The sequence below is a fragment of the Lepidochelys kempii genome, chromosome 4 (genome assembly GCF_965140265.1).
Source record: "Lepidochelys kempii isolate rLepKem1 chromosome 4, rLepKem1.hap2, whole genome shotgun sequence".
Lineage (NCBI taxonomy): Eukaryota > Metazoa > Chordata > Testudines > Cheloniidae > Lepidochelys > Lepidochelys kempii.
Genome location: NC_133259.1, coordinates 90,733,919 through 90,878,097, shown reverse-complemented (window position 1 = coordinate 90,878,097; position 144,179 = coordinate 90,733,919). Strand labels below are relative to the sequence as shown.

The 144,179-nt window shown below is 41.1% G+C and overlaps 4 protein-coding genes across 14 annotated transcripts in view; 2 read left to right on the top strand and 2 right to left on the bottom strand.

Moving 5' to 3' along the window:
- FRYL (FRY like transcription coactivator) overlaps nucleotides 1-34,150 on the bottom strand; it is a 204,267-nt gene extending 170,117 nt beyond the window's left edge. For 4 of the 9 annotated variants that reach the window (XR_012158677.1, XR_012158678.1, XM_073342097.1 and 1 more), the window contains exons 1-2: nucleotides 33,903-34,147; nucleotides 9,538-9,751 (exon numbers count right to left, since the gene is read on the bottom strand). Coding sequence is in view for 2 of the 9 variants with exons in the window: in XM_073342097.1 (XP_073198198.1) it covers nucleotides 9,538-9,551 (14 nt within the window). In the remaining 7 variants the exon portion in view is untranslated. The other 5 variants (XM_073342092.1, XM_073342088.1, XM_073342089.1 and 2 more) reach the window with 4 other exon arrangements.
- Nucleotides 34,151-48,347: 14,197 nt separating this feature from the next.
- OCIAD1 (OCIA domain containing 1) lies at nucleotides 48,348-74,440 on the top strand. Of its 2 annotated transcripts, none has more exons than XM_073342083.1 (8): nucleotides 48,348-48,510; nucleotides 50,507-50,591; nucleotides 54,037-54,090; nucleotides 56,975-57,022; nucleotides 64,233-64,362; nucleotides 66,633-66,838; nucleotides 70,079-70,231; nucleotides 74,262-74,440. In XM_073342083.1, exons 1-8 carry the CDS (start codon nucleotides 48,448-48,450, stop codon nucleotides 74,297-74,299), a joined length of 777 nt encoding a protein of 258 aa, XP_073198184.1. In that variant the 5' UTR covers nucleotides 48,348-48,447; the 3' UTR covers nucleotides 74,300-74,440. The 2 variants fall into 2 exon arrangements, with proteins under 2 accessions (XP_073198184.1, XP_073198185.1); XM_073342084.1 differs by lacking the exons at nucleotides 48,348-48,510; nucleotides 54,037-54,090 and adding exons at nucleotides 61,326-61,411; nucleotides 61,574-61,693 and having other exon boundaries at nucleotides 50,505-50,591.
- A 4,979-nt stretch (nucleotides 74,441-79,419) lies between these two features.
- OCIAD2 (OCIA domain containing 2) lies at nucleotides 79,420-100,879 on the bottom strand. Of its 2 annotated transcripts, none has more exons than XM_073342086.1 (8): nucleotides 100,501-100,879; nucleotides 96,153-96,301; nucleotides 89,146-89,242; nucleotides 88,234-88,287; nucleotides 85,442-85,489; nucleotides 83,058-83,163; nucleotides 81,389-81,476; nucleotides 79,420-79,635 (listed from the first exon to the last, which is right to left on the bottom strand). In XM_073342086.1, exons 2-7 carry the CDS (start codon nucleotides 96,210-96,212, stop codon nucleotides 81,395-81,397), a joined length of 447 nt encoding a protein of 148 aa, XP_073198187.1. In that variant the 5' UTR covers nucleotides 96,213-96,301; nucleotides 100,501-100,879; the 3' UTR covers nucleotides 79,420-79,635; nucleotides 81,389-81,394. The 2 variants fall into 2 exon arrangements, with proteins under 2 accessions (XP_073198187.1, XP_073198186.1); XM_073342085.1 differs by having other exon boundaries at nucleotides 100,616-100,879.
- Nucleotides 100,880-115,698: 14,819 nt separating this feature from the next.
- Nucleotides 115,699-143,429, top strand: CWH43 (cell wall biogenesis 43 C-terminal homolog). The gene is given in 11 exon segments (XM_073343198.1): nucleotides 115,699-115,786; nucleotides 124,273-124,393; nucleotides 126,136-126,245; nucleotides 126,459-126,538; nucleotides 129,238-129,343; nucleotides 132,868-132,956; nucleotides 132,958-133,004; nucleotides 138,251-138,395; nucleotides 139,047-139,108; nucleotides 140,259-140,414; nucleotides 143,210-143,429. Coding segments are annotated over 11 exon segments (1,101 nt in total). The 3' UTR covers nucleotides 143,307-143,429.
- The last annotated feature ends 750 nt before the right edge of the window (nucleotides 143,430-144,179 follow it).

Genomic DNA, 144,179 nt, shown 5'->3' with positions numbered 1-144,179 from the left:
AGGATGTCAGCATCTGGTGAAGATGAAGAAATATGGAGAACATCCAAGGGTTCTTCTATTAATTCTCCTCTCCTCCATGGGGTCCAGGGTCCTGAGCAGAGGTTTCCTGCGCTGGATGAGACTTCCTCCTATTGAGACTTCCTCCTAGAGAGTGACCATGGTGGAGATTCAGGGTCTCTCAGAGTACCCCAAGATCAGTAAAATCAGAGGAAGCAACATAGTCTGAGCAATCTATGGCAGGAGACACCATGATGGAGCTTCCCGATAGGAAAACCATTTCTGGCCTTTAGGTTTCCTAGTTGTAGAAGCCATACAAGGTGGTCTAAAAGATCTCAAAGGTGAAACAAGTTCATCCCTTTCAGAGTCTGAAGAAGAAATACAAGTCTCTTCAAAATAGGAAGGAGCAGTCCCCAGTGGGGATGTAGGTGCTCTAGGTACAGAAGACACATTGGGCTTCAAGGAAAGAGAAGATTGGGGTGATTGGAACCCATGCAAGTGACTGGTGCCAGAATAATAGGTCAAAGAGAATTCTGAGATGGAACTGACAGCGCCGATGCCAGAGTGCATCGACAGTGCCCAGATGTATCAGTGGAGCAGAGAACACTGGTGTTGGTTGCAGCAAAGGAGAGTCCATTAGAGAAAGGCAAAGAAGATCCTTTATTGACAAGAAGCCCTGTGGGAGAAGGGGCACCACAGGTATGTGTAACAATGCCAACAGTCCAGAGGTAGACTGAATCAGATGAAAGGAGGAGGAAGGACAGGTGAAGACACCAATCTGAACGGCCCTGAATGAACCAGAGTCAATGGTGCGATCTCAGATGAGACTGATAGTACTAGAGGGCTTACCATAAGACTTCCAGGGAGAATACCTATACTTCATGCTCATGTCAGCACAGAATATCTGCATCGACAAGGCTGACAGTGAAGCATGACATTTGTCAACAAACTTGTGCTTCGAATCAAAGCAGTTAGAGGGGTGCTCCTTGTTGTTTCTAAGTCCCTTGCCTCACAGTTGGGGCTCAGCTCCAATGCCGGACACATCACCTCTTTCCTGAGGTGAACTTAAAGACAAAAATCCCTCTGTCTTCTAGTCCTGGTGGGGCAAGAGGTACAGGTCGGGCATTTGTCCCTTACCATGAGAAATCAAGCAGCTCTTGTTCCTATCTGTGATGGCGAGAGCAGCCCTGCACATAGCACACTGCTTAGCTCTTGGAGGATTTTAATATGGAAAAATTCCCAAGTAACTACTAAACCATAACTAACTAAGCAAACTACTAACAGCAACAACTATAAATGCTCAAAGCTAAAAGATGCTGGCTAACCGAAGAAAATGCTACAGGGAGCTTCAACTCTAGCCACAACCAGTGAGAAGGAACTGAGAGTGAGGGGGAGGACACGCCCCTTTCATGCCCCCATCTGAGAGCACAAGGAGAGTATGGGCACCTGCGCTGCCTAGTAGTACTACTGGCAAAAGTGTCTGACCAGAGTGGACTGGGAGCTCATACATCTGTAGTGGAATATGTATATGTGCACAATCACCCAAAGGAGAACTAACCTAAATGTTTTGCTGTTGCCATTTTAAGTGATTTTTTTTTTTCAGTGAGACAATGTGTGTTACCAGTTCTCTCTCCTCAGGAATATACAGAATCAGATAAATAGACGTGCTGCCTATGAAAAGATAAATATCTAAAGTCAGATCTATTTCTTACCTAAATATTTCATACAACAGCTAGCCTATTCTGCTTTTTATTAACATGCATATTTTTTTAATCAGTACACCCCAGTGTTCCCGTATACATGTGTCTAAAGTTATTTTTAAACATGGTTTTAGTGCTCAAAACAGAAAACTTGATGCTCCACCAGTTCACTGCCTGCAGAATTTGCTTGTGTTGCCAACAGTGTTGCAGCACTGTCACACTATAGAAAATCTGATATCCTTAACTCTGAGCAAATCCTTTGATGGGGAACTACATTATCTAATCCACTCTACCACTCATTTGTATGATTTTCTTTCATTGGTGCAATTAGTAGCAAAACAAGTTAGAGATCTCAGATTTGGCAGTTTAATAAAGACTAAACTTTAGCCACTAAAGCAACATGCTTCTTAGCTCTGTACAGTGATCTTTGCGCATATGTTTGGAGAAGGTTTCTACCCAGCTATGATATGTCAGACATTTATCATCTTGGTATCTATGTGGCTTCAAAAAGAAAGGGATCTGAAACTTTCATTCCCATGCTAGAAGTGCTAAAGGAGAAGTACAACAGAGGTACCCATGCTTGAGAGAATTTTTGGATACAATCCTGTTAAAAATGTGTTTATTTAGTCTAGAGAATATATGACTGGAAGGGGATTTGATAACAGTCTGCAAGTACATAAAAGGTTGCTAGAAAGAGGAGGGTGATAAATTGTTCTCCTTATCCACTGAGAACAAGACAAGAGGTTAGACATTGCGGGCGGGGGGGGAAGGAGCCTTCCAAACTGGAAGGGTAATTAAATACTGGAATAAGTTACCTAGGGAGGTTGTAGAATCTCAGTCATTGGAAGTTTTTAAGAACAGGTAAGACGAACACCTGTCAGGGATGGTCTAGAATCTAGACAATATATAGTTCTCCCCCAATACATAGGACTGAACTAGATGACCTATCAAGGTCCTTTCTAGTCCTACATTTCTATGATTCTAGACAAGAGGTAGCAAGTTCTACCATCATATTTTGTACCTCTGAAATCACTACTCTGAAAATGAGTCAGTTATCCAGCAGGTAGCAGGTCTGAGAGGGAAGATACAAGGGTCAAAACTTCATCACCAGACGAGGAATGTAGACCAGTGTCCAAAGCAAGTTTTGGGAGTAAAGTACACTGAGGCATTATTTACTATCAGTACCAATAATACAGATTAGAATGAATTCCATATGGTTGTATACTTCTCCTGTTTAAAAAACAAAAATTGCACTGCAATATAATGTACTGAAGTAACAGAGTAGGCAATGGGATCCAGCTCTAAGCACGATTTTCTGACATCATAGGATGTTTAAGTCACTGAAGACAGAAAGTGTAGGTTATTCACCTATAACTGGATGGTCTTTGGAGGCGTGTGGTTCCTATCCGTATTCCACAAATGAGATACGCATGTGCAGCATGCGTATGAGTCAAGTTTGTTTGTTTTTTTAAGAAAGCAGTGTCCATTGGTCTGCATATGTGCCGTAACTCTATTCATGCTCCAAACCGAGGAGATAAAGGGCAGTGTGGATTGACACCTCTCGAGTTCCTATTCTTACCACAAATCCAGTTGATACGCAGCACAAGGGACAGAGGGTGGGTAGCTGAATATGGATATGGACCACACATCTCAAAGAGCCTCCAGTGACAGGTAAGTAACCTCCACTTCTTTTTAGAGCGATGGTTCCAAAGTGTGTTCCACATATGGGAGTTTACCAAACAGTGGTCAAAACAGGAGGTATGTGTGAGGACGCAGAAGTGATAGCTGACTGTAATACTGCTGTCTCCACAGCTGTATCTGCAGTAGAAGATTGAACCAAGGCGTAATGTCTTGTGAAGGTGTGCATGGAGCTCCAAGTAGCTGCCCTACAAATTTCTAGTAGAGGTACATGTCTCAGAGATGTACCAAAGGTTGCTTGTGCTCTCGTAGAATGAGCTCTCACTCGCTCCAGCAAGTAGGGCAGGGGGGGAGAGAGGGGCACACAGATGGGACCTAGGCGACAGCAAAGGATAATACAACCAGATACTCATTTTCGAAGTCTGCACAGATATGGCTTGACCCCTTAATCTCACTGCTATAGAAACAAATATATGGAGGTGTCTTTCTAACAAATTCTGTTCTTTGTAGAAAAGAGGCCAGTTCCCTTTAAACATCCAGAGAATGAATTCTCCTCTCTTCAGCTGAGGCATGAGGTTTAGGGAAAAATTTCACCAAGTGGATGGTTTGACTCATATGAAACACAAACTACTTTAGGGATGAATCTTGGGTGGGGGCATAGCAAGACCTTTTCTTTATGGAAGATAGTATATGGAGAGTCAGCCATAAGTGCCCCCAACTCACTGCCTCTTCAGGCTGATGTTACAGTGATTAGAAAAGCCACTTTCATAGATAGATGGGGCCATAGATCATGTGGCTAGAGGTTCAAAGGGAGATCTGGTCAGAGACAAAAGAACAAAATTGAGCTTCCACTGGGGCACAATCTTCACCAATGGTGATGAAGAGGATTAAGGCGGCCTTTTAAAAGTTTAGTTGTAAAAGGATGAGCGAAGATTGTGCAGTTATTCACTGGAGGCTGAAAAGCACTGATGGCTATTAAATGAACCAGAGAACAGAGACACCATAAGACATAAGGGTAAGCCAATATTTCCAGGATAGAAGGGATCCTAGCAAATTCTGGAGATAACTGGAGCTCAAGAGGAGAAATGCCTCCATCTTGCTGAATAAGAACTCCTAGGAGGGTGTCTTTCTTGCTTTGGTTGAGGATGGATTGAACAATTCTGGAACTTGGGCATTCTTCATCCAATACCCATCCAAATTCCAGGCTTTCAGCTGCAGTGGTTCCAGATTGGGATGCATTAAAGTGCCCTTATGTTTTGTTAAAAGGTCCAGAAATGGGATTATGTTTATGGGCAGTTGAGCTGAGAGTTTCAGCATATCTGTAAACCAGAACTGTCTCAGCCAGCTGGGAGCAATAAGGATGACTTGAGCTCTGTCCAGATAGATTTTCCTTAGGACCTGTGTTATTAATGAAATAGGCGGGAAAGCATACCTCAGCCATGATAGGAGGAGGGCATCTCCCATCAAGCCCCTGCCCAGAGCTGCTCTGAAGCAGTATAGTGGAAATTTCTTGTTCATCTCTGAGGCATGCCCTATTGGTTCTCTTCACCCAAATTGTGAATTTCCCATTTGTGGTTTGCAAAAAAAAAATGTCTGCAGAGACTGTCCACTAGGGAGCTCTGCATCCAAGTAAGTATGCTGCTGAAAGAGTTATGTGATGGCTGATGCACCAGCTCCAGAGGATGACTGATTTCATACAGACAGGAAGGGTTCTTGTTCCCCTCTACTTGCTTATATAGAAGACAGCTTTCATCTTGTCAGATATTATTTCAGACATGTTGGGATTAGAGGAGTGGGAGGGAAGACACTGCAGGCTTGATGGACCACCCTGAGTTCTAGTAAACACATGAATTTGAGACTCCTGAGGGATCCATATGCTTTGTGCTGTATGATCTCCTATATGAGTGCCCCAACCTAAGAGAGAGGCATCTATAATGATAGTTGCATTGGAAGTTGGTGTGAGGAAAGCGATCCCTCCCAAACTTTCTCCAGCTTTGTCAGCCAGACAAAAGTGTCCAAGACCTTGGACAGACTTGCCATCTTGTCATTGATTCTGGGCCCACAGAAAGAAACCAGGCTTGCAGACAACAAAGATAGAGCCTGGCAAATGGCGTCATATATGCATAAGACTACATGGCCAAGGAGGGAAAGACAAGTTCAAACTGAAGTCACATGTCTGAGAATGACCTGGTTTATAAAAGCGGCACAGTGTCCTGTGGCACCTTATAGTTTTATAAGAGCACCCTGGAACCTCCAAAGGTAGATACGCTCTTGCTGTGGGTTGAGTCTAATGTTAGTCCTATGAAGTTTGTAGACCTCATGAACAGGTCACTGTGCATTTCTCGTAGTTGATGCAAACACCTAGGGAAGGCAGCAGATGGAGTAGGAATCAGGTTGCCCGCTAGACTCCATCAGAGGAGCTGCTTGCCAGAAGCCAATCATCAAGATTGGGATTCGCTGCCTTCCCATTTCTCCTCCTCCAAGCTGCCACTACTGAAAAAAACCTCTGTAAAGACCCTGGGTACTGTGGCTAGTCCCAACGGAAGGACTGTGAATTGGTAATGGCCTTGACTGAAGAGGAACCTCATGTGGGATAGGTGAATGTCTATGAGAAAGAATGTATCTTTCATGTCAAGAGCAGTGAACTGTACGCCCTCCTCTAGGGAGGGAATTATTGGTGCCAAAGATCATGAGGAATTTGTTTTCAGATCCATATATTCAGTCATCATGGGTCAAAAATCAGAATCCATCCCCCATTCTTTTTGGCTATCAAGTAGTAAGAAGAGTAGAATCCCTTCCCCCAATAGGGAGGTGGAACCTTTAGGAAGGCTCTGCAAAAGTGAAGGGAATCCACTTCCTGGAGTGGAAATCTCCTCATGAGGGTGGTCACTGAAAAGGAACCCGGAAAGTGGTTTGGGAGTTGGAGTTGCCAGAAACTCAAGATCGGATAGCCCCCACAAGTAACTTCCAGTACCCATCTGTTGGTAGTTAGGGCCCTCCAGTTGCAGGCAAATTGTGTAAGAGGACTACCAAAAACCTGGAGAAGGGGAATAATATGGCATCAATAAAAGGATATGGATCTTTACAGTCTCAAAAGGAACTCCCTATCTGGGGGTTAGAGTGAGATTTGGGGGGATGTTGCAGAAGTTGCATTTCTGAGCCTACAAACTCTGACTTTGATGTGGTGTTTACTGAGGACACTTATAATAAAAAGGCAGGCAGCTAAGGAGGCAGTCTCATCCTATACCTGTCTGTGATGTCTTCTCGTGGGGAAAGGGGTATAGATGACTGGAGAGTAAAGAATTACTTTTGAGGATTTGGAGAGATTTATCTGGCTTCTCATGGAAGAGATTGATCATATCAAAGGGCAGATCCTGGATGGCATGACACTTTTCTAGAAAACTTGAGGACTGTAATCATGAGTCTCTCCTCACAACAGTGGCTATAACCATTTATCTGGATGCAGCATCTGCAGCAGCCTTGAGGGAAATTCTGGCATCTATTTGCCCTCGTCAATTGAGGCCTAGAAAAGGGCTCTATCCTCTTCCAGGTGCTTGTCCTTAAAAAAAAACTTTGCATAATTGGTAAAATATTTAGCCAGAAGGGCCTGATAGTTTACGATCCTGAACTGGAGGGAGGGGGAAGAGAAGACTTCTCTTTCCAAAAGATCCAGTCACTTGGCAGCAACATCCAAAGAAGTAACTTTAGGTGTTGCTACTGAGATTTTTCTGTGGCTGCTTGTTCTACCAAGAATAAAAACTCTTCTCAAACAACACTTCTCAACCATCTTTGGGGTGAGAATACAAGAAACGGAAGTATGTCACACAGTCTTTGCTGGGTCTATGATGGCCTCATTGATAGGGAGAGCCACCAGACTGGGACTGGAAGGCTGCAAAACTGTCCAGCAATCTGTGTTGAGGCTCCTGAACTTCCTCAAACTGAATATGCAGCTTGGATGCCACCATGTGCATGTGATCCTTATAGTGCCAAAGTCATCAGGTGGAGACAGATAAGATGGAGTAACCACCTCATCCAGTGAAGTTCATGTAATCACCACTGGAACCAATCAGATACAGTTTGTCTTCTTCCTCTGAATACTCCAACTGGGCCAGCTGACGTTGGCCAAACGATGGTAAGTAGGGTTCATGTATGGAACCCGGGTATCTAGGGTAGGGATCCATGGCCCACAGTAGAACCAGCAGAAGGGATCAATCAGAGGGAGAAGACCCTATGGCACAGGGTACCACCTGTCTCTTGGCCAATCACATGTGGCTAGAGGCCAAAACCCTGATCTTCTAGGGTTTTTGGTCCAGGATGGGCTCTGTCTGGTATTGCAAAGACTCTTGGGGAGTTTCTGATTCAGCAGAAGAAAAAGGCGAGATCCTAGATTACTACCAAAACTGACGGTACCAATGGCCACATACCAAGCCTGGCAGGTGGGAGGGAAGAACAACTCTGCATCCTCAAAATAGCTGCCTCTTCCTCCTCCAGAACAGCAGCATCCTGGAATAGAGACTGACCTCACAGAAGGGCTGAAAGAGGATGAGGAATGCAAAAACGGGTCCTCTGGGGAGACACAGGTTTGACTGCCTTTGGGTGCGGAGAAAGTCCATTGGTGGAGCTATTGGATCCAGAGCTTCCCTGGTCACAGTGGAAGTTGGATCCACCTGGGGCTGTGTCATTACAAGCATCATGTCCACTCTAGCAGTGGAAGTGATATTTGTCCTTTGCCTTAAACACTGAAACTGGTAGCAGAACCAGCAAATCCATACCCTTTCGTGCCACTTTCTCTTGCCAAGAAGATTTACTTGGGCCTAAATCTTTTGTGCCCATCTGTGCAGGCTCTTCTGACTTTGACGGGATCAGGGAGGATCCCCTCTTCAGGGCAGTCTGACAAAAACAGTTTGTCTCTATGACTATGAGAGTGCCCCTTACTCTCACAGGAAGCTGCCTCTTTTTAGAAATCTTAGCCTCTATTCCCAAGCTCATGCTTGAATGGGTGCCGCCTGCTTGATGAGACTGATGGGGGTAGGGGAAAGGGGCAGCCCACATCTGATTGGGGTCTCATGGTCTTCATCAGATATTTTCTAAATCTCAGTTCCTGACAGCCAGGTACAGAACTTGTGGGGGAGATGTGAGCCTCACCCAGGCAGTAGAGGGAGTATTGATGTTCATCGCTCACAGAAAAACAGCGAGGGCAGGAAACAGTTTTTGAATCCAGAAACCCTGGGCAGAATACCAGCTTTCTTGGAGGTGGGGTAGATAGACCTATTTACATTATACTAAACACTAAAAACCAAAATTATTTACAATATGTTTACAGAAGTGACATAGTAGAAGAGGAGCCAAAGACACCAAAGATTCCAACTGAGACCATACAGTAATAAGAAGGAACTGGAAGGGCATCAATCTGCATCCTCCTTTATAACCTCAGTTTAGAGCACAAAGAGATATATGGCACATGCACAACCAACGGAGACTGCTTGCTAAGAAAATTCCAGACTCATGAGTGTGGTGCACATGCATATCCAATGCGTGGAATACACATAGGGACCAGCACTGAAAAAATAATCCTGTTTCCGTTGATAAACACTATAGCAGAGGCAACAGAACTGCTAGATTTCCTAATTGTGGTCCAACAACATTTCTCAACCCTGTTCTCAAAGGCCACCAGTAAAAGCAACATAGCCTATCAGTATTGCAGAGTCATTAAATGAATGACTCACAACATCCAAAAAGGATGATTTAGAACTAGTTTAGACACTGATTTAGTTATATTAATGCAACCCCCTTCTGTAGACAAATATTTTGGATTAAGAGTGCCTTATTAGTAACAATAAGGATGCCTTGTGACACATCAGTAGCAGTAAGGAATCAACTTGAGCTAAAATTTGTATAAGGCACTCTTCCAAAAACAGGTGTCTACACAAGAGGATTGCACTGATTTACTTAAACTGGTACCCTTGCATACATGAAAAAAGTAACGAGAGATGGGACAGTCCCTTTCAGTGTTTTATCTACACTAATTTCTTAATGCCAGGTAAGTAGCAGCCGATATCTGAAGTATTAGTTGAAGCTCTTGCATGAAGTTACACGTACAATAGCACAGGTAGCAGGGACATGAGTAGGGAAAAGTATTCAGACAATCCATCTAAAAGTATTTTTTGTTCTGTAATATGATAATTTTTGAATATGGTCTTACCACTTGGAAGGCATTGTTGATCAACAATATAAATTGTTAGTGCACCACACTTAAGACGGATCCATCATGACATTTCTTTCCAGGAGTCCAACTTGTGCTTTGAGGATGTGAAAGTAGATACAAAAAGACGTATACAGCTATGAGTCACTTGGTATGCAGCTGAACAAGGACAAAAGGTCTCCAGGTACAGTACCAAGAAATTAAGTTTAAATGTCTGAAAGAAAAAAAGGGGGAGAGGGGAAATAGCTTAGTCAATTCTCATAGCAGTTTGCAATTAAGAGACAGTTAATCACTGAAAGTGGCCAACAATATCCAGAATTTTTCACAAAGCACCTTAAAAACACAACTTTTTAAAAATGAAAAGCCACAATAAAACAAACAGATCTTAGATTTCAAAATTAGAAATCTTTATTCAGAAATTAGTTAGTAAATTCTCTTTTGTAGAACAGAAAATTAGACACTGATCTTTCCAGATCCCAACTGCTTAAAAGGATCAGATCTCAGAGTCAGATTCTGTTTCATATTTTATGGAAATGTGTACATACATGAAGCAAACATACTTTTTTATATTAAGAGAGTTTACCTATTGAGTTTTATATATATTTAAACTTGATAACTTTTTCTGTTTCAAACACATGTATATGAACTCTCACTATTGAGAGAAATTCCATTCAGAAATATTTATACTGTCTCTGTGGAACCAATCACTTTATAAGAATGACAAATTCACCATTTTAACTGCAGCTGTGCCTCCTTAATGAGGCACCACAAAAATCATGAGCTTAAACAAGAGATTCCCCTACTGTGGAAGTTTGCTTGTAAGTTACACTCATGTTGTAACTTGCCTACCCTGCAGGGTTTGCTTTTTTTGTTCTCCTTACATACTACCGAAATATAGCAAACACTTTAATATTTAGGAGAATTATTAATTTTCCCCTGGAGGCAGATCAAGCAATTTTAACTACTTTCAACAATTCAAGTCTCAACATGCAACAGCAGTCTACATCTCCTGTTCATTTAGTTCTCATAAGCAGAATTTCTTTTGCTCATTCTATGAAAAAAAGACTCCAGACATATAAACAGAGCTATACTGAAAGAACCATTTTATCAGAATTCTGATGCAACAAGCATTTACTGGTTTCCTCTTAGAGGTAAACAATGGGAAACCAGTTTGCCAGGGGGGAAACACTCCCAATGACACATGATCTACTTTAAATATATATATATATATATATACACACACACACACACACACAAAATTGGTTCTGCTTCCTAATTAGAATTTTCCAGGAGCACAAGATAAAAATCTAGTTAAGATGTACAGAATTAAAAATGAAAGAGCCAACTACACCCAGAAGAGTTAGGTTTCAAAAAGATTGGAAGCAGGCTGCCCAGAGGAAAGCTAAGGTTTTGCAACATTAGAAGCAAGTTATATAAACTAAGATACAATGTAATGCTTTAACAAAACAAGTCAAGTTGTTACTAGTACATATTTCTTTTTAAAAAAAAGTTTTGAACATCTTCATAAAACATTAAAGTGACACTGTCTTAAATCTGACTTCTGTCCACTTTTTACCTACTAACATTGTGCCTAAAGTTATTGTAACTGCTCTTTCAGATAAAATATAAGTTTCCCCATTTTTCAGTTTATTTTGTACATTTGATAGCACTTAATGTAGAATTAGCTTCACTGTTTTCCTTCCAGTCAGAACCAGATCCTAAAGCCACTGAAAACAACTGGAAAATTCTACTCCAGTGGCAGCCGGAACAGATCCTTACATCTTGTCTACATAGCAAAACTGCACTGGTTTAACTTAAATTGTTGGTTTGTTTTTTAAAAGACAAAGTTGAAGTGGTGCAAAGCTCTGAGTGGACGCTTATCTCCACCGTGGGAGTGGATTTTTTTCAGTTTTGTTTAAGTTGATATGGAAACCCCACTCCCTCCCCCCGCACACACATAAAATAGAAATAAGAGGTCCGCAAAGGGGTTTACAATAGTTTAAATTCACAAGTTCAGTGGCTCTAAGGTGCTCAGCTAACAAGTGTGAAAAATCTAGATGGGGGGGGTGGAGAGGGATAGGCACCTATATAAGATAAAGCCCCAAATATAGGAACTGTCCCTATAAAATTTGGATATCTGGTCACCCTAGGTGGCTTCTCATGCAGGTCATCTTTTTACGTGGACAAGCCCTAAGTTCCCACTATTTGTGAGTTTCTTCTGTACAGCATAATCAAAATATCCTATCAAGACAGATGTACTTCTCCTGGACTACATCCAGAACAAAGTTAGTAAGAGTCAGAGAGGAGGTACTCTTGGTTGGGAGCCCCTAATGTTGAACAACCTAGTGGAGGAAATAAGATTAAACCTAATATTGACTTTTTTCAGAGCATTTTACAAGACTTGTCCTATTGTGAAAGCCTTCCTGCAATAATAGATACTAATTTCACTCAAGTGTTAAGAATTGTGCTTGTGATGCTGACAGTTCCATGGACAAACTACAGTCCGTTACACAGTTTCTGGGAGGGTGCAAAATGAGAGCACAGGGAAGGGAAAGAAGTAAAATACAGGTTTTTAAAGACTGCATCAAGAAAATGCAGGCAACAATCCAGAGCCAGTTTAGTTGTGAACACTGATTCAATGGTTAAATAAAAGTGACTCACTAGGAATCAACACATCTTGCCAGAACGTGTGACTGACTTATGCAAGTCCATGCAAGAGCAGCCTCTCTTTACAGTGTTCACTAAAGTTTCTTCCCATTTTAGAGCTTAATCCTGCTCTCTTTGAAGTCAACAGTAAAACTCCAGTTAACTTCAGTAGAGCAGGAACAAACCCACAAAATAATTTTGCAGAAATTTCTCACACGACAAGTTGGAATGAAAGGCAGAGGGTCAAAAGGGAGGTCTGGAGGCCAGACTTTATACCAAAGTAATTCAAAGATACAACAGTGTACATATATTGCAATTCTTCTCAACCCAGTCAGGAAAAAGGAGATCCAACATGACGAAACTCCACCACCACCCATTATCTTTTCAACTGCCAAGCCCAGAAGCTTCAGTCTGTTCATTAAGTTTGGGGGACCACGCAAGATTCATAAAATGTGAACATGAAGTTAGCAAAATTCAGTCACACAAGACCCCCCCCACTACACTAGTTTCACCTCCACTTAGGTCATTATGGAGAGAGTGTTTATCTTTTGAAATTTTAACTGTTAAAAGGATACTCAGTGAATTTTGCACATCTTTCTTAAGTGTACAACAGACAAATTTTGACTCTCACTTGCCCTGGAAACTTTGCCAAAGCCACCTGAAATCTCTAATGTCTTTATTTTATTCCAAAGGAAAACATCTGGAGTGACTTTTGAGAGGGGGGAGGGGGCTTAAGGTCTTCACCTTTCAAGGATTTTTTTTTTTTTAAGATGAGAAGTGATGAGTGATATAGTTCAATCTAGGAACTTGTTTTAGTCATCTTTTTCGTGTAGAAGTAAAATTTAGAGGTCCCCTCTCTAGACACTACAAGCCCATAATAAGACAATCCTTGCCCTAAAGAGCTTACAATCTAAAACTGACAAGTACTGTTACAATTTTTCAGACAAGGAATTGGGGCAAAGAACTTAAAATAACCTGTGCAAGGAAGAGTGGGAATTGAAACAGGAGCGGAAGTACTATTTGTTATTTTTCCATGCAACACCTAGCATGACAGGGCCTTTATCCTTGACCAGGGTTCTTAGATGCTACAAATTGTACTTGTCTGTCTATTCATAAAATAAGTGCCTTTCAGGTCCCAGACCAGTGCCTTAGCCACAAGACTTTCCTACCTCAATAAGAAACAGTGCTATTAAATGTTTTCAGAAGGCTAGATGCTTAAGCCTGAAGTCACTGTAACATAGAGGCCTGGAGGGTTCTAAAAACCATAGGGGAACGTCTAGGAACTAATAAGCAGAATGAGCCAGAGCCAAACAAAAGTAGCATAGGGCAATACTGAACCTAGAGCTCTTTAGGAATAATGGGTAAGGTTTACTTTTGCTAGGATTCCATTTATTAAAAAACCAGATAGCAAGGCCCCAAACCTGTAAGTGGATCTGCACAAGTCTAAAGTCTAAGTGTAAGTCTGCTTTGGAGCTGGAAAGCTGGAAGGTGACATTTTCAGCTCAATCAGACATACCCACTCTAGCTCTGATTGAGCTTGCCTGCTGAAAGTACAAGGGCAGCTAAGGTGTCACAGGCTTGCAGCCCCAAGTATAATCCTGTCCAAGATCTTAGGTATGTACTCAGGGACCTATTCCATACACCAATCATGCCATCATGGCTACACTGTTTTTAGAATGCTAGCTCAATCACAGCTAAGTCTCAGGGCATTAAGGCTTGAGTCTTCAACTGCCACTATACAATTAGAGTTCCCTTCTGTTGGGAAGAATGAAAGTAGGTAAATCACAGACTAATAAGAATTACTCAACATCCCCACCCCTGCAACCAAAAGGATGGTGATGCAAGGTCAGAATTAAGACTGTTCAGGTGATCCTTCTTCCCAAAGTGTGAGGGTTGGTTTGTTTTTTAAACTTAAGATACAAATATGACTCAAGAGAAATAATTAAAACATTAAGTCCAGTTGAACATTCATCATCTGGAGACAATGATTTTCTTAATATTTCCTGTCAAACAAAGAAGTGTTACTATACATTAGGGAGACCAAAATAGAGCATCGCTGATCCTCTCTCCCCTGCAAGCAGCATTACCTACTACTCCTGGCGGAATTCTGCACCAAAAAAATTAAAAATTCTGCACACCAAGTTTTAAAATTCTGCAAAATTCTGCACATTTTTGTCAAAACAACACAATATTATCACTCCAGTTTCCATTATATTGGTAATTTATTTCAAAATACCTGTCAACAAGTAGGTCTGTAACAATACAGACAACAAAAAAGATTCAGGAAGTGTCGCTCTGCTGGGGCTCCAGCCGATAGGCCCAGTCACGCACAGAGCTGAAATTTGTCATTTCCACCAAAAGAAAGCATTTTTGTGGAAATCACAAATGCTGCAGGAAAAAGTAAAATTCTTCAGGGAACATTAATTCTGCACAAATTCTGCATTGTGCAGTGGCATAGAATTCCCACAGGAGTAACCTACTTGGTAGACTAATGCACTACATCTAGGTATTAGGCAGCACTCTCTCATACTAGTGTTCTAAAACACCATATCACTGTCTAAACATACAGCAGTTGTGCATAACCTGGCGATCAAAATGCCAGCAACCACCAGGTCTACAACAGCATTCCTACCATTGGAGCTCTACTGCTAAGAATTTTAAGAAGTAAATAAGATGTCTAGTCTAATTAAGGCCTAGTACCACCGCTGCTGCTAGAACCCATGAAGCTGCACCATCATTAGAGCAATGGCAGAACTACTTCAGAAAATTCCAGCTGCAGATACAGTTCTAGAGTCTAAACTCAGTTTCTAGTCCTTTAGGAATATAGATGTGCTTATAGAAAATTAAGGAGTTAATCAGCACGCACGTTGTGTATTAAAACATGTTATGAAACAACTTAAGGGGATTGAAAATATATATTCAGGATTTTAAACCAATACTGCATCATCCAGGAACTTGTGAAATGGAAAATTAAATTTTAAAAAGTTACATTTGACAACTTCCTACTTTTAAGAGACCGATTCAAGTACACGTTTGCATAAAGGATATATTTTTTGTCCAGCAATGCAGATTTCAATTTTACAACTTCACATTCTTTCATCTCTGAAACAATCCTGGAGTTACTGAAAGTATTCTCATTGAAGTTAGTAGGATTAGACATTTCAACATCTTTAACAGTTTTCTGAATAAGAATGCCAGTGTCCAAAACATAAAGCTACTGGTATAAAACAAAAACAAACAAAAAGACACATGCACTTCTTTTATCCTCATCCTCCTTTAGAAGATTCTAGATTCTGTGACTGATAAGTCAAAAGACAACAAAATACATTTCCATTTAATGTCCAAAAATGACCAGGTCATCTGTCATCCAGAATGTTAGCCCTGAATAAAGAGGAAAAGATATTTAATGGAAATGTTATCAATTTTTTTCAGCTCATAACACCACCAGTAGGAACCAACAGAAAACTACACATAGTAATTTCCCTAGATGTAAAATGTACTCATTTAATATCAAAACGCTGCAAGATACAACCAAAACCACAAGCCGAGTCCTGCTCCCACTGAAGTCAATAGGAGTTTGTTTTTTTTTCCCCAAACCCAATAAATAAAACAAACAATTGTTGTTGACAAGATACACTTTGCCATTCTGGCCTGGAGTACATCAATAGACAAACTTCCTCCATGCGCAGTAGTTCTAGAGAGCAAATACTATAATTAAGGTACTTTGAGAACTTTACGTGAGAGATACTATTTAGAGGCAAAATATAATTTTCAGTGAGGAAAAAAAATCTAAGCATAGTGAACATTGGAGAAAAAACAAATCTTAGCATTGGACTGGAAAATATCAGTATACACTGCAGTGGTATCTGCAGGCCTCAGTCATAATCAGGGCTCCACTGTGTTAGATGCTGTACAAATAAGCAGGGAGACATGGTCCTTAAAATGAGGAGTTTTTACAGTCTATTGTGCCATTTTCTGCTTGGACTCCATGTTCACAATCTTAGGTCAAACTGTAATATGATGATTTACTGGTTCATCTTAACAGAATTCCAGAAAATAAGTTATTCTGTGTTTTTAGAATGCAAAAGTAACAGTTTTCTGAGAAGCTGTTTGAAATTCTCCAAATTTTCATACATCACTGTTGAAGGCAAGGTAAGAAGTCCTATTCCGAATCATTCACTCCTCCCCCGACACACACCCAATACCTCTAATCACAAATCCACATTAGCCTCCACTTTATTCCAAGAAAGGCACTGCAAAAATTATAAATATGCTTGAGAATGTTTAGCCAGATCAGAAAAATGTGCCAGTAGAGTTCTGATTCGTAAAAATTTAAAGACCCTCATGTTCATTTAGACTTGAAACAGGTGAAGATTTTAAAAATCTCAAATGACACAAACTTTGGTAACATTTTATAATGATAATATAACAAAAAAAGAAAGTCTATAAAACTAACAACCACAAAATCCTTGTAAGATTGCTACAATTATTTAATTATGACGGCAAAGCAGATGCTAAGGGGAAAAAAAATCAAGTGCAGAACTGCACAAAAGTTATCAGCCTGCAACACATGATATGCAATGATGTAAAGTCTCCTTTGAAGACAGACTGCATAGTGGATTTTGCCTTTAAGTGCTTCATTGTGCTTTTGAGTACAATAATTTACACTTCTCAATTAGAAAAGGAGTACTTGTGGCACCTTAGAGACTAAAAATTTATTTGAGCATAAGCTTTCGTGAGCTACAGCTCACTTCATCGGATGCATGACATGACAAATTTGTTAGTCTCTAAGGTGCCATGAGTACTCTTTTTCTTTTTGTGGCTACAAACTAACACGGCTGCTACTCTGAAATACTTCTCAATTGATACTCAATGCCAGTTTGATGGCCTGTTTAGAGATCTGAAATAATTAGCTGTTTATTGCAAGTACAGAAGTGAGGATAAGCTACAGTTTGCTTGGCTATAATCCTGAACTGATGGAAGGGGAGAGGGAACTGATACTACTGTGGCTTAACATACAAAGGTAGAAACCCAATTATGCTTTTTAGAAAACATTCTTTAGTTTAAAAAAAAAAAAAAGGAGGAGTACTTGTGGCACCTTAGAGACTAACAAATTTATTTGGGCATAAGCTTTCATGGGCTAAAACCCACTTCATTGGATGCATGCAGTGGAAAATACAGTAGGAAGATATATACACACACACACACACACACACACACACTGAAAAAATGGGTGTTGCCATACCAACTGTAACAAGACTAATCAATTAAGGTGGGCTATCATCAGCAGGAGGAAAAAAAACTTTTGTAGTGATAATCAGCATGGCCCACTTCAAATAGTTGACAAGAAGGTGAGAGTAGCAGTAGAGGAAAAAATCAGCAGGGGAAATAGTTTTTACTTTCATATGCGTATGCTATGCGTCAATGCATTTAGCAATATCCCAAAATGTTCAACTACAGACAAAGAATCAATAGTTTTTCCTGAATTTTAGGACAGTATGTGTAGTCCTGTTTTCCTCTTCCAATTCACATGTCAAATTATTTATTTGTCCTACTTAATTATTCTTTGGTACTTTTAAATTAGCGTTTTCAATTTTTTCTAACAATATTTTTATTTTACTGGATAATTTTGTATCAGACTATTCAGAGCTAGGCTGTGTGAGCAGACCATGCATAAGCTTTTCCTCCTTCTACAGACCTGCTCTTAATTACAGTCCTAACCTGAAAGTCCCCACGATGCCCACTTCTGGTCTTTTCTAAGCAGAGACTGTCAATGCTATCAAATGCTATAACATAATAGTCATGCAGCAATTCTCCAAAAAGGCTCTTTTTTTTTTTTGAGTTTAAAGTACCCACTCTACACACATCCACATATGTTATTTGAAAGTTTATTTTATGTACCTTTAGACAAGGTATGATGCGCAGCTGTAAGCCCATAGGTACCAAAAATGAGGAAGTGTCATTTTTTGCAATTCCAGAAATAGTGCAATATAACTAGGACAACAATTTAAGTTAATTGCAACACCTTACTTTGGTGTTTATTGGCCAAAGCTACCAAAGGACAATGTATTAAGAAGATTTGTATTGGTTTTGCATGGGCAAGGGTTTTTTTTCCCAGAAATAATCAATCTGTTTAGCATGTGGAAAAAATGGCATATATCAACATTTTGCAATATACTAATATGAAAAGTTTTTGCATTGCATACTCTTAATTGTCAAACTCTCTCACAAGTGATTATAATAGTTTTCATATTTTCAATTGAAATTTTTTGGCCATATCAGTCTGACCCTGAAGGCGGTGCACCAATAATAGTAGATTGCATGCTTATAGTTTGTACTGCATAATGGGTAAATAGAAATGTATGGGAATTCCTAATGTAATGTTTCTCCATATAATGTAGTATTTAGTGTGCCTGGTAGATGGTTTTAATTTGCAATTGCCCATGCATGCAGCACTAGCCTCTGAAATATTCTAGAAAATAGCTTTTTAGTTCAGTGACACCTATACACAGGCCAGTATTAGTGTTACAGAGAACAACCACCAATCAATCTCATATTGGACTTCAAAGTGCTCACTAAATAAAAACGGCAATTTTGATGCTACAGTAGAGCTAGTTTAGCACAAGTCTGTACAAGGGCACAAAATGAAAGATGGTGATGGTAGACAACAACATGCTAACAATACATGCTGCAAGTTTTACCTCTGCAGGGAAGTTACAGTGTATGAAGACATGGAGGATACTAGCCCCTTGAAGCTCACATTAACAAGAAAGAGACTCTTCAAACTTTGAAAAAAAAATATGCTGTCAAAAGAAGAAATCAAAAAAATGCAAAAAATGTCAAAAGCCACCAGTGCTGGACAGAATTCTGTGATGCTGCTAAACCAGGACAGATTAATTGTATTGGCAGTTCCTGGATGAGTTTTCTAGTTTAGATGATGTGTCACCAGTACTCTGTCACAGGGATTGCTTTCAGAAATACACAAGCATGTCAGAGTAGTACTTGTGACACTGGCAGACCAGGTGCCAGCTCATGTCAAATCCCCAGGCCAATTCACTTGTGTATTAATATAGATCAAAATGATTGGTGTTTCAACTTCATGAAAACTAGTGGAATGTTACTTGCAGTGTTTTCCACTTATCTTTATGCCATTATAATGTAGTAGCATACATTTACATTGTGTATACCTCTGTAACTAGATAATCTATCAAATAAGAAAGAAGCCTTGTTGAATGCAAATGAAGAACTTTAACAGAAAAGTGCTCATTTCAAAGCAAGTAGTAGTGTGTGATGATCTGAAGTCAAAATGCATTCTTCACTCTCCATTAACAAAGGAAAAGCCTATGTGGATAGTGACTGTCAGCTTGTTTTCTGTGAGAAGCAGCTGTAAGTATGGATTCAAGGAAAGATCCTGCATCTCTGGACTGTTTGGACTCTTACAGGGAAGTGTATCAGATGCAAAGTGGAGATCCTCAGAGACAATCTGGGTACCCTGAAAAGATTTTTGGGAAACTGGCAGTTTATTACATCACTACAACCATTTGGAATTACAAACTGTGACTTACCTGTGCAAATAATTTTACCTGCTTTAACCTCTCAATAACTCTCATTTCTTTTTCTTAGCTAATAAACCTTTAGTTAATTATAGAGTTGGCTACCTGTGTTGTCTTTTGTGTAAGAGCTAGAGAACCAGTTGATCTGAGGTAAGTGACTAGTCTCTTGAGACTGGAAGCAACCTAAATGTTATGTGATTTTTGGTGTAAGTAACCATTTTATCACAAAGTCCAGTTTGTCTGGGTGGCAAAATAGACTGGAGAGTCTAAGGGGACTGTTTGTGGTCCAGGAGTTCACTTTTGTCACTGGCTTGGTGAAATCTAAGTTTGGGGTGTCTGCCCTCTTTACTGACAGTCTGTCCTGAAGAAGGCACTCACAAACCTGAGCCACTCCAGGCAGCGTGACAACAACCCAGGAAAGTCGACAGACTCAATCTAAGCAGAAAGCATCACATTTACCTGCTTCCTTATAAACCAACTAGAGCGACCATGTCCTCCAGCAACTGGTCCTTTTGCACTTTTTGCTTGAGAACACACACAAGAAACTTTATAAAATAGAAACATTTGAGACCAACCAATGTAAGGGAGGCAGCACTTCAAAGAGGAGATGAGATGTTGAGCAGAATATCTATGGAAGACTTGACTGCTAAGGATGTAGATCATCACTGCCTTTGTTCTTACCTGAAATAAATCTTAAAGCAAAACTATCTAATTATACTGCAACAACACAGTCACCTTGTAACACTGTGTTTTATCAGCGGATTGTCTTTGTAGCAGCTTGGACAGGAGAAGAGCATTCTTATTGTACAAAGCCCTATTCCCTTCAGTTATAAAAACTGCAAGATATTCCAGTAGCAAGTTACAGGCAAAATTAGAAAAACAACTCTGCAATTTTATTCCATGCACAGCAAGTCAACCACTGTTTTATGCAGCACAACATTAGCTGATGCTATCCAAGCTGCTATAAATCTGAAGCAGGAACTTAAAATTATCCAAATGTTTTGTGACTGTTCTTCTGACAAGTGAGCCTGAAGAACAGCTTTCAAATGAATAAGTGGGTTCATATAATGCCACTTTAATCCTTCAGTGTGAAACAGCCAAAACTAAAGCCTGAGAATATTATCCAAAGCCTGAGTGATTGTAGTTTAGAGGTCAGCTACTTTTGTGCCCCAACCAGTGCAGGAATCTGTCCATTGGTTGATAAAGAGGAATATACTTCAGCAAGCAATGAGTATCATCCTTCAGAAGACATTCAAAGAAGGTGCCTTTCAACTGCAGAGTGCATAGTATTTAACAGTTCCAAAATCATCAAGCCACTGCACATAACCCTTGCTGCACAGCTACACGAGTTTGGTTCCAGCAATTTAATTAACATACTACATCTTCATGGATTCTGCATTAATTATGATGAATTGAGGCGGTTCATCACTAGCGCTGCAAAAACTGAAGTAAAAAAAAAAAAAAAAAAGACTCCAGGGAAGTGTGTTAATTCCAAATGGAATTGTACCACTTCATACTGATGGAAATGTCACCCATGAAGAAGATTATAGCATAGACATCAACACAGGCCATTGATGAAAAGAATACCTTCCAGTCAATGGCTAGAGCATGGTATTTCAAGAACATTCTGCAGATATTTCTTGTAATGCTGGACTATCACTGAAGCATGGGAGAGAAAAGTCACTTACTCTCTCCCCCTGGCAATCAGAGTCTCCTATGTAGCATGCAGCATTTGAAAAACCTTGAACACGTCCAGAACCAACTCATCATGAAAGAGTGCTTGAGTACATGTGTCCGATGAAGTGAGCTGCAGCTCACAAAAGCTTATGCTCAAACAAATTTGTTAGTCTCTAGGGTGCCACAAGTCCTCCTTTTCTTTTTACTTGAGAAAAAACTCTTGTCACCTACAAGTATACACTGTCAGAGATCTCTCGTGATGTCTTTTAAGACTACTACCCTGTGATGTTCTACCAATACCAAATGATATCAATAATGTTTCCACTCAAGTGATTCCATTTTGGACTGGTTTCAATCACAAGCTTGCAACAAAGAAGAGAACCTACACAGCATTTGCATATGTACCTATTATGAATGCCAAACCACCTAACATGGCCACAGTCTCTGCTACAATGCTGAAATGTAAGGAAATGTCAGCAGCTTTAGGACAGCAGCATATCTTCAGCCATGAATCAGCAGCAGTATGCTGTTGCTCAGCAAATGAAATGAACTCTCTCCCAATGTGATCAGCCTGGGTAATTTTCACACCCTATCCTGGTTTACTCAATGTATTCAGAAATTCTGGGGAGATGCAGGACTGCTAGACCCTGTTGTTGTTTCTAATGTTATTGCAGCTTGTAGCGTAGATCAAATGCTTGAGGATAAGCAATTCAACTGTGCTCTGTGGCTTGAGTCTAGCATCTGAGGTCCTGAGTGCTCTGAAACTTTATTCATTTGTTAAATAGTGTGAGCAGGAAGGAGGTATCATGTAGTTCCATCATTTGTCTGGCAAAGTTCGGCTGACACTCTAAAGATGTTGGAATCTGAAGACAATGAGTCCTTACAACTTGTCATTAAAGTGCTTGATGGTGCTGTAACCCAGTATATTCTATTACTACTGGAGAAATTTCAGTCTTGGAAGTATGCCCAGTCTCCAATATTCATGTTCTGGGATCACCTTCTCTAGGTTATGCAGATACTTCTTCCAGATGTCAATGCAGAACAAGAGGGTCATTCGAAACTTTACTGACACACAGTGCACCATGCTTCCATATTGCTCTACTGTAAAGAAGCTCAATTATTCCACTCTTTGTTCTTGACATGTTAAAATCACCCTGAAGTAGTACACAGTGCCTTTGAATCTAGGGAATTTGCTGTGCATCAGATTCCTCTGATTCTTTCAATGAAATTGGAATGACAGGGAAACAGAGAAAACTGCCAAAGAGACTCAAAGAGCAGAAGTGGGAGTATGGGACTGACAAGAAAGAAGCCAGCACTGATCAGATGGACTCTCACAAGTCAGATCCTGAGTGAATATGCAAAAGCTATGAGAGAAAGAAGTGGCCTATCTAGAAATATCAAAGGGAAAATGTACGCAATACCTTACCTCTGTACTGAAGAGGGATGAAGAGTATATTACAGCTCTTACCAACCACGTCCTCAACATGACAAACCCGTCTGACCTTGAATCACATCCAGAGGTACTTAACATCAGATGTACAAGAGTCTCTACTGAAAATAGCAGATGCTGGTGAAGAACAAATGGAGAGATTTGTAAGAGGTGAACTTGATTCTGCTGGGACATCTAGCTTCTTCTGCCCAGTTAAGAAATCTAGCATCATAACATTTGCTGACATAGCCAAGACGACCAAATTTAACTCTGACAAGAGAGGGACAAATCACAGTAGCTATCACTCCAGAGATCATTTTCTGCACAGAGCTGTCCAGAGCAAGAAGATGTTTCAATAGCAACCGTTCTTAGTCACCCAATAGAACCTCTGCCTATGTCCCTCTTCAAGGCTGATGGAACAATGAGAAGAATGGACAAAAGATGAATTAGGGCATTAGCTGGAAGGTCAAGCTGAAAAAACCCATGAGCTAAGAGTATGCAACAAAGAAACTACAGTGTACATCAGAGATGCCATGCAAATAATGGCTGGGGACAAATTCCACACATCCAATAAATTGGCTGCTGAGTATTTGAGGAAGGTCCTAAAAGGATTTGACAAAGCTAATTCTGTAATCAGAGTCTTCAACAGATATGACAACAACTGAAATTGTGGAAAGACAGTGCCAGACCAGATTTAATGTTGGATGCACTGGTGATTGGTAAATGCCCTGCTACTCCATGGTGAAAAAAAAAAAAATTCAAAACGTTGCATCCAACAAGAAGTTACTAGTAAAATTCCTGTGTGAATGTATGGTTCAAAATGTACCCAACAATGTAGGAGCACACAAAACACAAACATTCCTTCCTGCTGGAGGCCTTTCTAATAGAGAAGTAGCAAAGTCCATCACCAGTAGAAGTGTTGAAGAAGCCCAAAACTTGCACTGTACTCAAGAGGAACATAAGAACAGCCATGCTGGGTCAAAACAAAGGTCCATCTAGCCAATTTCTTTTCTTCCGACAGTGGTCAATGCTGGGTGCCCCAGAGGGAATGAACAGGTAATCATCAAATGATCCACCTCTGTCACCCATTCCCAGTTTCTGGCAAACAGGCTAGGGACACCATCCCTGCCCATCCTGGCTAATAGACACTGATTGACCTATACTCCATGAACTTATCTAGGAAGCAGACAAAAGGATGCTTCTGCATTCTGTATGTCCCAATATGACTTTTGGATATCTTGGTGCCAAAGGAACCATAGTAATTAGATCACCTGATACAGATGTTTTGGACCTCGCTGTTCATTACTTTGCAAAAAATGGAACACATTGATAACATGCGGATTGAAACAGGTAGTTTCACCATCACAACTGATGAGCATTGTTTCATACCTGTCCATGCAATCTGTGATACACTCACTCCTGCAACATATTTCCTGCTGTACATACTGTAACAAGATGTATACCAGGTGTGTGTGTGTGGGGGGGGATTAATGTTGAGACAAAGGGAGCTTACAACTCCAAATATCTTCTCGAATTGGAAGAGAGTGATATACAAGCCACAATTTCTGCAGCAAGGAAGTTAGCAGCAGTGCAGTATGACCAGAGCAAGAAAGAAAAGGAGGCCCACAAAGACTTGAATTGCATGCACCTCCATTTAGCCACCAAAAAGGACAAGTCACTGGCCAAGCTCCCACCACACGAGGACAGTTTTGAAGAGCATGTCAAAAAAGCATCTTCGCATACAAAGCCTTGGATGTCTTTGCATACAGGTAAACCCCAGATATGGGATCACCATTGCAACATGGATGAAAAAATGTGGATGACAAACTACTTCCTGTATTCTTCAAAAACCCAATGGCATCTGAGTTTTTATAAAACCTTATTTGTGCGTGTACTAGTAGGGTTGCTGCACAATTAACTGTGTCTGTACTCAGAACCATCTTCTCTACACAGAATTGTATATATGCAAGACAATGAAGATTGTGGTAACCCATGCACTCAGAGATCATAATGAAAAATAAGATGATCATGATGTTGACTCGAAATGTCACCAGCACTGTTACCTCTACAAAATTTATCACAGGATTGTTGTATTTACCCTTTAGACTGTTGTTGTGATACTCTGAGGTCAAGGAAACCCAACTGTATGTTTTGAAATACACAGTCATTAAACTAATGCAAATATTTCAAAGTGGTCATTTTAACAAGTTGATGGAGTCATTGTTTATCCCTATTTCCTGGCCACCTGACAGTTCCAATCATAAAGCAGACATAAACGTTGTGTGTGTGTGTATTAAGTTGACCAAATCAGTTGTGTCTGCCGCTTGCATGTGTGTGTGTGTGTATTAAGTTGACCAAATCAGTTGTGTCTGCCGCTTGCCTATAAAGAAACAGCCCTGCAGAACTAAACATTAAATTTACCTTGTCAACTTCAAAACATGAAATCCGGTCCCTAGAGGATAGTGCATTAAATCACTATCCTGCTGTCTAGCTCTCCACATCTCCTCCCACTCTTCTCTCCCCATCCAACCCCACACCTTTTTAGTCCATTAATCAGAAAAATATAGGGATGGAAGGGACCCTCAGGTGTCATTTAGGCCAGCCCCCTGCACTGAGGAAGGGCCAAGTAAACCTACAGTGTCCCTGACAAGTGTTCGTCCAACCTGTTTTTAAAAACTTCCAATGATGAGGATTCCACAACCTCCCTTGGAAGTCTATTCCAGAGCTTAACTATCCTTATAGTTAGAAAGATTTTCCTAATATCTAACCTAAATTTTCCTTGCTGCAGATTAAGTAATCATTATCTTAATTACGAATTAGATGCGTTTTCCCTGGCTACAGACCTGCCTGTGGGCAGAGCAGTAGAAAAAGGGGGGGGGGGGCAGTGAAGGCGGCTACAGCCTGGACCTTGGGGCTTTCTATGGGAGTGTGGACACTGGGAGCCCACAGAGCTGCACAGGACTTCTCGCATTCTCCAGTGCTCGGCACATCCCAGCACAAGGAACCCTGGGTGTAGCCCCCCGTCAGGGAGCAGCCTGGATAGCACAGGGAGAAGTACTATACAGCTCCAGCACCCAGGCTGCAGCCTCCCCTCCCAGACCACAGGCCCTTACCTCTGATGCAGTGTCTGCATTCAGGCAGGTTTGCAGGGCTGCAGCCAGAGAATGCACATCTCAGCACCTTGCCTGCTGCTGGGACCTTTCTTCCAAAAAACATTCTCAATAAGTGCCATGCTGTTGCCATTTTCCAAATTCCATTAATATTAAAGTCCATGGGATGGGATTGGTTTGGTTCCTGGCAAAATGTTGCTATTAACCAGAAGTTATTATCCAGTTTGCTATTAAGCAGATTCTACTGCACTTAGAAGCACTGTAGTCCCAATCAAAAAAATGTACAGAGAAAAAACCACCACCAATGAAGGTCAAAAACAAACTAGTTCATCTGCAAGATGAAGCCAAGCCAAGAAGTGATTCACACAAGCTCACTATATTGTTTCAGAATTGCTGAAAGTTGATGGAGAAGCGGCATTATTTTCCAAGATTTATTAAATTGTAGGGATTTCTACCTCCATTCCCCAACGTTTGCTAATATCTGCTAGAGTTTTATAAATTGAACATATACTTTGACTGAAGCAGACTGGTATAAAATACTACCATAATATCCAGTATAGAGAGACATAAGAAAAGTAATTCCATTGCTTTTTAGAACTGTTAAATAATACTTTTCTAAGGCCATTGGTATTATCTAGACAGCTGAAGGGGTGGCAGGTGGGGGAATACTACTAGGTTACTTTTGGAACCCAGAGAGATACAGGACTGCCTTTTTGAAAAGTCATGTCAGGTCTGTGCTTGCAAGATACATGCACAGACAATAATTCTGCCTTATTAGCCATTTTGACATGATTGGCTAGTCCAGGGGTGACCAACCTGTGGCTCCAGAGCCACATGCGGCTCCTCAGAAGTTAATATACGGCTCCTTGTATAGGCACCGACTCCGGGGCTGGAGCTACAGGCGCCAACTTTCCAATGTGCCGGGGGGTGCTCATTGCTCAACTTCTGGCTCTGCCATAGGCCCTGCCCCCACTCCACCCCTTCCCACCCCCTCCTCTGAACCTGTCATGCCCTCGCTCCCCCGCCACCCAGAGCCTCCTGCATACCATGAAACAGCTGATCGGGAGTTGTGGAGATGGAGGGGGAGGCGCTGACTGGTGGGGCTGCCAGTGGATGGGAGGTGCTGGGAGGGAGCTGATGGGGGGCTGCTGACTTATTACTGTGGCTCTTTGGCAATGTACACTGGTAAATACTGGCTCCTTCTCAGGCTCAGGTTGGCCACCCCGGGCTAGTCTATGCATAAACCTCTTGTTGATGCAAAAGTCAAGAATAAGAGGTAGTTTCTGTGACTAACTGTGTCTCACAACTTGAGCCCCTTATATTCAGGGCAGTATGGAACAGCCTGCAATTTGGCTGTTGGTGTTCTTCCCATCTTATTAACAGATTATGAATTTCAGAATTCAGCTCTTGACATGGTTTGGGAGTGGTTGGTTAGTTTGTTTTAAAAAGAAAAAACTTCATGAGCAGATTTGGTTTACTGACATTCCTATGGAACTCATGCTAAAAATGAGTACCTCATTCAGCTTTTTTGTTGCTGTTACAAAGTTATAAATACGTTCTATAAGGCACTGTGCTTTCTTATACATCACTGCCAAGATTTTCAAAAACAGGCACTTAAAGTTGCTTTTCAAAATCAATGAGCAACCAACAGCTCCCACTGAAGTCAGTAAAAGCTACTGGGCATTTGACACTAAATCAGGCCACTTATTCAGGCACCAGAGTATGGACTTAAAACTGCATGACTAAGTTGGGTTTCTAATAGTCTCGAACCTTATGCATTTAATCTTTGATTATAAAAAGACAAATCTGTCACAAAAAATGCTGAGATATGTATGAGTCTTTTTTTTTTTTTTTTTTTTTAAATTAAAGGTATTGTTGGCGTGACGGCAGACCACAGTAGAGTAAACAGAATTGCTTGAGTGGTTCTGCTCCTTTTTTTGAGGGATTCCAGTGAGAAGTACTGAGCAACTGCTATTTGTTCTCTCACGCAAGGCTCTACCGCAGTGGTGGGCAACCTGCGGCCCATCTGGGTAATCCACTGGTGGGCCGCCAGACAGTTTGTTTACATCTGCACAGCTGTCCACAGCTCCCAGTGACCATGGTTCACCGTTCCTAGCCAATGGGAGCTGTGGGAAGTGGTGTGGGCCGCAGGAGCATGCTGTCCGCCGCTTCCCACAGCTCCCATTGGCCGAGAACGGCGAACTGCAGGCAGCCGTGCAAATGTAAACAAACTGTCTGGTGGACCACCAGCAGATTACCCTGATGGGCTGTGTGCGGGCCGCAGGTCGCCCACCACTTCTCTACTGGGTTCTATTCTGTCACCCCTCCTATCCAATCTCTTTTTAAGTCATTAGGGGAATTACGGATTGCAGTATAGGAAAGATACCCATATTCATGTGTCCATCTATTCCAACCCAGCTGGTGCAGCAAAAAGACCAGATACGGTTGAGATAACGCTTACAGAATGGGGAAACAATCTAAAGAAATGGCAGAAACATAAGCACCCCAGCTGAGGAAATCTGACTACCATTTATTGCTTCCCCTTACAACTTTGGAAATGCAGTGGAGTAGGGAGTGTCATGTTCAATATCAGCTGCCTCTGAACACTCAACAGCGCTCTGTGTAATTCAGCTGCACTCCATGCAACTAAATTATTGATTTATTTTTCAAGATAATCATATGTGCTTGGAAAGATTATGATCTTCTGGATGCAGATCTCAGCATAAATATCCATGCTTCTGTCATCTCAATACTGGATTACTGCAATGTGCTTTAAATGGAGCTACACCTTAAAACTAATATTGGATACTAATACCTCTGCCTAGTTTCTTCCCACAGGGAGCATGTTATACCCATGAGCCATGATCTGCACTGTCTACCAGTTGACTGCTGAATGAAATGTAAAGGTGCTGGTTTTGATCTATAAACCCATAAATGGTTTAATGGTTAACTGACAGACTATTGTTTCTCCCCATGTAATACTACAGGAGCTGTAGTCAGTTCTATTTAACACAGGGGGTTATTAAAAAGAATACAAACAGTTTCCCTAAGTGAGGGGTACACTGCTTTATAACTTGCTTTCCTTGAAGATCTGCCAAAGCAAAGATCTAATAAGTAAAAAGTAGGGCTGTCAAGCGATTAAAAAAAAGCAATCATGATTAATGGCGCAATTAATCGCACTGTTAAACAATAGAATACCATTTATTTGAATCTTTTTGGATGTTTTCTACATTTTCAAATATATTAATTTCAATTACAACACAGAATACAAAGTGTACAGTGCTCAATTTATATTTTTAATTACAAGTATTTGAACTGTAAAAAAAACAAAAGAAATAGTATTTTTCAGTTCACCTAGTACAAGTACTGTAGTGCAATCTCTATCACGAAAGTTGAAATTACAAATGTAGAATTACGTACAAAAAAAACTGCATTCAAAAATAAAACAATGTAAAATTTTAGAGCCTGCAAGTCCACTCAGTCCTACTTCTTGTTCAGCCAATCACTAAGACAAACAAGTCTGTTTACATTTGCAGGAGATAATGCTTACCTGCTTCTTGTTTACAAGGTCACCTGAAAGTGAGAACAGGTGTTCGCATGGTACTGTTGTAGCCAGTGTCGCAAGGTATTTACGTGCCAGATGTGCTAAAGATTCATACGTCCCTTCGTACTTCAACCACCATTCCAGTGGACATGCGTCCATGCTGATGACAGGTTCTGCTCAACAACAATCCAAAGCAGTGCGGACCGACGGATGTTCATTTTCATCATCCGATCATTTTCATCATGTTCATCATTTCATCATCATTTTCAGATCCCACCAGCAGAAGGTTGATTTTCTGTTTTGGTGGTTCAGGTTCTGTAGTTTTGCATCAGAGTGTTGCTCTTTTAAGACTTCTGAAAGTATGCTCCACACCCTGTACCCCTCATACTTTGGAAGGCACTTCAGATTCTTCAATCTTGAGTCGGTTAGAAATATCACATTCATTCCTTGTTTGAGTTTTGTGAAATCTACAGAGAAAGTGTTCTTAAAATGAACATGTGCTGGGTCATCATTCGAGACTGCTATAACATGAAATATATGGCAGAATGCAGGTAAAACAATGCAGGAGACATACAATTCTCCCTCAAGGAGTTCAGTCACAAATGTAATTAATGCATTATTTTTTTAACGAGCATCAGCAGCATGGAAGCACGTCATCTGGAATGATGGCTAAAGCATGAAGGGCCATAAGATTTTTTTAGTGTATCTGGCCCGTAAATATCTTGCAATGCTAGCTACTGAAGTGCCATGCAAATGCCCGCTCTCACTTTCTGGTGACATTGTAAATAAGAAGACAGCAGCATTATCTCCTGTAAATGTAAACAAACTTGTTTGTTCAGCCAGTCGCTGAGATAAGAAGTAGGACTAAGAGGACTTGTAGGCTCAGAAGGGCTACATAACTGTTTTGGTTTTTTAGTGTAATGTAACAAACAATCTACATTTGTAAGTTGTACTTTCACAACAAAGAGATTGCACTACTGTACTTGTATGAGGTGAATTGAAAAATATTATTTCTTTTATCATTTTACAGTGCAAATATTTGTAATTAAAAATATACACTTTGATTTCAATTACAATACAGAATATATATGAAAATGTAGAAAAACATCCAAAATATTTAATAAATTTTAATTGGTATTCTACTGTTTAACAGTGCAATTAAAATTGCGATTGATAGTGATTAATTTTTTTTAATCGCAATTAATTTTTTGAGTTAATCGCAATTTATCGACAGCCTTAGTAAAAAGACTACACCTACACAGAACATCTTATCCAGCGTATTAGGAAAGTCTAAATACTGATAGCTGCACATGGGCCATAATAGCAACTGCCTTGAGAATATTAATGAACATACGCAGAAAAGTAAATTTAACACGAGCACACACAACTGTACCTATGTGTATGCTCATACTAAATTCAAGTTAAGAAAAGCTATCAAGATGCTCAGGCCCAACATTGGGTATTGCAATAAGTGTTATACCTCAATCAAAACAAGAGCTTTTGAGTGGAGGCAATTTTAACATCATCCTGCACTGCTAGAAATGAATACACAACTGTGTTTTGCTACTGCAGGGAGACTCAGATTGATCTAATTTAGCTGTCCAAGATGACCAGAAACACAATGTTAGTCACCATAAGCAGTGCATAAAACTAGTTTCTCACAATAATTTCAAATCGCTAGGCAAGAACCGGGGGGGACGGGACACCAAGGGGGGAGAAAACAACTCTTAAAAGGTTTTTTTTTAAAAAATAAACACCTGCAGCATGGGGAGTGCCAATACACCTATCCACTATATCACCAAAGCAGTGTGCCTCCACCCTGCTCTCTGAGAGACCACTTCCAGAAGTAAGGAAATTAGTATTTACCCCTAAGAGACCTTGTCCTCACTTGCTTAGGCTACTAAACTGAAAGCCACTTAGTGGCAACTATGATAGTGGTTTGTGTGATGAGGACCACGCATCCACTGGCAAGCTGACTCACACTAGACGTCAAATGCCAATAACTTTTTATCACTATAAAGTGGTGTTCAATTAAACTCAAGCCTTCTCAGAGGGGAGGGGAAATTTGTTTCTGCCCTAAAATACCTTGCTTACTAACCAGCCGTGTAAGTTTTATCAAAATATTCTGTTTCCTTCCTGTAACAGCATGACAAGATAAGAATCAGTATGTGGTTTTCCAGCACTTGCTTTGTAGTTTTCCACAGAGATTTTAAAGTATTAAAGTTACACTATCAGTGGGAGTGTAAACTGTAACACTGTAGCAAAAGTACTGAAAGAAGAATATATCGGGGAAATAATTCTTAAGAAGAATTGCAGCATAATTCCATTGCTTTAATCAATTTACAATAACTGCTAGTTTATTGTTTAATTCAGTACTCTGTATTCCTCTATTCCTCACTCTCTCCCAGAACTGAATGGCTCTTCATTCTACCACCTCAAGAGCATTATGTACAGGACACCTACAGTAAACATTTCTATCTATCAATTAACTACTTTTTCAGTGTTTAGATAACTGCGTCCATAAACATCTTATGAAAAATCATTTCCATTACACAACAGTAGAGTTTTGAAGAAGCACAGTACATCTAAGATGATAATTTGGTCCTGTTTTAGTTACCACTGATTAGACTCAACTTTCAGAATTCTAACATGCTTGCTGCTATGGTTTACATTTTTTCTAGATGTCAGATACTGAATAGGCTCACAGTCAGTTGATGCTCTTGCTGTCTGGTCTTGAGATTGATTTTTCAGTCCTTAGAACTGAATAAATAGATAGATTGTTGAGGAGAACAGTTTCCAGAAGCAACAGCTATCAGAAGCCAGTTTCGGTGGTCATCACAGTATTGTGGAAGGCCTACTAAGTTTGTTTTATTAGGTCTTGACCATGCTGCTGAGTCTATGGGCATTTTAGCTGAATATGTATTGCTGCTCTAGCAGTATCATTTTGGGTAGCAGTGTGTTTTAGATTTAATTTTTTTTAATAATTAAGAGAAGGAAATATGCATGTCCTGGATGATTGATTATTATTTTGTTTGTTCTGAATTCTGTGTTTTTAAAAATGTTACATTTGTCTAGGAGAGGCACTATAACAGAGAAATCTCCAAAAAATAAATAGATGAGCTGTCACAGGTTCACCTGCACCACTGCAATTTCGACAACCTCTTTGAAAGAGTAACAGATACAAATAAAAAAAATGCATGCATACTAATACAAGTTTAGAATCTTGACTATCAAATTGAAAAGCTTTCATTAAATGGGACCTCCTACTACAGTTAAATGTGCAGAGGGAGTCTGAACTGGGCTTTGAAAGTGTCTCTCCCGCCCCAGAAGTCTGCCAAAACAAGCCATTTCTCGCAGTCCCGGTTTCACACTGGAAGTTGCACGCAGCCCCAGGCTAGAGCCAGCGGCCTCTCACACACCGCACCGAACGGAGGTAATTAACTTTGTTACCAAACCCTAGAGAGCGACCAGGAAACAATGTTTCACTCCCAGCGCACGGGCCTCCTCCTAGGTGGCCCTGAGGGGCTGGCACTGGCCGAGCGGGAGCCAGCCTGGCGTGGGAATGAGGGCGTTCCGGGGGGGTCCCAATAGCAGTTTCTCTCCGCTTTGCCCCACCTCTGCTGGGAACAGGCCCCGCCAGTGTGAGGAGCCTGCAAGGCGCTGAACCGCCGTCCGCTCATGCGGGGCCAGGCGGAGGCCAGCAGCCCCGAACACACGCCGCTCTGTGGGGGGCTCCTACCGTGCCAGCGATACCAGCCAGCGAGCTCCCGCGCCGCCGCCGCCGCCAGGGACCACTGTCGCCTCTGGCTGCTCGCAGCCCAGACACAGAACCTGCTGATGTGCGAGGCAGCGATGCTCTGGGGAGCGCCCTGCTTGGGGGAGGCCGCGAGGGCAGCCGCTTCTAGAGGCCGACGCTCACGGCTCTGCTAGGACTACTAAGGGACGAGCGAGCGCAGAGCCCCACCCCGGCAGAGAACACCGGGGCCCCTCGCACCAGAGACGAGCTTCGGGCCGGGGGAGAGGATCAGCCCCAAGGGGCGCCCCGCAACCCAGGCTCCAAGCAGCGCTCGCCCGTTACAGACACAGACGGACCCACCGGGCGCAAGACGGGTTCAGGCTGCCCTGTTCCGGGGAGCGGGAGCGGGCGCGGCGCCCAGCCCGAAGGCACCGTTGGGTAACTCTTCCAACGCCGCCGCCCCCAAGCTGTAAACAAAGCAGCGCGAGCCAGGGGCCGGGCCAGCTACAGAGACGCCGCGCGCGCGCCACCGTCGCTTGCGCTGCCTGGTTTACAGCGCGACGGCGGTTCCCCGACCCCTACCGTTCCATTTCCGTTGGGAGCAGGCGGCCTCCACGCTCCAATAATGAATGAGTCCCATATACCCACACCCCGGCGCCGAGTTACCTACCCCACCAATTAAAATGTTTCTCTCACCGCTACCTCCGCCACCGCTGAGAACTCCCGCACTCCACAGCACCACCGCCCCAACCAGCTACTACGGCCCCTTTAAGGGCTAGTCCGATGGGAACCGCTTAGTGAATTAAATCTCCATCGGCGTCTCCCCGGCTTTATCCCGATCGCTCATTCCCCCCTCGATAACTCGACGGTCCGGCTCCTTCTTCCCGCCTCCTCTCCCTCCCCATTGGCAAGCGGCTCTCAAACAGGAACAAACACTAATTGGTGAAGATGGACGACATTCATCTGTCTCCGCCCTTATTGTTCATTTTGATTGGTTCATAGGTGTCAATCCCTCCCTGAGGCGGCCAATCGTCTCAACCAATCACTTCGCCATGTGGCAACTGTGCTCTTCCTATTGGCTACGTAGACCAGCTTCCTGTACAGCTGAATGGCCAAGACGGAAGTCTGTCCTAGATTCTGGACGGCTCATCATGGGAAGCTTTCCGACAGCTCAGAGACCGCCCAGTCTTTGTGCATGGTGGGAGGAGGCTGGGAAATTAGCTTCAAAACTAAAATGAGTGCCTAGCCCTTTAAATGTCTTCCACAGTGTTAGGGACGCCGTAAAAAGTCTTTACACTTCCATTGCGCGAAGGGACTGTGGTACAATTCCCATATGCGAAAAACGCGCAAGAACTATTCTGACCGCGAAACGGGTGGACAGAGTCCTCCCTTGAAAAAAGCCGGGCCTGTTCTGTATCCCCCAGGTATCAGCTGTAATCCCTTATCCCTCTCCAGGTATCTGGAGCCTATTTACCCCCAAATTTTAGAGGAGTGGGGGTTCTGGATTGCTTACTCCGTCTCTCTCCTCGTTTCTCGTCCCGGATCCCGTTGATCCGCAGCTCTCTCTCAGGCGTGCAGACTGAATCTAAGCTGAGGGATGCAGCAGTCCCAGGGAACCACTAGACCAAAAGTTCCAAAACCCGCTTGGCCATCTGGGATCAGTTTGAAATTGGATTCCATCTGGGGTTCAGACCTTTCAACCACCAGACACACTCTGGGAACCATATACATGAATAAGAATAATATGAGAAAAAGAATAACAATAATGAAAATGTCTAGATCTCTGAGATTCAAACTAAAACACTGCATTCTGGATGTTCACTGTCATGCGGAGTTTTGAGGAGGGGCATCAGAGTTGCTGCACTGAGTTTAAAAAGACCAAGATCATTTAGAAGTTTCAGTGCAACTAATGAGTTATATTGGTAGTCAAATATGTCATTTTACCTGAAGAAACTTGTTTCATAATTAGATTTTCTTTCCCTCTCCATAAATTTGGATTAAAAAAAATTGGGATTAGCAGAACCATTGCTTGAAATCTCAATTTTGCCCATAGAAAAATTAATAACATATTTCCTCTCCCTAAAATAAAATGAGCAAATATTTGCCTCTTGTCTAGTTTCATGTCAAATGTGCAGATACTTTTTGCCAGAAATTATTCACCTTTTCTTACCACAGCAAACCACTGAATTTCACTCAACTTAACTACTGAAGCTCTGAATTTTGGGAGACGTCATAGTGAGGGACACAAGACCCATTTTAAACTGTTTATCTTTACTTTTTCCATGAAGGCTTTCACAACACAGGGAAAGGGAAAGAATTTTGCTGTTGTTACCGCTTTATTACAACTTTGATACTTTTCATGACCCTTACAAAAACAAATTCTAAGATCTCTTTGTAATGAAGATGTGACACACACAGAGAGAAAGACTAGACAGACACTGAATTTTATATCCTGGCAGCAGTAGATGCAGGCATTGATAGGTCTAAGGGGGTCAGGATTTCAAAAATTTAATACGTCTGTTACTTTAATATATCAATATAGAGTTACAGGCCTTTGGGAAGATGAGGATAGTAAAAAACAGAACAAAAATTAAGAATATAAATCTTAGTTGCAGGGAAATTTACTGCCAAAATAATAAAAATCTTCTCATTGTGTGGAAGTGCAGGAATTTTACTGGAAATAAAAAGAGCCGAAAGGAAAAAATATGCTAGATACCAGACAAAATAAAGAGGATTGTAAAAAAGCCTCAGGAGGAAGAGTCCCAGATTCATTGACTTTCTCATTGTCATTCAATTATATAGACACTGATTGTGCAAACACTTATGCAGGAATAGATTTATTTTACCACAGTGAGCCATGCCATTGGAATCAATACATTGTATAGGCACCATCCATATTGTAGACAGCAATTGTCCACCTTTATCAAGATGATGATAGGAAGCCCCAGTTATCTTATATTTACATTTTACAACAAAGTTTGCTACACCATTTGATGCTCATTGTTTGGTCTGTAAGTGTTCTAGAATCCATACACTCTTTCGGTAAAAAATACTTACATAGTCTTCCAGAAGCTGTGACAGAAAGGAAAACAGGAAGGGATCAGATACCTGATGTGCCAGTGGCTGTGAAGCATTCAAGTGAACTGTTTCCAATAAGATGTTGGGACTTTTTAGGTGGAAGAAAAGATGTTAATCTGTTGTATTACTCCTTCTATTTTCAAATGTTGTATTGCACCCTAAGTGTTTTGGTAGTAGGACACCTAACAAATATTTATTATCCTGAGGCAACATAATCTACTGAATTAAACATTGGACTGGGAGTCAGTAAACTAGGGTTCACTGCTACTGATATGCTGTATGGTCTTGAGGAAGTTGCTTAGGCTAATTTTTTCTAATGTGACTTCTGATCTTGAGAGCCCAATTTGAGACACCTTGAAGTTGGTTTTCACAACTGAATGACGTCAAAGAAACTGATGGGGCTCATCACCAATGAAAATCAAGCCCTAGGTATTTCAAGTTGAATACTCACACTAATTTTTTTTTAAGTACATCAGAATCAGGAAGCCTGCCAAATCGTTAGTGGGGGCCCCTGGATTATTGAGGTGCTAAGGAGCACCCAAGGAAGACAAAGCCATTGCAGAGGAGCTAAATGAATTCTTTGCATCAGTCTTCACCGCAGAGGACATGAGGGAGATTCCCACACCTAAACATTTCTTTTTAGGTGACAAATCTGAGGAACTGTCCCAGATTGATTTTGGGTTTCAGAGTAGCAGCCATGTTAGTCTGTATCCTCAAAAAGAAAAGGCGTACTCGTGGCACCTTACAACTACTCCTTTTCTTTGTCCCAGATTGAGGTATCAATAGAGAAGGTTTTGGCACAAATTGATAAATTAAACAGTAGTAAGTCATCAAGACTCAATGGTATTCACCCAGGAGATCTGAAGGAACTCAAATATGGAATTGCAGAACTACTAACTGTGGTATGTAACATATCACTTAAATCACCCCCTGTGCCAAATGACTGGCAGATAGCTAATGTCATACCAATTTTTTTAAAAGGTTCCAGAGGCAATCCTGCTCAATTACAGGACAGTAAGCCTCACTTCAGTACCAGGCAAATTGGTTAACACTATAGTAAAGAACAAAATTATCAGACACATAGATGAACATGATTTGTTGGGGAAGAGTCAATATGGCTTTTTTAAAGGGAAATCATGCCTCACCAATCTATTAAAATTCGGGTCAACAAACACGTGGACAAGGATGATCCAGTGAATGTAGTGTATTTGGACTTTCGAAACCCTTTGACAAGATCCCACACCAAAGGCTCTTAAGCAAATTAAGGAGTCATGGGATGAGATGAGGGAAGGTCCTCTCATGCATCAGTAACTACTTAAAAGATAGGAAACAAAGGGTAGAAATAAACAGTCAGTTTTCACAGTGAAAGAGGTAAAGAGTGCGGTCCTCCAAGGATCTGTAGTGGGAGATGTGCTGTTCATCATATTCATAAAAGATCTGGAAAAAGGAGTAAACAGTGAGGTGGCAAAGTTTGCAGACAATACTACATTATTCAAGATAGTTCAAAGCAGACTGCAGAGAGTTACAAAGGGATCTCACAAAACTGGGTGACTTGGTAACAAAATGGCAGATGACATTCAGTGTTGATAAATGCAAAGTAATGCCTATGGGAAAATATAATCCCAACTATACATACAAAATGAAGGGGTCTAAACTAGCTGTTACCACTCAAGAAAGATCTTGGAGTCATCATAATTCTCTGAAAACATCTGCTTCGTGTACAATGGCAGTCAAAAAAAGCTAACAGGATATTAAGAACTATTAGGAAAGGAATAGATAATAAGATAGAAAATATCTTAACACCACTATATAAAGCCATTGTACACTCACACCTTGAGCACTTGTGCAGTTCTGGTTGCCCCATCTCAAAAAAAGATATATTAGAATTGGAAAAGGTACAGAGAAGGGCAACAAAAATGATTAGGGGTATGGAACAGGTTCCATACAAGGAGAGATTAAAAAGACTGGGACTGTTCAGCTTGGAAAAGAGACCACTGAGGGGAGATAAGATAGAGGTCTATACAATCACAAATGCTGTGGAGAAAATGAATAAGGAAGTGTTATTTATCCCTTCACATAACACAAGAACCAGGGATCACCAAATTAAATTAATAGGCAGCAGGCCCAAAATAAAATAATAAGGAAATACTTTTTCACAAAATGCAGTCAACCTGTGGAATTTGTTGCCGGGGGATGTTGTGAACTCCAAAAGTATAACTGAGTTCACAAAAGAATTAGATACATTCATGGAGGATAGGGTTAGGGATAGGATGATGGTTAATTAGTTAAATTGTAGAGTACTTTGAACATGTAAAGTATATAAAAGTAATAACTATTAAGAAGTTATTAATGTGAGTGACCAAGTCCTTACTAATTGAGGCTTTGAGCAACAACTAAGGCTGCCTCTCTGGCTTCTTACTGATGTGCCATACTTCCTTAGGGCAATGATTGATTCTTTGCTTGCCTGCCTACTGTAGTAGTTATAATATAGATTCATAGATTTGAAGGCCAGACGGGACACTTTGATCATTTAGCCTACCCTCCTGTATAACACAGACCACAGAACTTCCCCCAAAATAATTCCTAGAGCATATCTTTTAGAAAAAAAACATTCTTGATTTTAAAATATCCAGTGATAGAGAATCCACCATGACCCTTGGTAAATTGTTCCAATGGTTAATTACCCTTGCTGTTAAAAATTTACACCTTATTTCCAGTCTGAATTTTGTCTAGCTTTGACTTCCCGCCATTGGATGATGCTATACCTTACTTTCTTTCGTAGGCTGAAGAGCTTTTTTTATGTACAAAGCAATGTGTTTTTTCCACTTTAGGGATGGACTCATCATTCAACTGCATTCCTGTTAACCCATTAAGTATTATTAATAATAATTGTTAGCATTATTAGGACACCATTTTGCTAGGCATTGTATAAACAGAACAAAAAGTTGGTCCCTACCTGTGACAGGGTAGTCTGCCCCCTTAAGACTATATGGCACTTAGAGGTCCCTGTATAGTAATGTAATGTAGAGTGATCCTTTAAGATTTTGGGAAGTCTGACATATACAAGGACCTAGGAGATGTTGGTAGGGAGGAAGCAGTCCCAGAAATAAGTAATGTTTGAAAGAAACCTTGTTACTGTTTCTTAAAGGGACCAGGAGACTTGCAAGGCTGTCCTCTCTCCCACCCAGTTGGGATGAGCTTTACAAAATGGTCCAGGCATCATACATGCTGCTTCATCATTCATAGCAGAAGGCTTGCCTGGTAGATTCTCTGAGTTTGTGGATTAATTGAGAAAAAGGGATCAGCTGGAAGGAGAACCTGGTTAAGGCCCTACAACTGGCCTAAATTAAAACCTACGTGCCAGGAGGAGACCTTCACATCTGTGAAGAATTATTCGATTGCACTAATTTTTTTTAAACAAAGAACATCATATCAGAGAGATGATGAGTCTGAAAGTCTATCTTGCATCTTATGGAATTTCCACATTTTCCTGTCCATTTGTCAGTACTGTACTAGCTGATCTTGCTACTATTTTTATTAATAGGTTGCAAATTCTGACACAGATAAACTATTTCAGCACAGTGAGCCAAGAGTGAGTTATTTATAAAATTAATAACCTGTCTGTTCATTCCCTTTGGGCACCTGCCATTGGCCACTGTCAGAGGACAGGATACTGTGCTTGGTGGACCTTTGGTCTGACCCAGTATGGCCATTCTTATTGTCTGATAAAAGAACGCTTTAAATGGTGATTGCAAAGACTAAAGGATAATCAGCATACCACAAAGTTAAGGCTGGGTAGGTAGCACAAGTCCTGGAGGGCAAGGTGGTGGGGCAGACTAGTGAAAGAAGGATTATATGGTAGGAGTGAACTGGTTCTCCTTAAGCGTTCACTTCAAGACATTCTAACACTTGGGTTTTAAGTGCAGAATTCAGGTACAGTAAGTGTAATAATTTGGTGGTTAGGTGGATTCCAATGAAACACTTCTATTGTAAACTATTTGTTAATTATGAGTTTAGTTCATGAAATTTCCAGTTTTTTTTTTCAAATGCATACCAAAGGTTTAAACAGGGTTGGCATATAAAACCCACGGGAGGGGCGTCATGCTCCAAAATATCTTATGAGGCTTATAATATGTTTCCTCTTGCAGACTTTAGGAAGTCTGTAGGAGGCTGGGATGGGGGAAACATCTCAGTGAGATTGTCACATTCCCCTTGTGTTATCTGGACTAGTGATCTGCTAGGTCACGCCAATCCTTGACTCTGGAAGCCAGCCTTACCCTGCTCTGCTGTGAGAACCCCCACTCCTGGGCTGTTCACACACAGCCTCTGGCATATAAGCTGCTTGGATTGTGCAACTGAATGACACTAGCCAATATCTCCAGTCCCAAACACAACCCTAGGAGCCTCCATCTTGCAGCATCCAGATATGCCTGCTGGATGCTGCAAACTTATATGAGTTTGTCAATTTAACAAAGAAATGGATATGCACCAGGCTTGTTATCCCAAAGGAAGTCTCTGACATGCTTCAAATCAAACACACTGCTTCAGGTAGAATAAAAAAACAAATTTATTAACTACAAAGATAGATTTTAAGTGATTATAAGTCAAAGCACAACAAGTCAGATTTGGTCAAATGAAATAAAAGCAAAACACATTCTAAGCTGATCTTACAAACTTAGATGCTTTTCACCACAGGCTGGCTGGTTGCCCTTCAGCCAGGCTCTCCCCTTTGATCAGCGCTTCAATCCCTTGGTGGTGATGTCTGTAGATGGAGGTGGAAGAGAGAGGAAGAGCATGGCAAACGTCTCTCCCTTTTAACATGTTCTTTCTTCCCTCTTGGCTTTGCCCCCCCCCACTTCAGAGTCAGGTGAGCATTACCTCATCGTAGTCCCAAAGTGACCAAAGGAAGGGGGGTGACTCACTCGAGAGTCCAACAGATCCTTTGTTGCTGCCTAGGCCAGTGTCCTTTGTTTCTGTGAGACTAGGCTGGGTTTGCCCCATACATGCCCTGATAAAGTGTGAACTGCCCCTCTGCTCTTGGAAAGTTTTTGCCTGGGCTTGTTTTAAGTGATGATGACACATTTTCAGCCTCATAACTATATGCATGAAATTACAACCCATAACATTACTATAACAACAATGCTCAGTGCATCATGAGCCTTCTGAAGACACTGGACATGACAAACTTTGCATTGGATACCACACAATCATATTATGAGGATGAACATGGGGGTGCAGGGTATTCCCCTGAGGTACAGAACGTCACACCTCTCCTCTTAGTTTACTGCAAGAGGGTTAGTCACTGACTAGTTCAAAGGCAGTTTGTGTTATAGTTCTTTTGGCATCCAGCCATCAAAGTCATGAGGTGGTGTGCCTCAATTTCCCCATTCACAGCAAATCAGGTTTCTCTGCTGTGGTAAGCTTTAAACCAGTTTACAGGTTTTAATTGAAAAGTAGCATTTTCATAAGGTTTAACATCCATGTCAAAATTCTTAACCCAAAAACTTAACATTGATACCAAAATTTTTATCTCAGACGTGCGTTTACAAATATCTTTAAGATACCACACCTTCTGTTCAGATACTCTAGTTTGAGGTTAGTTTGTTCATTACCCATGGTGTCCTTTGACTCTCTCCCATGTAATCAGTCACTGGCTTTTCTTTCCCTCCAGTGTTCTGCTCTGTGTGGGCTCTTAATTTAATCATGTTTCTGGAATTTTGGTGCCTCAGGGTCTGGCAAAATAGGTGTTCAGGGGGATCCTGCACATTGGCTGGCCCTTTGGGGAGCGATCTCCCAACCCTGGGGCTACACATATGTAGAAAATCCAGCTCCCCTTTTGGGGTTACCCTGTGTTTCCCCCTCCCAGCACTGAGTCCTTCCCTGCCCCCTAGAGGGCTGTGATCCGTGCTCTCCGGGCTAGGTGTGTTTTCCCTTTGATCAGATTCACCTTTTCCCAGCAGCTTTTCCATAACAGCTCCCTGTCTCTTACTAGCCTGGTGGAAAACAGCCCCTTCTCTGTCAGTTGGGTCATTTGTGTTCTCACAAACTACCACATGGCAATTTCCTGGTCTCAACTCCTCTGCTGTCACAGGTGTTGGAGCTGCATCTTGATGTAAAGAGACACAGTTACTTGCCAAAAACTTGTCAGAAATAGCAACCTGAAAAACTGGGACCTGGATTGGGATACCCTCCGCCACCCCTTTCTCTGTGCCTGAAAAGTCAGCTATGTGACTCCTCCCCTCCTGGAGGTCAATTACATGGTTCCTTCTCAAAACCTGAGTCACAGGCTGAGCACTTGGGTGCACAGATGCTGACTCAGCCATCCTCCAAGTGTCCTGGGCATCCTGCCCCAAGTGACTAGTGAGGAGACATTCCTGTACCCCCACTATTCCTTCCCCAGTTTCCTCCTCTAGGCCCCCTCCTAAGACACATTTCTCTGTGCTCCCTAGGAAGGGTTCTGTCCCTTGTTCATCTGCAAAACTCTGCCAGCTAACAACTGGGACAGTTTCCTTAATCACTGACAACACCACTCCTGCCCCTGCGCCTGAGGGCATATTGCCTTCTGCTGGAAAGGAGCTAGTCTCAGGTCCTCCCATACTTGGAAGCACACTGCTTCCCTGTGTTACAGAGTTGCAGGAATCCTCACCCACCTCAGTGGTTTCTGAAATCCCCTGCCCCTTTTCTGGGCTCTCCACTGGGACACATTTCTCTATGCTCCCTAGAGCTGAGTTTATCTCTGGTTCACCAGCAACCTGCTGTCGCTAAAAACCTGGACAGTTCTCTCCCTGGCAGGCATTATACCCCCATTGCTTCCTGATGTGGTGTTGCCTCCAGCTGCAGTGCAGCAGTTGGTCTCAACCGCACTCCCACCTGGAAGCATGTGGCTTCCACCTGCTGCAGAAGAATCAAGGAGACTCTCTCCCATTTTCTCAGCAGTTCCTGAGACCTTACCCTTTCCCTCAGGGGTCCCAGCATAAAACTCCCTCCTGCTGCAGGCAAATACTTTAACCTGAGCTACATGGAAAAAATCATTACCAAGGAGCAGGTCAACTAGGTGGTGTTTTATTACCCACACAGTCAAAACACTTTCCAAACCACATGGATTTTAGCTAGTGGTACCAGGAATCTGCTTTCACCCACCCCAATAATCTCTGTTAATATGGGCTGGGTGATGTGGGACTGACAGGGCCAGGATTAATTGATGGGGCCTGGGAGGAAGAACACTGATGTTAAGATACTACAAAATGCAAAATTAATTGATGTGGGGCTGGAGGGGCACAATTAATTAGCCAGAGGTTTGGAAGAAACTGGAGCCTTTTGTATCACTAGGCAGTACTCTGTGCAAATTTGTGTAACTATGCAAATTAACAATCTATTTCTTTGTCACAAGATGTTGACACTTATGAATTCTTGCCCCTAGATGCTCCCTTCCCTATTCCATCCTCCCTGCTCATTTCAGGAGTCCCAAGTACTCCAGAATCTCTCTCTTCTCCTGATTTCCCTGCATACCTCTCCACTCACCTGATGAAACCAAATGTACCCTTCCACCACCATCCATCTCATTGTAGTGACCCTGCCACACTAACATTTCCAAAACAAATTTCCCACACTGTTTATTTAATGGACCTCCACTCTACAGATTTCAGGGCTCCCTGATCCCTGCCATTTCCCTCCTCCACGCAGAGGCTTAAAAGTCTCCTCACCTAAATTTGAGGTGCCAAAGAAACAATGATTTGCCCCCTCCAGCAACGGTATGAGGGAGTAGTGCATTCCAGGTGAGTGGCAACAGCTCAGCAGTATATGGTGAATTAAACCAGTAGCATTGTCTTCCATGTGGAAGCTATTACAGCAAGCACCATTCTAGCAAATAAAACCATAAAGTGTCCTTTTTAAAGTTATTCCTGTTCATTGATAAACTGCTTTCACCTATAATAGTTAGTTCTTTGAGGTTCCTGTTTTACTGTTAGCAAAATGCAAACCTAGCATGCCCATCATAATCCTCCTTCTCCAACACAGCCCCCTAACTTCCAAATTCTCCTTACTCAAATTATCCCAGTGGTGCTGCTCTGAGTCCCCACCTGGACTCTTGTGTGTAACTAACTAACAAAACTTGAGCCTAATTTAGTGGCATCCTTTCCTTTTAGCCAGCTCTTGCAAACAATCTTTTACCTAACAGATGTGTTTATTGGTAACCTGCCTCATGCCTGGAGTTTCTAAAGCTAAATACAGTACACAGGACATGTTACTGTATATTTAAAATGTTTGGCATATGGCTCATACAGTAACACCTGACAGACAATGAGTCAGTTACAATACCAAAAATATATTACCATTTAAAAAAATAAATGGTGTAAGAATTACCTCTTGAGAATTCTGTAGCTATGAATACTCCTGAATTTATTAGAGAATGCAATTTTCCTGTAAGCAAGCAGGCAGATAAAGCACAGGAAGGAAACACATTGTGCATTGAAAGGAATGACTGGGACCTTGAATGTCAATTTTAGTAATTCCCCTTGTTAACACTCCATCCATAGAAATGACTAATTCCCACCTTGGAGGGCTATAATTTCTATTTGTCTGCAGATAGACCATGACCCATTTAAGTTTGGAAGTTTTTCTTTGCAGCCAGAGTGCCACAACAGGCTTTCTTTTTAGGTCATTTGTTCCCAAACTGGGGGGTGTGCCCCCCTGGGGGGGCATGAGGCTGCCTGGCCCTTGAGCTCCCAGCCAGGGAGGTTAGGCCCCAGCCCCTCCCCTCCTCTGCAGGTACACTGCCATGCGGGCAGCGCGGCTTGCGACTGCCCACCTCCAGTCCTGCCGCTCTGAGCAGTAAGGGGGTGGGGAGCAGGGTGGGCTGTATAAGGAGCAGGAGGTCCCGGGGGCGGGACAGTCAGGGGATAGGGAGCGGTTGGATGGGGCGGAGGTTCTGGGGGGGCAGTCAGGAGACAGGGAGCAGGGGAGGATTGGATAGGCGTGGGAATCCCAGGGGGACCTGTCAGAGGGTGTGGGTGTGGATAGGGATCAGGGCAGTCAGGAGACAGGGAGCAGGGGGAATTGGATAGGGGTTGGGGTCCTGGGAGGGGGCGGTCAGGGGACAAGGAGCAAGGGGGTTGGATGATGGTAAAGGAGAGATGAGGGCGTGAGGGTTTATTGAAAATTAAAAAGGGGGCACGATGCCAAAAAGTTTGGGAACCACTGTTTTAGGTGAAAGGCAATCAGTTTCTGTAGAAACTGACAAGTCGATGAGAAAAGCATTGGTACAGCGTACAAGCCACTACTGTCACAGCCCAGCACCAGCTCGATCTTGGACGCAGATGTTCCACAAGCACAACTGGTTAAGTAAGACGTAGACACAGCGAGTTATACGAGCATACATCACATGTACGGGCGTGCGTTGTTCCTCTCTTCATTGTTTCCAGGGCTGGATTACCCAATAGGCAGTCTAAGCATGTGCTTAGGGCACCAGCAAAGCAGGGGGCTCAAAAAAATATTTTAAAAAAATTGATATTTGATATTTCAAAAAAAGCATCTAAGTAGTCATCATGGGAAAAATCAGAACTTTGTTAGACTTCCTTACACTCCACTACACACTCTTCCCCTGTTTTTCTCTTCTCTTTTTATTACTTATCCCCAACTAAACCAGGGGGGCGTCCTACTAACGTAGATTGAAATAATGCGAGGAAATCAGATCCTGTCATGTATTGTGGCTCAGTTTGACCCATTTTTAGCAGGCCATATCTCAAAATATGGGAATGCTGGCAAAGGTAACCCATCATACTTATCCAAGACAATATGTGATGCACTCATTGGTTTAATGAGTGACAAAGTTCGTTCAGCTATTGTGGATGAAATAAGTACTGCTGGGTACTTCAGTTTATCTGTCGACTCTACACCTGATCTTTCACATATTGATCAATTGAGTATTGTACTAAGATATGTGTCTCCCACAGATGGAAAACCAGTTGAATGATTTATAACATTCCTCAATTTGAAAAGCCACACTGCTGAAGAAATGGCAAATCAAGTACTGCATTATCTGTGCCAAGTTTGCAAAATAGATGTCTCAAAGTGCAGAGGTCAATCTTATGACAACGCTGCCAACATATCAGGGCATTATCGAGGAATGCAGAAGAAGCTTTTAGAACAGAACAAATATGCCATATTCATACCTTGTGCTGCACACTCTCTCAATCTTGTTGGCCGCAGTGCTGTTGATTGTTGTCCAATGGCAGTAAGTTTTTTCTCAACAGTCCAGTTACTTTATACATTTTTCTCGGCCTCAACACACCGATGGGCAGTTCTTAAAACATATTTGTGCAGTGATCGTGTGTTGAAATCTCTTTCTAATACTTGCTGGGAGGCACATGCAGTGGCAACAAGTGCAATTCTGGAGTCCTACTCAAAGATTGTGGATGCATTAGAAAGTAGAGCTGAAGACCAATCACAAAAGGGAGAAACTATACGAGAGGCAGAAAACATTGCAAACAAGATGCAAGAACTAGAGTTTGTATTCACGTGGACCATGTGGAATGAAATTTTACAACACTTTTACTACACAAGTCAAGCTCTCCAAGAAAAAGAATTGGATCTGAAAACATGTGCAGACCTCTGTCAAATCATTAGCAGACCACTTATACACTTTGAGGAATGATTTCGAAAGATTTGAAGACATATAAAAAGATATCTTGCGCAGTCCCGCAAGCGAATCAGGAAAAAACAAGCAAATGATAGCAGTGCAACAGAAACAGCATTGAATCCTAGAAACAAATTTTGCGTAACTACTTACTACACTATAATTGATACACTTGAAGCTCATACGAAGAGGAGAGGTGAAGTGTACAAAGAAGTATCAAGTAGATTTTATTTTCTAAACTATATGGACTTATCTGATGAACAATATTCACAAGGTTCCCAAAAGCTAGTTGAACTATACCCTGTTGACTTTAACATGAACCTCTGTGGAGAAGTACGGCAGTTCCACTGTCATATGCGCACAAAGTTTAATGAAACAGGAAAAATGAAATTCAGTCACATTGAATTTCATGTCACAATATTGAAAGATGGACTACAATGTGTATTTCCAAATGTAGAGATCACACTATGTATTTTTCTAACATTGATTATTATTAACTGCTCTGCAGAACGCTCTTTTTCTCAGCTGAAAAGAATAAAAAACCGTCAGAGAACAATGTGTCAGGACAGACTTGATTCACTTTCCCTATTGTGTATGGAAGCGGACATGCTTTGTCAAGTCAGCTTCGATGAACTTATCCAGAATCTTGCAATCAGAAAATCTAGAAAGAAGCTATTTTAATTTCAGCATACATGTAAGTTTTGTGTCATTTTGAAAAATAAATTTTATTTTAGGATATAGTATTGTTTTTATTTTGAATTACACGCAGGGTGGGGGCACCATAATCTTTTCAGTGCTTAGGGCCTTTAAAGGTCCTAATCTGGCCCGGATTGTTTCATGAGTGAATCCTGCTCAAGTATCAGAGGAGTAGCCATGTTAGTTTGTGACTGTATCCGCAAAAACATTGAGGAGTCCGGTGGCACCTTAAAGACTAACAGATTTATTTGGGCATAAGCTTTTGTGGGTAAAAATCCACTTCTTTAGAGATGCAGGGAAATCCCACCCTCACTCACTCACAGCGGCTGCCCAGGGGGACGCACCGAACCCTTACATCCACTCATCATTCAGCCACTGGCTCGTGAGGAAAGAGCCCGACTCGCCCGGTTCTCGCGCACACCCGCAGTAGCTGGGCAGGGTCGGAGAGGCGGGGTCCGCACGTCCCAGTGACGAGCCACTGCACCCCAGCCACGCCCCCAGCAGCAGAGCGAAGGGGGCGGGGCGGGGCGAGGCGAGGCGAGCGGAACCAGCCTCCAAGACGCATGCGCATTAAGCGAGTTCACGGAGGGGTGCCTTCCTGTTGCTCCTGCCTGTCGGTATCCGTATCCGGGTCATTCTGGTGAAATTGCCCCTGGTCCCGTTCCCGCGGGGTCATTGTGTCGCTGCGGGTTTCCGGTCCCCCTCCCCCTCCCAGGGAGGTTTGTGTGTCGGTGCGGTTGCGGCACCGCCGTTGAGCCGTTTTTTTTTTTTTTGCTTTCTTCTAGTCCCCCTCCCCGTGCTTGCCCTCATGGAGCCGCCCGGGCAGGTAGGGCGGGGCCCCCGAGAAAGGGAGCACGGCGGACCGGGCCAGGTACGGAGGAGCTGCCGCCCCTGGCTTGGGGCTGAGCAGCTGCGGGGAGCCCGTTGCCCAGGCGCCCCCGGGGTGCCTGGGGCCGGGCAGGCGCGAGGGGAGCTGTTGTGAAGCCGGGGAGGCCGCTGCGAGCGATGCGGGGTCCCCTTCCCCCGTGTGTCTGCAGGGCACGAGGGGTCCTAGGGCTCGACTGCGCCTGGTGTCACTCAGCGACTGCCCCTTCGCCGCCCGCCCCCGGGGCAGCTGTTGTGTGTGAGAGACGCCGACCGCCCCCGGCCGGGCTGTGCTTGCGGTTCGCGTAGAGGGGAAGTAGCCTGATCCCTTGGCCTGCCTGTGTCCGCGCTGGCAGTCTCTGGCCTGGTGGCAGCCGCAGTTTGGGGCGACGGAGATTGTTGTAGCAAAACGTCTCTGCTATGTTTTCAGAGCTGGCCTCTCAAGCTGGGATAATTTAAATCAGGACGATTGACTAAAATATCTGAAAATGTTATCTGAGTGCGCCACTGAGGTGTCATTGAAACACACGTAGCAACCCCTTTTTGTTCAGTAAAGGGTGCATTAAACACCTCCTTAAAATTACTTGCAATGGAGATTTGTTGTGTATATATTCCCTCTGTCCCCACGTGCTATTGGTACCCAGGCTTCTCTTTTGGAGGCATAAGCAATAAACTAGCCTAGCCTAAAATACAAAGTGATGTCAAATAAATGGAATATGCTATGGGCTAACTCTTTATATGTAGCATTTCCATATATTGTGTCATGGAGATCACAACATTCATGACTTCCTTTCACCTCTGTGACATTTTCTGCCTGGGGCTGGGGCTCCTAGCCCCCACCATGGTGGGGGACCCTCCAAAGCTACCCAGCCACAGCAGGCAGTGGGGGGATCATGAAGCAGCCCGGCCATGGTGGGCACTGGGGGAGACCCTCCAGCTGCCCAGCTGGGGATCCTGCAGCTCCCAGCCATGGTGGGGGACCCCCCCGCTGAGCTCCCAGCCACCCCGATGGGGGGATGACAAGTGGATCCTACAGCAGCCCAGCCCCTGTGGGCAGGGGGACCCCAGAGCTCCCACTCCCCACAGCAGTGGGGGATCTGGAAGCCCCAGCAAGAATGGGTGCTGAACCCACCTCACTGTTTTGTCACAGATATTTTTAGTGAAAGTCATGGACAGGTCACGGGCTTCAGTGAATTTTTGTTTATTGCCTGTGACCTGTCCATGACTTTTAATAAAAATATCTGTGACAAAAACTCATCCTTAATTATGGATGTTCCTTTGTAATTTGAAGTTTTGCTCTTCCAATGCTGTGAGGTCCAGTTAATGAGAGAAATGTATCATGAATTGATAATGTAGAATGGCTTCTCTCTAAAAATGTCATCTTTTATTCATAGTATTAGGTGCTCACCACAGCCTAACATCACTTGGCTCTCTCACAATAATGGTGATGATCAGGAACTCCGAGTTCATGTGGGGAGTAGTGGAGGAATTGGCCAGCCTTCACCTTATAACATCTTATAGATAACTGAAATGTTTTATGTGGTTAGGACTTTTTTACTGTGTTAAGTTATAGTGACTAACACCAATATGATCCTTGTGCTCTGTGAATAGTTAGACTCTGTTTACCTTCAAGATCTGTCTTTTTACCCAGGCTTCTGTGATGGGAGGAATACAATAAGGGTTGGTATTTAAGTGTGTGGCAGGGTTTTTGGTTATTTTCTCATGTCTGGATAAGCTGCTGTGTATTTGCTTTTCAATGTTATTGTATCTTTAAAATTATATCTAAGGCAGCAAGAGGCCTGTATAGTTATAAATCTAACTAAATTAAATAGCTAATATTGCTAGCCTGATGAGGCATTCACAGGTGAATAAAGACCCCAATTTATTAAATTACAGCTATTTCAAGTGACAGTGTAGAGATTAGGAAAAGTATTTTTAAAAAGCTTCTTTCTGTGAATATTTTCATATACATATCTTTTAATGTTCAATTTTCATAATGAAAGAATCCTGTAGGTATGGCTTACGTACCAACAGAGGATGAAAGAAGAATTTTCAGGGAATGCAACGAAGAGAGCTTCTGGTATAGATGTGAGTCAAGTTTGCTGATAAACTACCTTTGTCTCCATTTTAATCTCCTCTTTCTTCCTTCTTTGTAGTGTTGTTTTTGCCATTATCACAGCTATTTAAGAATGAGAGCCAAAACCTACAAATCCTTACTCATGAGTAAGGACCATTTGTATGAGAAGCTTCACTGAAATCAAATTATACACTAAGATAAGTAATATGATGGAAGGAAAATGCTTGTCACATCTCCCTGAATACTTGATCCATTAGCATTTACGCTAACTGTTTTTAAGATCCAGTCATAGGGCCCGTTTTGCCTCTCATAGTTACACAGGCTTGTAAAGCACCTCCCCACAATCTACTGTTAGTGTGAGGGAGCCTGTGTGCTTGTTGGGGTCAGCTCCCTGACTCCACCACCACGGGGCAACACATACACTCCCTCCTCAGCCTACACAGACTCTGCTGTCCCTCTGCAGGTTAGCGATAGACACTACAACCTCTGAGCATTTCATTGTGGTGCTCAGCTCCTGTTCCACAGTATTGACAGATACTGTTCCCAAAGGAACAGTACACCTCAGCTTACCAGTTATATCTTAGGTCATAGCTCCACTTTACACACAGCATTTAGAAATGTTTATAGTGAAAACAAGTAATGTATGTTTATTTAACAAGAATAGAGATTTGAGAAGTAGCAAGGAAAAGTATTGGCAACAAATGGTTACATGTAAAATAAAATCATAATACACATTTTAGAGCCTAGACTTAACTAGATACTTTCCTGTCTAATGAAGTTTAGCTCACCCAAAGTCTTTGCAGTATTTTCCAGTGAGGTTGACTGTGACCCTCCTTTCATAAGACAGACCATGATGATTGTTCATCTCCTACATGAAGGATCCTGGGTGTATATCAGTACACCGTTGTACCCCCAGAATCCATTATTTTTACTTGTAAACAGGATATTCCCCTGTTGTTTTAGGTGTTGGTTTTTTTAAAGCTTTCCTCTCTTCTGATTTCAAAGTCTCTTGATTAGCATCAGGATCAATAATGCAAATAGGTCTCCATTGTGATGCATACAATGAACGATACATAAGTGATCAGACATAGAGAGATAAGCATCTGCTGTCCTTTCCCTGAAGAGAACCTCTCCATGGCACATCACATCCTTGTGACCTGACTTTAACTTCAAGGCTTTAAGAACATAATTTTTGGTATAGATACTTCTTAAATATTATCCATCATTTGCAGTGTTGTTTTAGCTGTGTTGGTCACAGGATATTAGAGAGATAAGGTGGGTGAAGGAATATCTTTTATTAGACCAACTTCTGTTGGTGAAAGAGAAAAGTTTTGAGCTACAATGAGCTGAAGAAGATCTCTCTGAAGCTTGTAAGTTTGTCTCTAAATACTATCCATACACCTGTTTCTCAGTGATGTTGATGATCTGTAAGCTACTGGCTCTTGGTAGAGACCTTACATGCCACGCTTTGATGAACTAGTGTTCATATGCTTGACCTCATAGATCCCTGTAAATGCCTATGCCCCTGCCCCACCCTTGTCCTCTGTCAGTTCACGTCAAGAGGTCCCTGGATCACAGCCTCATCCTGCAAACCTTTATACAAGTTGGCCCTCAAAATTAGTCTGACTGTTCATGCGAGTAAGGGTTTGTAGGATTTGGATGGCTTTCTAAACCATGTAAATACTAGTGAAACATGCAAAAGACTGAGATAAGGCATTTCTATATTTTTGAATTTCTGCAGCAGCTTCATGCATTTTTTTAAATTGAGGTTTTTATTGAATTGAATATGAAAATGAAAAATTCAGTGCAATGGCTCCTGTTTTGATATTCAATTCAGTTTATTTTACACTGTCCTCATATTTTCAGTTCTGAGTTATGCAGATTATCTTTCATAGGTCATTAAGGTAAATGGGACAGTTCACACCTCTTAGAACCATTGTTTGAGTCTCTCTGCAACTTCAGTAAGAGAACAAACATCAATAAACATATTTTACATTCTATTTGCCTCTCAGGGTATGTCTACATAGCAACTAGACACGTACCAGGCTGGCTCCTGCCAGCCAACTCCAACTTATGGGGCTGTTGCATTGCAGCGTAGACTTCCAAGCTTGGGATGGAGTCCAGGCTCTGGGACCCTCCCACCCTGCAGTATCCTAGAGCTTGGGGTTCTCCCTGCAGCCTGAGCCCCACCAGCCTGAGTTAGCTGACATGGGTCAGACATGGATATCTAGTTGCTATGTAGACATACCATCAGAGGAAATCTCTGCAGCCATGAGCACTAGAAATATTTTATTTAATGAAGGCTGAGACTGGAGCATGACTCTACAGCAAACTGAATTGTGCAAATCATAATACATGGGGCCTGTGATCATGCATTGTCTTAACAGAATGAAGCTTGCCCAATATACAATGTGATTTGTTTCAATTATCAAAACAATGTTTTTCACAAAATACTGAAGAATTATTGACCAAAATGGATTGCATTATTACTTTACATTTTTCCCCCCATCCAAAAGGCCAGCACTGCTTCTTCATTTAGGAATGGCCTGGAGATTATGAAATTATCTTTTCGGATATGAGTCTTCTGTCTGTCATCTGTGCTTTTGTCATCTAAAGAGTAGATTGCTGCACTATGGTTTTTAGGAGGCTGCATCTTAATTCTTTGTGGAAACTGAAGCTAATGTAGCATTTAGCAGTCTGTTTGTTGAACAGTATGTTTTTATGTGAACATAGTGCACTGGGACCCTGTGAGTTGAACTAACTGTCTGTCTGGTTTGGGGTAGATTCCTATCTCTCTGGAAAAACCTCACTTCCCCTCAATTTTGGGATTCTCTCCCAGCATGGTTTGAAATAGCTGGAATCTTGAATTTCCAGTCATACAGCAAGAATCCTCTTTGGTCCCTAGCTTTTGGGAAAGGGAGGTAATGATGAGGGTTGTAAGTGATGGGAAGATTGTGGGTTCAGTTAACGATCATCTGATTTTTATTTTTTTTAACTAGGACATTGCTGGTGATTGGGGTGATGGTTGACATTTTAAAAAGAGCAGAGTAGTTGCTATCTTATTTTTATATATACATTGAAAGAAGTGAAATTGTTGAAACTCTAAATTAGTTTCCAAAATATTTCCACTCAGTTACTCAATTTTAGGAGGATACCTTCCATCAGATTTTTCAAATTTAAGTGTAGTGTTATCTTATTCATAGAGTTTAAGGCCAGAAGGGACCATTAGATCAGCTGGTCTGACCGCCTTTATATTACAGGCCATTAAACTTCAGCCAGTACCCCTGTATTGAGCCAATAACTTATGATTGTGTTTGGCTAACACATCTTCCAGAAGGGAATGCGTCTTGATTTGAAGATATCAGGAGAGAGAGAGAATCCGCCACTTTGAAAAGATTGCAAATTATAATTCTTCTTTTTTTCTCTCTATTGATAAGCTACTTTTTCCCCCCACAGCTGTTCCTATTTCTGCAGTAAGCATGATTGTCACTCAGGGCTTAATTAAGAAAGGTAAACTTTAAAACATCTTTTGGTTTAACTTCAGATAAGTTTTACTTGTGCTCTCAACAAGGTTGTCATGCATAAATTTGATTTTAAATCAGATGTAAGTAGATTAGAAATATGTATAGGAAATATTGCGAAAACTTGAAGAGTGGAGAAATGCAAGCTTTTGTACATGTGGGGAAGAAAAAATATTCAGTAAAAGAAATATTCAGTGGTAGGGAGAAACCTCCAAAGCAGTAACTCTGAAAGAAATCTAGGGATGATAGTAGATTTTGGAATTGGATTGGAATGGAAAATACTTTAATATTAAAATATCATGATATAAATGAGGGTTTCCCCTCATCTAGAATATTGTATTCATTTGTGGTCATGTCTAAGGCTACGATTTAGTCACAGGTCATGGGCAATAAACAAAAATTCATGGCCCGTGTCCTGTCCATGACTTATACTAAAAATGCCTGTGATTAAATCTTGGGAGTGAGGCTCTGCGGGGAGACACTGGGGGCCATGACTGCGGGGGGCGCTGGGGACCGTGGCTGGCAGGCCACTGCTGTGGACCGCGGCTGTTCCGGCCGGCCGGGAACCGCTGCCCGGGGCCACGGACCGCGGCTGTTCCGGCCGGCCGGGAACCGCTGCTGGGGGCTGCCGGAGCAGTTGTTGGTGTGGCTGTCCCCAGGGCCACTCCAGCAGTGGCCGGTGTGGTTGTCCCAGGAGCCACCTGAGCAGCTGGCCCTGGAGTCAGCCACTCTGGCCCCTGCAGAAGTCACGGAGGTTGCGGAAAGTCACGGAATCCATGATTTCTGCGATCTTTGTGACAGACACGGAGCCCTAGTCATGCCATATCAAAAAAGGATATTGTGTAACTAGAAGAGATTCAGATATGGGCTATGAGAATGCAAAAAAGCATAGAAAAAACTTGCTTATGGAAACTGAAAAGACTGGGATTGTTTATCTCAGAGAAGAAGCAAATAAGAGGGGATATAAGTCTACAAAATTAATTGTTATAAATGAGGTAGAATGGGAACGTCTTTTTTTCCATGCCTAAGTAAAAACAAGGGAACCATCAATGAAATGGTGCCACATTCAAAACTCATACTTGGAAGTACATATTCATGCGATGTGTAATTAAACTGGATGCCATAGGATGTTGCTGAGACCAAGACCGTGGCAAGATTCAAAACGTATTTGACATTTCTATGGATTTCAAGAATATTTAGACATAAAATATCAAGTATTTAAAAAAATAAGTGGGAAGGGCTGTAAAACTTTACGCATCAGGGTTTAAACCAGTGGTCACCAACCGGTTGATTGCGGGGGTGGAGAGGCAGGGTTCTCCGTCTGTGCACTGCTCCTGCCTGCAAGCACTGCCCTCGTAGCTCCCATTGGCTGGAACGGGGAGCTGTGGCCAATGGGAGCTGCAGGGGCGGTGCTTGCAGAGAGGGGCAGTGTGTGGAGCCATGTGCTGCCCGCCTCCTCCCAGGGGCTGCAGGAGCATGTTGGCCCCTTCCAGGAGTGGCGTGGGGCCGGGGTAGGCAGGGAGCCTGCCTTAGCCTCGCTGAGCCGCTGGAGGTAAGTGTTGCCTGGCGGGAGGCTGCACCCCAGCCCTGAGCCTCCTCCCGGAGCCAGCACCCAGAACCCTCTCCTCCACCTTAAGTCCTAGCCCTGACCCCCGTCCCAGAGCCAATACCCCACCCCCTCCTGCACCCCAACCCTCTGCCCCAGCCCTGACCGCCCTCCCAGAGCCAGCACCCTGTACCTCCTCCTGTACCCCAACACTCTGCCCCAGCCCGGAGCCCCCTCCTGCTCCCAAACTCCCTCTCAGGGCCCCCACCACGCATCCCCTCTGCACCCCAACACTCTGCCCCAGCCTGGAGCCCCATCCTGCACCCAAACTCCCTCCTAGAGCTTGCACCCCTCACCCCCCCACACTCCAACCCCCTGCCCCGGGCTCAGCCCAGAGCCCCCTCGCACACTGCAATCCCCTTGGTCCCAGCCCAGAGCATGCACCCTTCCTAAATCCCAACCACCTACTCCAGCACAGTGAAAGTGAGTGGGAAGGGGGGAGGGAGGAGATGGAGTGAGCGGTGTGGGGCTTTGGGGAAGGGGCTGGGTAGATCCTGGGTTGCCCTTAAATTCAAAAAGTGATCTTTGGCATAAAAAGGTTGGAGACCGCTGGTTTAAACCATTCTCTAGCTGTTAGGGGTTAGAAGGTGACTTCCCTGGGAAGGTAGATTACCTTGCATCTGTGTGGGGTTTCTTGGACCTTCCCTGAGGCATGTGTTAACCTCAGTAGGAGACAGGAACTGGACTAGGTAGACCAAGATCTGCTCCAGTATGATGATTCTTATGTTCCTATGATAGTTTCTCTATGAGAGCTTGTAAGACCACAACTGGAAATAGTGCAGTCTGTACTGAGTAACCCAATTCCAGAAAGGTGTAACAAAATGAAGGGAGTTAAGAGAAGAATAACAAAATGATTAAGAAAAATTCAAATTCCTAGTCACATAGCTTCAGCAGCACTTGAAACTGCAGAAAGAGGGGAACTTAGAATTGACTGAAATTGCCTCATTCACCTTGTGTTGGGGTATTGCGTTCTCCAGAGAGCGATTATACATCCCATATATACTGCAATACCTAGTTGCACAAGGTGGGATAAAGCCGGAATTTTAACTCTTGAATTTTCTAGTTTTGTGGCTATAAGTCAGAAATGTTGTTGGGATTTTTCTTCTTAAAAAGTTAAAACAGCTCATGTAGTGCAGAGGATTAACTACTATGGCATGGTCACATGAAAAATTAAATGTTAATCTGGTTATTTAAATTCATCTTTGTGATCTTACTAAAATAATTATTTTACATATAGTAAGTAATTACTTACTTTGCTTATTTTCAGGAATTCTCACCACTCATTCAAGGTTTGGCTCTCTTCCCAAAGTTGCATGTAAGTATAAACCACATGTTAGTTCAACTTACCAGAATCTAGTTCATGAAGTGCATCAGTTACCCTGCCAAAAAGCCAAAGCAACTCAACTGTAGCCAGCTGAGTCATTTCAGATGTATCTCAGTGAACTTTCTCTGGATTTATATTGGTGTAATTTGAGATCAGAAGACTTCCCTATATGGCAATCTAATATTCACAAATTCATTATTTCTCTATCATAAATAGCAAGACTTTCAAATTCATTTTTAGTCAGTAACTTCCTTTCATTTTTCCTTCCCAACAGCACAGCTAGAACTATAATAGATAATTACTAAACATCTCTTTCAATATTATTTCTATCAGAAATAATTAAAACTTATTCAGGCTGAGTGGTGAAGTCATCTCCAATTTAAATAAAGTGGCTATTCTGAGAAGTGGGATTGTTTAATGTACTGTATCCTTTCACCCACAAATTGGGTAGACTGTTATCAGGTGAAAAGTATCATTCCTCTGCACTCTGAATTCGCATGACAGGGTCTGCAAAATTTCTGTGTATAGCATTCATGTAAAACCCTGCAAGATTGCAGAAGTTCTTGATAATTATCCTCTGAGACTCTAGTAGTCCAAGATGGTAAAACAATGCATAACTTTTAAGAAATGAGAGGAGATTGGTTTTAACTTGCAGTAATGGCCTTTCAGCAGTAATTCTTTGTATGTGGTGAAAGTCATTGTAAAAGGACACTCTCAATTTAAAATCACACTACGGTATGAATTTTTTACTTGATGTTATTAAAAGTAATACTTAAGAGTGCTGTAACTGAAAGATTAAAGAAATACAAATTTTCTGTATTTTCAGTTTGCCTTCTGCAGTTAACAGTTTGTATATAGGCAGCTTCTCCTATTGTGCGGGGTCTTTCATGCTGCAACAGGGAAGAAAGAAACATTTATAATCACATTTCCTTTATTTTCTTTTTTAAATCACAAACCTTTGCAGGAGACTTGGTCAGGTTTGTACCTGAAATTACTTCTCTCTTTTGACAATGACTATATTTCCAGCTGATAGTGCCAATTTAAATTTCTGATGACTCTTTGGCTTATGTAACTTTTCAGCATTATTGAAGTTTACAGGTCCAACTGTCTAATATATCATTTTAATCACATATTCCTGTTGCAATGAAATCTGCCTTAAGAACTTTGCCAAAGCATACCCATCCCACGCTTCCTGATTTGAAGGTCATAATTCATGTCTCATTTGTTTCTTTCATGCTATCTTTTTTTCCTGGTCTCTGTGTATGCACAATTAAAGGAAACCTGCAATTTTATGTGAAGGATTTTGAAATCTGTGTAATCAGAAATATAAATCACTGTTTTAAAAAAATCAGTAAAATAAAAATGAATAAATAGCAGTAAAACAGGAAGTTGTCATCGCTCCGCTCTGCCCACATAGATTCAGATCCTACTCACATTGACTTTAATAGCAATAGGAACAGGATCAGGCCTACAATTTGTGATAAGGGAAGTGCTGCTTCAAACATATAAATGAATGAGACAAAACTATCAGTCATTTAAGGCAAGTTCTGTTTTATTTTTTGTGCCTTGAACAATACTACTACACACATTTTTCTAATAAATAATAATTGCTACTTTGAAGGGACCGCCACATATTTCTAGTTCTGAGATGTATCCCTCCTGACCTGGTGCAATTGAACTTTGGGAATCTTCAAGAAACATAGGGCTAATTGGGACTACACAAGCATCACGTTAGAGCACAGAATTCTAGAAGTCAAGGTTATAAACAGTGAAGTTCCCAGCTACCTCATTTGTTGCTTTCTATGATTGGTTGTGGGTATACAGACTTTCACTTTGTACTGAGAAAACTTTCCACCAAGAATATTTGGTTGTAGTTTTGGTTGTTTTTTGGATTGGTAATTTCATGTAGTTTTTATAAAGTTAAAATCTATGGCTGTCTGTGGCTTGGTTCTGGGACATCATGTCAAGGTCAGAGCCTAAAAGACCAGAGTTAAGTGATGTATTTAATGTCCCCCTCTCAGGTTAAACGCACAGACTTGCAGCCTGATGTGCTTTGATGATAGCCTGAATCATAGTTTAGCTTGCTGGTCTTTTATGTGTTAGTTCTAAAAGAACAGATACATTCTGCTCCATGCCTTCCTCTTGACAGAGGCCCATGAACCATACTCTGGTCAGGGAGAGGGTGGTTACTTACTTGAAGTTCCCCTAAAGTGTTCAGACAGAAGCCTTTGGTCCTAGGCTTTGCATCTTGATCCTGCTTCAGATTGGCAAAATATTGTGTATCTGGTCTTGTGGCTGTTTCAATGCCAAAAGGCTTACACTGGGCTTGTCTATGCTACAGGGGCACAGCTGTGGCTGTAGACATTTTCTACAGTAATGGAACAGTTTTTTCCCTTGCTGCAGTTAGTCCACCTTCTGAAAGGTAGTAGCTATGTCGAGGAAGAATTCTTACGTTGACCGTGCTGCATCTATACTGGGGGTTAAGTCAATCCAACTATGCCATGTATGTCTCAGGACATTAGAGACATGGTGGGTGAGGTAATATCTTTTATTGGACCAACTTCTGTTGGTGAGAGAGACAAGTTTTCAAGCCACACAGAGGCCAGGTCTACGCCACAGATCTATATTGGTATAACTACGTCACTCAAAGCGTATGTCGTTATAGTCACTTAATCCCCCATTAGACAGTGTTATGTCAGTTGGAGAGTTTCTCCTGTTGACATAGCTACCACCTCTTTGGGAGGTCGATTAACCATGCTGTTCGGAGGAGCTCTCCTGTCGGCATAGGAGTGTCTTCACTAAAACACTACACCGGCGCAGCTGCACCAGTGCAGCACTGTATGCGAAGACAAACCCAGAGATCTTCCTCAGGTCTGGGAAGGAAACTTCCAACATCACAGCAAAATGCAAGGTGGAACAGATTATTTAGCATAAGTAGCGAGCACATATTATAGGGGACCATTCGAGATAGTGGTCCATTAACACCTCTGGAGTCATAGGACAAAAAGATGGGGTTAGTGAGTTACAGATTGTTGTAATAAGCCATAAATTCAGTGTCTCTGTTTACTCCATGATTTTTAAATGTCTAGCAGAGTAATGAGCTTAAGCTCCCAGGCTCATCTTTTGAAAGTGTTGTACAGGTTTCCTTTGAGGATGAGGACTGAGAGGTCAGATATAAAGCAATTACTTTGTGAAAAGTGTTCATTCACAGGTGATAAGGTATTTTGTCTTTTATCATTTTCCTGTGTGAGTTCATCTGAGAGTGTAGTAACTATGTGGGTGAAACCAGACAGTCATTACTGGGGTATTTAGTGCACTGGATGAGGTATAACACCTTGTGATAGGCATGTATAGGATCTGTGAATCTTGAAAGGTGTGTTGTAGCAGTGGAGATATGTCTGTAGGTCTTGCATCTGTTTGTCTGGTGTTCCTTTTGAGTTTGCATATGCTGGTCTGTGGGGAGCTTGCTTCTGGTGAGCTTGGAGACATTGAGGGGTTGTTTGAAGGCTAGAAGAAAGGGTTCAGGAAAGATTTCTTTCAGGGTGGTGTCTTTCAGGATGGGTTGTAATTGTTTGATGATGATCCCATATGAATTCTAGTATGGGGTGGTAGGTGAACCAGCTGGTTTGACCAGCAGAGTTCCCTCAGTGCTGAAGACAGTCTCAGTACAAGGGAAGCCTCAGGCAAAGCTCCTGATGGGGCAATCTCCCCTCAGATCTAGGGTTTGTTGGGCTTGACCTTGTGGAAGCATCTGTTCTGTTTTCCTTTGCCATGAAGCAAAGGGGTAATGTGAAGCAGAGCTCAGTGAGAGCTTCCATGATAGAGAGCTCAGTGCTGTCACATGAAGCATGAGAGCATAGTAGAGATCTGACCTTTAAGGCAATTCTTGGTCTTCCAGTATCACTGATCTCTTGGACTTTGATTCTTTCCTTTGGAGATCGTGCAGGTCCCTTGGTTTCAGCACACTTCTGTGTTCTGCACAGTGCATGTTCTTTGTTGCAGAGATCTGGTGGAGTCCTCTTTTGAATCCAGAGGATGTAACTAAATCTTCTGTTCCAGAGCCTTAATTCTGGGTCTTTCCATCTCTCTCTCGGTACTATTTGGGAGAGGATAGGAGGATCACTGTAATGGTTCCCTGCATAATGGCATTTTGGATTCTGGTGAGTTCAGTCTCTTCTTCAGGTGTTACTAATTTTTTTCCTTAGTGACCTGGTTGGTGGTGTGTGATAGTGTTTATGTAGATTCCTTTCTTTTGTCCCCAGTTAATCCCTGGATAATCTTTCCATATTGGCAGGGACCTCCTTTAACTTCTTAATAGTCAAGCAACTGTAGAAGGCCAGTCTGAGATGTCTCTTCCTCTCAATCTCTCTCCAAAGAAGGGTAAGATGCAGTCACTACTTTACAAAAGCAGTTTCTAAAAACTATTTCCCTTTATCAATTATGGTCTGTAAAGCCTATGGAACTAGGCAAAAGAAACACTTGCATGTAAACCCCTGCCTTGCTTTCCCCATTATTCAAGCATTCTGGTCAGTGTCCTTTCAGTGTTACAGGTCCCCTTTGCTTGGCCTCACTTCTCCAGTTTATGTCGTCTTCTCCAAATCCTGGAAAATCTCACCTCTGCAGTCAGTTTTCTTCAACTTGGACTAGTTCTGCAGTCAACAGGTACCCAGTCCCTTTTGTTCCTTTCCTCTCTGAGTCTATCTTTGTTTTTAAAGGCAGTATCAACACCTTCTTTGTCCCCTGTCCTGGGGAAATTCCATTCCTTCAAACCCTAGCCCTTTGAAGGGAAGTTTGAGAAAACTGCTTTTCAGTAGGATGCAGTTACTCCTTTTTTCTGCCCAGGCAAGATCTTTTCAGATGCTGATGGTTTTTAACAACCAACCCATTCCTAGGCAAATGCCCTAGTGCCAACCCCCTGTCCCATAGCACAGTAAAAGGCAGCTGTAAGACATAAGGATACACACAGTTCATAAATCAAACTGGAATTTCTAAGTTGTACATTGATTCCCCGGATCATCAAAGCATATCTTCCAGAAAGGCATCCAGTCTTGATTGAACACCTCAAGAGATAGAGAATCCATCACTTCCTTTGCTAGCTTGTTCTAGTGATTAATCACTCTAACTGTTAAAATGTGTCTAATTTCTAATTTGAATTTGTTGGGCTTCAACTTCCAGCCATTGGTTCTTGCTATGTTTTTCTCTTAGATTGCAAAGCCCTTTGATACCTGTTAGTGTCTCCCTATGAAAGTATTTATACGCTGGAATTCAGTCCACACTCAGTCGTCTTCTTGATAAACTAAACAGATTGAACTCTTAGACCCTTACTGTAAGGTATTTTTTCTAATCCTTGAATAATATGTGTGTCTTTTCTTCACCCTCTACAATTTTTCAACATCCTTTAAAAAATGTGGGCACCAGAACTTTATCTTTATCAGTCAAACTTGTAATCTCATTTAAAAAATGAAATCCAATTTGTTTGATAAGATCAATTGTCCATAAAACAATGTTGATTGGCATTTAATTTTATTGCTAACCTTTAATTATGTATTGATTGAATCCCGGATCACCTTTTGCCATTATTTTGCTCCCCTTCCCACCCTCTGAACCCCTCGGTCCCAGCCCGGAGCCCCGTCCCATACCCTGAACTCCTCATTTCTGGCCCCACCCTGGGGCCCACACTCCCAACCAGAGCCCTCACCCGTTTCCGCACCCCAACCCCAATGTTGCGAGCATTCATGGCTTGCCATACAATTTCTATTCCCAGATGTGGCCCTTGGGCCAAAAAGTTTACTCACCCCTGGAATGAGGGGGTGTGTTGAGCATGTTTGGTGGTTGTCTTGGGCATGCCCAAAAGAGCCTTCTGAACATCAGTAGAGGAGTGAAAAAACCTGTAATTATTTGAAAAGAATTTTTAATCAATACAGGGCATATTATTTAAAGGATGCTCTATGAAAAACTGATTTTTTTAAGTCCGTTTAAAAATTATGTAAGTTGTCTCTTTAATATATTGAGAGCTGTTTTGGAGGGTCACTTGTAATATATATTGAAATATGAAAATGTGTCTTATTTTGTTACTGTTCTTAAAACTCAAGTCAGGTAATGAAAACTAAAGGCTCTGATGTTAACCAACTCATCCATGTTCCACATAGATTGTATTTTATTGTATACGCTTAAAATTGATATTCAACACTTTAAAAGTGGGCAAGGGATAAAAAGAAATTTAGTTTATTTATGGATTTTGTGTGTTAAATGTTAACTTCGTATATATTCTGATTTACCTAGTTTTCTTTTAAAAGGGGTTATGGAGAAAGAAATATAAATGGATATTCTTGACTATATATGAAGTGTTTGAAGAAACAGTTCCTTAAGAAACACTGATTTTGCTAGGCAAGTTACTGGGTCATTGATGTAAGACTTTCCCTTTAATAAACCATAGACTGTCCCCTTTTTTAAAAAACAAAACAAAACAAAACATTAAATGAAATGACTAGACAGATACCTTCTCTGCCTTAATGACTTATTGCCAGTCAGAATCTTTTATTAAATTCAAAAAGTGACATTCTTGACCTGTGAAGTAGGGCTGTTCACGACTTGAAATTACTTTTCTGTGAGTTTTTGTTCAAATATGGAACAACTTTATTATTTTTTTAATTTTAGAATTTTCTACAATTTCCAGATTTCCTATTGAGTCTAAATTTTGTTTTGAAAAATAAAGTCTGTTTCCACAGACTCTGAATGAAATTGATGAGGCTCTCTGAGCTGCTCAGCTGGAAACCTTAAAGCCCTAGCTCTAGTCAGTTTCCAGGGCTGCCAGGCCTACTGTTGTGCAACAGGGAACCCAAAGTGTTGAGAATCCTAGCTTGAGACCCTTGGGAGTCTTGGTCCAGAGATCTTTATGATTGTCATCCTTCTCTCCTCTCAACTGCCACATCTGATGGCTGCCTGCTTGTCTCAGGTACTTCATTATGACTTTGTTCAGCTGTCACCTTACTCTTTTAGTACCTTCTCTGGACAGGAGTACCAAAGAAATGTTAAAGATGCTGCCTTTTTTGTTCTTTAAATCAAAACTGAAGACTAACTTATTTTCATTTGACACTATGGCACCGTGTACTACATTTTTAAATGATTCTACTTTTATTGTAAAGTGTATTGATGTTATGGTGCAGAGTATGTCAGAGTTGCTCTTTTCTTTACATATAAGTTGCCGGTATATGTGGATATATTGCTGGAAAGATTTCTTACATGTCGGCCTGCCAGGAGAAATTCAAGAGACTGGAGAATTCCCCAATAGGAGAAAGTATACGACAAGGGCGCAGACCTCTTCCACATGAGTAAGACTTCAATTCTTTCACTTTCTTTAAGTTCTTAATTTTTTTTTTTCTTTCTTGTAAGAAGTTCATAGAAAGATCAGGGCTGCGTTTGCAACTTGCAATGATCTTGAGAGCTGAATTTTTCCTTCCCTTCCAGCAACTTGTTACCTCCAGGAAACTCATTCTTTGTGAATTCACAAAGCAGCGGCATCAACTGAAAATTATAGTTTGAGCTCTGTTAGGTACAACAGAGTATTTTGTCGAGTCAAGCAAAGAGTGCTTTTGTAAGCAAAAATGTACTAGAGTGTACACTCAGACTTTGGTTTCCTGTGGGATTTACTCATGATAATATGACCTTGCACAAGTTTTCTCTTGATAGTTTAGAAGACAACTGAAATAAAATAGCTTCACTTGTTGGAAGTGTTCCAGTAGTTTAGTTTGACTGAGGGTGAAATAGAAAGAGGGTGGAAATAATAATAAAAGGAAAGAGATCAGTAAGCAATACTAGCTAAGGAAGCCGTATGGTGGACAAACTTATTACTTTCCTTTGTTCACAACTTTAAAATCTATAATAGTGGAGAAGCATGACGCCATTATGCTCTATTTGTGAAAAACTCATCAAGTTCTTTAAAATATTTCCTGTTTTGTTTCAGAAATATTTTCCTACTTGATATGGTTTTTAATAACATTAGTTTTGTAACCTCTGACCTATATAAATCTTTATATAATTCACTGCTCAGAAAATGTTATTTGGATAGCAGTGAGCAGTAGTCTAGTTTATGTAATGGTTACTGTTACATAGACAGACGTACTTTTTAAAACCTTTTAACAAGGACTTGATTGATCTCTTAACTGCTTTCCAAACTGGCTCTCATCAAGCTCTAGTGCACTAAAAATAGATCATAGCCAGGGCAGCACAAGGGGGCGGGGTGGGGGGAGGCGGTGTGAGCTGCTGCCTCCAGTAAGTTCCTAGCATCTGATGGGCATGCACTCAGCAGCTATCCCCTTTTGCTGCTCACACTGCCGTGCTTCATTCTATTAGTGTGCTAACTCAAGTATATCTCGTCAAACTGGGAATCCCACTCCCAGCTTAAAGTGTAGACTTGCCTATAAACGTGGTAATCTTATACCTATAGGACAGTCAAGAAAAATATATACACAGGATAACTGAATTACATCCCCGCCACTTTTTGCTTTCCTTTTTCTAGCCTCCTGAGACTCTTCCGTGCCCCCTTATAAAACGTTCAGCTTCCCTTCTACCCCACCACCCCCAAAAGTGAATATGAATGCTTAAACATATATATATACACGCCATGTTAAGGTGGTGTTTTAAATAATTGTTGCGGGAAAAGGGAAAGGTTAAAATAACAATATATGGTCAATATAAAAGGTGTTGCTTTTATATTGTTAATTCTGTAATAAGATATATGTATCTATATGTGTAAAGACAATGTAACTGTAATGTCATATTGTAAGTGATCGAAAATATGAACAAATAAAATCTCCTTCTCTCCCTTCTCCTCCAAAAAAAGTAAGAGATGAATCAGGCCTAAATTACTACAATAGACCATTTTTTTTGCATGTAACCAATTGATGTCCTCTTCTTTTAAAAAAATTGTTTCTAATCATCATTCCCCGTGTTAATTTTGTGCCAGAAAACTAATTCAGCAAGTCCATATAAGAGGGAGGAACATAAGACTTTTGTTTCCTCAAGATAATTCTTTTGTCCACAGGATAGCTACTGTGACTTTTTTTTTTGGTATTGATAAGTCATAGCAGCTTCTAATGAAGGGTTTTAAGTTGCATCTTGGCTTCTCAAACCACACTTCTTCCCCCAAACTTTCAAAAATAGCAGCTACTGCTAGATTCTTATGCCACCACTAGCTCATGCAGGCACACCCTGTTCTATCTGTCTGATGTGTTTTGTCTGTGTCTGAACTGTCTTTGGGGGCAGGGATTGTGTCTTACAGTATTTATCTTGTAAAGTTCCAAGTCCATGACTGGTACTCTGTCTATATTCTGTATTTTTTTTTTCAGATAGGACTCAAGTTTCTTATGTATGCTCCTTTTTTAAAGTGTATATGTGTTAAGGAGGGGGACATACAGATCTTTTTGGACAGTTTAAGCAGAATCAATTACCTTTTTCTTTTAAAATCTGTTAATACTTAGTTTTAAAAATTAATTGTATTAAAACCTTTAATCAAGGACATTTTATTCCTCAACCCATCGTGTGTCATGTGCTTTAATTAAATATTTCCAATCTTAATATCCAATTGTGTTGTTTTTTCCAGATATGCTGCTCAAAAATCAGAGTTTGCAAATTTGCCTTCTCAGTCACCTTTTGGATCTTCTCCAGCAGCTGAAGCCCCACTTTCTTCCAGCTATTCACATGAATATAGTTCAACAGATCAGTCCGGCTCTAATTATGCACCAGTTCCATTCAGTTCTTCTCTGAATGAATCCTCTCCTACTGGAGTTACTGAACATAATGCCCCAGGTATGGCTTGTCTTAATAAAGTTTATAACTTCATAGTACATTAATTCTTGTCTCTGTCCTGGATGTCTCTTATCTTCAGAGGTGAGAAGAATGTGAAAGTAAAGCTTCTTTTGTCATGATGATAAATATGGTATATCCCCTTAATTTGCTTGGATGTATACATTCTGTATATTCAAATTGCCTTGTTTCAGCACCTGTACAAATATACAGTATTTTTTAGATTGCAGTGGTTTTTGATACTTTTCTTTTTGGAACTTCAGCACATTCCTGTATGTTGACACAAAGCACATCGATCTACAGTATGTTTCTGTTTTAACATTTGTCTTTTTAAAACCAACTTAACTTATATTTTTTTTAAAAAGATAACTGCAAGTAAAAATTTTAATTTACAATATAGGGTTCTGTTTTCTCTTGCAACAACTGAGGACATCACTGAGCCTAAAATTTCCTGCATCCTTCATGCTGCTTTAGGTGTTAATGATGTCCTGGACTGTTGCAGGGGAAACACAAGATCGTGAACTCAGGTCTTGGATGGTACCTAAATAAATATTATGATTTTTCTCTCTGTGTGTGTAATTTTAATGTACTTTAGATTTTTAAATTTAATTTTTGTGAAAAATCTTTTCATTATTTGACTCTAAAAGCCCCTTCACACAACTAATTTTTGCAAATAGATTTAGGGGCTGACATTTTAGACACATTCATAATCTTTATGGCTCCTTACACTGAAGCACTTGAAAACTGCAATTTTAACAGAATCCAGGAGTTGCTCTCTCCATGTGTGCTGAATTTATACAATAATTGATAATATATGAAGGGGAAAAAAAATCCAAAATAAAGTATAGAAGTGACATTCAGAGGAGGAAATGTGTGCAGAAATGAATGCTTGCAGAAGTGAACTTGGAGCTGGCAATGTACACATTAACATTATGCATAGGTTGATTTTGATTTTTAACTGTTTTTAATTAACTGGGTTTATAAAACTGGACAGTAAGGAATAGCATGAAAGAATAATGAAATAAATATGTAATTAATCCAATATGGAGTTTTTCCAAATACAGTTATCCCAATAAGTCTAAGAAACAACCCACCTATTGATAACAGCAGCATTTTAATGTATAAAACATCATATTCTATCAAAAATCCTGATAACTGTTACCATTTAATGCAGACTGATGGTTTCTCCAGAAATGATTGCCTTTAATATACAGATAGACTGATATCTTGCTCTATTGAAGGACCTGCTGTACATGCTTTTGCTATTTCTGGAAGGACCGCAAGCCTGTATGCAAATCATAAACTTATCTGGATTTCTGAAAAGTCTAATTTATAAACTTAAATTTATTCCAAAATTATTTAGTTTTGTTATGCTTTTGTCAAGTGACCAAAACTTTCTCATCCACCAAGTGTTAAACAGCTTAAATCTTTCTGGTAATTTAGCAATATCAGAATGAGAAAACATAAATTAGTTAGTATTTTCCAGTTCTCACGTGTGCACAGAGACTGACAGTTTGTCTATCTCAAGCATAAATAAGAGAAAATCAATGAAGTAAGCTCAAAAATCAATCTTGATCTTCCCAAAAAAAAAAAAAAAAAAGTAAAACTCTTGTTTGTTTCCATTTCTGTTTGTGATCCGATTTATAAATTTAGCTACTTTCTTGGGATTTACAAAGCTGACCATGTGTCATTCAAAATTAATAATAGTTCAGCCAAAAAAACTGGAAGAACAAAAAGAAAATGTAATCAGGCCCTAGAAGAGTCATCATACCCTGAAATAGCGTTCTCCCCCTTCCCTTATTAATTGTAACTCATAGTCCCAGATATGTTGATCATTCACATAACCCATGATAGTGTTTACTGCTCAGTTTCTTGGATGGGAGAAATCTTGCAGATTGTAACATCATTAATGGTGTATACCAAAATCAACAGTTTGTCATTTTGCCTAGACATCTTGCTCCTCCTCTTAGGTCATGAGTTGAAATCCTAGCCCAATTGAAGTCAATAGGAGTTTGCCATTGAAGTCAGTGGAGCCAGAACTTGACCCAAGGAATAAGTGAGCCCAAGTATTTGCATTAACTCATATGAAATTTGAGTCTTATTTCACAGAGTTCAACCTATTTATCATTTTTTTTTGTTTGATAATCTCCATAATAATTAAACTGAGGTACTTCACTAGCCAACCAAGCAAAGTGACTCTAATAGTTGTAGAACAACTGAAGATGTAAAACAGCTCAAATTTCTGGTTCTTCCACCCCCCACCCCCCCCCCCACGATGCATCTGATTTTCTGTTCACCAAAGGTTTTGTTTATTAATCACCACTATATATTATTTGAAATGCTCTGTCAGTAGTAGTAGCACAAAATCATGGTGCTTAAATAGATGAATATGTTCTTATTTCCTAAACATGACTGGACTAGACATTCTTACTTTTATTCAGGGTCCCTCAAAGATATGACATTTTTAATATTATTGGGGGATGGTTAGGTTTTTTTTCTTATTTTATCCAAGAAAAAGCCTAAAGAGCAATAACATTTTTGACAGATTTAAAATGGGGGGGGGGTGAATGAAATCAAACCCACAAGCCTAATGGTGCTTAGATGCCATGGAGTTTGGGCACTTTATAAATACTTAGGTGGCTGATGCATAACATCCTTTTCTCTTCAGACCAGTCTGATTTTCCCTTCTCCAAAGTCTTCATTTTTAAAAAAAAAGTTTTGCTGTGCTTGGAATGCACAGAATTCTCTTTATTCTTTAGAGTCTGAAAATATGGAAAACTCTTGCTTTGGGTTGCGCTATCTGCTCAGACTATGACTGCTGTACCATACTGATGTACTCCCAACAGAGCAAAACATGTCTCTGCTGTCAGTCATGATCTAGGTGAACTGCTATCTGCTTGAAAAGCTGTTTGTGGCAGTGCTATACATAGAAATTCTGCTTTATGTTCTTATTTGTGTGTCACTACTCAGTTTTCCCAGCCCACAACTACTTCATAACATTGGTGGCATCTGAGAATAAAATGAAAAGTTTCAGAATGTATAGAGTGCTTTTACAATACTTTTAAAAAACTGAATTGCAGTTTAGGATTGTGGCTGTAATGTGTCCCATTTCAGTCTCAATTGAGCTACAATTGATTGGCATGTTAAAAAAAAATGTTGGGTTAATTGCAGCTGTAATCAAGTGTAGTTGGGTGTTGCTAAATCTTCTCACTGCATATATGTATATATATATTTTTTTTAAAGAACCTGTTCCATTCCTAGAAGAAAGTCCTAAGAGAAAAAGTATCTCATACGAGGAGTTAAGGAATAGAAACAGAGAGACATATGAAGGAACATTAACACAAAAGGCAGAGACTCCAGTCAAGTCTTCACAGGAGAGACCATTTAAAAAAGAAGGTAATCTGATGCTGAATTGCTGCAGTACATAGTGAACATGGATGCCAAAGTAGCGTTGAAAAGGGTTAGAGTCTTGTGCTTTCCTTTAAGAAATCCCTAAAGGATAAACAAACAGTATCTTGAGGTGCAAATGACAGAATTGTGTTTCTGACTTAGCTCACATTTGAACTGATTTCCTTTCTATGTATGGCTTATGTACAGCATATTATATAGTTTCGTATTTCAAATTACTTCTTGTGTTGGAAAAAACATTGAAGCTTCAGTAGAAGATTATAATGATGGTACTACAATGATCAGGTTATCCATTTAGAGACAAATTGTGAAAAGCTTGATTAGTGCTTGGCTGCCTAGGCCTTTAGGCATATGGCTACGCAGCAAAGAAAAATCTGCAGGGTGTGCCAGCTGAATTAGGTTTGCAGGGCTTGGGCTGTGGGGCTGTTTCATTGCTGTGTAGATTTCGGGGCCTGGGCTCTAGGATTCTGAGAGGTGGGAGGGTCTCTGAGTCCATCAATCTACACAGCAATGAAACAGCCCTGCAGTCTGAGCCCCACGAGCCTAAGTCAGCAGGCATTGGCCAGCCATGGATGTCTAGTTGCTGCATAGACATATCCAAATAAATAATTTACTGCATCACCGCTCTTTAGCAAAGGGTTTGATAACTAAGGTTTCTGACTGAGTTTTTTAGCTCTTGAAAGGGTGTATGTTAAGTTAGCATTCTCTCAAAACAGACCACATACCTGTTTTTTAAAACATATTTTATGAATTTGGGGATTTGTGTAGTGTAGAATTTTGAGGGACGTGTCATTGTTTGCAGATGTTTACTGTTCTATGTTAAAATTTAAAGGAAGGAACTAGTACTTGGCACCAGTGTTGAGATTTTTGTTTTCACGCTGGAAAACAGAACTTTAGACAGTAAAGAATGAAGTGACCTTCAAAATGAAATGCCATTCAATCAGTATAAAGCTATCTTTGGGAACCACACTTCTTACTTTGAATAAAAAAATTATTTTGCTGTTTAATGCACTGCAGGATCTGTCACTTTGAATCTTCAGGCATTATATTCAGGCCCCCATATACTCTGCATCACAATGGAACCAAATTCTGCAGCAACAACCCTTTAATTTTGTGGCAATGTTAATTTATTCTATCACTGTGAAATACTCTACATTTCTACACCGCCCACCCGCATACGAACATATGCAGTTTTAGCCCATAGCTGAAAATATCAATTGACATAAAATTCTTGGGTGAACATTTGAAACACTGGTTATTTTCAAAGATAGGAGTTTTTTCACTCTATTTTCCATGGGGCCTGTAATACAATTAACTCCCCCTTGTGGGAAAAGCTGTAGAGCAAATGTAGCTGCAGGCTGGTCCTAGCAGGGCAAGGAGATAAAATATTGAGCACCTGCCTGGATCAAAATGATTATTTTTGTGGCAGACCCTCTGAATTACATGGATTCCTGGGGAAAATGCCAACTCCTGTGGCTGTGGAATTCATGATGCCATGATTAAGATGAATGAGGAAGTTCACACCTCTTAGCTATTGTTCCAGGTTGTCTGTAGATTCAGGCAACTGACATTTCATCTGTGTGCATAGTTTCCTATTCAAGGTTTTCTCCACAGCCATAGAGACTAGAATCATATTTTCTTTAAATGAAAGCTCAAGTTCTGGAGCAGCACTTTGTGGCAAGGAGTAAACTCCACCGCAAAGTCTATGGCTATGGGATTGCAGAATACAAAGGTTCACAATTTTATTTATACTTTTTAATTTAGGATTTTTTTCACTATGGAACAATGTTTAAACATAACATAGGATCACAATAGATAGAATGTTATGTTACTTATCAGCTTTTGAAAATGGCACATGAGTAGTTCACTGAGCTTTCTACAAATAACTTGTAAATGTGGTTGCTTGCACTGTTTAGGAAAGTGGAGTAAAAGCAAAACTAAAATAAATGTAAATATTTGCTGGATAATAAATGACAGAAGTGCATGAAAGTCTGAAATTAATTTCAGGGAACTTACTGATGTCACTAACGGAGATGGTTCAATAGTAGAGCTCAGTGATTTTTTCAGCCTGTTTACTACTTTTCTTTTGAAATGTTAGATAGCTTTATAATAATGAGTAAAAACAGGAACTAAAGTTTAGGGTTTGCCTGCTTTGGGTTTAACCTCTGTGCTCTTAGTGTGCCTGCATAATTCCTGCTAAATTGCTGAGGAGTGGATGCTCTTCAGCAGCAGTCAAATGATAAGCACTGGGGCTCCCTTACAGCAGTTTTTTGGGGTTGGGAGCAGAAATCTGCACAAATCGTCAAAATTGAAACTATATTGGGAGGGTAGGGGGAACATCTACAACACCCTTCTCCTGTCCATGCCATTCTCAGACACCTCCAGTAGAGTCCTTTATCACTCTGTGCACGCACACATAACCCTGAGGCAAGCCCCAGTGCCCACGAGAGCCTTTTTCCTTGGAGATGCATCTCCCTTTTTTCTGGCCTTTATGTAAGAAAAGTGCACTGGTTTAACTAAAAGTGTAGTTGTAAACTGATGGGGTTAAACCAGTGCAAAGAGCTCTGTGGACCCTCTTCCTTTGGTTTTAAGCCATGCATATTTCAGTTTAGCTTGTCAATTAGAAATCAACTCAAGCTAAACTGAAATAAACCTGGCTTAAACTAAAATAAGAGTCCACACAACATGCATGGATTTAACCAAATCCATTTAAAATTGCACTTTAAGATGAAGTCAGTGCAACTTCCTCATGTAGATGTTAACAATGACAGATGGCACAATACTACCATCCTTGTAGTCACTTAAGCCCATTACTTGGGTATCATCTTTGAATCCACCCTCTCTCTAACTCCAAACATTCAGGCTGAAGCCAAAGCTTGCTTCTTCCTTCTATGTAAGGTCCAGTTCTCCGTGTGCACCACGTAAACTCTCATCCTGTCTTGTCCTCTCTGACCACCTCCTTTCTGGCCTCCTGATATTCCCCTCTCCTTTAGAATCTTTGGCTGGTCTGACCATATTGTGCTCTTACACACAATTCCTGACAGCCCAGATCCTCCTACTGGCTCACTTCTCTCATGCATTTAATTCAAGCTTCCCCTCCCTTTAAGAACCAGCACAACTCAGCACCTACTGTCTATCTTAGGTACTTGTATACTACAGTAATGGGGGGGCCTCACAATCATTAATGTACTTACCCTCTCAACACCCTTGTGAGGTAGAAAAGTACTATTATCCTCATTTTACAAAGGGGGAACTGAGACACAGACCAAGTGACTGGTCCAAGGTCCCACAAAACATAGGTGGCAGAGCAGGGAACCCAGCTCTCCAGAGTCATAACCATTGGTCCATCTTTCCTCTTTCTCTTTATATTTATTCTTGTATCTTATTGTAACCTAACTCTATATCCTGTTTGTCCATATCTCTCCCAAACAAGCACCTTTTCATTTTCTTCCACACTGCCTTCACTGGACTAATCCATAAAACCATTACCTTCCCCTCCTTCAAGTCTGTCTCCAAGGCCCACTTCTACATTGTAGGCAGTTGCCAACTGTTAAAGGCTAGGTAGTTGGCCAGTGGGGATTACAAATCTCTCCTTTTTGTTTTAAAACAAATATAAATTAAATATATAACTAATTACCTTGTAGCCACATAACTGTGCATATAACAAGACTATGCAATATTTGTATCTGTTATTCTTTCCCTGTTTCTTCCAATTGTTTGGTACACCCACTTGTTGCATCTTGTTTTAAATTAATTATAAACTCTGCAGGGTAGGGATTAATGTAATTGGTCCCTAACCTGACTGGGGCCTTTGAATACTGCTATAATAAAAACTAATAATGCCATCTTTACCCTTTCCCTCATTTTAAAAAGTACTAGACACTCACTAAAGTGTAACTGTCCCTAATCCTCACACTTCAAAAACACAACACATTTACCACAGTTTCAAATCACTATGTAAATTAAACTTATGTATTTAAACTATTTAGTTGTATATGATATTTTTTCTTTTTTCTAGTTAAAGTAAACAAGTATGGAGATGCTTGGGAAGAGTGAGAACTGAATCTTTGCATGTACTGAAGGAAGTTATCTTCAATCAGCTAACTTCAGCTCCATCTGTGTTGGTCATGAATATCTACACACTTTGGTGTATTCTGCCAAACTGAAATATGTTCTAATAAAGGAGACTAGATTTTATTTTTGACTTTCCAGAAGAGTGAAAAATTATGGATTTTAGGCTTAACATTGTGTAGCTTTGCACCATTGGGGAACTAGACTATTTATGAGAACAGTGATTTTAAACAGTTTGATACTGTTTAGAAATAATGAAAAAGGGATAGCTTGCACTAATTTTATAAATTTGTAGTGAGAGATAAGGCACTAGCATATGTAAACAGACTAAGTCAGATGTACTGGTGTTGAGAGGGGAAAAAAACAATCTTTTCAGATTATTCAGGACTCCCATTAAAAGTCACTCAGTAAAGCCTACCCTCATTTTTTTGTTTGTTCTGAAAGTAATGTGACATAAAATCCCAGTGGTATTTACACCCATCTAATTAGTAAGGTATTAAAATAGATTTTCATTTCTCCCATATTTTTGGGACTTCAAAGTCAGATCTTATTAACCCGCAATAAATCTTTACAACTAAACAGTAAAAAAAAGGCAGTGATGAGGAACTTTTAGGTACCAGAATAAATGTATACCTTTCATGCTCTTCAAAAACGTTTCAGAATAACATGCACATTTTTAGTGAGTTATTCTGACTCATCCACTACTGAGTAATTGTTCTGACAAGATCCAAGTTACCAGAAGCACAGAAAATGATTAAATGAAAGAAAAAGGAAACATTAAAAAACATCTGTATTTAGGCATAGTGGGGTAAGTGTATTAGTCACTTTAATTTTGGTGACTTGGGTTCAAATTCTGGCCTGGATTGAAAAATAATTTTGTGGTCTTATTCTTATTCCCATGTCACGAAACCACCGCCGTTTGTCAACACTTTCTGTCTCTTGAGAAGAGATCCCCTTGAATAGAATATAGCATTAGTATTTCTATTCAGGACTGAAATACATTGGCAGAGCTGTTCTGACACATTTTCCTAGTATCTGCTTTACCTCCCACATATCTGGATCAAAACAGTGCCACCATTCATTCTTTCATGAGCACTAGAATCTCATCTTCAAGCTGTGACCTTCAGCTGCTCTACTTGTATTCTTAGCCTGTCAGCACTGTCCCTGTCTGGTTTGGGGTCTTTTGGTTAAAGGTCTGCTGAAACTGATCAATATCAACCCTAACTTCATGAGAGAGGAGAGAGAATTCTATTACCATCCAAGAAAAATGCTCTTGAGGACCTCATTGATTCAATGGACCAACAACAGAGCAACATGGACAGAAAGATTCACCAGGGTGGTGCAGAGTAAGCTGAAATGACGATGAAAAATGAATGTAGAGAGGATGAGTTCTTAAAGAACCAAACCATGTTTAAGAACATCTGAATAACAGGTCTGTTTGCAGAGAAAGGAAACTACTTCGGAACCGTAAGTGGATGACTAGCATCAGGTTATCTTGAAGCTAACTGTATAAAAAAAAAAAAAAAAAAAGACCCCAATTTACGTTGAGAGGCGGCTTTCAGGTCTGAAATGAGAGGTCCATGAAAGTACTAGAAGTCAGCAGGATTTGTACTGTTGTTGAATGATGGGGACATTTTAGAATACTGAAAGTGGTCAGATTTATCATGGGAGAAATGCATACAAAATTGTCTTGATTTCTCCTTGTTATACCCACCATTACAAAAAAGGAGAGAAAAGGGGCTTGTCTACACTACCGCGTGGGGTCGATCTAAGATACGCAACTTCAGTGACGTACTTAGATCTACTTACCATGGTGACTTCACTGCGGTAACTCAACAGCTGATGCTCTGCCATCGACTCTGCACTCCTCGTTCTGGTGGAGTACCAGAGTCAACAGGAGAGCACTCAGCGGTTCGATTTATTGCAGCTTAAAAATTGGAAAGATTAATATAGATGCAAGGCCAAATTATTAAAAAATAAAGGTAGTGGCCTGAAACTGGGGGCTGTTGACATGTATTGTGAGCATTTGGCCCAGCTCCTTCACATTTGTTTACAGTCTCATTAAAAGTCAGTTGCTTCTCTATTGCAGATATGTGGAGAATTGAGTTTACAATGCTGTCTTCCAAAATCAACAGCAAGATTCATAATCCAAAGTAAGGAAACAGTCTAATTCTTCAGCAACTGCTTTCAGCAAATGTTCATTCATATTACATAGATCTGTTTGGAACCCAGTTAAACAACAGATAATCCCAAAAGAAAATAACTCCTGGTGCTCATTCAAAGAAAGCCCAGGCAGAGGCTGAATTGTTGGGGAATGGAGTTGTGGGTACTATTCCAAGTTGCACCCATAAATCACACTGCCTACTTGAGATTCAAAAATAAGATGTCACAGTATATTGTGCAGTGTTCAAAGTATGATCCTGTATGATCAAAGTGTGATCATTGTCTTTGCTTTCCCTCAGTGGGGCTCAGATACCCTTCTGGATGCTGGATTTCTCAGGGTTGGTACTCTCTTCATAGAGTTCACCTACCTGCTGGGCTTTGCAAGCTTGGCTTACCCTCTGTGAGGCTCAGATAGCCCCATGGTTTGTTTGGCTCTAGGAATCCAATGTGGGGACTGCTAGTGTACTCAAGCTTTTCTTAATACCCAGGCTTCACCCACTTTTGGCACCAAGGTAAGATTTCATGCTCAACAGATTAGACAGATTTTCATATTATGAGTGTCCATTTCCTGTATTGTGTGCTTTGGTCAGCCATGAATGAAATAGTTAATGTGGACATTTAAATTATTATTGGATATGAATACTCATAAATCTTCTCAGTTTATCCCATTACTTACAAATATCTATCTTGTTTTCGATGCCCACTACGTGCTTTTCCTATTTCTGTAAATTTGTTCAAACACATTTGCAAAATGGAACAAAATTTCTAAATTTGTGTTTTAAATTTGCACCATTTTTACATGCACCATACCCTGGAAAGTATGTTAAAATCCACAAACAAATCATTACCTCCTGTTGAATGACAGTTTTCTAAAACATAAAAACAACAAAGCCCTTGCTTGGATGATTTCCCTAATCCTGCACTGCAGTAAATGAAAGATATTTTTAAATATATTCCCTGCATTGTACAGTATACATATCCTCCTCACTCATGCTTTTTTCAGTAGATCAGTGTACTTGCAGTGCATTTTCTAAAAAAAACCTGTAGATGGAGCTAAAAAATCAGCTCTGCAAAAATATTATGCAATAATGACCCAAACTTGGAAATACAGTGCGTTGTATTGTTTAATTATTTTCTGCGTTTGAAACAGAATGCACACACTAATTTCAATCTCATTAGATTACAGGTCTTTTTATTTTAAAAAAATGTAATTCACACTAAAACACACACCAGTGGTGAACTTGGTGTCCCTGCTGTTCGTATTAGATTGACATCAATGCACTCCAGGTATTAATACTTCATTGACAGCAAGAGACATTCCTTTATGCATGTTCTAACTAGGCTGGGAGAAGTACAAGACAATCCTTTTGGTACAATACAGTTCGTTTTTTGCTTCTGTTTATATAGCAATGGTTCTGCTCTTGTGTACCACAGAGGGTATTTAGGGCTTGCCCTACACTTTATGGAGCCTTCCTTAGGTTCATTCCTCTTCATAGGTCCCTTGGACTTCTGCATACCAGACATTCCACTGGCTGCCAACTGAGTTTGGAGACTGTTGTCTAGACAAAGCCATTGCCATACTAGGAGTGCAGCAAGTGAAGCAGAAGGAACTCCTCAAAGGATGCCTTAGGCAGCAATTATGCTAAGCAAGCCTAGGCTACAGATAGGGAAGCAATAGATGCTAAGCAAGAAAAAAAATAGACTGCTGAGAGAGCAAGCTGTCAATTGACAGGTGTCTTTCTAGACGTGGCAACTGTTTAGCAGGGGTTGTGTGAAGTCTCTTGCTGGACAGGGCCATGTGCAGCTTCGTGCATAGTATAGGCATAAGGCAGTTACAGAAGATATTACAATTGACTTGATTTTAGAGAATTAATAAATGACATGGGAGTGGTTAAGCCACAAGCATTTGCCTCAGGATAAGGTTTATGATCCACATGCATGTATGATGATTCAGCATTTAACATTAGACAAGTTAGGGATTGTATCAGTTTAGTCATAGACTATGCTGAGACCTAACATCCAGCTTTACTTCATCCAGTAAATGAAGTAGTATTACTGAAATTTGCATATAGAAAAACCATTTGTTACTTACTAGGAGATACGTGAAGTTGCCCATGTGCTAACCTGCATAGCTGCCTACTGATACCTCAGTGGACACATCTGATGAATAGTAACATGAAACACTCTACAGGCCTGGATTGTCCTGTGGGATCTGTACACAGAGGGTCCTCTGAGTGAGAGTGATCATGGAGGAGGGGGTATCAGGGAGAAGCACAACACTTTTGAACTTAAATTCTAAAAGAACAAAGTATTAAAGCATTTTTATTAATATGCAAACAGCAATTAACTTGGCTTTTCTGTAATTCATTATTTTTTATCTTTTCTAATGTCACGGTCAGATTAGAGCAAACCTAAAAAACATAGGTTTCTGAGCTCACTGTCAGTTCTTTCCCCAGTGTTCATGTTTTGAGAAAAAAAACTTTATTAAGTTGTCTATTTAGTAATAATGTTCAGAACTCCTTCCAAAGAGATTTGAATAGACGGGCATAAATAAAATGTCACTCTCCTCTCAAGTCCAGATTCAAAGCCCACTGAAGTCAATGGGATTCTTTCTAATAGTACCCAGAGGATACCTATTGTCAAGAACAGTGATACATGGAGTCCTTGCCCAGTACAAGGAGTTATGCAAAACTGATCACAGTATCGGGGGCTTGGTGGGTTGCTTAGTAGTGCAACATCGTTTAAATACTCTTGAATTCTTTTTCTTTCATGCAGGAGACAAATGCTTCCAATTATGGCCTTTTGCAGGTTGCACTGAGATCAGGTCATTGCCACTTACAAGAGTTGCAATATCTAAGTTTTCAGTGCCAAGAGCTAAAATGCATCTAAGGAAAAAGAAACATACTGGGGTGTGATATCAACAGAAAAAAAACAAACTGCAGTTCTAGGAATTAGCGTTTATTATATAGGCAAACTTTTTAAAAATCAACCCAATCCTCACAGTGTCCTGATTTACACGGGACTGTAGGCTCAATTTCTTCTGTCCAGAATAAGCTATTGAAGGAAGAGACTTTTTCTGCAGGATTTTGTCATTTTTGTCAGTTCTACAATTCAGATACCAAGATATGAAGTAACTTCTTAAAAAGAAGAGGCATGATCTGAAACAAACAAAAATCACATTTTATAAATACTGAGTTCTGAGAGCCAAGTTCTACTCAGATGTACATGTGCATCTGGTGACTTCAGAGGGAGTTCTGCACAAATCTCTGAGGTAAGAATTTGGTCCTGAATGTGTGTGCAGCACAATTTTAATTAGATGTAATCTGAGAAGAAAGTTTGAGCATGATGCACATTTTTAGCATGAGAAATGATGGAAAAGCAATATCCACCATGTGTCACACTTTTAGCTCATTGATTGTACATATTTTAAAAAGGAAAAAAGTGATCAAACAATACTATTTTGTGTATTCTAATTGAAATATTCAGTCAGTCTCTAATCTCAGTTTTTAATGTTGAATTGTATTAAAAAAACCTGCTTAACATTTTTCCTAAATTTCAAAATTCTTCCGTCAGAACTGACTCTGGGTACATGTAAAACGTAGTTTTCAAAGCTAGCCAGTACTTGTATATTAAATAACACTGCTCACAATAATCCCTTTGTCAAAAGCTTGAGAAAGGAGATGGTCTTTGCATTTGGATCCAGGGGTTAACATACTCAGGCTTTGTCAGACCAGTAGAGTAAGCAAACTAAAATATGCACCAACTCCTGCTCTCAACTAGACTCAAACAACTTGTCAGTGAACAAATGGCAATCTTTAATTAAACATACTATGGCATCTTTATTTTAAGTCAATGGAAATAATCATATGTGAGTGAGGCAAGCAAGATTTGGGGAAAAATTCTCAAAACACTTAATGACTTAGGCACCTAAGTCCCATTGGTTTTCAAGTTGGTTTGGTGCTTTTGAGAATCTTACTGCGTCCCTATATTACTGCAGATATTGAGTGCAATAATCATGTAGGCTAGGTTCAAATGAGGCCTCACTGTTTACTTACTTCACTGGCTAACTCCTGTAGCCGCTAAAAAAGGCCACAGGTGTAACAAAATTCCTCCAGACTATTAAAGACCAGTGGGGGACACTAATCTAATAATGCCACACTTCAGCCTAATGGTTTCTTCAATGATAATACAACATTACATCAACATGTTTCATTGTGAATACCATGCACTGACAAAATCCATCAAAATCACACAGTTTTGGGTCAATGAACAGGATCTGCTAAAATATCCCTCTCCTTGTCATTCTCAGAGATTTTAAAGCGAGAGGGAACCCTTTATGATCATCGAGCCTGACTTCCTGTATAACACAGGCCAAAGAGCCTCACCCAGTAATTTCCGCATCAAACCCATACTTTCTGTTTGAGCTAGCATGTAGTATTACATGCAGATAATAAGGACATTATTTACTGGTCACGTTCTTAAAACATCAATATTTCAGCTGTATTTTTGACATACCAAAAATGACCAGTCCATAAATGTTCAAGTTAAAAAAAAATATATTGGGAACAGAAAACGGCATTCAAACTAGTAGAGAAATATTTATTTCTTTTCTTCTAACTTACAACTAGCCAGAGAATCCCGCTGGATTAAAAAAAAAAGTAGTGCTGTTTGCATGAGAATTTTGGAGCTAAATTAGGAGTTCCTCGGAAGTGGGAATTTAAAATTGTGAACTGTATGTAAAGAGAAAATGAAGAATCAAGGTTAACTTCAGAATCAAACAGAATTCCTGATTCTCAGGCTTTCATCTCATGAAGTTTGTTTATACTGTATTGTGGCAAGTGTTTTAAACTAGAATACTGTTCAAAATAAAGAATAAAATCAAAAGCTTCCTTAAGCTTCAAATGTGTGTACCTGGGATTATGAAGCTGAAGGCTTTGAGTTTTCCTTTCCATTAGATCCAAAATTTGCTTCGCATTCCTTGCAGGTATGATGACAGTGCCTAAAATCAGGAGGAAAATAGAGCATTCAAAATTTTTGCTCAAATTTCTCTAACACAGCTGTCATCTTTGTGACGCATATTTGTATGTGTTCTTTTAGAAGGAATTTGTTGAACAGGCTTTATAGAAGGAATCTCTTGTTTTTCCATTCATCCGGTTTATGTTCTTACCATAGAATATCAGGGTTGGAAGGGACCTCATGAGGTCGTCTAGTCCAGCCCCCTGCTCAAAGCAGGACTAATCCCCAATTTTTGCCTAAATAGCCCCCTCAAGGATTGAGCTCACAACCCTGGGTTTAGCAGGCCAATTCTCAAACCACTGAGCTATCCCTCCCCCCAGTTCTTCAGTCCTTCCAGATGTCTTACGGTATGGGATGATGTCTGAATGCCCCAGCAAAACAACCTTATTATTATGTATTGTTTATTTTATTTTCAGTAGTGCCCAAAAATATAGTAGAGCTTTCCAAGCAGGAAAAGGAAGCATGATCCCTGACAAAAGGAACTCACAATCTAGACAAGACCACTGGGTAAAGGCAAGGGTTACCAAGATATAGATGGCCAATTGGCCACATCTTTGTAATATAGTGTTGTGTTAATACAACAGGGTTTGGGAGGGTGGAGGTGGGGGGGTTAAGTGGGGGAGGGAAGATTTTATTTTAAAAAAAATTTTGGTTTAGGATATTTAAATTATTTCAAAATACCCTTCCAATTTCCCATTATCAGTCAGCTAATTTACATAGGCATCACAGCACAAGTGGGCCTTCAGAAGGGATTTTAAAACAGAGAGGTGGCCTTGTGGATGAGCTTTTGGAAATGCATTTCCTATGCGGGGAGCAGTGTAGTAGAGGTGGACAAAGTGAGGGAGATTATCATAGGCTCAGGGAAGGAGGTGGGAGTTAATGCAAAATGAGATGTGGGTGGGAGCAGCATTTGTATAGGGCTTTGAAGGCAGTGACAAAAAACTTGAACTGGATGTGTTGGACAGGGAGCAAGTAGAGAGATTCAAAAGGGGATGACATGGTCTGAGGTAAGGAAAATGATCTTAGCAGCTGCATTTTGTATGGACTGGAGATAGGATTGGCCAGAGAAAAGGAGGCTGCATTAATTATGGCAGAGAATGATTAACTGAGGGATATGAAGATGTGGTGGAGGAAAAAGATGTAGGATTTGGATACATACATCTTGGACATATGGAGCAAAGGAGAATTCAAAGGTGAACCTCAAGTTACAGGCCAGATAGATGGTGTGATATTTAATGGCACCAGACAGAAGGTAAATTGCTAACTGTTGATCTTTTATAATTAGTATATGGAGAGGCTGGGGATTTAATCCTTTAAATTATAGGATTATTTATGTCTTCCAAACAATGCAGATTATATTGTATTTAATTTGTATCTTTCTAATAATTACTACATAATCTGGAACTGCATAACTGCAATATATATCCTTAGGTATAGCATTCAAGAGTGCCCTGTGAACTAAAGCAAAAGGTTTAAATGTACTCTGTAGTTGCCTCTCTCCTTCATTCTATTGTCAATAACTATGTTTTGATCTAAAATTGAGCGATCTATATTCAAGACAAACCTTTTATGTTCTGGACCAAATGGCTGAACTCCTATACTTTGGAACTTTCTTTGGCATGCTCGTATGTATGACATTGTCCCAATGGCAAGACCAAAGGCACCAGCAACTGTACAAACAGATCACAAAATATTGTTAGTATCTTGAGTTAGACTCTTGAACTATCATTTGTCCTTTTTACAGTAAATTGCACTTATGTGGGACTTTTTAATCAAAGTGCTTTATAAACACAAAGATTATACTGTAATAGTGTAAGTTCTCTTGTCACTGAAACACTGCAGCTGGTTAATACACAGCAACACTGCACAACAGTTTAGATGTGAAAAAGAATACTGTGTACACTTGGAATTTCAGGGGGAATTTAGGTGTGTAACAATAGTGCAAAGTGAAATCTGACAAAGACATAAGAGCTGACTCCCCCTGCCTTTGCAAAATGGCCCATGGTATTTTTGATGACTACCACTAGCTAGGGCCTCAGTTTAAGTCTTGTCTTCCTATGTCACAGCCTTCCTTAATACCACTAGGCTCTGGTTCAGTACTCATTCAAAAAGAAAAGCTACTTCTAGCAACACGTTGAATTTTCTGTGGAGGTCTCAAATCCAAGTCTACACCAAATGCAACCTGCTTGGCTTTTGAAAACACACGAGCTTATGTCATTTAAATGGCATCGTTGCATTATGTAAATGCAATACAAAACAATTTCTGTGCAAACAATTTTTTTAACAAAATGTTCCAAAGTTAGACACGTAGGATAAACTGAATTTGTATTATATATCTTTATTTGAGTAGTTATTTTCCTGTAATACTTAAAGAACTTAACCATGTTGAGAACTCATTCTGGTAGTCATATGGTATTGCCAGGGCCTTACTGCTGTACGTTATGTAACAAACGACAGTACCTGCCCCACAAAAGCTTATACTCTAAAAGACTAGACATAAGAGGCAGATAAAATAAGCAAGGTTGTAAGAGCAGGGAGAGAACATGAGAATAAAACTGTAGGATAGTGTATCACAGATTAGCTATGTGCACAATCAGTAGCCCAAATTCTTCATTAGCCTATCTATGATCAGATGACAGAATTCTGTGTGCATTATGTCAGGGTAGGGATAGGATACAGAGGGACCTAGACAAATTGGAAGACTGGGCCAAAAGAAATCTGATGAGGTTCAACAAGGATAAGTGCAGGGTCCTGCACTTAGGACAGAAGAATCCAATGCACCGCTACAGACTAAGGACCAAATGGCTAGGCAGCAGTTCTGCGGAAAAGGACCTAGGGGTGACAGTGGACGAGAAGTTGGATATGAGTCAACAGTGTGCCCTTGTTGCCAAGAAGGCCAATGGTATTGTATTGGTATAAGTAGGGGCATAGCCAGCAGATCGAGGGACGTGATCGTTCCCCTCTATTCGACATTGGTGAGGCCTCATCTGGAGTACTGTGTCCAGTTTTGGGCCCCACACTACAAGAAGGATGTGGATAAATTGGAGAGAGTCCAGCGAAGGGCAACAAAAATGATTAGGGGTCTGGAACACATGACTTATGAGGAGAGGCTGAGGGAACTGGGATTGTTTAGTCTGCAGAAGAGAAGAATGAGAGGGGATTTGATAGCTGCTTTCAACTACCTGAGAGGTGGTTCCAAAGAGGATGGTTCTAGACTATTCTCAGTGGTAGAAGATGACAGGACAAGGAGTAATGGTCTCAAGTTGCAGTGGGGGAGGTTTAGGTTGGATATTAGGAAAAACATTTTCACTAGGAGGGTGGTGGTAGAATCTCCTTCCTTAGAAGTTTTTAAGGTCAGGCTTGACAAAGCCCTGGCTGGGATGATTTAATTGGGGATTGGTCCTGCTTTGAGCAGGGGGTTGGACTAGATGACCTCCTGAGTTCCCTTCCAACCCTGATATTCTATGATTCAAGGTGAGAGTTAATGAGGCAAAGGTGGGGAGGTACAGATTTTGATTGGAAGTTTTCCCCACAAGAAAGAGGTAGTATGGGAGAGGTGCTTGTGGAAGAAGCAGACAAACAGACCATTGAGAATAGTGTTATTGACAGAACCATGGTGAGGGCTGACCTTGCAATAATATAATAGTGCAGATAGGGCAATTAAAAATTGAATATACACTCTTACTGAAAAAGTCTTAATTAAAAAAGCTTTACTTAATAAATTAGTTTGTAAACTTAGTAGAATCCTATTTACCTAAACTGCTATGCTGACACCTTATAGATTCAGATAAACAGAAGTTTGGATAATTGACGTTCTCTAGAACAGGGAGACACACAGTTAGCACACAAAGGAAGTCTGGATAGTGGAGGTTTGGAAAGTGCAGATTCTACTGTTAATAAAGATCCCCCAAGCTTTTATTTCCTTTTAAAATAAAAGTACTGACTTACATGCAATTTTAGGTAATGATCCAAATCTTGGGTTTGATGAGAGAAAGCCTAAAATAAAACACAATAGTTAAGAATGTCTATCTACTTGAGAAACTCATCAACATCTAACAACAAAAGGGGTCTTTTTCTAATAAGCCTTTCTCATTTCTCAGAGCAAGGCCTATACCTGCAAGTATGGTAGCTTTGATTTAGGAAAATACACAATTTCCAAAGCATTCTGGTAATTCCCAATGCATTTATTTGTGCAGCAGCACACAAGCTTTGGGGGAAAATACTTTGTGCTGTCATGTGGGGGATTGAAGTCCAGGTCTCTCATTCAATTTCTTGCTCTTTGGGTCAGCATAAACTGGGAGATAGCTCCTAGGACCTTTTTTGCCAATAATCAGCCCAGTGTTAACTGTCACCAGATAGAGTCATGTTTATCCTCTTTAATAGGAATAGAGGAGTCACTCTGACATTTGGGCTTTTGAGGAGAGAAGATGTAGTTCATGAACAGAGGAGAAAATGGAAAGATTCTCATCCTTCTCCACCAAAATTCCCCCTCCCCTCAAATGGACTAATATGACAATAGTGGCTTGTTTCTAATCTCAATTTTGTAGCATCATGTATTGGTATCTGTGGATGCTCAGCTGATGCCATGAGACAGCAAATCAAAATGCAGCATAAGGATTTTTCCATATAATCCTCCAAATGCCTGTGGATCCCTCCAATTTTCCTGTTTACATCCCCTTCACCCATAAGCTCACAAGTTGCAACCACCATTCTGGACATTGTATAGAACCTGTTCAAAATACCCAGACAGGATGACTGATCACAACTGTGTGATGTGACTGCCATATCTAATCTCAGCCAATCAAAGGAGCAGGAGTCAGAATGAGCCAGTCCATTGAATTTTGTACCAGCACTTGTCTGGTGACTCATCCATTTCTGCAGAATTTAAAGAGAGTGTGACAGTAGCTCTAAGAGCTACATAATGACCCCGTTCAATGAGACGGAAGACCCTAAACAGTGGAACCACTGTATTTCTGGGGTGGGATGTCAGTGGGAGGCAGGGTATGGAAGGGAAGTAGGGGTGACAGTGCTAGGCTACGCAGGTGAATTCCACACAGAAGAGTTTGGTGGCAGAGGGAGCATAGAGTGGCGGCCAGTAGACTACCACTGTAGAGTCACATAATATAGGAGATGCACAGAAGTCCCAGCTTCTTCTAAAGCCAATGAGCTGTAGTATACACAGTGGAGTGGTTATGCAACCACTCTATTCCAAGTGTTAGATTGTGGGGAGGAGGATTTCTTTTCCCCTAGCCCCTATTAGGTCCTCCGTGCAAAGCCCATTTATTTTCACTTTGTCTAGGTGTTCAGCAGTTGTTTCAAAAGAGGTACAAGATGCCCCATTCATCTCAAATAAGTCAAGGCACAATAATGGCCATTTAAAATTGGCATTCTTAATTACTTCACCGCTGATCATTTTAGCATAAATATCCAGCTACTGCAGAAATGTGGGGAGAGTTATCTGCCAAGGGGTGAGAAACCCAGAAAGTAGTCTGCATCTCCTCCACAGGCATGCAGAGTGCAACCAGGCTGATTCACTACAGAAATGTAACGTGATACTCTGTGCAGATTACACAGCAGCTGTCTAAGATCTCCCTGTCCTCCCATTTAGCCAGTACTCTTTGCATTGAGCCACTATGTATGTTGGCATACAGTCATAGAAACACTGCCAATGCTTTCTAGAAGCCAGAATTTAGAGCTACAATGCCAGATTCTGATACCCTGACTTACATGGACTTGTATCCTATTCCACAAGTAGTCCCAATGAAGTCAGTGATGATTCTTGATTACAGAATGTAATCGTGACATATTCAGGCCGCTAGTATTTGCAAAGGTCTGAATTCAAAAGGAAATACAGTAAAAGCTTTGTTATCCAGCATGTTGGGGGAATGGTGGGTGCCGGTTAATCAAATATTCCAGTTAACTGAGAGTTATACTTTACCAATGGAATATCAATTTGCAAAGAAATTGGAATACAATAAAATGAATAAAATATAAAATACAGTAATACAGTATACAGGTATTCACCAATGTACTGCACTGCAGAGTGGCTGGTTTCTTGAAGCACTTAGGTGTATACAGGTAACCTACTGTATAGAAAACTTTATCTTTTGACACTACGTATCACTATGGGCAGCACATGGCATACACCCAGATCACTAAAAATACACTTAAACTGTACTGAACATAAGTTGATCTTTCTTTGATGATTCAGAAGACACTTCAGGCTCTTGCAGTGCCTCACGGTCATCATTATCAACATCAATTATCATTGTAGATGTAGAAGGTGTAGTAGATTGGGCTGAATCTGTAATGACCCTATGACACACCCTGGAAGCTGCTTTTTTGAATAAATTCATATCATCAGCTTGCTTACTTGTCTTCTGCCTCTTTTGCATAAAAGTAGAGGGCAGAATGTGCAATTGCATAACCTCCTAGGCAGTATACCAGTCCTGGTTACTAGACTGAAGATTTGTATTGGGAGATATCAGAAATGCTGGATAATAAAGCTTTCTGGTTGATAAAGTGCCAGATAACACAGCTTTTACTGTATTCAGAATGAGTTGTGGCAATGCATAGTTAATCATCAAATCATAACAGTGATGGCACTGAGTGGGAAGAACATTCAAATATGAAAAGCAGCAAGCTCTGGAGGAATTCTCATTTAGTGCTGATTCCAGATCAGCATGACTTAGGTTCAGTTTTAATATAAATAAAATGATACATGTATATCTTCCATTTACCATTGTAAATTAGTCCCTGAGTGATGAGCATGCTTCCTAGAGACAATGGAAGACCTGAAAAAAACAAGCAAACAAAAAAATTCAGCACTTTGCTCACTACTGCTGACTGGCTGAGAATTATGTGCATCTTTTTTGTATTTGTTATCCTGTCTTCTCCATCCCAGCTTGCTTGTCTCATTCACCTATTATGCCTGCTCTTAGACGGAAAGCTCTTTGGGGCAATGACGGTCATTCATTATGTTTGTACAGCACCTATCACAGTGGAGCCCAACCTGGTTGTGACTTTTTTGTGCTACTGCAGTATAAACAACAACAAAAACTTGCATGACCATAGTAGTATATCCCCTCAAGACAGCAAAACTAAAATGTATCTGACCTTGATAGCAGTTTGATTAAATGATGAAACCCTTAGAAGCTTTTCAAATCTTTTCCTTTCAGAATGACCACATTTAGAGTTGCCATCTGGCCAACTTTACACTCACTCTGCAATGACTTTTGTTTTTGTTGTTGAAACTAAATAGAAATTTTGTTATTTCTTGAAAAAATTCAAAATCAAGATCACATGAAAGAAAATGAAAAGTGTCTCTTGGGTGAGAGTAAATAATAGATTTAAAAAATAGTGACATCAACTAATAATAATAGTTAACTATTAACAATTAAGGGAACAATTCTGCCACTTTTACTTACATTAAGTGTACCTTATTATGTAAGTAGTCCCACTGATTTCATAGTAAGTACTACTCAGCATAAGTAAGGATGACAGAATTAGGCCCTAATAACAATCCTCTCTCAAATAAATTTAAATGTTAAAGTAACTGGCAAGACATGCAGTAGAATTTAAAGCAGTAGTTCAGCTAAAAATACATCAGGTGCTGATTCTCACTGGGATAAGAATTAACATGAGTTACCTACCTCTGTACCAGAAACTTTCATTTCTACATTCTCGACTGATCCTTTCTACTTCTTTTCTATTGATGTGAGCATCTGAGATAGGACAGTAGAGACCAGACTGAAAAGAGCAATCTTCTGTTAGCTTACTGATTTTTATCTTATAAGATCATTTTTAGACCATTTAAGATTAAAAATAGTTACTAATACATGTAAAGTGAAGAGAAAGGTATTTTCCTTTCATAAGTAATGCAACCCTCCCTCAAGTCTCAAAACAAACACACACACGCACAAACCCCATCTCTAGTTAGTGAAGCAATCAAATATTTGATAATTCAAGAGCAGAAATGTGAAGCACTGTTCAGGTTTTAAAGTGAAAAAATGTCATGCTATTTGGAACATCTTGCCTGCAATAGTTTAGGTATTAATTTTAGACAGGCAGTAAATTGGTGTTTCTTCTCTTAATTCTTTTTTTCTGATCAGCCACATTCCTTTAGCTGATGTTCAGGGATTGAACTGATAGGAAAAAAAGGCAATGCTACTCTCAGGTCCTCCCACAAAATAAACCCCAACCACTTGAAATGCCAAATGAGAAATTACTCTTGGTAGGTTGTGCAGATATTCAAATTATAATCTCTCACACCCTCCAAGGCACTGCAGTCTTAACTCCGACTCGTGCAATTCAAATACACCTATGGGCTCCGTTGGGCTCCTCTGGCTGGGTTTCTCCTCAGAAGGATTCAGTTGTCCTACTGGATTCTGTTGATGCCCACCCAGTAATGGCAGTAAAATGTCACTCACAATAGATTGTGTATGTCCCTCTCTTTTCTTTGTTGAGCAGTGAAATAGTTAATAATATTGATATTTTAGTACCATCTCTGGGCATCTGAGTTAACATCTCTCCAAGGCTGGCTCTAGCTGGGGTCCATGGTTGAACTGCACCCACAGAAATCAGGTCTGGATGTGCATGGTTGGGAGTGCAGCTGGCACTCAGGTCTGTCTGCCAAAAACCACAACAACTTCTCTTGGCAATGGGGACCAGTGGGAAGCCTCAAGCCAGCATGGAGGGGCAAGGATTTAGGTAGGGTGGAGGGGCAAGCTAGTCTGTTCTCCTTGTCCAGCCAGGTAGGGAGCAGCAGTGCAGGGGATGGGGTAGGGCAGCAATAGGGGGGCCTATGGTGTTGCTGGGACAGGGGTGGCGCTCCAGGTTATGATGCAACTCCCTTTTGGGGATCCTGGGGAGAGGGAGAAGGGCTGGATATGGGGCACGGAGGGGAAGACCCTAAAATTCCTTCTCCCAAGGAAGCCTTGAGCCAGCCAAGAGGGGTAAGAAGCAGGGTGGGGGCAGGCAGGGCTCCTCGAAGGGACAGTAGGGGGGTTTCCTTTGAGGGCAGAGGCTACTGGGAGGGGGTGGGTATAGGAGTCATGTGGAGAGGGAAGGTAGGGGCTTCTGCTTTCCTGGATTTCTAACCATTGTAATAATCATCATTAAGGCTAGGAGTCTTTCACAGAGGTCACGAAAGTCATGACTCCGGAACCTCTGTGACTTCTGCAGCTGCAGCGGCTGACCCCAGGGCTGCCCGAACAGCTGAGGCAGCCCCAGGGCTAGCCACACTGGTCACTCCCTGGGTGCCCCAGACTGCTCCCCGCCCAGAGGAGCAGCAGCAGTGGCAAGGCCATTGGCCGCTCCCTGGCCAGAGCAGCGGTGGTGGCAGAGCCCCAGGCCACCCCCTCCCACCCCCCGGAATAGCAGCATCTGCTGGAATGCCCCCTCATCCCCAGCACCTAACATTTAGTAAGGGGTATTTTTAGTACAAGTCATGGACAGGGTCACGGTCCATGACTTTTACTAAAAATATCCATGACTAAATCGTAACCTTACTTATCAATAAGTTTTCTTACACTGAACTAACTCACCACTATGCTGCTACAGCTGTACACATGCACTGTACAAGAGTTTGGCATAATCAGTCTCCTGTACAGTGCATGTATACAGTTGTAGCAACATGGCAGGGACTTAGTTCTGTTTAAGAAGACAATTATAAATTGTTATTTTATTATGTTTCTATCTGGCTGCCCAGGAAAGGTTTCATAGCTGCTTTAAGTGCCTAGTAATAATGTGAAATACCTGGTGTAAATATCCTGGGGATACTATCAAGGGCCCTCTCTGACCCCCCAACTCCTCCCTCTTTATTCCTCATTACAAAAACAGACCTACAATATGGTATCTAGATGTCATTATAAATATGTGATCTGTAAAAAGTTCCTGAAGTTACTGTGAAGTGATGTATACTAAGTAACAGGAAATGGAAAAACTCTTTGCTCATGAAAGCAAATCCTCTTCATTACTAAATAAAATTGGTACATATACTGGGGAGGGTATGTTGGCTTCATCTGTGCTGGATTAGCAGTCACCAGGTAATAGCATTCATACCTAGACTTCAAAGGAACTGAGTATAAGTGAAGAGAGGATTGGAATAGACTCTGACTGGCAATTATGACCTCAGGCACTGGGATGGTGAGATAAAGGCAGAGCCCATGATAGCTGGAGGGACAGACACATAGAATGCTAGGAAGGTAGTCTTCAATTTACCAGGACTATAACTCTAAGGTTTAACCTACCAAGATAGGCTGTGGCCTACCCTGTACTCTAGATATGATTTTATTACATTTATCTTTGCTTTTATTCCATTTACCAATAAACTTCAACACTTCCAAACCTGAATGGTGCTGCGACTCCATGTGCCAGGTCACAACGCACGGAGCAGGGAGTCGGAGCCAGCCCCAGCACAACCCCAGTCCCGGGGGACAGGAGCTGCTGCTGTGGGGTGAGTCAAAGCTGGGCTTGGTCTCCAGGCCAACCCCTCTTCCCCTAGGCCTTCCCGCCACACCGAGCTGGGATTAGGATTGTGGTGCTGGAGAGGAGTGTACTGCTGCAGGTGGTCGGTGCCCCCTCAGTGGGGCAAGGAGGAGGCTGAGTGCACCTACTGACTTAGAAGGCTATTTCTGCCACTGCATCTCACTGAGACGAATGGGGCAGTTTAGACTTCATAGTTATTGTTGAAAGCTCTGTGCAGACTCAGGCAGATGTCATTGTTTCAATTACACGCAGTTCACAGTTCCAAGGCTTTATTTACAATCACAAAAACTGAAAATGTACTTTTTAAAAAAATGAAAGCTCAGATTTTGTAGCACAAGTGCCACCTCAGTAGAGATGTTGGTATGCCATAGGGTATGTCTGCACTTGGAGCTAGAGATGTGATTTCCAGGTCAAGGACACATACCCAAGCTAGCTCTGCGCTAAAAATAGTGTTGCCATGGCAGCATGAGGAATGGGTGGGCTAGCTGCCCTGAGTACGTGCCTACAATATCTTGGGAGGGTACATAATTGGAGTGGCTAGCCAATCCTGCCAGCCCTGTTGTCATGGCTATGCTCTACTTTTAATATGCTAACTCAATCACTGCTGACATGGGTATGTTTCCTCAGTGGAAAATTGCACCCCCAGCTCCAGCTGGAGATATACCTATGCTGACATGTACCACCTCAATGTGAGCCCTGTTAGTTTTGTAATCCTGGTGATGAAATAGGTTTATTGGCTGCAGTCATTATTACATTTTCAGATAGTGAATGCCCCAGTCCTCATTCAAACACAACTCCTACTAAAGTTAGTGGGAGTGTTGCTTGAGGAAGGCCTTCAAATTGATCACAAACCAAGTTTCATAGCACTGTGTGATGGGGTGTGCTCCCCACACTGGCCCTGCAAGAGCTGGGTTGGGCCAGGTGGGCCCAATCAGCTAATTAGGCTCCAAACAGGGGAGAGCTATAGGCAATTAATTAGAGAGAAGCTCATGTGTGAAGGACAGGTGGGGCTTCTACAAAAGATAGGAAATTGGAAGCAGAAGGGGCTGCAGAAAGGTAGTCTATGGTCACTCCCTGGGAGAGTGTTTGGCAGTTATAGAGGGAAGTAGCCCACGGTTGTTCCTGGGAGGAGGGAGTAGAGTGGCTGGCAAACCCCAGAGAGTGGGGGAGTGCTGCGGTAAGAAGCAGCCCAGGGAATAAGCAGCAAGGTTGGGGACTGAGCAGACCTTGGCTGCATGTTGTAGGGTCCGTGGGCTGGAAACTGGAATAGAGGGTGGGCCTGGGTTTCCCTACCCACCAGTGGGGCAGTGACACTGGTGGAGCAGTGAAATGAAAGACCGTTGGGGTCACTGTGGGAGTGACAGAGAATTTGAAGGACTGCACCCAGGAAGAGGGGAATGCTGAGTGACCCAGCCAGAGGGATGCTGTGGCTCCTGAGAGCAAGAGAGGCTGCAGGGGAGAAACTAATGGGGTATACCTGCTGAAAGGGGTGTTAACCAGACTAAGCTAATCCCCAGAACCACCAACAGGTGGTGCCATCCAGCAGTGAGTAGAGCAAACCTGTCACATAAGGTCATAGTATAGTATATGAAACTTGTACTGCTCATAAACTATGTCAAATATAATAAAACCTCTACAATAGTACAAACAACAGATAAGAAGTAAATGATTATGAACAGGGTTATTTCATATCAAAATTACTCTTAGTTAAATGTTCACCTATGGCACAAAAGTGGTGGAATTTGGCCTTAACAGGCCTGTTGAGATTTCTTCAGCGTAGGGGAGCTTGCAGCGGGTGTAAAGCAGTGTAACCAAATCCTATGCCAACTGGCCCCCCCACTCCACCTGAGTTGGATGTTGAGGATGAGCCAGAGAGCACCTGTGCTCTATTGGCTCTTAAAAGAGGTCTGGTCCTTTGGAAGCCATAGCCAGCTGGCATAAACTAGAGCAGATTAGCTGGGACTGGGACCAGGACCAAGACAGCTTGACTAGAATTAGCAGATGGTGGTTACCGGCTTTCTGACTGCCCTCTGCTTTCTGTCTTCTCTGTACTGAGCAGAATTTGGCACAGAGTCTGGGTCATAACACAAAAGAAGGCTGGATTTTCCAGAAATTGTGAACATGAACATTCTGAAACCTTGTACAGAGCTTAGAGAAGTATAATACAGTAACTCCTCACTTAACATCGTCCTGATTAACGTTGTTCCATTGTTACATCACTGATCTATTAGAGAAGATAATCGTTTAAAGTTGCACAATGCTCCCTTATAAAGTTGTTTGGCAGCCGCCTGCTTTGTCCACTGCTTGCAGGAAGAGCAGCCCGTTGGAGCTAGGGATGGGGGCCTGGAACCAGGGTGGGCTGGCAGCCCCGCTATCAGCTCCCCGAAGTTCCCTGTGTGGCAGCTGCCGGGCAGTTCAGGTGTCCCTTCCCGCACTGCTGTGTGCTGCTCCTGCCCTCTGCCTTGGAAGTGCTCCCAGGAGCCTCCTGCTTGCTGTGCAGGGGGTGGGGGGAAGAGGGGTGCTGATGTCAGGGTGTCCCCCTGCTCCTGAACCCCCATCTCCACAGAGCGCGGTGGGGAGGGACATGACAGGGTGCAGGGGTGAGGGAGCTTGCTGGCAGCAGCAGCTGCTGTCTCAACTTGCTGATCTACTTAAAAAGGCAGTCTACTTAGAGTGGGGTCAGCGTACTTAAAGGAGCAATGTGCATGTCTCACAAACACACACTTTGGAAAGTGGGATAGCGTGGGTTCATCATCACGGTCAGTTTCCGCAGGGAATGTTTGCAACCACTTTCATGCTGTGTCTCCTCCCTCCATTCGTGTTGCCTTGGAGAGTCTGAGGCTACGTTAACACCAATGTGTTAACCCTTGAGGGCTCAGCCGAGTGCTAGTTCATCATGTACCAGCAAGGCATTCCCTTGGAAATATCCCACCCTCTGATTCCACCATGACTTATACGGGTTGTGTGTGTGAAGGAAAAAAAAACACACCCCCCCCCCATTACATTAATTCTTATGGGGAAATTGGATTTGCTTAACATCATTTTGCTTAAAGTAGCATTTTTCAGGAACATAACTACAATGTTAAGCAAGGAGTTACTGTGTGTATATATAGAAAATTGTGCAAGAACTTATGATTCTAAAACCAAATGTACTCTATTTTTAATATTGTATGGTATACTATAAACTATATTTAAACTACCTACAGTTATATAGCATCAATACACTTTATTATAAACTTAGTTCTTTTAGAAATTTCTAACTCAGGTGTAAAAATTTACTTTGGATTGAAATATGAAAAGCAAAATCTCAGCACAGCAGAAGGGGTAGAAGTCCTGAAACATACTTAATGACATGGACTAGATCTGTTATTAACATTATGAGACATTTTAACAGAATGCAGGCTTTATTTTTTCAAATTTTATATATTTAATTCTGTAGAAAAATATCATGCTAAAAATTAAGAGCTATTCAAGGAAGTACAAAGTGAAAGCTGCAATGCTGTAATTAACTTATCTGTGGTCTACAGGACTGGACATTGTCATTTAATATTTTACACCATAAATGCTGCATATTCCAGGTATACAAGGGAAGCATGGGCCAACCTGTAGCTATTTTAGGGTGGAGTTTAAGCCATAAGATTTATTGTTTTTGTCAGTTTGTATTAAACTAAACTTAAACATAAGACCAAAGGCTGCCCTCAATTATATCTGTGCAACCCCACTTACTTTGTAAAATACTGTATTACTGCCTTTTGCATTTTCATTTGGTTATGAAAAAATGCCTCCCAGAATCTTGGTTATATCATAAAGAAAATATCTCAAATGACGCCATCTTTCTTGGGAAAATGTAAAAGCTTTATATATGACAAGTAACTCCTGAAGAGCTGAAACCTTGCCCCAAACAACCAGATACCCCTGAGAAAGCTGCCATGAGTATAGTGGACGCAGACACCTGACCTGGAGACCAGCAATCTCTTAATAATTTGCAAATGAATCAGCAGGAACTCCACAGAGGAATACTGGCAAGCCACCCCTCCTCCTCGTTTATATGTATAAGTCCCTGTATTCAGACAGCTGTTCACCTGGATTCCATTTGATAGTAAGAATACAAAAATGCCAGTCATGGGCTAAAGATAGCATTCAACAGAAAGGGGAAGCAACTCCAATTTACCTGTTTGTTTTGTTGCTGTGAAGATGCCTGAACTTTACTTTGGGCTGTTTCTGAAGACATGTCTGTCTGTCCTTCCCCCTCTCCTCCTAACAATCTTGGTAAGCAGCAAAGTCAGCAATGCCGTCTTTTACAGCTGGCTCCTCCTCTCACTGTTTGGTACAAAGGTAAAAAGAGTAAAAGTATTATATTGTTATAGCCAACTGTTTACCCAGAGATAACACCATTTTGAAAGAAGCATTGTTTTTATTGCAGATACTATTTGAATAACCTGATATTAAATGTAACTAAAAAAGATAAAATGGCTGAACTCTAAGTGAATTATATTAGGCCACACAATGCATTATCCCCTTTCAGTTATCAAAAATATTGGGTTTGTACTGAGTCAAGCAGGCATGTGTACAGGGAAGGATTATGTGCTGGGGCTTGTGGAGTGCAGCACAAAACTCTCACTGCTGGAGAGGAGTGAGGACAAATGTGGTTTCAAGCCACCTTGCACCTTCCTGATTCCTGACTGCACTGGAAGCCAAAATGGCCCCTGGCATGAATGAGATGGCTCAGAGAGTTGGTCTAATTTATAGCAGCCTGTTCTGAGTGGTGGCCAGAATTCCCACAGTCAGAGGGCTACCCCCTCCTAGCCATGCCCGGCCTTTAACCCCTGATGCACATTTCTTATTTTTCCACCACAGGACCTAACCATCAAGCCTAATATGAACGAAGTCTGTATTTCAGACCAAGGTCCATCATGACCTAGTTATTTTTCTGATTTTATTTTTAAAAAAATCATATTTCAGGAGGTACCCACAAAGGGATTTAGTTACTTAAGCCCCAAATTTAGGTGCCACTGCAATCCACAAACCCCCCACTGGGCTGCTGCATAAACCTGTAGGCTTGTAAACTCTCTGCACCTAAATTTTTTTTGTTATAAAGTGTCCTAAGTTTCTGCCTTTGGTCATGAACACACCACCTCCCTCTCGGCCTCGGGATACCTCTTTCATGCCTAAGCCTCAGTGGGATCTCAGATGTTCCCCTACCCTTTTTGCCTGCAAGGCCTGGTTAAGTGTTGGGGTCCATTCAAAAGTGATGACGGGGTGCTTCCCTTTTAACTTTTAGCCCACTGGTTAGAGCATCACCCGGGATGTGGGAGACCCAGGTTCAATTTCCTCCTCTGCCTGATGGGGAGAGAGGATTTGAACAGTTGTTTCTCACCTCTCAGGAGACTGCCATAACAAATGGGCTCTGGGATATTCCTGTATAGGTGCCCCTCAGTCTCTCCTGTTGAAGCTGTTCCACTTTTTGGATAAATAATTAGTCATTGGAGCAGGGGGACTGGACCTTGGGTCTCCCACCTCTCAGATTAGTGCTCTAACCCCCAGGCTCCAGAGCCATTCTCTCTAGCCCAATTTCTATTTATGTATTTATACAAACTGAACAGCTTCAAAAGTCTGTTCTCCTAAGTGGTTGCTGGTACTCAAAGTGTGAACTGTTCCAACTCTTCTCTGTACTGTGCTTTAGTTCTGAGACAGTTACAAAGTTATAACACTCACGAGAAGCCCTGTATTTTTATTTAGCATTGGAAATTCAAATAACCTTTTTTTGTTTGGTTTTTAATGGCAGGGCTGAAGAACTGACCTTTCTCCTTGCTAAAAAGACTTAGGTAAAGCACTGTGTTGATACAAATCTGTAGTAAGGTAAGTCTTCCTGTGCTCAGTTTTACCACATTCAAACTGTATATTGATACTGTTTCTCTGAAAAATGTAATTTTGAAGCTCTGTGGAAGGTGGGGCAAACTGTAAACTCTTCACTGTTTGTCTCACTCTGTCAGTCTCTTGTCACTTAGAAAAGATCTAGGGAAAGGGGAGGGAACTTTAGAGCAGTTTGCCAATCACAGGCACTAAATCTTGGAATTCATACTCTGTTCAATAAACCTAGCTGTGTAGGAACTTGTATTTAAAAGAAGATCATCACAGGAGATTGCTGTAGAATCTGACCTGGCTCCTTTACCACTGCAGCAGAATTTAAGCTCTGCATCACTTTTTCATCATTGTTTTCCAGATTCAGAAAAGTAAATAAGAAGAGAGGCAGGCTTTTTTAGGACTCTGTAATGTGTTCTAGTAACGTGTAGCTTGTAATTAATCTTTTATTACACCCATAAAATCTTGGAAGTATTTCCTATGTTACTAAGCTAAATTTCAGTTTCAACATAATGAAGAATCCCAGAAATGGATGAAGATGACTGAGTTAGCTGCAGAAGCCAATAAGTTTCTCATGTTGACATGGCTGACAGTCTATTTAATTTTTGGTTTTTTCAAAATATTTCATTTAACTATTTTTTACTTTAACAAAAACAAACCTGATTTTTAAAAACATGAATGTTTAATTCAAAAATTCATATGCTTGTTTTGTTAAATATTGTATGTTTTGCTGTTGAAGGAAAAAAATGCAGAATACATAATGTTATTGTTTTAGTTAAATAAAACAATTTAAATGTCTGGTGGTGGTCTCCTCTTAATACAGCATGGCAAGAAAATCCTCCAAATATTAATGATTAACCTGTTGAATTGGAGATAGATATTTATGAAATCATTGGGAGGTGAACTACTTCAATTACCTTTCGTAAATGAAATAACCAACCAGCCAATCATTCATTTTCTGATATAGCTGAAAAACTAATCTGAAAAGTTTTCAAAATCACTTAGAAATGCGTATAGTGCGTACCTTATAAAAATGAAACCTACATCTATCTCTGAGTTGTGAAGAATATGTATTAAGGTTATAACAACCAACAAGAATGCAGTTTTATGTAGAAATCCATGATTAAATTGAGTCTTCCTGACCAGTGATTTAAATCAAATCCACCCTGAGAAGGCTTGATTCAGTGGTTGATAGTGACCACACCACTCTGTGAGATTACTGTGAGAAACAGATGAGAAAAAACAGATTTTTGAGAGTGGGGAAAAATTTAATTGCCAGAGACTTTGTCTTATTGTGTGGGTGTTTCGGGAATAAAGTACTAATTAATCATAGTGACATTTAGCCCAGCGCTTATAGTAACACTTCAGATGTTTGACATCCAGTGGGGTACAAGGGGAAATACTTGCCAGGAGATATTATAAGATCCCTCTAAATTAGAATCTTTATTTTAATTATGGGACTCTTATTTTGGTGCAGGGTACATAGTTTAGTTTTAGGCAATGTCACTAGAAGCGTAACAGGATTAAAATGAAGCAGTGACTGGACACTATTGTTAAAGGTGTGGGCTCAGATGTTTGACATCCATTTCCAAAGTTTACAGAGGAATAATCTGGGAGGCACTGTTACTTTATTTTCTTGGTTGTTTTTGAAGGGATTATGAGAATATTTGGGAAAAAAAGTAGATCACTCTCTTTTTCTTAGGAAGGATGGCATGGGGTTTAGGCACAGGCAATCTGGATTCTGTTCCTGGCCTTGCAGCAGACTTCACCTGTGAGGCTGGGTGAGTCACCCAATCTTGTTAAATCTCAATTTCCTCCTAAGTAAAATACCCTCCTTGCAGCTGGGTTGTGAGGCTTAATTAATGCCTAGGAAGTCACATACTTTGAGACTGTTAAATAGAAAAATCTATACAGAGCAAGACCTAAAACTTTTATTACTTGTTGTTGTTATTTTCACTATACACTAGCATGACTGAGGGCAAAATTTGGCTCATGGGGGTTCTATTTTTCCCAACAAGCTGAATTTTGCCGTCCACCAGGAAAAGCCCTAGATCTTTTCCTGGTTATGTGGAAGATTTTTAGCACCTCCCAGGAGCAGTGAAGACGGGTGGGGAATGCTAGCCCATCAGCAGAGCAAAAAAGAGACCAACCCCATGAGCAATGCACTGCCCCCTACAAATTGGCACCCAGGGTGACTGCCCTGATTGCCTACCCCTAAAGCTGATCCTGCCCTCAGTTCTAGTGTAACCTCATTAAGACATTTGTGTATTTTTGATTGCAGAACTTTGGTCCAGTGTCTTGTTACTTTCTGGTATGTAATTAACCCTCCATATTTAGTTCCATTTATTTTATGTGCATTTTATAGTATTTCGCTCAATATAAAACCTAGGTGGGGTTTTTAAACATGCCTTCCACAAAGGATATACAAGCTCTCATTAAAACCAGCTGCTACAAAATCTGCAATTTGTGATATACGTGCAAGAACTTGGTCACTAGCAAACAGATCTTGGGGAAAAAATGCTGTCAAATTTGGACCTTACAGGGGGTATTAGAACAAAAAAAATCCTTTTGTGTTTGCAATGATGAGGAAATTGCCTCAGCACAGCACGTACTCCCTGCCCGCTAACGCCCAAACCCACATCAGTGCAGAGGCTTACCGGAGCCCTCTTTGCGCAGCTCTTGCGTTTGAAAACCCAGGAGATCAGACTAAAGAAAATCAGCGGAGCGAAGGGCAACTTTGCAGAGACAAAGAGGAGAAAAAAAAAATCTTACGATCTTTCCGGACTCTAGTTGGGAAGTTACTGATTTTGCATTAGTTCGAAAACTGGGCCCAGTTCGTACTTCCACCGCGCAGACTCCTGCTGGCTGTACCGCGCTCTCTGGCGCGGAGACGCGGCACCCGCAGGCTGTATTCAATTCCTGTTTCGCTGCGGGGGCGGCCGCCCGCCCAGGAAGAGGCAGAGATCAGCTGCAAGAAGCACCGATTCAGCCTCGCTCCTGGAAGCTGCCTGTGTCTGTGGGGCCCTTAGCGAGCTCCGGGCTGCCAGTGTTTTCTCCCCAGTGTAATGTAACTCCCTGGAAAGGGCAAGGGGCCTGTACTGCTGCTGCCCTTTCCTGGGCTGAGACCTCTGGACGCATCACATACCAGAATTTAGTTTTTGTCCACTGCGGGATATTGTCTCTTCTCTCTCAGACAGTTTACACAGCTATAATTTAGGTGAGTAACTCACACCAGGGCAGGTACTAAATACCCATCCCCATGTACAAAGGAACGTGATTCTTTTGGGGCTGTCGTGTACCTAAAACGGCGTTTACCCTTTGTATTTGTTGTGTAATAAACCCCACCCTTCGTAGGTGCTGGAGCTGGGGGTCTGGCCGCGGCCCCTGGCTTGGAGTTGTCTCCATCATATACAGGGGTTTACCGTTTGGTTCAGTGGCTCTCAGCACCCCCACTACACAGATTGTTCCAGCACCCCTTGCCACCCTTGTTTTAGGGTTGCCTATGATAGGCTGCTAAAATCGTAGCTGTCAGCTATGGCAAACCTAGAGTTGGATTGCAACTTCCCCAAAGGTTGGGGTGGGAGAGGAATGAGTGGGTGTGTGGATTTTTATTTACACTAAAGCACCCCCCACTCAAAGCACCAGCTCACTGTATAATAATTTTCTAGTAAATTATAGACAGTTTAAAAAAAGCCACACTGCCTTGTCTACAGACAAACAAAAAGCAGACTAGAAGAGGGCTCTGCATAGGGGAAAGGGAAGAGAGAAGGTTCTAAATATGGCAGTCAAAATAGTTACAATAAACAAATTTATGCCATTGACAGAGGATTTTAGCTGCTTAAAAGTGGAGCTAGTGGTACTGAGATGGGTATCAAGGCAAAGGGGGAGAAAATGGGTGAGATTCTTGTAAGAATCCCCTCTAGCTTTCATAAAATGAATTTATTTGAAATTAGTTAAAACATTGCACCATGGCAGTACAACAAGAGCCTGATCCTGTGTCCACTGAACTCAATGCCAAAGCTCCCATGGACTTCAGTGGTGCAAGATCAGGCCCCATGATAGGCAAATTCCAACTATTTCATTTAGAATCTACCTTGAACAGAAGCTAAATGTAGTGTCAAATAGCTCTAGCAATGTGTGCAATGACCAAGAAATGATTAACAGCTATGTCTGTGGGGCAATTAAACTGAGCATCTGCCTTCTGTCAATATTGAGATAACTCCCACTGTAACTTACATAAAATATATACTTTACAAGTATAAGTTTGGAGCTAGAATTGCAACTTTGGACAAAATTAACTGAGATTTCTTTTTCTTTCTGAGACAAGGTTCAGGTCTGTCACTTCAGAAAAATGGGAGTGGGCAGGCAAAGTTGTCAGCATAAAGAACCTTGCATTTGATTATGATATCCTGCAAAGTCAGGGGGTGGGACAAAACGTGGAAGACCTAATGGAGCATATAGACCTACGAAAAGGGGGCACAAACTAAGGTGGGGGGGGGAGGGAGGGTTGTAACTGCCTCCTTTTCCCTGTAGCAAATGATACCTCTGAAAAGATGTGGGAAGACTATCCAGGACCTGTACATTTTTGCTCCTTAAATGCACTGAGTCATGGCAACACTGTGACAGGCTCCCATTTCAAAGTGGTCAGAGCCATAGTCAGGCCGCATTGAAACCAAGGTAGGGGACCAGCTATGGATCAAAACCAAGGTCAGAGTCCACAGACAAGCCAAATTAGGATAGTAGTTAGAGTCTAGAGTGGGCCAAAGGTCAATGCCAGGTGGGAGTCAGTCCGAGGGTTTGGAGGCAGATGCAAGGCTGGAGTGGTTCAGTAACAGGGCTGGAGTATGGTCTGAGTGGGGCTTGGGCAAGACTGAAGATAGCTGCAACAAGCCTGGGGCTGAGCAGGACCAGGAACTGGATCAAGGGCAGGCTGAAAGCCTAGGGAGTCTGTAACACTGTGAAGCAGCAGGAGGGTTCCTAGCCAAGTAGTGCTGTTGTACAGTGTAAGGACTTGTCTATGCTTAAAACACTGCAGTGACAAAAATGAAGTGCTTCAGCGAAGATGTTGCCTACACCAATGGGAGGGGTTCTCCCATCAACATGGGTATTCACCTCCCCAAGAGGTGGTAGAGAATTCTCCCGTCGACCTAGCTGTGTCTACATAGGGTGACCAGATGTCCCGATTTTATAGGGACAGTCCTGATACTTGGGGCTTTTTCTTACGTAGGCTCCTATTACCACCCCCATCCCAATTTTTCACACTTGCTATCTGGTCAGCCTATATCTACACTAGGGATTAGGTCAATTTTAAAAACATCATTTGGTGTGTGGATATTTCCCACACCTGAGCAATATAGTTATAATAATTTAATTTCCTAGCATAGACCAGGTCTAACTTACAGGTCTGGCAGACTCAGTAAAATACCTGTGCCTAGGGTCATCTGACCCAGGTTCTGTCCAGGGATAAGCTGCTGCAGCATATCTGAGCATTCAGGCTCTGCTTATGGGATGAGTTGGTGCAGCATGATTTAGTAATTAATAGGTATCCTGGAAATGCATTTGCCATGTAAAAATATTGAATGTATGTGTGGTGGGTTTTTTTTGTTTTTTGTTGTTGTTTTTTAAATAAAGAATCTGGCAGGGCATGGGTTTTGGGCTGTCAGCACTGGGTGGTGGGGCTCCAGGCTGTCAGATTTCATTTTTATCACAGAAAAATGTGGATTTTTATGTTTGGGGTTTTTTATTGGAAAACTTTGCGGGGGAGGTGGGGGCAGTTATCACAGAAAACTAGGATCCCTGGTGATAAGTCACTGCAGGTTCTGCTGAAGTGGTGAGTCATGGCAGCTGAATGGGCACCCCTGGTCTGGCTTCAGGTTTGCCTTACACACTGTGAACCTTCTGGCTGAAAAAGGGGGGAGCGGGGAACAGTTCCCACCTACCTACTCTTTAATAAAAGGACAGACTCATTTATACTAGAGGTGGGTAGGTGAGCCTGAACCTACACTGTCCTCTGGAGCATGTACTAATGTCTGTTGCTAAACTGAGCCAACCCCCAAACCCTTGAATCATAGAATATCAGGGTTGGAAGGGACCTCAGGAGGTCATCTAGTCCAACCCCCTGCTCAAAGCAGGACCAATCCCCAATTAAATCATCCCAGCCAGGGCTTTGTCAAGCCTGACCTTAAAAACTTCTAAGGAAGGAGATTCTACCACCTCCCTAGGTAACGCATTCCAGTGTTTCACCACCCTCCTAGTGAACAAGTTTTTCCTAATATCCAACCTAAACCTCCCCCACTGCAACTTGAGACCATTACTCCTCGTTCTGTCATCTGCTACCACTGAGAATAGTCTAGAACCATCCTCTTTGGAACCACCTCTCAGATAGTTGAAAGCAGCTATCAAATCCCCTCTCATTCTTCTCTTCTGCAGACTAAACAATCCCAGTTCCCTCAGCCTCTCCTCATAAGTCATGTGTTCCAGACCCCTAATCATTTTTGTTGCCCTTCGCTGGACTCTCTCCAATTTATCCACATCCTTCTTGTAGTGTGGGGCCCAAAACTGGACACAGTACTCCAGATGAGGCCTCACCAATGTCGAATAGAGGGGAATGATCACGTCCCTCGATCTGCTGGCTATGCCCCTACTTATACATCCCAAAATGCCATTGGCCTTCTTGGCAACAAGGACACACTGTTGATTCATATCCAGCTTCTCGTCCACTGTCACCCCTAGGTCCTTTTCCGCAGAACTGCTGCCTAGCCATTCGGTCCCTAGTCTGTAGCTGTGCATTGGGTTCTTCCGTCCTAAGTGCAGGACCCTGCACTTATCCTTATTGAACCTCATCAGATTTCTTTTGGCCCAATCCTCCAATTTGTCTAGGTCCCTCTGTATCCTATCCCTGCCCTCCAGCGAATCAACCACTCCTCCCAGTTTAGTATCATCCGGAAATTTGCTGAGAGTGCAATCCACACCATTCTCCAGATCATTTATGAAGATATTGAACAAAACTGGCCCCAGGACCGACCTCTGGGGCACTCCACTTGACACCGGCTGCCAACTAGACATGGAGCCATTGATCACTACCCGTTGAGCCCGACAATCTAGCCAACTTTCTACCCACCTTATAGTGCATTCATCCAGCCCGTACTTCTTTAACTTGCTGACAAGAATACTGTGGGAGACAGTGTCAAAAGCTTTGCTAAAGTCAAGAAACAAGGGCCTTAAGGCTGCTCTAGGAGAACAGCAAATGCCAAGTTTGCTAGTCAGACTCCTCCTTACAGGTTTTTCACTTTCTAAATAAAATTTAGAACATTTATTTTGATAATTACACTTGCCAGCAGGAAGTTAGTAATAGCTTAGGGAAGGAATGTACAGTATATTGGGTCTGGTATAGGGGATTAAAGGTGATTGCTTTAAAAAAACAAAGCAAACAAACTAGTCATAGAGTTTAAGGCCAGAAGAGCGCACAAGATCATCTAGTTCAGTGATCCTCAAACTGTGGGGTGCCTGCACCTAGGAAGCATGGAGGAATGGAGGATTATTCAAGGGTGCACGCAGCAGGGGATGTGGGAGGGAGCACCATGTTTTCAACCCAGCTCCGTCCCCAGTCTCAGTCCTCCCCCAGCCCTGTTCAGCCCCTAGTCCTGCTCTGCCTCTAGGCCCAGGCCAACCACCCAGTGAGGACAGGAAGGGAGCATCATTCCCCCATCCTCAGCTCCGTCAAGCTCCACTGCTGAGGAAGCCTTGGCTGTGCAGTAATGGAGGGGGGACATGGACAGATTCTTTTAATGGTGAAGGGGGGTGTGACTCAAAAAGTTTGCACACTGCTGATCTAGTCTGACCTGCTGTATATCGCAGGCCACCAACACCATTCAGCACCTGCACACCAAACCAAACCCAGCAACCAAAATTAGACCAAAGTATTACAGCCCATCATAGACTAAGCTGTTATGTGCCATGGGCAGAGAATAGGAGGGACCAAGGTGCCCAACAAATGAGGGCCCTGCAAAGGCAGGGTAATAAGTGAGATATACCCAGATGATCCGTGCAAATGATACCCTGTGGATACACCCATATGCTTTAGAGGAAGGCAAAAATCCCTCCAGGTCACTGCCAATTTGACCGGGGTGTGTGTGTGTGTGATTCTTTCCCAACCCCACATGTGATGGACAGTTAGACGCTGAGGATGTGAGCAAGAACCAGCCAGCTAAGCATCTCAGAAAGAGAAAGTTGGGTGCTATCCCAGAGTACAAACCCTTCCTGTCCAAAGCCCAGCTCCAGCTGTGGTCATCTCTGATCCTTTGGAAGAAGGAGGAAAAAAAGAAACCCACTGTAACTCTGGCAAACCCAGTGCCAGCTCATGCCAAAGCCTTGGGCCTCATTGAACACTGACAGATGCATAGCCGGAAACCAGGCTGGCTTACCTGTGAGTTCATATCTATTTTACAGTAGTAGAGTTATAAGAATGTTTTTAGATTTTGTGGAATGCTTGTAGGATGCTGCATGTATTAATCCTACTTATAATATCTGTATCCCATGTTCTAAGGTAGTGTTTGCTCTGTAACTATAAACATGTCTTCTCAGGCCTTTTCTACATTATACAGTTTTGTCAACAAAAGTCAGGTTTTGTTGACAAAACAGTGGAGGTGTATACACAACAATGCTCCTCCCACTGATTTAAAACTCCTGCTATGCTGGCATAATACAGTCACCTCGATGAGTGGCATAGAGCTTTTTGCAACAAAGTTTGAGCTTTGCAGTGTCAGTGTAGATGGTGTGCTTGCTCATGTCACCCAAAGTGGCCTCCAGGAGGTGTCCCACAATGGCTCTCATGACCACTCTGGTAAGCAGTTTCTACTCCATTGCCCTGCAGCTGGGTACACAGGCATACACCCCTCCACCTTGAAAGCCCCAGGAATTTTTTTGAAATTGCACTTCCTGTTTGTTTGGTCTGGACAGCTCACATCACATCTTCCCAACTGACTATGCTGTCTTTCCAGGGCTGCCCGGTGGGGGGTGGGGTGGGGCAAGTGGAGCAATTTGCCCCGGGCCCTGCAGGGGCACCCACAAGAGTTTTCAGGGGCCCCCTTCAGTGCCGTCGAACACACCTGGAATGAAGGATCCGCCGCTGCTTCTTCCGCTCCGGGTCTTCGGCGGCAATTCGGCAGTGGGGGTCCTTCCACTCCATGTCTTCAGCGAAGTGCCCTGAAGACCCAGAGCAGAAGGACCCTCGCCACCGAGGATCCCAGGGCCCCTAAATCCTCTGTGCGGCCCTGTCTCTTTCTGCAGCAAACTCCCACCTGGAGTACATCGGAGTTGCTGGATTTTTTGGGGAGAGGCAGCTGTGGGGAGAGGCAGCTGTGCAGTTGCCATAGGAACTTCGACACCTACAAGCAGTAACATGGATGAGAAGGGGCACAAAAGGGACATGCAGCTGTGCCATTCTACAATCAAGAGCTGAGGCAGGTGTACCAGAAGACAAGGGAGGCTAACCGTCACTCTGGTGTGGCACCAAAAATATGCTCCTTCTACAAAGAGCTGTACGCTATCCTTTGCAGCGATCCCACCTCCACTGCTAGGAGGCCTGTGGATATTTTGGGTGTGTGTGCGGGGACAGGAGGCAGTGGCCAGCGGAGTCAACCCCGAGAACCAAGTGGTGGACGAGGAGATCAAGTTGGAGGAGGATGTGGGACAGATGGCAGGATTGTCTGGTTGTGTGGCAAGCCAGGGACTCTCTTTTGACTCCAGAGGGGTCTAGCAGTCCCGCTCTGGTGTGCCTGAAGCAGGAGAAGGGAGCATGTGTTAATACTCCATTTTGCTTTGATATTACACAATTACATGAGGTAGAGGTGTCCTTTATTTTGTTGCATGATGCACATGGGAGAAGGAATCAAAATTAACAACACTAGGTACTGTTTGCATCTGCTTCTCATTCCCTTGTGTTGCTATGCAATGGGGGCCCTGTGGAAAAGTCTGTTAATGCACACGGAAATCTCTTGGGAATCCTCCATAGCGATCTCTAGGAAACTTCCTGCAGATACTCTGCAATCCTCTGCCAAATGTTCCTGGTATTTATACCTCTGATGTGTTTATAGAGAGCAATCATATCTCCCTTTATCTTTCATTTTGTTAGGATAAACAAGCTAAACTCCATAAGTCTCTTCTTGTAAGGCAGGTTCTCCATTCCTCTCATCATCCTAGTAGCCCTTCTCTGCACCTGTTCCAGTTTGAATTCATCTTTCTTAAACATGGGAGACCGGAACTGCACAGAGTATTCCAGATGAGGTCCCACTAGTTGCTTGTACAAAGGTAATAACACTTCCCTGTCTACTGGAAGTACCTCATCTAATGCATCCTAGGATTGCACTAGCCTTTTTCACGACCACATTCCATTGGTGGCTCATAGTCATCCTGTCGACCAATACGCCTGGGTCTTTCTACTCCTCTGTCAGTTCTAGCTGGTAAATCCACAAACTTATAACAAAAATTTTTGTTGTTAGTCCCTAAGTGCATGACTTTGCACTATTAAATTTTATCCTATTTTTATTACTCCAGTTCTCAAGATTGTCAAAATCTGCTTGTGTGATACTCCGGTCCTCCTCAGTATTGGCAGTAACTCCCAACTTTGTCTCATCCGCAAATTTTAATAGCACACTCCCGCTTTTTGTGCCTAGGTCATTAATGAAAATGTTAAATAAGATTGGTTCCAAGACTCGACTAGTAACTTCCCTTCAGCCTGACAGTTTACCTTTCAGCATGACCCCACTGTTGTCTCCTCTTTAACCAGTTTCCTATCCACCTTTAAATTCTTATATTAATCCCCATTTTATCCAAATTAACTAATTGCCCTTGTGGAACTGTATCAGATGCTTTACTGAAATCTAGGTCGATAAGATCAACTGCATTTCCTTTGTCTAGAAAATTAGTTATCTTCTCAAAGATAAGAGATCAGTTTGGTCTGACACAATGTATTGTTTTGTAAAACTGTTGTATTTTATCCCAATTTTCATTTACCTCTTTGTCCTTAACTACTGTCTCTTTCAAAATTTGTTCTAAGATCTTGCATTCAGTTGAGGTCAAACTAATGGGCCTGTAGTTTCACAAATCACTTTTTTTCCCTTTCTTAAATATAGGTACTACACACTTGCGTTGTTATGCTGGAAATTGGGAAATCACACCTATTCTAGATCAATTCTCCAATCAAGATAATTTTGAATTCTAATCCTTTCCTCCAAAGTACTTGCAATCCCACCTAGGTTGGTGTCATCTGCAGATGTTGTAAGTGTATTCTTTCCTCTGTCATCCAACAAAATGTATGTGCTTAAAGCACTAAAATGAAATAACTAAAAACATGGGTGATAAAAAGCAGGAAATTACACTTCAAACAGCAATTTGATCAACTTTTGCTGTTAATAGTACTGAGTTGCTTCTGCCATTGCCTGATACTGCTAGTATTTCTGAGATCCCTCATCAACTACAAGATAAGTCGTTCTTTCTCTGTGTGAACTTTGGAAAAAGAGACAGTTTTTCTGCTCATCCTGGTTGGTGATTTTTTTTTCAATAGCTCCACTCTGAAGATAGTTAAAGCATACTTTGTTTCTTCATACTTTGTTACTGTTGGTTAGCACCAGCTGGAGCTGGCTGATGTAGCTTATGCACTTTAAACAGATTAGTATGTGAAGGGTCATTTAGTGCCATAGGGAAAAACAAGATCCCACTAGGACAGCCAGGAAAATCTAAATCTGGCTGACTATTGTTATCCCTTTGGAGTTTCTCTGAAGACAAATATCAATGGAACTAAAAATGAATGAGGAAGTAGTCAAACTAGAGTGGACTTTGACTTCATCAACTGAAATGAATACATTGTCTTACAGTTCTGTTTCTCTCTCTCTCTCTCTCCACCCTTTTGCTGTTTGCATGTCCTATATGGTGTTATGTACATGATAACTTGACTCTTTTAACTAGTTGAGGTAAAATAATCACTCACTCATAAAATAAACCAGCACCTGAATTGGAAGCTTCCAGTAAAGGTAGTGTTAATGTTGGAGTGGTTGTTACTAGAATTTTTATGCTTCCCTGTTCAGGAGGGCCTATTGAAAATCAACTTGGATTTCTTTTTTTCTTTGAAGTTCCTTGGGAAAGTAGGTTACCACACTTGACTTAATAGGCTCTTCAAAGATTCTGTTCTCAGTATTTACCTGAAAGTACTTCAGAGCCATGAAAGTGGGCATATGCCAATTCACAGGAGCAAGATGCAGTGCTTCAAAATAATAAATCAAAGCCAGAATATAGAACACCCCCCGTCCCCTGAAAAGGAAAAAAATCCAACCCCTTTCCCTCACACCCCACCAAAGAGCAGGGTAAATTATTGAAAAGAAACAACCCCAAAGGAGGAGTTTACTACTGCCATTGTGGGGAAGGAAGGATCAACTCTCTGAAACTTTACTTCGTAAAGCAAGGACTATTGCAGAGGATCTGCTGGAGAGTGTTTTGGGAGTCTCTGTAGAGCACCTTGTTAAAAATACTGCTGTGTTACATAGGTCCAAAGTCACACCATTGTAAATGACAGCAGAATTCCTCTCCTTTCCCATATGTGTAAATAGCTGAAACACTCAAAGTGTTAGTGAACTGAAGTAAAAAAAGAGGAAATGCTACAAAAGTGAGAGAAACTGAAGTGATTCACTTATTAAAAGAATACAAAGAAACAATAACTAAAATAAAAATTCCACAGAAACTAACAGAAGGAGTAACGCAGACACAGCATGGTACAAATAAGTGATCAACACAGAAGCAATTCGGGTATCAAAAAAAAGCAGTAAAACAGTGCATGATAACAGTAGCTTAACCAATTCAGTGATAAGACAGCCAAAAGGAATAGCAGCGATACTACCAATTTATTCAATAAATCTCTGAATAAAATATTAAATACTAAAGTCAACTTTAGTTGACTGAGAAATTTCTGAGAAATCAGAGAGCAGCTATTCTACATATGGGGGTATTCTCTGTTTCCTGGGTATGTTTTTATTTCTCTTTGGTACCTGCACTATCCTTCATTAGAGATTAACGTCTACTAACTAACAGGCATTCAGGTTTTGGGATTTTCAGTTCTCCATATTTAAGAACAAAGAGAAGCAGACAATCTTCTATTCTTTGATCAAGCTTTACAGTACCTAATTCTTCTCTTGCATATATTAGTGTAAATCAGGAGCTACTGCACTGAAGTTCATGGAATTATGCTGATGTAACTGAAAAGAATCAGTCTCATGCTACATTTTATTGAATGAGGCCTTCAGTGAATCTCTCAGTATTTTACTAATCCTGTTTCTGATGGCTGTTTGCCAGTAGTTTTATGTATCAACTGCAGTGTAGCAAATACAGAATTTCTTTGCAGGTAATAGTCAATAACCCTAGCAAAATGACAGTCCAAATCCAGTAAGTATTTGTTTGTGTTGTGATAAGTGGTGAGGTTAGAGACTAAGGAGATGAATGCTGTTGCATAAACAGAACAGGCACAAAATTACCTAAGTGTTCTTGATTATGTTTCCCTTACGGTTATGACAGGCCCCTAAATGGAAGACATTAGGGCAAGGAAAACTTCCTTTCCCTGGGGCATCCTTACAGCAACCTAGCACAATCTGGTCCAGGATTTACATCGTCATAACCATTAATTTCATTAGTGGCTAGCAGTTTTAGTAAAACTAAAGTGGTAAAAATGGGGTGAGTCTAGAGGTCCCAGAAGAATGATTAATCACCTTTGAATCAATCAAGGAGCAGATCTAAATATATTCTACTGCAACTAGCTGATCTTGATATGGATCATAGTAATTTTTGGCTAGAAGGAAGTAGAGAAGCCAAACTTGCTGACCTATCCTCAGCCAATTAATTATAAGTCAGGATTATCTTCTTCCATTTAACAATGTGTAAGGTTGAGAAAATAGACATATGCCCAATGTCTTGGTGGAAATGTTGATAGAATTAAATAATAGGTTTGAAATATCTCATGATGAAATATAGTCTTCATGTCTTCACAATATCTGCATATGTAACATTGAGCTCAGAAGCACAAGCATTATGTAATCAGAACAAACTCTTATTGTCTGGCTGTGTCCTGAGAGCAATTCACTGTTGCTTGTAGTTTATAGAAGTAGTCACTTTATAGAAATGATGATGATGCACTGATTTACACCAGTTGAGGATTTGGCCCTATTTCTTTCATTTGTATCATGCCACAGGTGTATAGAAAGCTGGCTAGATCATCGGGCTCAATGGATAGTGAACAATGGCTCCATGACTAGTTGGCAGCCGGTATCAAACAGAGTGCCCCAAGGGTCGGTCCTGGGGCTGGTTTTGTTCAATATCTTCATTAATGATCTGGAGGATGGCGTGGATTGCACTCTCAGCAAGTTTGCAGATGATGCTAAACTGGGAGGAGTGGTAGATACGCTGGAGGGTAGGGATAGGATACAGAGGGATCTAAAGAAATTAGAGGATTGGGCCAAAAGAAATCTGATGAGGTTCAACAAGGACAAGTGCGGAGTCCTGCACTTAGGATGGAAGAATCCCATGCACTCCTACAGACTAGGGACTGAATGGCTAGGCAGCAGTTCTGCAGAAAACGACCTAGAGGTTATGGTGGACGAGAAGCTGGATATGAGTCAACAGTGTGCCTTTGTTGCCAAGAAGGCTAATGGCATTTTGGGCTGTATAAGTAGGAGCATTGGCAGCAGATCGAGGGACATGATCATTCCCCTTTATTTGGCATTGGTGAGGCCTCATCTGGAGTACTGTGTCCAGTTTGTGGCCCCACACTACAAGAAAGATGTGGAAAAATTGGAAAGAATCCAGCGGAGGGCAACAGAAATGATTAGGGGTCTGGAGCACATGACTTATGAGGAGAGGCTGAGGGAACTGGGATTATTTAGTCTGCAGAAGAGAAGAATGAGGCGGGATTTGATAGCCTTTCAACTACCTGAAAGGGGGTTCCAAAGCAGATGGATCTAGACTGTTCTCAGTGGTACCAGATGATAGAACAAGGAGTAATGGTCTCAAGTTGCAGTGGGGGAGGTTAAGGTTGGATATTAGGAAAAGCTTTTTCACTGGGAGAGTGGTGAAGTACTGGAATGGGTTACCTAGGGAGGTGGTGGAATCTTCTTCCTTAGAGGTTTTTAAGGTCAGGCTTGACAAAGCCCTGGCTGGGATGATTTAGTTCGTGCTGGTCCTGCTTTGAGCAGGGGGTTGGACTAGATGACCTCCTGAGGTCCCTTCCAACCCTGATATTCTATGATAGGGTGATTGGTTTGAGGTTATGCAAGTGAAAACAAGGAACCTCAACTGGTTCTTCTGGGGTCTCTAACCAAGTCTAATCGGAATAATTTTCAGGATCAGGACAAAGAAGGTCTAGGGTCCCAGGAGATGGTGGAGGTGGCAGCCATGATGGTGATGCTCACTCCTTCCCTTTCTTTCAGTCATCCAGCTCCATGCTTCCCTTTGCCTTTTCAAAGCTTCTTGGGCCTAAACTTCCGACATGACAAGTTTAGTTCGTTAACTTCTGATTCCAGTCTTTCTTTATTTACCAAGTATGGTCTCAACACAGTCCTTGAGTTGTATTAGTAAAGCCCCTGTGTTTAGACTCAGTCTTTGTCTCCTTTCTGCACATTTTCCCATCAATATTTGTTATTAAAGTTTATTGTGACATTTTATGAACTTTCACTCACTCCTCACAGTTGAACTCACAATTAGAGTAAATTTTTTGGCCCAATCATTGCAACAGGTTCTACTGGTAGCTTCATAAACAGCGCTCCCTCTCTCTGCCCCCGTCTCACGTGTCCACTATGCAAGTATAACCTATTCACATCTTCACAGGAGATGCTTGTCAGTGAAAAGTTATCATTTATCAACAGATACTGCAAAATTTTTTCTGAGATACTGCACTGTTTGCAAATACGTAGAGTAGAAAACAGTTGTGGTATCTCAAATACCAGTGGTAACTGTCTGTAAATTTTAGACAGCAACCACTTTCTCTTTGTATAGAACCAGGTATTATAATTATAATATAAAAATTTCCATTTTAAAATGTTAGAAATTTAAACTCTGCGATTCTCCCACTCAGAGATACATCATAACCCACAGAGTTTGCAAAACACTGCTTTAGATAATTTGTTCTTTCCTTTTAACATTCTACAGGATATTTCCATAATACTATGGACCAATTAATCTTGTCCACAAATTGATTATAGAATCATAGAACCATAGGGTTAGAAGGAACCACAAGGGTCATCTAGTCTAACCCTGTGCCAAGATGCAGGATTTGTTGTGTCTAAACCATCCAAGACAGATGGCTATCCAGATGCCTTTTGAAAACCTCCTATGAAGGGGATTTCATTACTTCCCTAGGCAGTTTTATTCCATTGTCCTACTGTTCTTACAGTTAGGAAGTTTTTCCTGAGATTTAATCAAAATCTGCTACGCTGTTGTTTGAACCCATTACCTCTTGTCCTGCCCTCTGTGGCAAGAGAGCACAATTTTTCTCTATCTTTATGACAGCCTTTCAAGTATTTGAAGACTGTTATCATGTCCCCCCATTAATCTCTTTTCCAACCAGTTCTTTCTGTCTCTGCTTAGATAGCTTGCATTCCATCCCTTTGATTAGGGTGACCAGACAGCAAATGTGAAAAATCGGGACGGGGGTGAGGTGTAATAGGAGCCTATATAAGAAAAAGACCCCAAAATTGGGACTGTCCCTGTAAAATTGGGACATCTGGTCACCCTACCTTTGATCATCCTTGTCACTCACCTGTGGATCCTTTCCAGTTTCTCTACATCCTTTCTATGCAGTGGTAACCAAAATTGGACACACTACTCCAGCTGAGACTGAGTAGAGTGGTAATATCACCTTCCGTGACTTGCATGCTATGCCTCTGTTAATGCTACCCAAAATTCCATTTGCTTTTTTTGCAACAGCATCACACTGTTGACTCACGTTGAGATTGTGATCTACCACAGTCCCCAGATTCTTCTCAGCAGTGCGGCTGCCAAGCCAGTTGTCTCCCATTCTGTATTTGTGCATTTGGTTTTTCTTCCCTAAGTGTATCCCCTTACATTTGTCTTTGTTGAACTTCATTTTATTGCCTAACCCAGTTCTCCAGTTTATCAAGATGCCTTTGAATTTTAGTTCTATCCTCTAAAGTATTTGCAATTTCTTATCCCCCCAGCTTAGTGTCATCTGCAGATTTGATCAGTGTGCTCTCTATTCCTACATCTAGGTCACTGAAAGATGTTAAAGAACACTGGACCCAGAACAGATCCCTGTTATGGAACACTTGATTGTGAGACTAGTATTTTACCTGTATGGAACAAACTTATCCATAGTATTGTGGCCACAAAACTGATTTAATATGCACTTTCTGCTGATAATATCTCATTTTCAAGATGTTTCAGGTGTTTTTAATCTATTTCTCTAAATATGAAGGTTTTGCCTTGCCTTAGAAATGTATATTGTAAAGGCACTTAGAATGAGATTTTTTTTACCCCAAATGAGAGGTTAAAACTGACAGATTATATGGCGGATTATATACAGATTAATACTACTGAAGTAAACTATATATTTCAATCGTAAAAATTTCTGGTGCACATAGTTGCAACTCTTTCTCTGTGCCAAAATGTAATTAAAAACTCAGGGTTTTGAGTATAAATGCACACGAGGTTTTCCTTTTGTAACCTATTTTTTTTCCATTGCAACATAACTCAAAATTGGCTGGACCAGTTATTTTTAGCCTTCCCAAAATGCAAATTTGGAATGAATGGAAATAAGAGACATTTCAATCCACAAAGGATTGTTTTGTGGAGAGCAGAAGAGGATGGAAACAGGAGCTGAGAAAGATTGCTCTCACATCCGAACTGTGGTGCCATTACTGCATCTCCGTAGTAGCAAAAATCAGAGAAAAGGTATTAGTAATAAGAATGTCAGAAGATTATAATAGTATCAGTGAAATATACCAGCTTTGCGAGAATCATATGGCATGAATAATAAGAACATTAGTAACATATTAGGACCTGATTTTCGGAAGTGTGGAGCACTCACAACTCCTGTTGAAGTTAGTTGGAGCTGTGGGGGCTCAGTGCCTCGGACAACCTATAAAGCTTCCTTATTGATTCCTCAGTCGAAAACCACAGGGATAAAAATAATCTACCTGCACTCTTTGAATGTTAACTAATGTAAAAGATAAAAACAAGTAAGAATGAGGACAGAGGAAAAAAGGAATAAGTCAAATGTCATAGTCATAAAATAACTGAATATTTGAGTTGAAGATATATTCACAAAAGCCTTATCAAGATGAGATACCAATTTTTTCTAAAATTATGAATCACCACAAAATAATAGTTTTACAACCAAGTGTTAATCATATCTCATTTCCTCCTCTGGGAAAGTGACCTTGTTGTTGTAATGAAACTGTGGAACCTTTCATTTTGTGATTAATTAGTGCCAGTTACAAATGGTAAATGAGTTAAAGATTCACTCTGAAGTTAAACTCACTACCAACAGATCAAAATTCTGAGCCTGATCCTAAAAGATGCAGCTCCTATTGACTTCAATGGTATTAGTGTGTGCTTAGAGCCTTTCAAGAGCAGGTCCTATATTTCCAGATTTTTGGTTGCTGTTGACACCTTCCTGAATACATGCGCATGATGATCTGCACATCTATTTACACCATGTTCTTCACTGTGGTATCTGAGTCCTGCTATGCCCAAGAGCTAGTAACACTTCACCCTTGGGAGAACTAGCAACTTTTCATACTAAGGCAATCTTGCAAGCCTATCCATGTAATTTGACCCTCAAGTCCCGACCGATCATCTTGAAGTCAGTGTGACTCTATATGGCTACAGAGGCTCACAACCACACAGGTCATCTTGCAATATTGGGGCCTTTATTATTTAAAACTATTTTCCTGTGTTTTTAATGAAAGCTACTAATGTACAGTAGGCCTTACCACAGGTAACTTGTGAATAACCTTAGTTTTCTAAGGACCAGATCTCCCCTTCTACAGAAAAAAGCTACAGGAGGTGGCTGAATGGGGAGTAAAACTGTGAGTTGAGGGAAGTGTGTGAAGCCAAGTTATTAAAAATGGGTGAAATGTCAGTGTGATGGGTTTGATCATAGAAACTCCCTTGGGACAGTCACCTGACATGCTGAGATTACCTCTGAGCCTGTTTTCCCTGCCAGCTTAGGACTCCAGAACCCTGCCTTGCTGAGCCAGACACGCTTGCCTGCTGCAACACAGACCCAGGGTCTGAGCCACACCCGCAAAGCTGCAGACTTTAACCAAAAACTGCTCAGCAGGTCACCTATCTCCAGTTCCCAATAGGATCCAAACACCAAATAAATCCGTTTTCGTCTGTATAAAGCGTATACAGGGTAAACTCATAAAGTGTCCACCTTCTATAACGCTGATAGAGAGATATGCACAGCTGTTTGCTCTCCCAGGTATTAATCACTTACTCTGGGTTCATTAATAAACAAAAGTGATTTTATTAAGTATAAAAAGTAGGATTTAAGTGGTTTCAAGTAATAACAGACAGAACAAAATAAGTCACCAAGCAAAATAAAGCAAAAACACGCAAGTTTAAGCCTAATACATTAAGAAACTATTTACAAGTAAAATCTCACCCTCAGAGATGTTCCAATAAGCTTCTTTAACAGACTAGACTCCTTCCTAGTCTGGGCCCAATCCTTTCCCTGGCACAGTCCTTGTTAGTTCCAGCAGACATCTTAGGTGGAATTCAGGGGTGTTCTCATGACTGGCAGTTCCATTTGTTCTGTTCCACCCCCTTTTATAGCTTTGGCACAAGGTTGGAATCTTTTGTCTCTCTGGGTCCCCACCCCTCCTTCTAAATGGAAAAGTACCAAATTTAAGATGGATTCCAGTATCAGGTGACATGATCAGATGTCGTGTGAGACTCCAGCCTCCATTCGTTCTGGGCTGGCACACATGTACACCGGAAGGTTTGTAAGTAAACAGAGCCATTTACAACCAATTGTCATAGTCAGTGGGAGCCATCAAGATTCTAAACCACCATAGTGGTCCACACTTTGCATAATTACAATAGGACCTCGGAGTTATAATTCATATTTCTAGCTTCAGATACAAGAATGATACATACATACAAATAAGAGGAATATATTCAGTAGGATATAACCTTTGTTATGATACCTTACAAGAGACCTTTTGCATAAAGCGTATTCCAGATACATCATATTCACATTCATAAGCATATTTCCATAAAACATATGGAGTGCAACATCACAGTAAGGACCCAGAGTGTAGAGACATATAAAAACAATAGGAGAGGAGGGTACCTGTGAGGTTGGGGTTCAAGATATAAAGTTATTTTTTAAGAGATTAGAAATGTTCAGGGGAGCTAAATTGAGGAGAGGAAGGAGAAAATGAATGTGCAGAGAAGCCAGGAAAGGTGCTGGAGTGGAGAAAATATTGATAAATATTAGTGTAATCCTGGGACCTGATCCTGCAAAGAGAACAGCAGGGGCAAAGACTAGCACTTTCCCAGTTGATGTCAACCCAGGCCCCAAACACATGGTTCTCTTGGTAGGAGCAAGGCTTTACGTTAAAAGAAGGAAAGGAGTGGGGAGAGCACTGGAGTAGGACCTGGGTTCTATTCCTGGCTCTACCACTGGCCTATTGAGTGACTTTGGGCAAGTCACTTCACTTCTCTGTGCTCCAGTTTCCTCATCTATAAAATGGAGCTAATGATACTGGCCTCCTTTTCATTAGTAGATCTCCAAGAGCAATCTAGGAGCTAGATATTATTATTAATTCCTCACAGACAGTCACAGCAGGAATTATAGGTGAGGGTGAACTGGATGAGCCCATAAGTAAATCAGTGGTTTTGGCTGTGACTATAACACCACCTCCTTGGCCCAAGTGCTTGGACTTGTCAAACCGAGTGTTGTAACAAATCTGTTGCCACCTAAGATTTCATGGTTGTCACTTTGCTGCACACCATGAAGTGAGAACTTTCCAGTGAAAGCAGAGATAGAACTCAGATCCTCCTACTCCAAAAGCAGAGGTCCTGGCCAGTAGAGCTAAGGGAGAATCCCCATTTGCTTTTATCACAGTATTGGGCCTAAAACATACAGTAGTATGTGGACAAGGGCACATACACACACTTTACATGATATTGTAAAACAACCATAATTATTTCTTAAATTACATTGATGCTGTCAGCGCTTTGGGCCTCAAGAGCTCACAAGCTGCCTCTCTATCGTGTAGGAAGAAAGGAAAGGAGAGGCCACTTGTAATCCATAATTCTTTTTCCTGTCACCTTGGGGTCATCCCATAAATTGTAAAACAATTTCTGAAGACTCCTTAGGAATCTTGCATTTGTAATTTTTCTGCCAGGTGGAGTCAGCAGCAACCAGGACTAGGTTCAATATCTAGGGGTTCCTTTTCAATAATACAACACAGAACTGTCTTGAGCTACTACTCAGTAATTTGGGAAAATTACACACCACCCCTTTGGCTCCTGTAAGAGGAAATACTTCCCCACTCGCAAGCACAGAGTCTGAGTGTAGAAAAGAAACTTTTAATGAAAGGAGGAAAGTCCCCCAGCATTAATTTGGGAAAACACTGCAAACAGGATTCATAAACATAAAACACCCACCCCAGTGTACGTTGGACAGTGTCTTTTGCCTCAGGTTCTTGAGTTCAACAACCAATGGGTCCCTCTCTTCTCCCTCCACCACAGCCCACTCTCAGGGGTTGTCCTTGGTCAGTGAAGACCCAGAGGTCAGAGGTGCATCTGTGTGAGTTCACAACTCACCTGGGGACAGGGGAGAAGGCACCTGGCTCACTCTGCCATCTGAGTGCTTCTCTGGAGTTGCCACCCTACTGGCTGCTTGTCATTCTGCTCCATCAGCTGCCCTGCCAGCTGTCACTGATGCACACCATCACCTTCTGCTGCCACCTACTTCTCTATTGTGACCTCTGTGAGTCAGTCTCTTGAGGTTCCATGCAACTCTCACTGATTTTCAGCTCTTAGTGGAGGAACTTCATTGCTGAAGCAGTTTGCGCAGAAACCCTGTCCCACAACAGGTGATTTCAGCTGTAGTGATCACTTAACAAAACAAAAGACTCCTAAGGGAGCCTTAATTAGTTCCATCTTTGAACAGTGGGGATGGGCAGGTTAGATCATCCCAAGAACTCTTGGGCAGAGCCTACACCTCTAGGCAGGGACTCCTGTCTCCACCCCCTCTTTCTTTCACAGGAATCTGGCATCCGAGCCCCCTGCTTAGTGAGTTCAGTTCAATTGAGGATGACCCCCTCAATCAGAACAGGTAAAGCACAGTTCTGCTGCCCTTTACTCATACAATAAGGATAACATTTCATTACCCCTGCAGTCAAATTTAATTTTTTTTTTATTAAGCCAAATGTTAAAATGATCTAATACACAAGGAAAGAGTGTCTGTGCATCTAGATGTAATGCTTAAAATATCCAAAAGTACAGAGTTTGGTTTAAAAAGTCATAAAATACATATAGTACATAATCTGCTATATCCCAAATTAAGGTTAACAGATTCAACAATACAGTTTAAATATTAGCATCCAAATATTCAGGTACATCACTCATAAAAAGTTATACTAAAAGTATCAGAGGAGTAGCCATGTTAGTCTGTATCCACAAAAACAACGAGGAGTCTGGTGGCACCTTAAAGACTAACAGATTTATTTGGCATAAGCTTTCATGGGTAAAAATCCCACCTCTTCAGCTGCATGGAGTGAAAATTACAGATACAGGCATAAATATATATTGGCACATGAATAGAAGGGAGTTGCCTTACAAGTGGAGAACCACTGTTGAAGGCCAGTTCAGTCAGGGTGGATGTGGTCCACTCCCAATAATTGATGAGGAGGTGTCAATACCAAGAGAGGCAAAGTTGCTTTTGTAGTGAGGCAGCCACTCCCAGTCCCTACTCAAGCCCGAATTGATGGTGTTAAAATTATTGGGAGTGGACCACATCCCTGACTGAATTGGCCTTCAACATTGGTTCTCCACTTGTAAGGTAAGTCCCTTCTCTTCATGTGCCAATATATATTTATGCCTGTATCTGTAATTTTCACTCCATGCATCTGAAGAAGTGGGGTTTTTTACCCACGAAAGCTTATGCCCAAATAAATCTGTTAGTTTTTAAGGTGCCACTGGTCTCCTTGTTGTTTTTATACTAAAAGAAGCTTGTGGAAAGCAAATATAACAATAAGTGAAGATTGTCCCTCAGTAATTGAGAATTTAGGATAGGTTGTCTGTCCCTCAGTAAATACAAGTAAATACAAGTGATTTGATAGTGAAATTTAACTGTTTGAAGAAAATTGCGTTTGCAGTGCTTTCAGCATTTGGATCCACATACCTGTGTGAACAGGTATTTTCACACTTGAAATCAGTCTTCTGTCCCTCTCGGGAACCGGTTAACAAGTGATCACTCAGAAGCCTGTGTGCAGCTTAAAGTATCCAAATACATGCCAGACATTGGAAAACTCAGCAAGGAAAAGCAAGGGCAAGGATCACACTAAACTGATAAGATCTGCATTTTAATTTAATTTTAAATGAAGCTTCTTAAACATTTTAAAAACCTTATTTACTTGACATGCAACAATAGCTTAGTTATATAATATAGACTTATCGAGAGAGACCTTCTAAAAACGTTAAAATATATTACTGGCACACGAAACCTTAAATTACAGTGAATAAATGAAGACTTGGCACACCACTTCTGAAAGGTTCCTGACCCCTGATCTAGAGCAATGCTTCCTTTCTACATCTTTGCTTGGTCAATATTTATCTCCTTCATTCAATAAATTTTAATAGTCAAATCTACAGAAATCCATATCTGTTTGATTTGTATAATATCAGAAGTCTCATTTTGCTATACTGCAAATAGTTGGGGTGGGCGTAGGGAGCATATTTATCAAATCCAACTTTTTTTCTTTCTTTAAGATATGGTTTATACGTGCAATATTCCTGTCAGATAAACAGTTTTTCCTCCCTCATTTCAACAATGCAATCACGTTTAAGGGTGACTTAAAAACATTATGGTAAATTAACAAAGACGCATTGTCCAATGCAGGCAGATATATGTAACTTTTTGAAAGCTCTCTAAGAAATTATTTATTTCACTCTACATATAGAGTAGATTTGAAAAATAATTAAAATCCTAAGACTGTGGTGGTTCAGTAGGTGATGTATGAGCATTAGCAGGGAGTATTATGCAGGGTGCTATGGAAATTTGCCAGATGTGTAGGATTATACTATTCCATTACGTGTTTCCTTTAGTGTTCCCAGATTTCAAATGCTCATACATCACCTACTGAACCACCAATTGGGAACACTAAAGGAAACTGTTGGGCTAGCTAGAATGTGTTTCAGAGTCAGAATCTGTATTATGGTATCCATACATCTACCTACATCTGTATTGCTTTTCATGGACAAGAGGAGCTAATTAATTCTCCCAGATAAAACAGATCCCTCCATAGCAGGTGTGGGAGCCTGCTCTGTTGAGCAATTTTTGCCAATTAGGGCAAGCTTTCACTGTGGTGGAAGACATCTGCAGAGCCATTAGAGGGAGCTGGGCAAGGTAAATAATTCTAGATGGAGAGGAACTGAGGCAGGGTTGGAGGCTGGAGGAGGTAATCCTGGAATAGGGATGGTGCCAGGGGACTCTTAGCCCATTGGGGAGGAAATGAATAGGCGTTGCCGGCTGGGAAAGAGGAGTGGGCTGATCCCAGAGAAGGTGAGTGGATATGTCAGCCCTGTCACAGGGAATGTTCAGTTTTCTTTCATAGGAAAGCTGTCCTGTGAAGAAGCTTCCTGACCTTGGAGAGCTGTTAGAAGGACAGGAAGAGATTAAGTTGCCTTTCTGTGAGAAAGGGGAAGAGCAGACCAAGAGTGGATTTAGGTGAGTCTAGGGAGGATTTGCCTGGGAGGGTAGTTATAATAGGGAGGAGGAACAAACCAGCCTCCTATGAATAAATAAGCTAGGTGCAGCCAGCCTTGGTGTTGAAAGGAGCTCGACAATCAAAAGGGCTTCACTGTCGCCAAGCCAGTCTCACAAAATAAATGACTGAACTGCATGGAAATGTGTGCAGCCCTAACTGGGTGAAACCCTGTGTCCAGCTCAGCTATGGAGTAACCCCTTTCAGAGAAAGCCCTAAATGTGCCGTTTTAGAGTTTACTAGCTCAAGATTTAATTATTTTTAGAATGTGTAGCTTATGGAGCAGATGGCAGAACAGATAAGCACCAAATCAAATTGGCAAACCAGTATGATAAAATCCATGTCTGTTAGACTGTTAATGAAGAGCTGACTAAACAAAAAATTTATTTTGTGTACTGAAGTTCCAAACCAAGCTATCCTTGCTATTTACATAATAACTAAGTCTCTTGGAGGTACTTGGTAGCAATTTTGTATTTGGTCATGTGACAGGCTGTAATAATGGGGTTGTCACGGCCAATTTGGTGTTGGTATAGCTCAATACTGCAGATGCCTCTTCCTTTATTATTTTCATGGGGAAAGATGTAATTCGAAGTTTTACGTACGTTCAAGTGTAATAATATATCGGCCTTTTTAAAAACATGTATTTTAGGGGCATCTTTATTTCAGTTGCAGTACAGCATGAATTATATAAAGGAACATTATACAGTAGAAGAATTTCCCGGTTCCTCTAAATGTGTGAAAGCTATCTTTTTATGTATACTAGTGTCATGTCCCTACTGCCATATACCCTTGTGCAATATACTGTCAGTCCCTGTTGTATCGTTGTATTATGGAATTACAGTGAATTGGCTTTCCTGGCTCTCTTGTGACTGCTCTTTCTGATTCCATTCCTCCAATGCCTCTTCTTAAATCCAGTTCACAATCTGATTGCACCAACATTTTTCTCCATCTTGTAAACTATGGTGAATAAGGAAATGTTTGGCATCTAGTTAACTTTTCTGTGTATGCTTACACTTGAGAATTTACTTGAGAAATTTTTGAGCTTCATAATCCAAATGTTCAGGAATAGTTGCATGCTCAGTTAACTGGCTCCAAATATTTGCATTTTACAGATGTAAATTAAGCACCTACTTTTGAATATTTAGTCCTATATTTCTGCAGTATGACCCGCCTAGTTTCAGGTATTAATTGCAGTCTAAGAAAATACATGTGATTTCTTCATTTTTTTTTTCCCCCACTGTAAACAATAGTTCTGATAAGTTGGTGGAAACAAATGTACCTATTTTCTATCAACGTGCATTTCTGTTGGTGGTTTAAACGTGTATTGTGCACATCTGTATGTTCAGTTGAACAAATGCATAGGAAATCATTATTACTTGATCTCTTTTGAAAATACAGCCCTTTAAAATCAGTGCGTGTGTTTGTTTGCAGGAAGCGTAGGTTCATACCAAGCTCCAAATGCTACACTCTGAATACTGACCTTGGCTCCAGGTGTTTGTTCCTCTCTCGTGGGTCAAACAGTAACATGGTGGTCAGGAAACAGTTTACAAAGGTATTGTCCATATTTATAAAAATTACATGACTGTAAATGGCTTCTCTTTATTCACAAATTCATGAACTAAATATCAGTTGAAAAATGCTTAAAATCGAATGTAGCATTTGTGCAATAACTAAGGCCTGATATTCACTATAACACTTGTTACAAAATGCGCCAGATACTCGAGAATTGATTCTGTATTTACAGAATTGATTCTGTACTTACTCTACATATAGAGTAGATTTGAAAAATAATTAAAAGGATCTGGGGATTCATACTAGGGAAGATTCTTCTACTGGTGCTCCGAATCTGGTATACCTCACTAAACCCAATCTGGAGCTGTCAGACTGCCAACACCATCATACTGATGTTGGGTTTCATAGCAGCTCACAAAATAACATGGTTCTATGAGCTGAGGCTTTAAGTAAAAATAATACCAAATATCATGAGACTTTCAATAAAATTGTGTGTTGGCTACCCTGTTCACCCCAGTGGCACAACTGGACATAATAGCCTCACTGCTGTAACTTCTGTTGGTGAGGATCAATGAGCTGCAGCCAGCTCCCTGTGGCTGCCATTCTCCACTACAACTAAGCACATCTGAGATGTAGTTGAGAATTGGGGTCACGTAGTCCAATAATAGCTTTTCAGTTACAGTGAGAATTAGAGAGAGAAGTTGTCTAGAGGTTAGGGCATTAGGTCAGGATGTAGGAGGCCTGTCTTCAAGTCCCTGCTTTCCTATCACTACCTGCATGGCCTTGGGCAAATCCCGTAGCTTCTCTGTGCCTCACGTCACCATCTGCAAAACAGAGATGATGGTACTTCCCTACCCCTCATGGGTGTTGTGAATATTATTAAAGATTGTGACTCAGAAACTGTGGTAGTGGGGCCATATAAGTATATAAAATATATTTATAGTCAAATTGAGAAGTTTTAACACCCCCAAAACAAAGCTATTAGCATTGTTATAACTTCAGAAGAGTGGAACAGTAAAATACCCTGTCTACTGGCTTCTAGCCTTGTCCTACCAAGCTGATATTATAACTTAATGCAACACTGACCTCTGGCTTTACTTCCCCAAACTTTACTGCTCTTCGGTCAGTTTCTCCCTCAAACACCTTTGTGTTTTATAAGGCATGTAAATTTGTGTCTTTTTTTTTTTTCCTGCCACTGTTCATGGTAAAGTTTGCTTAAATGTGCCGTAAAGTTGTTTTACAAAAGTTTGATATTAATGTAAAATTAATTATATGTCAATTTATCATTGTTTATTTAAGGATTTGATGAATGAATTGACTAGAGTTACCTGAGTTTTTTGGTAGGCCTAATGTGCCTTTGTATATGTGAAATAATCACAAAGTGATTTAATCACCAACGAGTTATGAGTGCCAAACCCTGAGAGTCCTTACCTGTCCACTGTTGTGATTTGGCAGACTTCGGAAGCAACAGAAAAGCCATGATTTGCGTTCTATAAGGTTTTAGTGCTTCTTCAACAATCTGCCAATTTGTACATTTAGAAAAGTGCTTCTATGGAGGTTTGGTAGGGACTGCATCTTTCTGAGGTCTGGGATTTTTTAAAGTAAACTATAGCTATTTGCTTGGCAAGATAATATTAACAAATTAATATTTCCATACTTCAAAAGGATTTTTGGAACAGAGCCAGGAAAAACAGAGCATTTTTCTTTTTGCCTTTATGAATTTCTGTAACAGGTTCTTCAGAAGAGATAATTTTAGCTATACAAAGCCTTTGCTATACAAAGGAAAGTGCTACATGAAGCCTGCTGTTTCTGCTTTGTTTTGGAGGACATGAATGAAAGGCAGATAGATTCTTCTTCTAAAAATATCCGCATGTATACTGATGGGCAGTACAGTACTTTCTAAATACTTACACTTATTGTTGAAGACTTATTGACACTTATTGTGGAGATTTAACTATAACCGGACAGTATCTCCCATTCCTTAAATATTAATCCCAAGGAAGAGAATATACCCTTCCATGTTTAACTGAGAGCATTAAATTAACTCTGCACACTTTCCCTTTTTCTCTCTCACAACTAATTTCCTGTGTTTTTTCTGTTTCAAGTCTTGTGGCTGTTTGTTGGTGTGGGTTTGCTAGGATTAGGACTGTAATATAAAGCTTATGAGAAGAAATTAGGCCAACGGGTGAGTAATATTTATTTTTTTAAACAAAAAAATATATTTTCAAACACACTGTAACATCTGCAAATGATCCCTTAGAAATCTTTCCAGCAATACACAGCAACCATAAGTCACTCAGTATATGAATATGTATAGAACAGAGGAAAATGGTCATGTGGCTGAGTCACTGGACTGGGTTTTGGGAGATCTGGTCTCAGGTTCTGACTTTGATGCAGACTTCTTGTATGGCATTCGGTAAATCACTTAATCTCTGTGCCTTACTTCCCCGTCTGTTTTTAAAAAAATGCGGGATAATACTTCCTTTCTCCCACCCTTTGTCTGCCTTGTCTCTTTGAATTGCAGTTGTTTTGGTGCAGCAACTGTCTCTTGCTATGAATACATTTGACAGCTGTCACAATGGGGCTCTGATCTTGCTTGGGACTGGTAAGTGCTTCTGTAATACAAATAAAAAATAATGGGTGGGGAAAAATGAAGACTAAAATTAAGTTAGAATTGCCTCCAAAGTGCTTGTCAGAGACTAATGAATAGTGACACTATTAGTATGGTGTAAAACTGAGGAGGGGGGAAAGACAAGTAGGAAAAAGAGAATGGTGCAAAGAAAATGTAGGGCAAAAGAAAGGAAAATTAGACACAGCAAGAGGAGGATGTGGGAAGAGAGAACAAGTGAGAACACGATGGACTGTGAAGTGTGGATTTACAATATAATGTAAACCCAAGGGCTTTTATGGTGTAAAGATGTTTTGGGGCATCTCCAGGATTGGGAAAAGATGTTCAAATGGCCTCTTCTTGAGAGAGTGTCTTTCTACTCTTTCCACCCTCCTTCCATGATGATGAATGTGGATGGTTGTTCTGACTTCCACACTCTGATTGGGGGAATGATAGTGATCTTTCCAGTGCCGCAGTAAAACTTGTATTATATAAGTGTGAGTACACTTTTTTTTTTCAAGTAGGCTGATGCAGAGGTACTTTAATCAGGACAGAATTTATTTCAAGGGGTAATGAGGGAGTTCACCTGCTTCACTGATGTTGATGCAAATATTTGCCCATGTGTTCATGACCTAAGAACTTGTGATAGTGATGCATGCAAGTGGTTTTGTACCCAGCAGGTTGGAGACTCTAAACTCAGTGCCTGTAACTTGGCTGAGTCAAATTTTGTTGAGTTGAGCAGTGTTGAAGTGTGTATGACGTTGCATCAGATTCATTTCCAAGCTTCATACATCCCCCTTCGTGAGCAGTACCAAATTTTTATTCCACTTGGTCCTGAATAAGGGTTACCGTCTTCAGTTCAGAAATGGAGTGCTTTGATTAGACTATAGGATTTACCCACCTAACAAGCATTTTGTTTAAAACTGGAACAGGTGAGTTGGTATTAAGTTCTTTATTAGCTGGAATTAAATCCTTGATCTGAAAAGCAGTCACATGCTTCTTGTTTGAAATGCTGTCTTAATCATGACTTGTCACTGGGCTGATGTTGCAATGAGGAATGCTCCATTGATAGTATGTGTAGCAGTATAGGGTAACTACAGTGAAAATCTAAGCTGAAGCTGGTACAGTGACAGGCCTGTTGCGCTGCCATGAAGGAGAACCAGCTTTTGAAAAGACCATGGGACTCTTACCCCACAAATTCACTGATACGTGACAACAGGTTGGTCACTGTAGGGCTGCTGTGTTGTCTCCCCAGCCCAGGAAGGACTAATGCTGCATTGAACTCTATTCAGAACACAGGAGCCACCCTGCTTCCTGCAGCCCCCCCTTAAGCTCTTATAGGAATCACCTGATCCCTTCCCAGCTGCGTCTGATAACTGAACAGGACTTGCTGGCCCCAGGTCCTCTGACTCTTAATGGGACAAACCACCTTGTTACTATGTCACTCTGAATGGAGCCTTTCTGACAAGCTATTCTGAATTAGAAGCATCCCTTCTCGATTCATTGAGGAGATTTGATTTTTTTTTTAAAAGGGGGTGGGTGGGTGGGATCCGAGCTTCCTATCTGGCCAAAGAGCTGGGTGTTGCGATGACAGCTTCAGGTGAGAGAGATTGTTTTATGCTAACATATTTCAGCATGCAGTTTACTTACAAATGTTAGTTTTGCTTTGAGTATTCAATAGGTTCAGTTTTAAATTAGAGCTGTTTTGATTGAACACATTACATGACATGTTTTTGTTCCGTGATTGGATGAATGTTATAAAATCAAGTTTCTGGTGTGAATAATTGCAATTATGAATTAGAAATTAACTTTCTATGACTATTCTGAAATATTACTCAAAACTTGCTTTTATGACAACTATTCTTACTAGTTTTCATTAGAATATTTACAGATGGCAAATACAAAAAAGGGTGTGAATAAAGGTTATGCAAATACACTAAAATGTGAGTGAATGTCTGTCGGTAACTTTTTTTGCGGTATTTATCCAGGTTTACGACACATCATGAATTGGGAGAGAGTAACCCCTCCCCCCTTCTTATTCATTTGCCTACCTTATTTGTGTGGGTACATTTTAAATGTCATGACTTCCTGATTTTCTCTATTTGTGGAAATAATATGCTATTAATAATACCTACAGACCTCTGTGATCTACTTATCTGTGTTAGGAGCATGTACTAATTAAAACGTGTAATCTTAGGTCTTTTTTATTGCACCTTAGATTAAAAGACATAATAGAATTTACCAGGTTTTTAATTCTTCATTCTCTTTTCTTCCAGCCTTCAACGAGAGACTTCTCTGCTGCAATCTGACCTTTCAGGTTTGGATATGACAATGAGGGATGGCCAAACCTGGAAGATGCAGCATTTCTGCTTAATCAAACAGGTACCTTTTTGTGTCAGCCTTATTTTTTCTCCTTTACACCTTGTAGGATATAACTGAAATCATAGGAGCTAGAAAGAAGAGAACCTACTGGGTCATTGAATCCATCCTCCTGTTAGCACAAGACTGTTCCTCACAGCATTGGGATGAAATAGTTTCATTTAAACTTTTGTGTTTATAGCTGTTCCATTATGATCATGTCAGTGATACACTTAAAAATCCACTTGCTTCAAATAAGTAAGAGGAAGTGATATCCCCTCTGGTTTTAAGTGGAATTCCTGGCTGGAGAGAACTTTTTAATAATCAACCTCAGATTTTTTCTTTCTTGTAATAGAGAGGAGTGACTAAACATATTTCTGTAAGCAAAATATTGAAGGTGAAGTGGGCAGTTAACACCTCTGCTGTTGTAGGACAAAGGAGGGTTAGTGGGTGATAGGTTTGTTATAATGAGCCATAAATCCAGTGTCTTTACTGAATCAATTTTTTTTTAATATCTAGCAAAGTTATGAATTTAAGCTCCTATCTGGCTTTAAGATTAAACTCGATAAGTTTATGTAGGAGATGGTATGATGGTATAATATGATTTTGGCAATTAATTGATCTTTAAATATTCATGGTAAATAGGCCCAATGGCCTGTGATGGGATGTTCGATGGGGTGGGATCTGAGTTACTACAGAGAATTCTTTCCTGGGTATCTGGCTGGTGAATCTTGCCCATATGCTCAGGGTTCAGCTGATCGCCATATTTGGGGTCGGGAAGGAATTTTCCTCCAGGGCAGATTGGAAGAGGCCCTGTGGGTTTTTCGCCTTCCTCTGTAGCATAGGGCACGGGTCACTTGCTGGAGGATTCTCTGCACCTTGAAGTCTTTAAACCATGATTTGAGGACTTAATAGCTCAGACATAGGTGAGAGGTTCATCGCAGGATTGGGTGGGTGAGATTCTGTGGCCTGCATTGTGCAGGAGGTCAGACTAGATGATCATAATGGTCCCTTCTGACCTTAATATCTATGAATCTATGTGCAGGTTTCCTTTGAGGATGAGGACTAAGAGGCCACTTTTCACAAGTCAGTCACTCCATATCTGACCTGCACAAAGGAAGCCTGCACAATTCTTCCAAAAGATGAGCCTGAGAGCTTAAATTCATCACTGTGTTAATCACTAAAAAAAATAGTTGTAATGAACTGTAAATCGATTGTCTTTATTGAATGACTCTGTAACCCACTAGCTCTTCTTGTCCTACGACTGCAGAGGTGTTAACTGTGCACTTCACTTTGAATGGCCTCTTGCAACACGTGGAGCTCCTTATGCTTAACAATCTGTTCCACCTTGTATGTAGCTGTGATATTCTATGTACCTTTCCCAGACCTGAAGTAGAGCTCTTTGTAACCTCAAAAGCTTGTCTCTTTCCCCGACAAAGGTTGGTCCAATTAAAGATATTACCTCACCCGCTTTGTCTCTCTGATATCCTGTGACCAACATGGCTACAACAACACTGCAAAGCAAAATATTTGGTACATTTACTGAAAGAAAGTTTAAGTTTAAAGACTGTTTCGGATAAACTTGGCTCCATATTTAGTTTGTTTTTTTAACTTCTCCATTGTTTTTAATTCCAATGGAAACCATTTTAAAATAAACATTCCCTTACAATGTCTGCAAGCAAAATATTTCAGCATTGTGGATTTCTTGAGCACCTGAAAATGAAATGGCTAGCTATGAATTATAAACTTGAAAAATGAACTCGTCTATTTGCATTGTAAAAGCTGAGAAATGTATAACGTTAACATGATAAATAGTGGTATGAGAGAGAAATTCTTATTAAAATATACTTGATTTTGTACTCTCAGGTGTTGTTTTTAACATATATGAGCAAGGAAATTTGCTTTTCTAGCACTATGTATGTGTCTGGATTGTCCCTACTGCTCTCATGAATGGAAGGGGCCAAAATCAGGTGGCACTGGAGTGTGGTGGGAGGCTTTGTAACATTATTCTCAGACAAGCTCCTCTGCAGGTGCACAAAGGGCATTAGGAAGGAGTGATATTGGGGTTAACATTATGGTTTGTGTGTTCCCCTTCTACTAAGGGAACCAGTTGAGCAGGGGTTGTCTCCATGTCAATGAGCAGTTTTTGCAGGCACTGACGCAGCATGTCATGCTGACGTATGACATGGGGGTTAGGAAGCAACGAGAGGCACTGGACTACCGCACAGACGGCTCTGACCTCCTCAAGTGCCCTGATGGTTTCGTGTTTAGGGAGCTGACACCTTGGCCCATTCAGTAGGCAACCCCCACCCTCTAAAAAAACCAATTCAGAACTCCAGGAGTTGAAAGTTGGGCTACTCTCTGTCCTCTTAGTGTTTTTTTCCCTTCAGATACAACAGTGTAGCCCATGTTTTTAGCCTGAAAGTATCTATATAAGAAATATATTGAAAGTATTTATTTATCATGCACATTAAAACCCATCAACTGAAGCCTTCATGAACCAAAAGCACAAATGACAGGATCAGTAATTTACTTATTTTCCTTTGAAAGTTTCTTTGTGCTAATGAAATGTTTATTTCCAAAAGAAGCAATTCAGAAGTCAAAAACTGTAGTAAGAAATTTCAAGACAAACCTTAGATTAAGAAATCTACATCTCTATCTACTGGTGACATAGGTTTAATATAAAATTACAGAATTCTATGTTTTATACAAATATTGCATGGCTTACTAAGAAATTCATAAATTTACTAATAATTGAGGTGTAGCAATTTGAGATTTGAGAAAGGAGCAAGCATTGCTTTGTTTCTGATTAAAATGACCTGATTTTTATGAGAATCATAGAATAAAAACATCATGTCTAGGGAAGAGAAAACTTCTCCCACATTGTCAGCTATCAACATGCCTCAACCTTGACCTTAAGGGGACATTTCTAATGGTGAGTGAGCAGCTCATTTGCTGTGCTCATTCATTTCTTGTCTCTGATGAGACAGCCAATAAAAGTGCCGAACATGAAGGTGAGTTTTTGTGAAGTGAACACTTGCCTGTTCTGAACGGGACCCAGACTAGCTTACTTTACGTAGATCAACAGTCATCAAATAATATCCATTTCAATCATTACCTGTGTGAGCTGCATTTGAGCTGATCCCTAGAAAGGAAGAGTTCTGTGTCCCATTCAAATCCTCTGAGCCACCAAGTCCTTCATTGGTATTTTTATTGTACTAAATAAATCGCTCTAAAAGTGTTCTTGAAGTAAGGCTGCAATTCTATCTTGTGGGGGTGCAGGAGAGACTTCAGGTACACTATTAACAAACACTTTTGTGGAATGGGCTGAATTATTGGTGTAAGGGGTCCATACTGAGGGGTCTTAGGTTAGGAAGGGCTGGGAGCACTTCAGAAACAGCATACATAACCAGTGGATGGACCAATCTCTGGTCAATGTAGAATTGGCACTGACTGGTGCTAGAGGGAGCTGCATCCATTCTGTGTGATCAGAAGAATAACTTTCGGTCTTTTTGATAGTTATAGTTTTTCAAAAATTTGTCTCCCAGGTGCAGATTTTATTACCATTCTGGAGAGTGATACCTCTAAGCCATTCATTGGGAACATTGATCCAACCATGTGGTTAGGAGAAAAACTGGTTTTTTTACACCAATTTTGGTCCAAGCACAAGGGATCACGTGTCGGGGTGAGTTATCTCTGGAAACAGATGGTGCGGAAAGACACGGATTTTTAAAAATATTAATTAAAATGTGACAAGCTTTAATTATAAAAGTTCTTAGCAACTTAATGTACAATACAGCCCTTATTTTTCCAAAGGTGGATGAGGGACACTCAAAACCTTGGTAAAATCAGGGAAGCTGGACAGCAGACTTTGAGAACAGTGTATGCCAAGTTCCTAGCTACAGAATGCAGCAAAGAAGATGCCAGTTTAGAAAAGGCCAATTTTCAAAGTCTGCCCTCCAGATTCTTCTACCCTGCAGCAGAATGAAGGGAATTACTACTGGTTTGTAGTCTGGCTAGACTGAGAAGAGCCGTGCTCCAAACACTATAGGTAGCTGGTGTTTCTCTTCAGTACGTTCTGTCCTTGGGGAGTTTGGGATTCAGGCGTAAGTACAATATAAATTGTTTCAGAGTAGCAGCCGTGTTATTCTGCAAAAAGAAAAGGAGTACTTGTGGCACCTTAGAGACTAACAAGTTTATTTGAGCATAAGCTTTTGTGAGCTACAGCTCACTTCATCAGATGCATGCAGTGGAAAATACAGTGGGGAGATTTTATATACACAGAGAACATGAAACAATGGGTGTTACCATACACACTGTAACAAGAGTGATCAGGTAAGGTGAGCTATTACCAGCAGGAGAGAAAAAAACCTTTGGTAGTAATAATCAAGGGTGGGCCATTTCCAGCAGTTGACAAGAACATGTGAGGAATGGTAGGGGAGGAAAATAAACATGGGGAAATAGTTTTACTTTGTGTAATGACACATCCACTCACAGTCTTTATTCAAGCCTAATGTAATGGTGTCCAGTTTGCAAATTAATTCCAATTCAGCGGTCTCTCGTTGGAGTCTGTTTCTGAAGTTTTTTTGTTGAAGAATTGTGACTTTTATGTCTGTAATCGAGTGGCCAGAGAGATTGAAGTGTTCTCCGACTGGTTTTTGAATGTTATAATTCTTGATGTCTGATTTGTGTCCATTTATTCTTTTACGTAGAGACTGTCTGGTTTGGCCAATGTACATGGCAGAGGGGCATTGCTGGCACATGATGCCAACTGTGTCCACATATCTATTCAGGGGACACCATCATAGAGCCTAATCACATCAGCCACACTATCAGAGGCTCGTTCACCTGCACATCCACCAATGTGATATATGCCATCAAGTGCCAGCAATGCTCCTCTGCCATGTACATTGGCCAAACCGGACAATCTCTATGTAAAAGAATAAATCCAACCGCCCTCTGCTCCTCGTCCCTGACCGCCACGTCCCAGGACCCACCGCCCCTAACTGCCCCCCGGGATCCCACCCCCTTATTCAACCCCCCTGCTCCCTGTCCCCTGACTGCTCCTCCCAATCCCTAGCCACACCCCTGCCCCCTGACAGGCCCCCCGGGACTGCCACTCCTAACCCTCCCTGTTCCCCATCCCCTGACCGCCCCCCCAGAACCTCTGCCCCATCCAACAGCCCGTGCTCTCTGACTGTCCCCCAGGACTCCTTGCTCCCCGCCCCCTTACCAGCAGCAGGAGCTTGAAGCTGCACAACCCAGCCAGAGGCAGCTGCACTCTCCATGCTGCCCAGTAGGAGTGGCAGGCCAGAGCGCTGCCCACGCGGCGGCATGGCTGTTGGGGAGAGGGGCTAGCCTCCCCGGCTGGGAGCTCAAGGGCTGGGCAGGATGATCCTGCCGGTCGGATGTGGCCCACAGGCCGTAGTTTGCCCACCTCTCGTCTACAGAGTCAAGATTGGCTTTGAAACTATATCGGATTCCTCCCCCTCACCTCAGCCTCCTCCCTCTCAGTAGAGTTCCATTATGTTCCATCAGGGAGGGTAGACTGGCATAATTTGTGGCAGGTAGATGGCATAAATTGTGGCTTGGTAAGAAGTTATAGGGCCTAAGTGTAAGGTGTTCTTTTTTTCCCCTCTGCACCGAAAGAGAGCAATTCTGAGACTTCTAAGACACGTTGCATAAACAGCAAGAAAAAAACAAGTTCAGTACCTTTACTGGACAGCTAAAACTGGAGGTGTGAAATGTGACTTCCCGCTTCTGAAATGAAGAACTGCGCTGATAAATCAAAAGCTTGAGGGGATTAACAAATATATTGCCTTTCTCAGTCTTTCCTGGAATGTCTTGGTTATGGCTGTGTAATGTATGTTAATAGTTGGGCAGGTTTTGTGAATCTTTTAAGTCGCTATAACTCATTTTGCTTTATTCACAGTATCTAATATTAAGATCCCAATTATTAGATTTAGGGATTTATCTTTTAATTACTGTAGCTTATGCAGAGATAACTATACATTCAGTTAAGGAATATAATATGCAAAAAAGCTTCTGAAAACAGCTGGAGTTTGTTAGTGAGGTCAGGGCCAGGAGCAGAGCTAGGTGGTGCTCCCTCCCCGCCCCCCATGGGAGCTGTCCCAGGTCCCAGCTGTTCTCCCCCCGCCCAAGTTTTTCCAGTTTGGGGGCCTTTGGCATAAAACCTAGAAGAAACAGCTAAGCAGCTTCCAGTTTACTCTGTGTTTAGACGTTATTCATAGTGCTGTAAGGTGTACTTGGCACTTTAAACTAATGAACGGGCCATGCTTAAAACAGGATTCTGTCCTGAGGAGATCACAGGATAAGAGCACAGAAAATGTGAGTTGTACTGGAGCAGCAAGCAATTACTGGTGGCAGTTCCATAAACTCCCTAATTATTATAATCATGTTAGAAAGCAAGTTGAAAGTGTCTGGCCATAACCACCTGTTTAAAGAATGGCCAGGATCCAGAGGCATGTGGGAGGTAGTTTAAAATGATCGGTTTGCTTCCTTCTGCCCACCCATTAAGTTCTCCCTCACCCCTTTCCCACCTCAAAAGCTTCATTCCCAGTTAGCTGTATTTCTTGGAAACTGTCTTACTAATTAAACTGAATTGGTCTGAAACGGCTCCCAATTTGGCCTCTAAAAGACAGCTTAAAGCAGGCAACCCAGTCACTTCCATTTTTCTATCCAACTTTGTGTCCTCACCCCCAAAGAATCTGGCTGTCAGGGTAGCAGAGAAGGGAGGAGAAGCACATCCCAACAAGAAGGGAGTGGGAGGAACTGGCCATGGAGAGGGGGAAGCACCTGTGTTTCTCTCAGTCCATGACTACACTAGAAAGCTAAGGCAACATCGAGCCTCCGATTTAAGCAAATTGATCTTGCATGTCCACACTACGCTCATTGTGTCGGCAGAGTGCATCCTCAGTAGCAGGGCTTGTATTGACTCACTGAGCACTGCACGGTGGGTAGCTATCCCACAGTGCACATAGCTGAGTGGAATTTTGGCTTGGGCTTACAATGCCTTATGGAACCAAAACGCTGACACGGGTGGTTATGGGAACATGGCATTAGCCTCCCATGATGCGCTTACCTCCTCCCTATGCGGACACCATAGCACGATAAGCATGGACCCCGCTCAGCTGTACACTGTTGTGAGCATTACAAGCACCTCATGCCTTATCCTGCAGTATTTACACAGCCGATACAGGAGCTGCTGTGCAGAACATTGCCATGCAAGCAGCCCTGATGGAAGACATAGAGTGGAGCAATTTGCAATTGCTGGCAACTGTCATCATCACCTTGACATGGTTGAGCGCTGTTTCTGGGCCCGGGAAACACCTCCTGGAGGCCGGTTCATTTGAATTGAAAAAGAATAGAAACAAGCAGCCCACCTGGTAGCTGTGCATGGGGAATGGAAGGAGCTCAGTGCTTAGTGCCAGCATTCCTACCTACTGACCAGCCTACAGTTCCCTCCAGCAGTGTTCCTCCCTGGCCATTCTGCCCTGCCCTTCAGCAGTGTTCCTCTAGTGACCTAAAGCCTCCAGCCCAGCTTTCCATGTATTTAGGGGAGAATACTAGTGTTACCAATTCTTGCAAATTGCTCAAGTCTTGTGATAGTTGATGGATTTTTTTCTTAAAAGCCCTAGCTCCAGGAGTCAAGTGATTATTGGGATCTCAGCTTTCACTTAAGGAAAAAAAATTCTAGTCTTCATGGATACAAAGAAAGGTTTGAAAACATGACCTGAGTGCAACTAAAAGTCTCGGAAGCCAAAAGCCTCCTTTGAGGGAGGAACTTGCTTTTTCAACCCACCCAAGCACCAGATCCTTTGGAGAAGGGGCACAAGATCATCCCATATCAAGCATTGCTCTGTTTATCAGTTTATAGTGCTATTGTCAGCTTGCTAAGGAAGCAGGTGCAAAGTAAATTGTGTTTTGAGACTAATTATGAGAATTCATATTCATAATGGAGGCTTTATAATCGGTTAATTAAAAATATAATTTTATTGCTGCTTTTGAAAGTGGGGAACAGTAATCAGAAACCATAACTTTTAAATTAATAAAGGATTATTTTTAAAAAATTGGGATTATATCAGTGGAGGTCTTTTTTGTTTGGCTTGTGTTAAGTGCGTATTAGCTGTAGGAGGAAGCAAACCAACTACACTACTTGGATCAGTGATACTTTTATTGGAGTCATTTAGAAACCCAGTAAATACAGTAAGAGAACTGGGAAGGTATATTCTGGCATAAAGCCTTTTGACCTGCATCTGTCCAGCAGTACCAATGCAAGGCTCTACAATACAAGCATACAGGAAAATAATGATTTTCTGGTGTTGTCTATGCACACAACCTGCATTGGTTAAATTAAAATCAGTCTTTAAATCAATTTTGTTAAATCAGTACATGTTCCAGCACCATTTTTGTTGGTAGTATTTGTGGGACACCGTTTTTGAATGGTGTTAGAGAAATTGTTACATTATCTAGGCTTTAGCATGATTCTGTAATGCAATGCTAGGATCTGGTTGTCCCGTCCATAGTACAATTAAAAGGTCAAGTTAGAATGTGGACGTTCCAAAATGTGCCACACAGTTATATGCTGGCACAGTTAAACTTATAATTTAGACAGACCCAAAGTCTTAACTGCAGAAGATACTCAGATGAGAAATTCATGGTGATTAGAGCTCAGTATAAAAATGTAGAACAAGCTATTCATGGAGTGTGTTGAGGAGAAAGAAGCTCTTATTTGCAGCTAATTTGCACCAGAGGTCAAACATTTCAAAAGTTTAAAAAGCATCCTATTTTTGTAAACTTTCACACACTGTTTTCCACTGCATAACCCATGGTTTTCTGTGTTTGTATCAGTGAGAATCTTTTCTGATCCTTTAAAAAAATGTTTTTGTAATTGTTTCCCACTGCTTTCAGAGATGACTTGGACAGGAAGCTCCAGGCTATTGCTATTTCAAACCTCTTGAAGAATAGCTCGCGACAGCTTGTGTTTCTAGGATATATCACTTCAGCTCCTGGATCCAGAGATTACATAGAAGTAATTGAAAATGGTAATGTTAAGGTAATATAGAACTACTACTAACTATAACAATTAACTAATTTAGAAAAGATGAATTTAATATTCCAAATGAGTAACCTACATAGATTATAGGGTTAAAAATACACATACCTTTTAAAAAACAACTTGTTTTAAAATCTGTTCCATTTTTCAATTACCTGTTACGAACTATTATTTTAGAAATAAAATACCTTTAAAAAAATCAGTCTTCCTTTACTTACCTGCCTGGATCTAACATCAGGATTCTGTTTCCTTTGCAACTTTTGACTACATCTCAAGCAAATCATTTCCTTGTTCTGTGTCCACATGCAGATTCTGTTACTGAGGCCTGGTCTACATTTAAAATTTCGATCAACCTAGCTATGTTGCTCAGGGGTGTGAAAAATTTATACCCTTGAGCACTGTAATTAAGTCTACCTAACCCCCGGTGTAGACGCAGGTAGATTGATGGAAGAATTCTTCTGTCGACCTAGCTAGTGCTGCTCAGGATCTTGGACTACCTACATTGATGGAAAAAACACCTTCTGTCAATGTAGGAAGCATCTGCACTGTCAGTGTAGGAAGCAGCTGTAGTGCCCCTAGTGTAGACATGCCCTGACTTGAGGTCCATCTTTGAAGAACCCTTGTCATGTTTGCTTTATTTTTCCCCCATAGGATATTGACAGTAAGGATAATGACAGGTGGTGTGATTATATCATGTATCATGGACTAATACGGTATGTCAAAATGGATAATTTACTCGTTTTAGATATGTTACCATTATCACTTTTAGATCTCATGACAGAAGCCTGTATAACTCCTCTGAATGGAAGAGCTTAGTTCTTGTCTTTAATTTACATCAAACTTTCTGACTGGCTGAAGGCAGACTACTAAATTACATGCAGGCAGTCAGGTATAACATGAAGTAATATGGAACCTGATAAGTGGATGTCAGACTTAGTGTGATTCTACTTTGTAAAGTTACTCTGTAAAAATGACATCATGGGGCTCCATCTTTGTGTTTCTAAGACTTCAGGTCAAATCTGCTTGGTTAATACATAAAGACTATTTTCCTAAATCCCAGCTTGGCAATCTCATCCTGGAATTCTTGCTCACTCATCACCACCAGTGATACAAATTCTGAAATATCATCCTGGGGCTTGATCTTGTGAGGTGTAGGGCACTCTGGCCCCTGTCCAGCAAAGCTTTGCACTGACATCAGTGAAAATACTCGTGCTTAAAGTTAACCACATGCTAAGTGCTTTGCTGGACCAGGGCTGGATGCTTAGCACCTTGCAGGATTGAGCCTCTAGTAAATAATTCTGTTGGTGATTCATGAGCCAGAATAGACTCCAGCTCACTCTAACATAGCAGTGTAGAGTCTGCAGTGTTAACAGGAATAAAAAGTAGTAAACTATATTGTCCATAAGGAGACTGAATACACACAGAGAAAAGCTGTATTGAGTGAGATGCCATTTATAACACAACTTTTATTATTACGCCTGTATTTTAAGTTCACTCATTTTCCCTGAATGTTTATTGGAAACTTTCAAAATGATTTAATTGAAAAAAGTTGTTGAGACATACCAATATATTCTAATGATTGTAAACTACAACATAATGCTTTCTAAATAATATTCCTGGTCCTACATCTGATTTGCTGTGTGATCTCAGGCACTTACACTGTTTCTCAGTTTTTCCATGTGCAAAATTGTGTTTTGAGGCTTATGTTGTAGAGTGCTTTGAGATCTTTGGATGAAAGGTTCTATAGAATTGAAAAGAATTATATTAGTGGGTTAAAATAACTATTAAAGACACTGATTTAAAAATGTGATGATCTGACTTTGAGCTATTTCTTCAAAGTAATTTTGTGTTTGGATGTGATAGGTTGGGTTATGTCCGCATTTCTCATGCTGGCCTGAGTGATTCAGAAGTTCAGATGGCCAAATTTAGGATCCCAGATGACTTGGATAGTTACGTTGACAATGACAAAATCATCATTGACCCCAGCCAAGTTCCTGAGGAGATCCATTTCAACCCAAGGTCAGCGTATAAGAAAAATATTTGAAGATGATCATTATTTATTTATTTGTATTACCAAAAACGGAAAACTTGAGGAACTGTCACATTCCAGGGTGTATTCCAGACCAGTGTGGGGTTTCACCGCCTGTTCTGCAACCTTGGGTGCCTGACAGTGCTTTACTGTTGTAGCTCCCAACCAGGGCCACTCACAAACAGCCTAACAGCATGTTACACCCTGAGTGTCTGATTGTAGCTGCAACCCTGGTTCAGCAGCTCGGACCCCAGCAGCCTGTCGGCAATGTTCCAGTCACTCTCTGGCTTCCACCAGCCTTTCAGGATGACCCTAACACACTCCCCATCCCAAATTTCCATAAAATCTGTATTCTGCATTGTCCTACTCTCTCCTAGACAATTAAGTTATTAAAGGTCTGTTCCCCCTGTATTCAACAGTTTGCTACTTTAACTGGAGTTACCAAACAGTTCAGTTTAAACATAACATTGGATTAGATTAAAAATACAAGAAGTTTATTTAACTACAAAGAGAGGTGTTAAGTGAGTATAAGTATAAGGTATTAAAGTTAGAAATGGTTTAAAGATAAAACCCTTTCTAGTAGCTAAAACTTAAACACGCTAGACTTGGTTCAAGGTAAAATCCTTACCATATGTTTCCAGGCATGCGGCTGACCAAATTCTCTGGTCAGGGTCACCCCGCAAAGTCAAAGGGCTGGTTCCTTTGTCTTCTTAGGGGAGAGAGAGAGACGGATCCCTTGGGTTTTCTTCCCTCTTTCTTTTATAGTTCAGTTAACCCTTGAAGTGGATTCTTCTGAGAGTTACCCCTCAAAGAATGGTTTATTCAAAGAGTAAAGAAATGATCTGGAGTCTGGTGAAGGAGACTCCATGTTCTTTCTTCTCACCTGCGTTTTCTGAAACATAAGTTTACTCTGTCTCCTGCCATCTCCTCCCCCTACTGTCTCAAGGACGCTGTTTACTATTTATATGTAAATTGAGGTAAATACACATTTCATCCAGGATACTTCTGTCTGGGTAGGTCTGTGTGATTTTGAACATGTGCTAAGAACATCATGCAGGGGGATTTCAAAACTTTGCATTTAATGTTGCTGCACACATTTTACCATGATATTATTGACCAGCAAGTTATTAGTTTTCAAATTATATCTAACAAGGCATATTTTATACAAAGATTATTACAGTAGTGTATGGGGGGAATACAGGGGGGCTTTCGGGCACAGGAACAAAACTGGGCATTATAAATATAACAGGGGAGGCAACATGGCCTGCTGGACTGAGCACAAGATTAGGAGGCCAGACCTCCTTATTTCTAATTAATTTCTTCCACTGATTTGCCATATGCCTTGAGTTATTTAGCCTTTCTGTACCCCAGTGTACAGCTCTGTGAAGTGAAGATACCTACCTCACATTGGTGACGTGTGGATTAATTCGTGACTCCTTTTAAAGTCAATGTGAGTTGCATGTTCCTCCGCACCTCTCAGGGCGACATTTTATATAGTGCTTTATAAAATACAATATAAATGTGAAACAGGCACTACATACAGATTTCTAAATGTTTCATCTGTCAAAAATAGTATGTAGTCATAACAGAACAAGTTACAGAAAACGAGTTTTTGGAGCAGATGGTGCCGTTTTCCTGCTAATACACAGGAAGTAAGAGAAATAAGGATAAAAAGGAAATTTGTTCTGCGCTGAAATCAGTGGGAGAAGTTCTTAAGTTTCATGAGGTAAATTTCAGTATTTGTTTTTTAGGTATTGATGTCAGTTGGATTATGCATGTGATTGAAGATTTCCGCAATCTGTCCCATATGTTGAAACTTACCTAAAATCCATATTCAAAGTCCTGATCTTTGTCCATTTATTTCAATGCAGATGAGTTTCTTCCTGTTCTAATTTCTTTTACTCCTGCCTGAAAGCAGGAAAATGACAGCTCCCAAGAACAAGCTTTATCTTTTAGCTATAATTTTTAAAAGGAAATTTTCTGTTGTTTTTATATGTCTAGCTAATGCTGGCATTGTTAATAAACAATGCTGATGTTTTTGTAAAAGAAAACCTCAATAATAGTCAAGCAGTAATTAAAAGCTACATGTTTAAGTGTGATGTGCAATATACTTCTCTCCATTCATCTAGGGCTTACAGCTTTTTGGCATAATTTTAAGAGTAGGGAGTCCGGACAAACAGTGTGTCTGAGCCTTCAGGCACTACACAGGTGAAATCCTGTCTTCATTAAAGTCAACGGCAAAACTCCCATTGATTTCAGTGGGGCCAGGATTTCACTGCATCTGTGCAACTCTTATTCAACTGAAGTTCCATTTATGGAATATCCATCGCATTGGGCCGTCATATAATCATTTATGCTGCATATTTAAATGTGTTTGTTATACTCACTCCTTCATAACTAGAGCATATAGGTAATTATTATTTACTTTACCAGGTTGTAGCTGCTGATTCTGATACAAATAGACTTTTGTCTATTTTGTCTATTTTGCTACATATTGCTGTAATAGACTAAACTTTTTATTTTCCTAAATAGAACTTTCTATTTTTGCTTCAGACCTGTCATTATGTGTAATTTGCCTTTCAGACATTCTTGCTTTTTTTCTCCCATCTTTACTTTACAAAAAAAAAGTATTCTCAACAAGTCTACTTTAAAATGAAGCCTAGTTTAAAAACAATTGTTCAGATTAAATGTTAATTACACTATAAAATTTTGTGATTTAATTGCATGGGTTAATTCATTGTTGTTACATTGTAATGATTTTGCTTTGTTAATTATTTTTTCTTAGGTTTGGATCCTACAAAGATGGACACAACTATGAACATATTCATCATTTCCATATGAGTACCCCCAAGTATTTTAAACAGACTAGAATGAGGAAATAACACATCAGTGTGACCAGAAAGAGAGGTCTGTAGATTTAAATCAAACTGCCAAGCAACCAAAACTACACCTTTTAGAGACTGAGCATCTTCCAGGCTACATAATATTGTTGATGTCTTGCAATATGTGATGACTAATAACTTATGAAATTGTAAAACTTTTTCTTTACGGTTCACTCTCTTAATTTTTTAAAGAAAGAAATTACCAATCAAAATAGTCAGTAATGTGGGAGGGAGGGAAGGTTTTGTTAGATTTTATAATGACAAGTTTGTCCATTAAGTGGATAACATGTAGGCCAGATTCTCTGCTTTACGCTCATCAAAGCAGAACATGGTGGCTGTCAGGGAACTGGTTATGGGTCCTTCATTTCCCCCATGCGTTTTTTTCTTGCACTAGCTGGTAATGGTTCTCAAGAGACTAATTGCCAGTTGAATATATCCCCCTGTCCTGACATGCCCCCTGCAGTGGGGGATTCAGGGAGGGTGGGTATGCCAGCTCTGTACCTCCTAATGACTTTCCTGCGCTGAGAGAATCATGAGCGAGAGGGATGCAGCTAGTTTATGCTTCTTTTTCACCAACTGAGCATCTCAAAGAACCTCCAGTTACAGGTGTGTAACGTCCTCCTCTTCTTAGAGTGGTGGTTCCTACATGTATTCCAAACGTGGGTGAGCAGTGAGCAGCATGGAAGTGGGTCCAAGGATGTGAGAGGAATGAAATGTGTAGCCTGACATGGTCTGCTGTTGTTGCCTGGGCGATGGCATAGTGCGACGTGAACGTGTGTATGGAGTGCCACATTGCTGCATGACAGATGTCTTGCCATGAGATGTCCACTAGGCAGGTCGATGTGGCTGCTTGGTCTTGTGTAGAGTGTGCTG

Bases quoted from the DNA above. Each gene is read 5' to 3' on its own strand.
- OCIAD2 (XM_073342086.1), bottom strand. From the start codon at position 96,212: ATGTCTTCAGAAACAGCCCAAAGTAAAGTTCAGGCATCTTCACAGCAA. The intron at 88,288-89,145 runs GTAGGTAACTCA...TGTTTTTTTCAG, and splicing joins TGAAAGTTTCTGGTACAGAG to GTCTTCCATTGTCTCTAGGA. The intron at 81,477-83,057 runs GTTTGTCTTGAA...TCCTGATTTTAG, and splicing joins TTTGGTCCAGAACATAAAAG to GCACTGTCATCATACCTGCA.
- OCIAD1 (XM_073342083.1), top strand. From the start codon at position 48,448: ATGGAGCCGCCCGGGCAGGTAGGGCGGGGCCCCCGAGAAAGGGAGCAC. The intron at 48,511-50,506 runs GTACGGAGGAGC...TCATAATGAAAG, and splicing joins AGCACGGCGGACCGGGCCAG to AATCCTGTAGGTATGGCTTA. The intron at 54,091-56,974 runs GTAAACTTTAAA...GCTTATTTTCAG, and splicing joins TCAGGGCTTAATTAAGAAAG to GAATTCTCACCACTCATTCA.